Source organism: Sarcophilus harrisii, chromosome 3 (genome assembly GCF_902635505.1).
Source record: "Sarcophilus harrisii chromosome 3, mSarHar1.11, whole genome shotgun sequence".
In the NCBI taxonomy this organism is placed as follows: Eukaryota; Metazoa; Chordata; class Mammalia; order Dasyuromorphia; family Dasyuridae; genus Sarcophilus; species Sarcophilus harrisii.
In genome coordinates, this window is record NC_045428.1 from 588,835,109 (window position 1) to 588,954,894 (window position 119,786).

A 119,786-nucleotide genomic window follows, 5' to 3' on the forward strand; every position below is an offset into this window, starting at 1 on the left:
CAAACAGGCAATCAAATTTCAGAGCAAAGTCTGAGCTCTCTTGTGGAAGGGGAAAAGGCCCGTCCATGGTCTGATGGACTGTATCTCCCAGGGGACATTTCTCAGGGTCTTAGGTCACAGAGACTCCCACCTGATTCTTGAAAAGAGCAGAAAATTTCAGACTAATTCCCCCCTGCTTTCCAAGCCCGGTTCCCCTTTCCTCTCTGGTGGTAGCAGAGGCATCTTGCTCTGCTGATCTTACTTCTCCCCTCTGCTGGCCACAAGGGAGGAGGACACCTGTCCAGGTAATTCCTCCTACTTTCTCCTCTCTCCAGGATAAGTGACACTTATCCTTTCCCACCTTCTACTTTATGCCCCAGTTCACATTTCCAAGTCTTTCCTGAGGGCAGGGGCCTCTGGGCCTGATAGCTAGCTTGAGATATTTGAGCAACTGTCATGTGAAAGATGTAAAACATGTAAAAAATATTTGCTCCAGGGCAGGTAAGTGGTGCAGTGGTTAGAGCACCAGTCCTGAAGTCAGGAGGATCTGAGTTCAAATCTGGTCTTGGACACTTAACACTTCCTAGCTGTGTGACCCTGGGCAAGTCACTTAACCCCAATTACCTCAGTAAAATATATATATATTTATTCCCATTGTTGAAGGAGGTAGAAGGGGGTGAAAGGAGAAAAAAGAATAAAGTTAAAAGTGCTCATCAGAGAACAAAAGGAAGCAAAGAACAGATGGACACTCATGAATATCATTCCTTCTATTATTATGTATGCTTTCTTGAAATGGAAATTTATTGTTATATCTTTTAAATCCTCCCTGATATTCTGTTGGGCACATGACAATGATTTGTTTTGTTTTATTTTTTATTTTCCTTTTTTGTCTTTATTTTTTCTATTGTTTTTTCTTATTTTCAATAAAAATAAATAAGTAAAAACTACTTGTTCATTGAAAAAAATACTTGCTCCCTTGTCTCTTCCTGGCAGCTCCAGGAACTAGGGATGGGGGGGTGAAAAGAGGCAGATTTGGGTACAATAAAAGGAGGGGAAAACCTGCTGGCATTTAGAACTGTGTGAGCCCAGAGCGGGCACCTGAGAAGGAAAGGAGTCCCCCTGTCCCGGCTCTGGGGGCTGCACGATGGCACAGTGGGGGTATCAGAGCAGAAGCTCCTGTCTTTGCTCGGGGGCTGCCCCTTCTCAGCCCCCCCACCAAAGGGTTTCTGGTCACATCTGGGGTTGTTGAGAAAAGATTGTAGGGTCCCAGTTAGAGGTCCCCAGAGGGGATGTTACCTCTTTCCACGTCAGGCTCCACTCCTGCTCACCGGGCCCTGCCTCCCCATGGGCTCTTCATGATTTGAAAGGAGGCTGAAGCTCAGTCTCCCATGGAACAGACAGAAAATGGCTAGCCAGTGAGTCCCCTTGTGGCGGTGCAGTGGTTCCTTCTGGCCCAGGGCCCCCTTCTCGCCTTGGGGAGATGCCCAGGACCCTTGGGTCCCACTCCCCGTTGGCACAGGGGCCCCTATTTCTGGGCTGTCCCACCCGGAGTCCCTATGGTACCGTGCCTCTGGCCAGCCCTGTTGCCCAAGCACCCTGATACCAGTGGATTGAGCACGGTGCTCCAGGATCCCATGATCAAGCCAAGCTTCCTCCAGTGGCCGCCGGCATAGGGCTTCACAAAGCCCACCACATGGGAGGCATTGTAGGGCCCCAGGCAGAGCAGCAGCGTGAGCAGGGCCCCTCCGGCCACGCGGGCGGCTCTGAGCTTGCGGCTTCGGCTCAGGCCCGAGCGGACCAGGGCCCGGAGGCAGCCCACGTAGCAGAAGGCGGTGATGGCCAAGGGGAGGAAGAAGAGCAGAAGGGAAATGCTGAGGCGGGCCGGACCAGCCCATATTGGGTCCCAGGCTTCCAGGCAGACGGGGGAACCGTTGATGGGAATGGTCAATCCCAGGGACTTTGTGCTGTTGTCCACCTGGCCTCCCAGAGTTTCCAGGCCAAGCACCAGCCCCAAGTGGAAAAAGACCAGCCCCCAGATGCCCACACACACGCCCCAGGAATAGCAGGGCCTCCGTGCGGCTTGGTATCCCAACGGGAAGGCTGCCCCCAGGTAGCGGCCAACGCTGAGGGCGGCCAAAAAACCACCCCCAGAATAAAGGGGGACAAAATGTATCAAGGCAAAGGCCGGGCAAAGTGAGGCCGGGAGAGGCCAGGCTCCCCCTGCCAGAGCCTCGGCTGCCTTCAGGGGCAGGGAGGCGGTCAGCAGAAGGTCCGAGCAGGCCAGTTGGAGGGTGTAGACAAGGCTTGGGGTAAGGCGGAGCCGGGCGTGGGACACAGCCTCGCTGAGGAGGATGACATTGAGGGGAAGGCCCAGAGTGAAGGCAGCAGCGTAGAGGGCAAAGGAGAGCTGCATGGGGATGTCCATGGTGTGGAGAGGCCGGGCAGCTGCTCTTACCTCCACCTGAGGAAGCCTTCGGACTCTCTGGGCCCTAGCTTCTGGTCTTTAGAAAAAAGAAAGGGAAAAAACCATTCTTCAGAGCTGAGAAAAACTTAGGGGGGAAAATAAAACAGATGGACGGGGATAAAAAAAAACGAGAGAGTCACATTTTAGGGCAAAATGGACGCCTAGAATTCCAAGTCAAGGGACCAGATGCAGTCATTTCTTCCTGGTCTCACTAAGCCAGGCTCCCCGGGCCCAGGGTCTTCGAGGCCCAGACACACGCACTGGCTGGCATCCTCCCCAAGTGGGTCCTCGGCCCTCTCCCCAGTCAGCCTCTTGGCAGCGGGGCAGCTGGTCCCCAGAGAGAGCTGGCCGCTAGCACTCACCTGGAACCTTGGCAAAGAAGGCAGCAGGAGCTGGACGTCTCGCCCAGGTGATTTCCCGGAGGACATCTGGGAAAGAGGAGGGGGATTCTGGGAACAGAGGCAGAGTCGTGAGGATGTATGTGTGCTTGGAAAAGAGCGAGAGGTGACCAGGAACAGCCAGAGCAGGCACAGGTGGGAGGAAGCTCGGGGCTGGGCGGAGATAGGAATAACCTCTGGGGATGTCCTGAGGAATAACAGAGATTGGGGGACATTGGGTGAGGAGAAGGCCGAGGAGGGGGGAGGCCCCAAGGGGGAGGGGCACTGGGGGGGAAGCCGGAGCTCCCACTGGGGAATGCTGAGTTTGGGGCTGTCCAAGGGGCGCAGAAAGGAGGCACTCACCTTCTTGAAGCTGCTGTGGGACGCCTCTGAGACTCCAGGACCAACCCTCCAGCTGGGCAGAGAGCCCGGAGGCAAGAGCGGAGGGAGGGGAGGTCAGGGCCATAAACTAGAGGCGACCCTGCAGCCTGACTGAGCAGCTAATGGGGCATCTCTGGCTGCAGCTGGGGGAGGGGCCAGCAGCCTAGGGAGAGGGCTTGGAACCTCAAGGTCCAGCGCCTTGGTCCCAGTAGGAAAGTGGACTATGGCCCAACTCTGGCTGCTGGTGGGTGCAGAGTATTTGTGGGAAATCGAGGGACCGGGAAGGAAGACAATTGAACTCTTATGTAGACAGAAAGGAGAGCTTGGGAGAGGTCAAAGCTGCCTGGAAGAGGACTTGAGTTTTTTTTAATTTTTAAATTTTTCTTTATTTTAGCACGTTGATTTTTTAATTTAAATTTATTTATTTATTTTAGCGCTTGGATTCTGCAAGGGAGCCAGGTTAGGAGCTGGTCAGGGGGCTGTCCATGTTTGCCAGAAGCCCTGACACCCCTTAACATGAGTCATTTTAGCTTCTCCTCATGCCTCAGTGGCTCCTGTCTACAACCACCTGGTCAATTAGCCACGAAGCAGGCTTATGTCAACACTTAGGGCAGGAGATGGGAAGGGAAGGCACCTACTGGTTGCTAGGGAAACTCCTGGTCCCATTAATAGTTCTCCGAGAGATGGCTCTTCTCTTCTCGGATGCGTTCTTATTTTCAGCCTATTAATCCAAGCCCCATCTGTGCTCCACAAATCTAGCCTTCACAGGATGTCCTTCCGGACACAGCGACACTTCAAGACCCATCTTTTCCCCATGGTTTTAAAATCTTGCCTTCCCTAAAACCCTTTCTAAAGAAATGAGATGGGGAAGTCACTGGGAGTATCCCCCAGGTAACGATCAACCTGACAGACCTTTACTTCCTCCTCCACCGGCCCTTTCCTTAAAACAGACTATTTCTGGAGTGATGTCTCCAGACCTATAATTCTCCCCACGGAACATTGTGGCCCATTTTCTCTGACCTCCCCCAAGAGAGACAGTGGCCCCCGTCTCTCATCTCTGGACCTAGGCCTTCACTCCCAAGGGGCCTGCAATCCCGGAGCCCTCCCTCCCAGGGCTCACCTTAGCCTACCACCATGGGTTTTTTTTTCCCATTTGCACCTTCCAATAGTTACGAAGCCAGGGCCACACTAGCATAGGGCAATTAGTCCTACTGTGAATAGAAAGAAGTTATGGAGGCAGGGAGATCTGAATTCAAATGTGGCCTCAGACACTTAGAAACTGTGCAGCAAGTCACTTAACCCTGTTTGCCTCAGTTTTCTTATCTATACAAGGGGATAATAATAGCACCTATCCACTGCGCTGTTGTGAAGATCAAGAGAGATAATAATTGAGATAATCACAAAGTAAGCAGCTAAATGTTAGCTATTATAACTATGTGTAGGCTAGATCAGCTCCTCTCCCAGTTCAATTTGCACCCAACTGGGGTGGATTGATTCCCTTTGCCCTACTCTCTGACTCTCTCTGTCTCTCTCTCTCTCTGTCTCTCTTTTTCTCTGTCTCTCTGTCTCTGTCTGTCAATCCCTCTCTCTCTCTGTCTCTGTCTGTCTGTCTCTCTCCCCCCCCCCTGTCTCTGTCTGTCTGTCTCTCTCTCTGTGTCTGTCTCTCTGTGGAGCTCTCTGTCTTTGTCTCTGTCTGTTTTTCTCTCTGTCTTTGTCTCTCTGTCTCTGTCTCTCTCTGTCTCTGTCTCTCTTTCTCTCTCTCTGTCTCTCTGTCTCTCTTTCTCTCTCTCTCTCTTTCTCTCTGTCTCTGTCTGTCTCTGTCTCTCTCTCTCTCTCTGTCTCTATCTGTCTGTCTCCCCCCACCTCTGTGAAGCTCTCTGTCTTTGTCTCTCTGTCTCTGTCTCTCTCTGTCTCTGTCTCTCTTTCTCTGTCTGTCTCTCTCTGTCTCTGTCTCTCTTTCTCTTTCTCTCTCTCTCTCTTTCTCTCTGTCTCTGTCTCTGTCTCTGTCTCTCTCTCTGTTGCTCTCTGTCTCTCTGTCTTTGTCTCTCTGTCTCTCTCTGTCTCTCTGTCTGTCTCTGTCTCTCTCTCACACATATACACACACATACAGACACACAAACACACACACTCACACTGAATGAGTTTCTCCAGAATCACTGTGATAACTTCTCCTGTCTTTGCCAATCTGGCCATGAAATATCGGGGGCTCCCCTCTTAGGTCCCCACCTTCATAATGTCTTGTTTGTTCCCTGTCTCCTCCACCCCCAAATGCACTGATCATATAGAAGGAAAATAGCTCCGAAACCATTGGGATTTGTTTCAGCATTTTTATTTCCCTCTGTCTGCCTCAGAAGTTCCCCCGAGCTCTGGCATGAGCAGGAAGGGAGACTGCCTGCCGGAGAGACCCCGGCTCCCTGACGGGCTCCCGGCCCATCTTCCCCTGGGCACACCTTGGGTCCTCCCCCTGGCGCAGGGCCTTCCTGCGCCATGGAAGCCAGGTTGGAGTTGGGGATTCAGCTAGGGAGAGGAGAAAAGGATAGATAAGAATGGGGTGGGGGAAGTGACTGGAGAGGAAGGAGGGATGGAGCTTGTGCTGCGTGTGCCCGCACACACGTGTGGTAGAAAGGGCTTTTGAAAGTGGGGGAGCACTGCCAGAGCAGGAAAGGAAAGCCCTGAGAAGTGCCAGGGGCCTTCCCCTCAGTCCTGGGTAGAAAATGCACAGCATTAACTGGGGGCCCCTACAGTCGGCAGGGGAGGGGGTGGCAGACACCGAGCTGGTCAGAGGGGCACTGAGTCCTCCAGGCCGCCCCCGGGCAGGGTTGTCCAGACGTGGGGCTTCTGCATCTCCCCCATCAGTGTTTCAGAGTCACGTATTCCACCTCTTCCTGCGTGGTGAGTCTCCTACCATCCCCAAACTGAATCAGCTCAGAGTAATGCAATCCTTCTTCTTCTGGAGAAGACTGTGGGGTCACATTTTCATAATCACTCTGTGGAGAAAGTGAGCAGTGAAAGGCCTTAGTCACCTCCTTGTCATTTCTCCCTCTCCCTCATGGCTTCCCCCTCTGCCCTCCTCCTCCCTCCGCTTCATTCATCTTCTTCCCTTCTGATCAGAGAATCTGGTTCCTCTCAGAGAAGCTCTTGGCCACATGGGGTCTAAGCTGAGGGATTCTGGGACGTGTGGTCCAGGCTCTGCCTCAGCCTCAGTCCAGCAGCCCCTCACTCAGTGGAGGCTTTCTCCCCCCTTCTCACCATCCCTGCTCCTCACCTTAGCGGGTTTCTTCACCACAGCATAGGTGACACTTTGATCCTCAGGTTGAATACTAACTGGTGCGGTCTCCAGATACCTGGACGAGAGGGCAAATGAAAGCAGGTGCAATGTTTAATCTCTGTGGGTTGTTGTCTCAGGGAGGAAGGAGATGGGGACAGAGGGAGAAAAATTTGGAACGCAAGCTTTTGTAAGGGGGAATGTTGAAGACTTGCATGTATTTGGAAAAATAAAAGCTTGAAAACTATCTTTGCATATATTTTGAAAATAAAAAGCTATTAGTAAGGGGGGGAGGAAAAGCTATTTTTTAAAAATAAAATAAATATTATAAAAAAGAAAGCCGGTATGAGGAGACACCCCCTTGCCTGCCAGCCATGTTCCAGCTCTTGAGGCTATGGCCTCCCTTACCTACCACCCCTCTGCCCAGCCAGGCCCCAAACATCCCAGAGGGGACATCTCCCATCCTGACATTCACCTTCTTCCCTCTAGGGCCCTTCCTCCTCCTCCTCCCCCAACACATCGTCATCTGTACTTCACATTCAACCCCCAACTCCCCAAGCTTCTCCGGTCCCACACAAATGTCGCTCCCTTCCCTGCCTCCCCAGGACCCGGCTCCTGGTACTCACGGAGAACTGGGCAAAGGAAACTGCAAAGTGCTATAATCGACCCTCTCCTCCGCTGCAGGATTGTAGTAGCCCAAGGACTGGGGAGCTGCTGTGGAGGGTGGCTTCCTCATCTGAGAAAGAAACGAGGCTTCAACTGTCCCCCTTTGCCTGTGTGAGTGTGTCCCCCCCCTCTGGATCTCCCCACAAGAGCGTCATAAACCACCGCTCACTTTTGAGTCCTGCTCTATGGTCCAAAGCACTTTGAATGGCTTTTAAATAAAGTCTGGTCTTCACTTTAGCCCTGGGAGGTGAGCCATATGAGTGCTCTGTCCTCACTTGCTAAGGCTAAGTGGCCAGCCATTTGTTCAGAGTCTCAGCCAATAATTCCCACACCTCGGGCATGAACTCTGTCTCGGGACCCCACGCTAATCCCCTTTCCCTATACGAGGCTGCCTCCAATCCTGCCCCATCACACCTCCTGGGGATCATCTGCCCTCACTCCCCTTGCTCTTGATCCCTACCCTCTTATTCCTGATAAAGAAGGAGCCCTGTCTGTTGGGCTGCTCCCGGAAATCCTGTTCTCTGATCTTCTTCCAGCTAGAGGCAAAAGAGAGTAAAAGGGGGAGAGGTGACTCTAGGTCCCGCACCCTTGGGTCCTGGAGCAGAGCCAGGGGCTGGGGTTGGATGGAGAGAGATTAGTGACCTGAAGGTTAGGAAGCTCACCATCGGACATATTGGAGAGCCAGCAGGGCCAGGAGGAAGATAGCCAAGCACACCCCAAATCCCAATGCAATTCTTTTGCCGATGGTCTCTGGGCTGTCTGGAGAAAGAAGGGAAGACTCCTTTGTGGGCACAGCTGATTAAACACTGGGCTTGCTGCTGGTTTAAGATAGATCCCATCTGCACTCTCACCCCGAGGGATAACCTGCTCCTCATCCTGTTTTCTAGGTCCCCCATACATACCAACTGCTTCCCACCTCTCTTTCCGTTATTCCCTACCAAGCCCCACCAAGCTCCTGCCAAACTCCTCTGCCTTTTCCTCTGACTGGCTTTCACAGAGGCCATTTGCCTTTTGGCATTGTTATAGGCCCATTGTCTCGTTTGTCCTGTTTTGATCTGGCTCCATCCGTCACCCATCCTTGTCCTTGGCTTACAGCATCCTAGACGAGGGAAACAGAGCCCCTCTGCACTTGTGGAGCCCAGAGCCCAAGTCCTTCCCCTTGGAGAGCCATAGAGGCAACAGGACTACTCTGGGGACCCTGCAGCAAAATAACAAGCACAAACTGAGTTCTGCAGGCCAAGGGAATCATTCTGAAGGATGGTTTGTTGTAGGCGGGGCTCACCTGGGCTAACCCTGAGCCAGGCTCAAAAGGTGAATCAAATGAGGGAAATTACCCTGGGGCAGGCAAATGGCTTCTGTGAAAGTGAGTCGGAGAAAAAGGCAGAGGAGTTTGGCCTGAGCCAGGGGCTTGGTGGGGAATAATGGAAGGAGAGGTGGGAAGCAGTTGGTATGTATGGGCAGAGAGACCTAGAAAACAGATGAGGAGCAGGTTATCCTTCAGGGTGAGAGTGCATATGGGAGCTATCTCAAACCATCAGCAAGCATCGCATGTAATGGGGAAACACTAGAAGCATTCCCAGGGAGATCAAGGGTAAAACAAGGTTGCCCTCTATCACCATTACTGTTCAATATTGTACTAGAAACGTTCGCTTTATCAGCAAGAAGAGAAACAGAATGCGAGGATGGAATCTATCTCAAGCCATTAGCAAGCATTACATGTAATGGGGACACACTAGAAGCATTCCCAGAGAGATCAAGGGTAAAACAAGATTGCCCCCCCATCACCATTACTATTCAATATTGGACTAGAAATGTTCGCTTTATGGAGAAACCAAGAGTGGGGATGGGAATATAAGGGTGGGGGAGGCCTTACAATAGACAGTTAGCAAGACAGGAAGTGACTGTCCTGTGCCCAGCTTGTTGGTCCCTTGGCACCAGTAGGCCCCAGACTGGTAGGTCATCACAGGCCACAAGGTCAGCTTCTGACCGTAGTAGTTAATCTTTCGCCCTCTCCAGTCAAACCAGGTATAGAGGTGAATGGCTGGATTAGCATCAGCTTCACAGGTGAGTTCCACATTTGTCTTCTCCATCACCATGTCACTTGGGTTAATGGACACTTGAAAGTGTCTGGGTGGATCTGCAGAGATCAGGAAAGTCAGAAATCCAAAGACCCTAGCCATTCTCCCTCCCGAAACCATAGCCTTTGACCCTTTAGACCCACTCATCCTAGTCCCCGAGCCCTGCCACTCACATAGGATATTCAGGTCCCATTCCCGAGAATGGCCTTGTCCAATAGAGTTGGTGACAATACAGATGTACAGTCCAGCGTCTTCTGGGGAGATGGAGCTCCAATTCAGGTACTTCCCCTTATGGAAGTGCTTCCCATTTAGAGTCCAGGAATAATTAACATTTTGGGGATGACTAGACCCAAAGTCACATTGAAGTTGGACGCGGTCTCCAGATCGTATGTCAGATTTGGGAGTTACCAGAATGATTTTGACATCTCTTGGGGCATCTAGGGAGAGAATTCACTGTTGATTTAATCTAGGTCCCAAATGGCTTGTCTTCTTAGCTTTCCCACAATCGAGACTTCCCGAACATCTTCTCTCACGCTTCCCTTCCAGGCTCTTCTCTCCTTCAAGAACTGAAGATCCTAGTCTTCCATTCCCCCTCATGCATCCTGTTCACACTCACCTTCCTAATGCCCAACTCTCCTTTTAAGCCCTAAACATTTCGGTCCCATCTTTCAGTCCCCCTTTTGGAGCTCCCTGGGTCAGCCTGCCCCACAGCTCTCAGCTCTCCCTTGCAGACTCCCCCCCTCCCCCCGCCGCTTACACTCCTCTGTTCTCTTACATTGTACATCCAGATTGAGAGGGGTTGATGCGGAACATTTAATGTTGCAGGCCCAGCAGGTGATTGGCTCAGCATTCCAGGAGACTTTGGAGATGTTGAAAATGTTGGAACTGACTTTTTTAGAGAGCGGTGACCTCCATAAATAACTGTTAACAGGGGGGTTACTTTGTTCGTAGGAACAGGCCAGGGTCACAAAGTCACCTTCTCGAATTGGCGTCTGACTAATAATAATCACAAACACCCTAGTGGGGGGAACTGGGAGAGAAACAGAGATTTAGCAGGCAGCCCAATCATCCTACTTCTTCACTCCCTACTTTCCACTCTACCTCTTCTCTATCCTTTAAACTTACCTGAGCTGATGACCTTTCTTATGTGTCCCACAGGAGAAGGGCAGAAATCCCTCTCTTGCTACATTTTAATCCAGTGTTTTTGTTCTGTCCCCCTACTACATTAGTGTGTCTACAGCTGTGAGCTTCCTGAGAGTACAGATGGTGCCTTTGGAATATATTCTAGCCCAATGCAAGGTATGGCTCTTTCTAGCTATGGGTCAGTCCCATAACCTCTCTTTGCCTCGGTTTCTTCATCTGTAAAATGAGTCTATATTTCTTCATACTTTATGACTTTTGAGAGTTCCAATGAGATAATGTATGTAAGGTATTCTGTAAGCCATGAAATGCTACATAAATGCCAACTATTATATTGTTGCTAGTACAAATTAGTGTTTTAATGATGACAATGGCAATGAGATTTCACTTCCATGTCCAGGATCAGTTCTGCACATAACCCCTTGCTCATCCCAAATTCTCCCACTCCCACCCCCCCACCCCACCTTTGCCCAGCCCCAGCATCGCATGGCCAAGCTTACACTGCACATCCAGCCTGGCTTTCTCACTGATTTCACCCCTGCCCTCACTGTTCTCAGCCAGGCAGGTGTACTGGCCAGTTTGTTGTCGGTTGACCCTTTGGAACATGAGATTCTGGTTTGTCTCTCCCAGAATCTGCTTCTCATCTTGATACCAAGTATAATTGGTTGGAAGAGGGAAGGCTTCGGTTGCACAATACAGGTCCACAGTGTCGTTCTCTAGCACAGTGAATTTATTAGCCTGAATCTTGGAAAGCTTGGGGGAATCTGGAGGGAAAGGAGAAAAGCCGATATAAGATTGGTGGGGTGATCCCGCCAACCAATAAAGATCTCTTCCCCTCAAACACTAGCCTCCAAGGTCCTACACAAAGCAAATAGTAATAATAATAACAACAATAATAATAATGAATCAGCTACCGCTCTTCCTCCATTCCCCAAATTTACCCCAAAGACTCCCTGATCCCTCCCTAAGACCTCAACCCCATGATCGGCTCACATAGGACTTGGAGATGCACTGCTTCTGATTTCCCACAGCCTATTTCATTCACTGCTGCACATTGGTAATTCCCAGTCTGTTGCCACTGTATTTTGGACAGAGTCAGATTTTCATCCGACTTTGACAGAATCTTTTCATCTTTGAACCAGAGAAATCTGCCTTGAGCCTTGGGGTTGCTGCTTTGGAGCAAACACTTCAGAGTCGCTGATTCTCCCTCCTTCACTTCTAGGTGGGGACTGGGCTCGATGGTTACCTTTGGGGTATCTAGAATGGCAGAGAGTAAATTAGATAAAAAGAGAATTTGTCAGAGAGATTGAGAGAAGAGATTAACGGGGAAAACTCAAAAAGTCTCGGATCCTAGAACTCTGCAGGTGAGATCTACAAGTCCTTAGGGATGAAGACATGGACATCGATAGGAAGGAAATCAAGAGTGATTGCATGGCTTAAAGGATTTTCAAGTGTTTATAAATCTAGCTTCATTTTTCAAGTGATGAAAGGCTGAGTGAGGCTGAGAGAGAAGAAGTTGTCTGATATAGCCCAAGTATTCTGCAGCAGCAGCAAGAATGGAACCTGGCAATTCCAAGACATTTGAGATAGAAAGTGCCATCCACATCCAGAGAGAGAACTATGGAGACCAAATGACTTTTGGGATTTTTGTTTTGTTTTGTTTTCTTTCTCACGGTTTCTTTTTCTTTTGGTTTTTTTCTTGCATGACATGACAAATATGGAACTACATTTAAAAGAATTGCATATATTTAACCTATATCAGATTACTTGCTGTCTTGGGGAGAGGAAAGATAATGGAGGGAGGGAGAAAAACATGAAACACAAAGTCTTCTAAAAAATGAATAAAAAATGAATTTTAAATGAATTTTTAAATTGGTCAAAATTGAACTCTGGTTATATATTGAGAATACCTATTTTTATTTTTTAAAATTTTCTTTTGTTTGCTAAGGCAATTGGGGTTAAGTGACTTGCCCAGGGTCCCACAGCCAGTGCTCTACCCACTGTGCCATCTTGCTGCCCCGAGAATACCTATTTTTAAAAATGGAACTTGGGTTTTGAGTGCCTCTAAGTCCAACTCATAATTCCCTGGACCATGCTGCTCCTCAGAATTTGTAGCTTCGGTGAAGGAAAGCTCAACCACGCACCGGCTCTCCTAAGTAAGAGATAAGCCCTCCTTGAAGCTTCTCCTCCTAGAATTACTTCTCCTTATACACATATATAGCTCAGTAGAATGGTAACTTCTTGAGGAAGGGCAAGAACACTCTCCTATCTCTATCTCTATATTCCTTTTTCTGTTGATTCAATTATGTTGACTCATATTTATCAAGCACTTACTATGTGCCAGGTTCTGTTCTAAGCCAGGGACACAAAGAATGGTAAAACCACAGTCCCTATCCTCAAGGAAATCTCATTTTAACTGAGGAGACCACTGGCAAACCATGGTGCACATGCAAATATGGGGTGTCAGTGGGAGATAATCTCAGTGGGGAAACCTCTAGAAGTAGAGTAACCTGGGAAAGGCCTGTTAGAGAAGGTGGGATTTTAGTAGAGATTTGAAGGACATAAGGAGAGAGTCTTCCACGCCTAGGAGACAGCCAGAGCAAATGCAGAAGGATGGGAAATGGAGTATCAGGGTGAGGAACAGACCTACTTAAATGTTTATTGATCTAGAATTGCACGCTATTGTCTATCTACCTTCTGATCTGTTAGTCTGAGGCTGATATTAAAAATAAGTCTATAATCTCTGAGGTCAGGGACTCAAGGCGGAAGGAGCTGGCATTCCAGCATCCGGGGTCTGAGTGTTGAGGAAGGGGTTCCACCATTGCCTCTAGCTCAGCCTTAGATGTAGGTGATTGAGTCATTCTTCCGCCTCTTTGGGCAAACCCTAATCAAGATATCTGGGATTATGGAGATGCTAATGCTAGAAGGTCTTTCATAGGGAACAGGGGTCCCACCAAATAATACACTCAGGGAGACTCACGTTTCACATCCAGCTGCACGTTCTTCTCAGAGAGTTGCTCGTCTATTGCGTTCCAGACGCGGCAAGACAGTTCCTTGCCATGGTGAGTCCAATCGGGAACGAATGTGAATTGGCTGTCTGTTGAGATCCTCTGGGGTGACTTGGAGACTGACTGCTTAACTTGGTCCGGTGGAACCTCCTGTCCATCCAGGAACCAGCGCATGCTCACAAGGTACTCAGGACAGAAATAGTTCAGAAAGCAGGTTACAGTGACCTGTTGCAACTCTTGGAGCTGCTGGGGGAGCTGAATGTGTGGTTGAGGCACAGTTGCTGAGGGAGAAAAAAAAAAGGAGGGTCTAGGATGGGAGGAGGAAGGGGAGCCTCTTAGCTCTAATCTGGGATGCTCAGCCTGGATCTCCTTCAGGACCATTTCCCCATTAGCCCTTCCTGACTCCGGCGATTTACACTATGGAAATGTTGGCTTCTTGGTAGTTACTTTATAAAATCATTATAGTCATAGTAGCAATGATAATAACTGTAACAAGAACAAGGAGTAACAAAAACAAACAAAACTTCTTATTTATATCATGCTTTTAAAGTTGATAAGACACTGGTCACAGAAGCCCCTCTGGAAGTGTAGTTAGTGCAAGGAACTTCCCCGGCCTAAGTTTTTGGTGCTCCCTCTCTCTCCCCTTCTTGAAATTATTTTTTAGATATTTGCACATATTCTATTCCCTGCCCCTCCCCTCACCTCAGAATGGAAGCTCCTTGAGGACAGGGACTATTCCATTTCTCTTTGTATCCCCAGCCCCTAGCACAGTGCTTGGCCCAGAGTAAGTGTTTAATAAAGAATTGTTGAACCGAATGAGTATCATGGCCATTTTATAGAGAGGGATGTTCTTTCTATCCTTGCTCATGTGCCCAGCTGAGAATTCTACAAGGGCAGGGACACTGTCTGCCCCCAGACCATGGGCTCCTTAGGACTTAGGATCTGCCTGGCTGGCATCTCCTTCTGTGCCTCCCTGCCAGGACCCAACGCAGAGCAGCTCATGCTTGCTTTTTGTTTAGAGCAAATCCCAGCATGCTTTGCTCAGGGAAGGGGGCCATGAGCAATGTGCCTCGGCTTAAGGGGAAGCCCATTCTTCTACGTCCCCCCGCCCCTCACCAGTGACGTTGAGAGGCATGTAGGACATCCACATCTCATTTCTCTGGGCTATCATCCTCAGCCCCAGGATCCCGCTGTCGGACATCTGCACCCGATGGATGAGCAAACTGCAGTCCTCTTTCTTTTGGTGTCCCAGAAACTCTATCCTTAAGTTCTCAGCAGGATTGTGTAGGTTGAAGAGAATGGTCCCTTTGAATTTCTTGGTGAGCTCGTCATACACCGGATTGTGGTACAAGAGAAAGTTGTCTAGTACTCGCATGCCATTGTTGATCTTGAAGCTGCAGGGGATCTGAACACAGGTGCCTTCCCAAACATGGATATCGTTTGGTAGCTTGACATCCCAGTTACAGAGCCCCAGAAATGGGAATCCTGGAACCCAAAGGAAGACAGGAGAAAGAGGGAAGAAGTAGGGTCAAGAAAGAAAACCAATTCTGTCTGAGAGATAGCAAGACAGAAACAAGAAACAAACTAACACAGAGACTGGACTGAGGGGGAAAACCCATACACAGAACCAAGCGGAGCCCGTGGAGAAAGAGGGAGATCGAGTCTGTTAAGAACAGTGACTCCCTGTGAGCTCTCTTATGGAGTCGGCTTCTCCCACCCCTCTTCCAACAGCATCCTCTCGCCTAAAACCTATCTCCCTCCTCAGCTCCAGCTCCCAGGTATTAGAAACAGTCCTTACCAACAACCAGAAATGAAAGCTGAAGAAGGCCTCTCATGATGGCGCCTCTGGTCCGGTCAGAGCTCCTGAAAACGGAAAATCAGTTCTTGGCTCAGTCGGCTAAGTCCCTTGTTTTCTCCTGGATGCGTTCTTTGGTTGTCCCATCTAGCTCTGCCCATTGCTTTCCTTCTATGCCCCCTCAACACTTCTCAGAATATCTACATTGTTCCAGAGTTGTCTGGGTACATCACTCCTTTGTACGTTTGGGGGGGCACGTCTGTTCATAACTATTTTTGAAAATCTTGTCTCACTTATTAGATTAGGAGACAGGGAATAAGACGCCCTCTTTTCCTGCTTTCTCTCTGTCTAGGACTCTACACAGAGGAGAGGCGTCCCCAGGTGCTGGCTCACTAGGTCAGAGAGATGAGAGAGTGGAGGGTTCAGCCTGCTGGCCCTTAGCTCTCCTTCACACCAACCCCAAATTTTCTCACTTTCTGAATGTAACATATTGCCTCTTGTGACCCTAGTTGTGATTAATATTTGCATAAAGTTAAATTTGTCTCTATTTACATGCAGGTGCCTTCAGCAGGGTCTCTTGGGGGATGACCAGGATGTGCCGATAGAGTGTGTCTCCTGTCACATCAGATTTGCTCCCATCTCTACTCTTTTTTGCCCTCTCTATATGGCTCCTCTCCTAAAGTTTGTCTAAGAAAAAAAGCTCGTATGGGACAGGTCCTGGGATAAAGGAAGCTGGCAAAGGTCCAAAGAGGAAAATGGAAGTGGCCCATTGACTGGGGCCGAGGGGGGCAAAGCTATGCTCCGGGATAAATAGAATTCAACAAGTTAGAAGTAGAGAGAGATTCCCAAGATTCAGTGGACTGAACCCAGGGATGAATGGCGCTATACCACAGTAATGATCATCGCTCTCTATCATTAAGCCCAACCTCAGCAAGCACGTGGCATCCAGTTCCCTAACATTCTTAGCTCTGGACCAAGTCCCACCTGACACCCTGATCAGGAACCTGGCTTGGGCCCCCACAGAGAGATGGATGAGATTTAGACTACTTGTCCCTGCTTCAGACAACCAGGAAATTTCAGGCTAACTAAGGGCTGCTCCCACCTTAGTGCAGGGATCCAGGAAGAAAGAAAGAGATGTTGGGGACCAATCAGGACCCAGACATGGAGGGCTTACTGTAGCCTATGTTAAAGTTAGTTTCAAGGCAACATCAAAGAGAAGAAAGTCAGTGCTGACCAAGAAGGGCACTTGGCAACATGAATGAAATTACAAGGATGATGGGGAGGGGACAAGAGAGAAAAGGAAAATATAGGATAAGGAAAGAGCAGGGTGCCTTTTTACCTGCTTCTTGAACATCCTCCGCTTCTTCCTCCTTATGGGTGAGAGCAGCATCAATAAAAAAGAGGAAGCTCTTTGCTTTTTACATCTAGTCCAGATCTATGACTCAATCAGTCTCCTCCCCTGTCTTGAGAAAACTGAGAACCAATCTGAAAGTTTTGGTGGAGTGGGGAGAGAAAAAGTTGGGGGGCAAAGAATACTAATTTACTTGGATTCAGGTCTTGGTTATTCAAGGAATGGAATGCACAAAGCAAAATGAGTTTAATATCAGGTCGGTTGCCCTTGGCCATCCTAGCATGCCTCTGGTCACTGTCTTCCCTTGTTTTCCCTTTTCTATCAACACCACTCAGGAAATTAAAATTATTTCAGTACCATCTATAAGTCCAGAACATCTTGAGGGTCAATATGGTTTAAAAAGTTATTCATAGCCTTATGAAGTCAAATAGAAATTACATTGTGGATTTGTTGTCATTGTTGAGTCTTAGAGGAGCTTGCCATTTCCTTCTCCAGATCATTTTACAGATGAAGAAACTGAGGCAAATGGATGAAGTGACTTGACCAGAGTCACATAGCTAGGAAGTGTCTGAGGCCAGATTTGAATTCAGGAAAGTGAGTCAGAAAAACTCCAGATCTAGCACTCTACTTGCCATTTAAAAATTATCTATGCACTGCGCCCAAAGGCCTATCAAACTGTGTATATCCTTTGATCCAGCAGTAGCTCTACTGGGCCTGTATCCCAAAGAGATCTTAAGGAGGGAAAGGGACCCACATGTGCAAAAATGTTTGTGGCAGCCCTTTTTGTAGTGGCAATGAACTGAAAACTGAGTGGATGCCCATCAGTTTAGGAATGGCTGAATAAGTTATGGGATATGAATATTATGAAATATTATTGTTCTGTAAGAAACAAAAATCAAGATGATTTCAGAGAGACCTGGAGAAACTGACATGAACTGGTGCTGAGGGAAATGGGCAGAACCAGAAGATCATTGTATACAGTAATAGCAAGATTATACCATGATCAATTCTGATGGACGTGGCTCTCCTCAACAGCAAGGTGATTCAGGCTAGTTCCAATGACCTTGTGATGAAGAGAGTTCCACATCCAGGGAGAGGACTATGGGAACTCAATGTGGATCACTACATAGCATTTTCACTCTTTTTGTTATTGTTTGCTTGCATTTTATTTTCTTTCTTATTTTTTCCCCTTTTGATCTGATTTTTCTTGTGCAGCACATAATTGTGGAAATACTTATAGAAAAATTACACATGTTGGGGGGAAAGATGAGAAAGAAAATTTGGAACACAAGGTTTTTCAAGGGTGAATGTTGAAAATCATCTGTGTATATGTTTTGAAAATAAAAAGCTTTAGCGGCAGCTAGTTGGTGTAGTGGGTAGAGAGCACTGGCCCTGAAGTCAGAAGAACTGAGTTCAAATCTGGCCTCAGACACTTAACACTTCCTAGCTGTGTGACCATTGGCCCAGTCATTTAACACCAATTGCCTCAGCAAAAAAAAAAAAAAAAAAAAGGAAAGAAAAGAAAAAGGTTTTTAAAAATAAAATAAAATTATCCATGATCCCTAGATCAGAACTAGGAGAACGGGGAAGCAGTTACAGAGAAGGCCCCCTCGAAGTGGAATGAACTACCTCAGTTAGCAGTGGATACAGGGCCTTCAAACAAGGACTAGATGACCTTTTGTTGGAGGTGACACAGAAAGGACTCTCTGTCAGGGATGGGTGAGCCCTTGAGTTCCCTCCCTACTTTGAGATTCTGAAAAAATAACTGAAGAGGTTGGTGGTTGATGATTTTCATTTTCACATTGACCCTGAAACTACAGTTTCTAGTCGGAGAGAGCATGTTGAACTGAAGAGAAAGTTTTCACAGCACAAGCCCCATCATTCATCAACATTTTGATCAGCGCTTCTTCTAAGTGGAGACAAATTGAGACCAAATTAGAAAAGTCCTACTTTGGGGAGGAAGTTCTGCTTCTTCTCATTTTTCTTTTCCCCACAAATGCTACCAGGAAATAATGAAAGAAAAGGGGAATTGTGATATGATAAGCAGGGGGGAGGCAATAGCTGGAGAGACTGGCTTCATGCTCCTTGACCACTGCAGCATTTGACTATCCCACTCCCTCTTCCTGGATGCTGTCTCTCCATGAATTTTCATGACCACTTTTTTCTGGTTCTTCCACTTTTCTAGCTTATTCTTCCTTATTCTTCACCTACCAGCTGTGTGTCCCTGGGCAAGTCACTTGATTCTGATTGAAGCAGAGATAGAGAAACAAAGATAGAGCTGGGGAAGGGGGGAGAGAGAGAGAGAGAGAGAGAGAGAGAGAGAGAGAGAGAGAGAGAGAGAAGGGAGGGAGAAGAGGAGGGGGAAGAAGAAGAGAAGGAGGAGGAAGAGGAGGAGGAGGAGGAAGGGAGAAGGAGGAGGAGGAGGAGAATAAGAACAAGAACGAGAACGAGAACAAGAATGAGAACAAGAACAAGAACAAGAACGAGAACGAGAACAAGATTAAGAAGAATCTATTGACCATGTTTGGGACTACTACACCTACCTAAATTGACTTCTCAGGAGTTGCTCCAAATGATGTACAGAAAGAATTTATTAGAATCTCAAGAAGTGGACTACCCTGTCCTGTGGGCCAGAAAGGCCAGAAAGGCCACAGTAGGAGCCATTCCATTGAGAGTATTCACAGCTTTTATACATTTTAGACAAAGAATCCCCTAAATCCTACCCTCTATATGGTGTGATTGGTCATATAAGTCTTTATTCCCCTATTTGGTCAATAGAATGAAACAGATGTATAGATTTCTCACCAAAGTGTCCTTCTTTGAACAATAGAATATAGTCCAGACCTTATCTAAAATCACATGCTTCCTAAACTGAGGCCTTTAAGGCTTTAGGAAAGAGTCCCTGATCAATATGTGATTGATCTATAAGTTCTTCACCTTTTCCCCACACAACCATCTCCTGGAAGAAAACCCCAAAGCAAAACTACCAGAACTTTTAGAACCAAAATTCAGAGGATATGGGCTAAATAAAAAAATTCAAGGGCTGAGGTGCCACAATCAGAATCATACAACATTTGGTAGCTATTAGAAAGGAGCAGCGGAGAGCTTGGAATATGATTTTCCAGAAAGCAAAAAAATAGGGGTTTACTACCAGAAATAGCTTACCCATCAAAACTGACTGTGACCTTGCAGGGAAAGAAAGGGACTTTTAATGAAAGAGCTGGGAAGCACTCTTGATGAGAGCATCAGAGCTGTGGAGGAGCTTTTGGAATGCCAACAGAGGAGCAAAGAGAAACCTGTCTTCTCAATCTGCAAGATTTCTCTACATCGGCTTCTCCTTCAAATTTCAATAAATGCTTAAGTGGACCATGCTCCCTCCTTTATTCCTCTCCATTCTCAGGATCCACTGAGTGAGTGATCACCTTCTCGAATCCGCTCTCCCAGGCCCTTGTTTTTAGGTGTTGATTTCTCTCAGAATGTAAGCTCCCTGAGGTCAGGGCTTTGGGGGCAAATGTGTATTCTTATTATTTAGTACAATGCCTAGTTCATAGTCAGCACTTCATAAATATTTAATAACTGTAGGTTGACTGCTCAGTAATCAATGGAGACTTGGCCTGTTGATCTGAATCCGAGCTGAGGATGTTATGGTAAGGGGGCAGAGAGTGTTACAGTGGAATCCCAGGATCATACGTTACAGCTCCACAGAGAGCATCAAATTTCCTCATTTTATAGATGAGGAAATTGAGTCCCAGAGAAGTTCCCAGGTTAGTTAATAAATTGTTCATCATTTGTTTTCAGAGATCAGTGACATCACAGGAGATATCTTGATTTGCATATGAATCATATGGAAGTGCAGCAGAAGTGCACAGAGTCACCCTCATTTCTCTCTTTCTGAGAGAGTTTTGTCCAGTGGCAGGACAAAGTCAATACAGCTGGTGATGATCCTGGATGCAGGGGATGTGAAGCAGGTTGTGGTTCCTTTCAGAAACTGTTTTTCCTTTTGATCTGTGATCCCTTTCAGATTCTTCCTGGGAATATCTAGATAATCTAGACCACTCCAAGCGCATCAGATGGACCTTGACATCTTCAGTATCCCAAATCCCAAGCACTTTCTTCAGCTGCTTTTGTGGCCATTGGAACAAATTGTTCTCATCCACCCATTCCTCCATAGAAGTCTTTACATGCTGGGGGTAAATATCCCCTTAACTCACCAATAGGTCTGAGGCCTATCGATTATTCTCAGTCTGGTTGAGCCCACTGAGGTATGGCCACTGCACAGAAACAATTTCTCTTGAGGTGAGAACTGGATGGCAAGTGGACACAGGGAGGAAATTTCAAAGCAAATGTAGAAAGAAAAAAAAAAAACACGCAACAAGAGAAGGTCTAGATCAGTGGTGGGCTGCATCAAGGACATTGTGGAGGAAGAGTCCAACTGTGGGCCAGGGCTCCCTCTGACAGCTGCAATTATTAGCAGTGTTCTTGAAGTAAAGTACAATGGAAAAGGGCAATCCTTCTAAAGTCCTACAAGATAGTACAGAAAGTGCCTAGAGGACAGAGCCTGGAATGGATCTCTCAGAAGCTTCGATTGCCAGATTACAGAGAAAAGAAAGAGACCAGATGGCTATAAGGGTCGTGTATCAAAGAGTCAGCGTCTGGAGTAGACAGAAAAAGATGGATAATGAAGAGGATAAGGGAAATCATTTTTGGAAATGATTTTGGGATTTTTAGAAAGGGGGCAAAAAACAATGAATTAAAAAAAAACAACTAAGGAATAAGATAAACTGAAGAGGGAGAGAGGAAGGGGGAATATCAAATGAGAAGAGGGAAATAAGGGTGAGGTGAAGAGAGCCAGGAAAACTAGGGATACCTTTACAAAAAAATAAAGCAATAGAAGGAACCTAATACTATGTCTCAGCAGAAGTGGGAACTTGGAACTGAAAAGTTTCTATAGAAAATACATTAATGCATCTACAACAAAAAGGAAGTTGTTCAATGGGGAAGGGACTTTTGTATGAAATTTCTCTGGTAAGTTTCCAAGATATGTAAACAATTAATAAATATATATAAGCTAATAGCATTCACCATGGCTAAAATGTCCATATCATTTGAACCAGAGACTCCATTACTGAGCTAATACCCCCTTAGAAATCATTGACGAGGAGAAAAAAAAATTCCCATATACTCCAAAATTTATAACCTGATTTTTTGTGATAGCTAAGAACTGGAAATAAAGAGGGTGCTGCAGGACTGGGGAAATTACTAAACAAATGGGGAAACATAAATGTAATAAAACATGACCATATAAAAGAATATGACTCCAGGGACTGATACAAAATGAAAGAGAGCCAGGAAGGCAACATACCCAGTAACCCCCACAATGTAAGTGAGAAGAACAATGACACACCAAAATGCCAGATGTAAATGTAGTAAAATCTTAAAGATTAAATCATAAGGGAATGAAGAAATAAGAAGACCCGCCCTGTCTGTCCCTCAGTGAGGGTGGAAGGACTATGGACATTACACTCTGCACATGGTTTGGGATTTCTGCAATGTATTGACCAATCATCCTGATTTTTTTTCCTCTTTCTTAAAAAAAACAAACTATCTCATATGGGATGACTTTCAGGGAGGGGAAGGAGGAAGGACTTGAGATACTATGGTAATGTGGGAAACAAAAGATCAGCAAAAATTTATTTAAATCGTAGTTTTAAAAAAAGTAGTTTATGTTTGCTCTTGGAGACAAGAAGAAACACTGGAGTTTACTGAGCAATGAGTAACATGGTCATACCTGCACTTTAATCAAATCACCTTGGTCAGCTGGATGGAGAAAGGGGGAGGGAGCATTTATAAAGAGACTATTGTGTGCCAGATACTGAGCTAAGCACTTTTACAAATGGCATCTAATTTGATCTCAATAACTCTGTGAGTCAAGTGCTGTTATTGTTCCTATTTTGTAGTTAAGGAAAATGAAGCAGACAGATTAAATGATTTGCTCAGGATCACACAGCTAGTCTCAGGTCAGATTTAAAGTCACATCTTCCTTATTCCAAGCCCAGCACTCCATCTACTGTACCACAGTTGCCTCTGAATTGGAATGCAGAAAGATGTGAGGCAAGGAGTCCCTTTCTCTCTGACTTAGAAGGCCAGATGTCACAAATTGTACAGTGATTGCCCATTTCCCCACACTCTGTCATTCAGTGAACTTCAACTTAGCAACTTTTCTCTTTTTTAATTTTACTTAATGTTATTTTTAGGTTATACATGTACATACATTTTTTAACCATTTCTATATGAGTCAGGTTGGAAGAGAAAAATCAGAACAAAAAGGAAAAACCACGAGAATAGTGTGTGTGGATTCATATTCAGTTTCCATACTTCTCTCTCTGAATACAGATGGGATTTTCCATGCCAAGTTTATTGGAATTGCCTTGGATCACTGAACTGATGAAAAGAATCAAGTCTATCATAGTTGATCATCACACAATCTTGCTGTTACTGTACATAATATTCCCTGGTTCTGCTTGCTACACTCAGCATCAGTTCATGTAAATTTTCCCAGGCTTTTTAAAAATCATCCTGTTCATTTTGTAAAGAATTGTAATATTCCATTACTTCCTTATACCATAACTTATCCAGCCATTCCCCAAATGATGGGCATCTATTTATTTTCCAATTCTTTGCCACCACAAAAAGAGCTAATAGCAGTTCCCTATAATTCATTCAGTCGTGGCCTTTCAAGGACCAATTTTGATGCAGTTAGTGGCAGGGCAGAGACTTGTGAGAATTAGGGTGGGAATCCCCTCAGCAGGCAGGTCCAACTTGAAAGAATTTAGGAACCCGAAATCTGTAGCAAAAGGAAGTTTTATTGTTCACTAAGAGGCTCTCTTTTAGCGGCAAATCTCTTAATGAGGAAATTTGCAAAGAGTCTATGAACAGAAACCTATTTTATGAGCAAATCTTGGCTGGGGGGCTTGAGCTGATTATCAGACCAAGATCTCCAATTGAATGAAATCATTTTAAAGGCTTCTGGAACTTACTGAAGAGGATCGGACTACCCCCAAAAGATCAATAGAGGGTATCTCTAATTGAATGAAGCCACTTAACTTGTCTGGGAACATATACTTTCCCAAACTTTTTGGAGACTCTGAATCTTCCTTCTTTTACAGATCCAAGGAGACACAGATTCAGAGTTCACCCCTGTCAGTTCCATAGTCTGTGTACATGGTGTTCTCCACCCACCAACCCAACCCAGCAGAAGGCAAGCTTTTGAGGGCAGGATCCCTTGGTTTTTATCTTACTATTCTCAATGCCCATTGCAATTGCTGAATTGATAAATTCTTGTCGAATGAATGAATAAATGAGTTGGAATATCTGGGTCCTAGGCTAGGACAAGAGACTGTGGACACCAGGGAGTTTTGGCAAGGTATCCAGTCTTCCAGCCAGCCAGGTAGATTGCTCTCTTTCTATATTCAGCCCCTACCATTGTTTCTTCAGCTTCTGACAGCATACTTTGCATAAAAGGGCGAGCCTATTGATGTTGCCTTTGGTTACTCCAGCCTAGGAGTGAAGACAGACTAAGATTATTAAATTGCTTAATTCCATATTCACAAGTTTTGCTAAGGTTTACGTATCCGGAGTAGTGGATTCTGATTTTTTGGGAAAATATGTATTCTTTGCTGTGCAACTCTTCACCATTATATTTTTTTTAAGAAAAGGGGGAAAAGGGGCAGCTAAGTGGTACAATGGTTAGAGTACCAGCCCTGAAGTCGAGGACCTGAGTTCAAATCTCACTTCAGACACTTAACACTTCCTAGCTGTGTGACTCTGAGCAAATCACTTAATCCCAATTGCCTCAGGAAAAAAAAAGGGGGGGGGGAGAGGACAGCACAGTTATTAATACCTTACAAAAATAGAAAAAAAAATTAAAAAATAAACTTAATTTAATTTTTAAAATTCATGGTGGTGAAGATTTTAGAAGTACAGGAAAAGAGACATTCTGGAGGCAATCTAGTTTTAAAATAGAAATTAGAAGGGATAATTTAGTTACTCTAAGTGATTATCAAAAAATTGTAGAGGCATTTTAATTGGATAAAATTATATTTGAAATTGGAAACACATGAACTGACAAAATTATTCAAAATTTTAAGATGAAATTCTAACCCTAATTCAAAAAAAAGTCTGAGGATCAGCTATAAGTAGTGGACAATATTTACACATGCTACTAATAAACAATTAGCCTCTTTATATATATTCCACCTACTACTAAATATATTTTTAACATCCTGTTTGAATATACACAACAGAATGAGTTATATGCAATTATTACTGTACTATATACTGTTCAAGAATCTCTTAATTTATTTTTTCAGATGCTGTTTATGTGGTTAAACACATAACACAGAAACAGCCCCAGTCCTGAACATTCTGCTGGTTAAAATGAGATACCTTTAATAATAATGATTTCTATTGTTTAAAAGAATGGTTTTGAAGGGGGAGGGAAACTGTATTCCCTTTAAAATTATCACTCTGAAACTGTGTTCCCTTTTGATCTGTGATCCCTTTTGGAGTCTCCCCCCAGATAAGTTATCTTTTGGGGATATCAGACCCTTTGATTCAATTAGAAATCTTGGTCAAAAAGTAACCCTTTGAAATGTTGTTAATTCCAATTGGAGATCTGGGCCAGATACCAATAAGTATGTAGGCCTGGGAACTTTGGCTTTCTTTCAACTTGAAATCGGAAGACCCAAGACTCCTTTTAAAGGATAGTTTCTGAAGGTCCAAAGCAGCTTGTTCTGCTGCTAGGACCCTGCCCGCTAAGAAGACATTCTCTTCTCAGTGTCAACCTCCATTTCCCTAATAGGACTTTGCCACTAAAGAAGTGTCTCTTAGCAAAACTGACTTCATATCCAACAATAAACTTTCATTTTTGCCCATTAATAATTCGGGTTTATGAATTCTTTTGTGAAGAACCTGTGCTGACCATAAGGGTATTTTAACAACTCTCTGACAGCCACTAACCTCATCTCCACTAACCTCATCAGTCTGTGTTTGCACAATGTTAATAACTGAGTAGTTGTTTTTATTTTTCAAGTTTATGGCTTTCAGCAAAGCTGGAATAGTCTTCTCCCAAGTCATTTTTTCTTGTGTCTGTGTCATGTTTGTTCTATGGACTAGATTTTGTTATCTGCAAAGATTTAAAAGGCAACCAGCCAGGGAAAAAAATCTCCATGCTGTCAGAGTCAGAGTTCTGGGAAAATTTCTTTAAAAGCCTAACTTTTTCTGTGAAGTTCAACTCTGCCAAGCTGGGAGATATCCAAAAAAGTAACTAATTAAAATTAAAATACCATTTTTACAGATACTCAAAAGTTTTGAGAGCAAAACAGCATAGCAAATTCTTAAAATTTTGAAAGCAATGATTAAGAAGGTTGGCAATTAGTCATTTTAAGATCATAAGAAAAATTCCTGAAATACTGGGGATAAGTCCAGGGATTTACCCCATTGTGAAAGAAAAGAATAGGAAAAAACAAACCAGATAAATAGCAACTTTTTGCTAACCCTTCTTTGAGTCTATCTTGTCTGGAGTCTCTTTTTATTCCATTGGGCAAGCACTCCAGGTAGGATTAAGGGTGGACCCTTCTAAGAATTGCTAATAAGATTGATATAGCCTGAATCTCTCAATTTGCTAACTTCTTTCATCTCAGATCAGATTAAGAAAAGAGAATGCTAAAGTATTGTAGGGAAAGCAGCAACATCTGTGGGCTCACAACCAGCCCACCTTAGGGGAATGGGGATGGGCGGTGGGGTGTTAAGCTCTACTGTCAGCATTCCCTGATCCCTGGCACCTGAAATTACCATCAAAGGGATATCCTGGCACCAGTCACCTCAGCTTTCAGCAGGTTCTTGGGACAAACTCAGGTACCCCTGGCAGCACCCAGAAAGCTACTCACCATTCTCTGTTTCAGTTAAAGAAATGTATTCGCTATGTAATTTATGGCAAATTATTTTATCTCTGCCCAGTTTTCTGATTTGTAAAGATAACTGTAATGTTCGGGATCGCTTTCTAAAGGATCTAGGGACCAGTCTTGATCTTAGTGCAGGAGGCAGGAGAGCCCCTGGAAGGATGACAAAGATGTCTCATTTCCAATCCTTTCAGTCCTTAAATACCCTATTACAATTATATCATTACAGCATACTGAGTATGTGTGAACTAGAGAACCATTACATCACCATACTAAGTACTAAGTATATATGAACTAGAGAACCACCATCTCATCAATTCCACTGAGTTAACACCTTGTTGTAAATATCCTTGTTTCAAGTATACTTCTCCAGAGTTCTCCAGATGACTAATAATGATTGCTGTTGTGAAGATCACATGATTGCAAAAGTACTTAGCAAAAAACAAATGTTATATGAATGTTAATTGCTTTATTGGACAAAATATTTGATGACTTTGTGGGTTTTTAGATGTGACCAACATACAGTACCAACGTTGAGATAAAAAATTCTGGGGTGCGTGTAAATTAAATTAAGCAAATTCAACTAAAATAAGGCCTCACTAGGCCTAGGAAGATAGTACATAGAATCTTTCCTTTTCTCCTCCTCCTCTCCTTCTCTGACTAGAAGAAGGGGTGAGAGGGAGAGAAAAAAAAATAAATGTAATTCAGTGAAATTTGTTATTTGGAAAATGATAGTAAAAGCTGTTTTAATCAAAGCCCACTAAAGGGATATATAATTGTAATCTATTTGCACTAAATTTAGGAAAACAGAAAAGCAGTTCAAGGCTCCTGAAAAATTGCCAAAAACAAAAAACAGGCTGCTTTTGAGGTAGCTAGAGTCAGGCTTCTTAAGGCCCAGTCACACACACACACACACACACACACACACACACACACACACAAATTGACATGATTTGTGTGGATTGGAAGATATCCAAATGGCAATTCAGTTTGTCTGGAACATTTAATCAAAATTTAGGAATTCTTAAGGAACTAAAGTTAAGTAAGTTTTAAAATCTGTTCCTTTTCAATTCAAAAATATGTTTTTATCTTCTTTCCTCCCTAAAAAACAAAAAAGAAAATTACTTAAGGGATTGGAAATCCTCCCTGAGAACTTTCCAGCTCAACAGTTTGGAAACAGAATAGATTTGTCAACTAAAAGAAGGCAGAAAGTTTATTTAGCCTTGCTAATCCTGTTTTATATTATTTTGTAAATATAATTTATGGAATTAGGTATTTTCACTGTCACTAAAAAATTAAAAGGAAATTACAACTAAGACTATTTGATTATTAATTAGAAAAAATTTTAAATTGTTAACTAAGTTATTTGGAGTTGTTGTCATGTTAAACCTAAATCTGATAATTATTGTATATAGCACAGCCCATAAAAACACTAAGAATGATGGGGGTTGGGCAACAAACAGTTTAACCCCTTTCCTGGGGCCTCTGTCAACTCACCTTAATTTCTAAGCTTCTCAGTTTTCTTAACCTTCAGGATAAGCAAGGTCACCAACTCTGAGAGATGAGTCTATTTAAGAGATACAGTAATATATAACAAGGAAAGTATCTACTAAAAATCTATGAGCTTGATTAACGATTAATCCTTTGCACCAGGATGAATTTTAACTACAAATCAAGTTAAACACTCTCCTATGTGTCTAAATTTTGGTAAACTTTAAAAAAATAATTTATCTAATCCTAAGTTTCAATTAGTAGAATTTGCTATTAGAGATAAATCTCTTGGGACTGTAACTGATATTCTTTTGAGTTTTGAATTTGATTACTTAATCATTAAGTTAGTAACCCAGCACTTGAGAGGATTATCATAAGCTACTCAGAGAAATGTGACCCTGAACAGGTCTGTATCTGGACAAGAATTGGGAACTTCTGCTCAAGGTAAGATCTTTCTGATTCAGTTTCCCAGTTCTGTTTCTTTGTTTCCTACCTGATCATTCCTGAGACTTATAAGATAAAACTACTATAATTGGATATCAAACTAAACTAAGGAAACTTTATTTGGTCATGTGTATGCTCCCAGGCTGAGGCCTGAAGAACCAGATCTGATGGTATTATCACACCCCTGTATTTTCCTCTAATAAAAAATTTCTATAATCAGAGGAAATGGTCAACACAACACAATTATAATATCTTGTTCTTTTCCACCTGAAAATATGTAGAATGAGTATTTGGGCTAGTCATCTATTTGTTATAGATATTAAGTGTGAAATAAAGCGTGTAGGTTTCCAAAATAATGTAAGAATAATCAACATGATTGTCTATAAAACCTGTTATTTTGTTGTTCATTGAAACTAAATCTGAAACATCTTTAACATTTGTCTGGACTGTGTGACATGTGACACAAATATATTTCATTAAAGGAAAAGTTCTTGGACAGTCTACGTTGGCCCTCTACACCTTATAGCAGTCCCTGTGGACTTGTCATTCTATCTCGGATCATCTAACCTCTATTTAGTAGATTTGTTTTTTATTCTAGATTTTGGTCAGTTGCAGCTGCATTGGCCAGCTTCAAGGAACTGAATCAACCACTGGGTACTTCAATCAGTTCCAGCTTACCATCCCCTCCATAAAAAGATGGGACCCTGCTCTACACCCATTCTCAGCAAGAACTAGTTTCAGAAGATGAGATCATCCCCCCACTCCCAGAGGACTTTGGGCCCCATTGGTTTGGGAGGAAGTGGAACTGATTGGCGAACAGACAGACCCTAAATTAACCAGGGTCTGGGTGGGTCTCCTGTTACAATGTATTTAGGACTTAGGATGGCACAAATTTTCACATCTCAGATATGGGATTCCATGATGTTTTCAGGCCCCTCATAATATATTATACAGAATGTTTAAAAATATCTACAGATGTTTCCAACTATAGATACTGTTTTAAGGAATGGCACTGGAATCCAAATCACGAATGTGCTAGGAGGATATATTGTAAAAATGTTACATTTGTGTTTTATCCCAATGTCTTACTTCTATCCAAATGTCTTCTAATTTGCTATTTATGGTTCTTATTATTGAACACCCATCCTGTGTGCTGGTGCCTGCTAAGATTAATCACCATTGGTACAGGTCAGCAGGTGAACAAGTTTGAGATAACATCAAAGGAAAATTAGAAAACAAAAATGGGAAAAGGAGAATTGTTGGATTACTCATTGCAATTATTACATCACTTGCTATTTCAGCTTCAACTCCTAACAGAATCTATTCGGACAGCCTAATTAGTGAATTAATTAGCAAAAATGGATCATAAGCTCTTAAAGAACAAATTAATATAGATAATGAGTTAAAACAAGGACCAAAGTTAATAGAACAATCATTAATATGGTTAGGGGATCATGTAAACAATTTGGAAAGTCAATTACAACTAATTTGTGATTATAAATTCACTCATGTGTTTGTAAATCTATAGATGGGATAATGATACCACCAATGTAACATGGCTTCAAATAAGTAACAGAATAAATGGACCTATACATAATTCCAACCTCACTTGGGATAAATCTCAGTTAGCTGCCTTGACAGAAAACATGGTAAAGAGTAGTGTCCCTGGAATTGATCCTGATAATGTAGCTAACCAATTATTTGAGTAATTAAAAAAAGCTAAATTCTGTAAATAATCTGACTTCGTTGCTTTTGCATTTTGTTCCTTGTAAGAAGATTTGCCAACCCCCCCCCTCCCCCCATCAGCCTTGGACATCACACAGGGCAGGCTCAGGTAATCTGAGAGTAGCCTTGTAAGGGTGAACAAGATAGTGCTGGGAGGAAGGGGGTTCCACCCAAAGAAGCAATGTGGAGATTTCCAGGAGAGGCATGCTGGACCTTGGAGGGGAGTACCTTGAATATCCCTATTAAGAAAGGAATGCTCACAATGTATCTACGTGTAGCTTACTGTAGAGAATCATGTATCTACTATAGATTAGAATGTACTTACATATGATGTAGGAAGTAGAAGCAGGCACTGAGATGATAAAAGGACTTGCAGTCTTTGTAATAAAGCAGAATCTCACACCACCCTGGCTCTCGCCCCTCATTACTCACAAATTTCGTCATTCAAGTGGATAGGCAGTACTGGTCACATAAAGCCTGTTCCACTCGGGAGTTGGGGCCATGACCCCCAACAGTTCCTTTTGCATGGGTTATCCTTACACTCATTGGCTTGGCTCCTCATGCTTTATGGTATATCTTGCAATCATTGTCAACTATGGAAACTGAAGTTCATAGACTTCATCTTCTGAATAAAAAGGGGGAGATGTAGAGGACCAGTATTGAATTAGTCCATAAACAGCAAGAGTCCAGTCTAGTATTACTTAAGACCCACTCTCTGTTACAGAGAATTTTTCAAACTGTATCAGCTCACCATCTCGCTTTCAATTGTAGAGACATACTTGGCAAATTCAGGATAATCTTGGTGGAGAATACATGCAACAGAAACAAGGCATTTTAACTATACAATGAATCAGACATACATACTTGAGGTAAACACATTAGTATGATAATTTCTTCTCTGTATTGATAAATATCATAACTATTTACAATTCTTTGATGTTGATGAGCATCACAATTATGCTATTTACAATTCTGTGTTGATAATCATCTTGGTATTGACAATTTCAATGAATATGGAAATGCCCTGGAAGAAATGTGATGAAGGTAGTTAGTAATTTTGTAACACTAATCTAAAAGGTATATGAACCCTGATACTCTGATTAATAAACAGAGATTGCAAAGCATATCTTCTGCCTGCCCCCTGATATTCATTCATACTCTTGGTTATTCACTGGGGCTGGACTCCAACAGGTTTGAGTTATTGTATTTAAGCAGACAGGTAATATGGGAAACCTCACTGGTCTAGGAGCAGGGTCTAGATCCCTCTGAACTGGGGGTGGGCCAGATGAGGGGCAGGGGAAAATGGAGCAGAGCCTCCTCCTTTTCCAAGCTCCCCTTGGGAGCTTGAAGATGCTCCCATTCTTCTCAGTTCCCAGGGTTTCCTTCAGCTTAACTGCCCCTACTCTACATATGCAATTATTTCCTAAAATATGTGTTTCTAGCTGCACCACAACTCCCCACACACTTCCTCGGCTCTCACCCAGATTATTGCCACAGTTTCCTAGTGGGTCACTCGGCTTCCAGCCCTTCCTCCCAGTGGCCACTGAGGAATTTTCATTATCATGTAGACCCCCTATCATTAGCTCCAGTGGCTTCCTATCGTCTCCAGTATTTGTATTTGGTTTCTTCATATCAATATGTATCTATCCTGTGCTGATGAGTCTGTGTGAGACTGTGAGCCTTCCCAGAAACCAGGACCCAGTTCTGGGATTATCTCTGTCTCAGGACCTGCCATTTGTTCTGAGTTCTCAGAGCAAGTGACAGGAAGCTGGGGTAGCTGGAGAAGAGGTATGTTGGACCATGACTCAGCCCCATCCTCCAATGCCTCCCCTTCATCTAGGGTGCTGAGTTGGTAAAACATTTATTCCACTAACCATGTAACTCATCATAAGAGAGACACAGCATTATTCATTGATTACTCAACGCAGAGCACATCCAGAGGCCTGCAGCCAATCCTAGGTAACTTAAGGAGAGGCAAGCCCCATCTTTGTCACTCTCTCTCTCTTTCTCTGTCTCCCCCTCCCTCCCTCCTTCCTACTTCCATCTTTTCCGTTATATCTCTGTGTCTCTAGTTATCTCTCTCTGTCTCTGCCTCTGTCTCTTTCTCCCTCCTTTCTATTTCCCTCCGCCATCTGTCTCTCTCTGTCTCTCTCTCTCCCTCCCTCCTACTTCTCTCTCTCTCTCTCTGTTTTTCTCTTTCTGTCTCTCTGTCTCTGTGTGTGTGTGTCTGTCTCTATGTTTCTCTGTGTATGTGTGTGTCTCTCTCTCCAAGAAGAGGTTAGAACAGGGTTGCTCCTACATGCCCTTTCAGTTGTGAAGGAGAACAAGGTGAAATAGGAAAGGGAGGACGATGGGGGAAGGACTCTGGATCCTTTCTTCTGGCTCCTCTCTGATTTTATCAAGTCCCACTTCATTCCCACTCCTGGAGAATATGGCTTCCTAAGTATTTATTAGCAGACTTGGTGGTGCTTCTGTGTTGTGGCACCCAAGGCAGCTTCTGACACTTAGTAGGTACTTGATCAGTGCTTGCTGATTGAGTGGGCCAAGCTCAATGTATTTGGGAAGCGCTAATTCCATGCCCAGTGCTGGGTGTCCTATATTATTTTCTCTCACCTAGACCCCCTCAGGCCCAGAAACTCCTTAAGGATAGAGTCAAGAAAGCTGCCACTTGTGGGGGGGACCATGAATCTTTTTTTTTATTTATATTTCCCCTCTCCCATTGGTCCCAGATTCTGCCATGCTCAATGCTGATGGCACTAGTTGACCATACCTGGTTCCCCAACCCCCTGGGGAAAGAGTGAAAATCAGAAACTAGAGCCAGAAGATGGCCTCAAGGACATTTATTTAGTGTTCCCTCTGTACAGACCCTGGGGCCACATAGGAGAAAGGAAGAAGGGGGATGGGGTTGCAATAAATAACAGAGACAGGAACTCCCCTCTTGACTGATGAACAAGGTGGATGGAGGAGGTTAGAGGGGAGTCATGATGTGGGGAGGGAGAGGGCAGAGCCAGGAAATGGAAAGAGGTGGGGTTGGGAGGGGGAGGCGAGACCACTAGGTCCCCTTCCTCATTCTGTTCCCCTCCCTTCCCTTCCCCCTCCCTTTGCCCTAAGAGGAAGAGGAGCCAGAGGCCAGCCCTAGTAACCACTCATGGCTGTGACCGGGGAGAGTCTGGGGTAGGGGGTCCTGAGGTCAAGGGTAAGAGGCAGGCAGCCCCTCAGCCCCTCACTTGACCCTGATCTCTGCATACTCAGCCAGTTCCTCTGTCAGGGTGTAGCTATCCTTGGTGGGGCGCTTCCCCAGGTCCACGTGGGAGTAGCTCAGGTCCAGCTCGGGGGGTTCTGCTCGAAGGCCCAGCAACCTCCTCTCTGCGCCCAGGCGCCTCTCACTCTAAGAAGGGGCAACCATCAGTTATGGGTGGTCCCGTCCCTTCACCTCCAGCTCAGGGCTTTTGCCCAGCTGCCAAGCATTTGCTGCGTTCTTCTCATCTCAATCATTTCCTGTTGCTCACTGAGTCAAAGCCAGAGTCTTCAGTGCTCCCCACCCTCTGCCCTCTAAGCCTCAGTTCCTGTTATTCCTCCAAGGGTCACCTGGGCTTCCCCGGGTTTCGGGCCCAACCCCCAGCCTGCTTTTCTGGCCCCCCCAACAATTCCTTTCTGCCCCCCCTCTTACAGCTAGCCTTCCCTGATCAAGACTACCGCCTCCTACTGGCCCTCCATCCCTGGCTGGCCCTCCACCCCTGGCTGGCCCTCCACCTCCGGCTGGCCCTCGCCAGTTGCACCATCCTGCGACGGGCAGCTTTGCCATGGCCTTTGGTAGATATCCCCGGCCTGGCCCTCCCCTAGTCCTGCCTGGGGGATGGTGAGCCTCCCTCATGTGGGACAATGGCTCCCCCTTCCTTCACAGCCCCCCTACATCCTTTCACGGCCTTATACGTAGGGGATGCTTAGGACATTGTGGTGACTGACAATAAGGACTGAGAGCTCCAGACAAAGGCAGCAGTGAGAAGCGACAGCAGCAGCTAGGAGAGGGGAGAACAGCGTGGCTTGTGTCCGGCTCCCGCCCGCACGCCCGCCCCCTTCTCGCTGCAGGCAGGGCTAGCCTTCAACTTTAGGGATCCACATGCACACGCCCGCGCACACACACACAGGCCCAGGACCCCAAGGGGTCCCAGAAACGGAGACACTGAGGCCACAGGCAACCTACCTGGGGCGCTCAGTGACTTTCCAGGATAGAGACCTCTTTGGACTATTAGAAAGGAAACGGAGTCACAGTCCAGGGAGACTGAGGGAGAATAGCCCTCCCCTCCCCCACCCCGGGAGCACAACCCCAGCTCCGGCCCCAGCTCCGGCCCCTGCTCCGGCCCCTGCTCCCCCAGATCCATCCGCACTGAAAACGCCCCAGAACTCCTGTTTTCCATCTCTCCCCCCCCTCCCCCTGGGTAAGCCCCCCTGATTTGCTAGTGGAAAGCTTGCCCTGCCACCCCTGTGCCCCTCCCTCGCTCTGTTCCTAGTTCTCACCTCAGATTTCTCTGGCACCCCTGGAATACGGAAGTCGCTGCTGAACAGAACTGGGGGATTCTCCCCACCTGCAAAGCTGGGGCTCTCAGCCATGTTCTTCCTATGAGGGCAGTACCCATCAGGCCCAGCGGGAACCCGGGGTCTCCAGTCCCTGGGCCTCTCACCAGGTGCTGATCCCCACACCTATTCTCAGAGCTATAACTGGGAGGGGGCATTTCAGCGGGGGCAAAAACACACGGGGACGGGCGGAGGCAGGCTCCGCAGACGTAGCCGTCCCGTCGGGTTCAGGGGTTAGGCAGGGCTGCCAGAAAAGGGGTCACAGCAATAGCATCCTTGGTGAGGGGGGGATGTTGGGGTGCTCTATACGCGGCTGGAGGGGGGGGGAGACCGTGAAACAGTAAGCAGAGGTGTCCGTCAGTGTCCTGGGGGCAAAATCCCCTCCTAGTTACAACCCTGCCCGGCTCAATTGTCCCCTCCGGAACCCAGGCCACTCAGTTTCCAGGAAGTAGCCTGGCACCTCCCAGCCCCAAAGCCTTGGCTGTTGCCCAGCCAGTCTGCACCCCATCCTGGCCTGCATCGGTCCCCTCTCCTCAGCCCGGACCTTGGGGAAATCATCCTGTGATAGAGCGAGCTCTCAGTCCTCTGCTTGGAGATTGGGAACATCCATTTGGATTCCCTTGGGTCATTTCCCAGGACCTGAAACGGCCTGGCTGCCTTAGGCCATCCTCCCTCTCCCCCTGGTGGTAAGTGATGAGAAGGAACAAAGAACTTTGTGCTCTCGGCTCCAGAGAGGCTGGCCCCTAACCGCTCCACCCAGCTGGGCTCTTTCCCAGCCCATTTTTCTGCCCTGACCTGATTCCCAAGCCTCAGTGACCAGGAACTGCTAGCCAGTAAAATCCCGGAGGAAGCGGTTGAGCTTGGAACTTGGACAATCACTTTCTTGGGCCAGATTTTAAGGGTAAGAATTGCAAATACAAAGGCTGCAATCAAGTTTTCTTGGGCACTGTCCCTCACTTCCTCATCAAAGTCAATGGCAAAATAAATAAATAGATAGATAAATAAACGAATGAATAAACAAACAAATAAATGAATGAACGAATAAGTAAATAGTCAATGGCAAATGTAAACAGCCTGAGGTTAGAAACTCAATTTTGTTTTTGTTTTGTTTAGCTAATTGATGGAACTAGGGTCCCACGTCTAATAAAAGTTTGAAGCTGGATTTATCCAATGTGCTTTATCCACTGCACAACCTCGCTGCCCTAGGAACAGATTTTCATTTTGGTTTTGGGTCCCTATTGCCCAGCACCTACTTTAATGCACCAGCAGGTGCTTAATACACCTAGTTGAATGTTTGGGATTTCTGGATAAAAGGAGTGAAATCTTCCCTTTGTAACAACTCCTCAACAATTGAGCGTTGACTGGATTTATTTTTGTGGACTTCCCCAAGGGAGCTCCCTAAATTCAGGCTCTTCCTAAGGCTATCTTTTCTCCTCCTATTTCCCTCCTAACGATGTGCAGCACATATAGGGGCCTCCATGAGAAAATTACCACCATCATCCCCCGTTCCCAAACCTCCCAAAAGTCACCACCACCTTGCTCTGGACAGGACTGTGGGGGCAGCAAGTCTATATCTCCATCCCAGCCCTGGAAGGGGTTTGGGGCCAACCCAATCTGCCAGAACAGGTTGTTTTGGTTTGCTTTCAACCCATCCCTGACAGGACTTGGGGAGATCACTGCCCTCCCCTTTTCCCGGAAGGGAGGGGGAGGCCCTCCCAATTTCCCCCCCGGCCCCAGCCCCACCCCTGGGGTCTGGGTGATGTACTAAAGATGGGATGGCAAAGGCACGGGTCCCCCGATTTTGGCCCACTCGCGGGCCCTAGGAAGGAGAAAAGCAGAACCCGGCGGGTCAGAGGAAGGGGGGAGGGGAGGAGGATGGCCGGAGGGGGGTCCCGGAGCGGGGGGTAAGGGAGGAGAAGGGGGGGGGGAGCGGGGAGCCCCATCCCCCCGGCCTCCCAGCCGGCTTACTCACTGGCTCCCTGGAAGGGCAGCTCCAGGGTCTTGGTGCCGTAGAGATTGCGAGCCGAGCAGACGACGCGGGGCGGGGCTTGCACCTGCCCACGGAGGGTGAGGATGCTGGTGAGCACGAGCCCCGTGCGCTCCGAGTACACGAACTCCCTCTCCGTCTCGTTCACCGTCACGTTGCGAGAGGGCAGCTCGAAGGCCACCGCCGGCTCCGGGTTCGACTTGACGGCGCAGACGCACTGCACCATGTCCCTCACGGCCGCGCAGTGGGAGTCCAGAAGGATCACGGGGGCAACTGCAAAAGGGGCGTCGGGGCCTCACTCAGCGGCTCCTCCTCGGCAAAACAGCCCTCCACACTGTCCCTCTGCCGACGGGCCCTAAACCCGTCTAGGCCCCAGGGGCGGCCGCACGAGAGCCCCGGACCTCACTCCCTGAGCCTCCGTTCGCTCCACCCCAGCCACCGAGAAGATGCACCTTCTTCTGCCTCCGTTTCCTCTCCTGTCGGAGAGTCTCCTTGTCTATAGGACAAGGCCACAGCTCTCGGGGCTCTAGACCTTACAGGTCATCCCAATCAGCCCCTTTTACACGTGGAAAATCTAGAGCTAGGAGAAGTCCCAACGGTGGCCTCCACTTGAACGCATTGATTGGCACTCAGGACAAACGTTAGTTCTCTGTGCTGATTTGTGAGGGAACAGTGACAGAGACAATCCCCTTAGTTTTACCCAGGGGGCTTATTCACTCCCCTGCTCTGGAAGCTTCAGTGGCTCCCCATTGCCTCCAGGACAAAAGTGCACACTTCTTAGGAGGGGATTTAAAGCCCAGTTTGTCCCCAAGTTGCCTTTCCAAACTTATCCCACAAATCCCACATCTGTACTTTATACAGGCTGCCCTTCATGCTGGGAATGAACTCATTCCTCAACTTCACACCTTAGAATTTTTCAAGACCCATATCAGGCACCTCCAGGAAGCCTTTCCCCATTGCTCTAGCTCTTAGCCCCACCCCCCCTTCAGGTGGTCTCTTATTTACTTTTTCCTTATGAACACTCCCACCCCCTCTATGTGGAGGACTGTAAGGTGCATGTGGCCCTTTGGGCTCTGCACTCCCAGTGCTGGGAATGTTAGAGCTCCTGGTCTATCCTGGGTGTCTCATCTGAGCATCGACCAGTAAGACTGGAGGGGGCCTGGGTGCAGGGACCATCCCCACATGCCCAGGTGCTGGGGCGGCAGGGAGGGAAGGGAAGCTGAAAAGGAGAGCGGACTCACACTCCACGGAGATGTTGAAGGCACTGGCTCTCTGACCGTACTGGTTTTCAGCCACACACCAATATTCCCCATCATCCTCGGCAGTGACAGCCGGCAGCTCCAGCAGCAGCTGGCTCTCATAAATGACTGTGGCCAGAATCTGCTTCTCCTTGAAGATGGTGAGAATGGGATCTGGGTTGCTCTGCGTGGAGCAGAGGATGGACACGGCTTCGCCCTCCACGGCCACCACGGTCCCATTCACCGAAGGTTTCCAGGGAGCATCTGAAAAAGGTGGAGAAGGAATATGGGATATGGGAGCTGAGGGAGAGCTGGAGATCTGGGATTCTCTCCTATCCCATCCTACATAGACACACACACACATACACACACACACACATCCGACTTACATATACCTCCCATACACACCACACATGTATATACATCCATGTACACACAACACATGTACACACACTCCACACATACACACACATCCATATAACACACAAACACACCTACATATATGTACACACCCCCCACATCACACACACACACACACCCTGTCCTGGGAATCAGAAGCTGGTCCTAACCTTGTCCAGATCCCAAATGCTAATTCAGTGCCTAATGATAAGGTCACCACAGACCTAACCTGGCATCCAAGTGCCCAGCCCTAATCTATAATACTGGCTTTGTCTCTGGCTCCTCCTGTTTCTAACCATTGTCATTCAGCTCCAGCACAAGCCTGGTCTCATTCTTTACTTTCCTCAGAAAACCCATGAGCTCAGGGATGAGCCAATCCCAACGCGCCCCCAGATAGGCACTGGTGGGTTCAGCTGGCTCTCTCTGTTGATCTCCCGGCCCGCCCTCCCTGTGCCCAGGGTGAGCGAGTGCCACAGAGCCACTCACACATGACGCTGAGGCCCACGGTGTGGTTGTCCTGCCCGTAGGCATTCTCAGCCAAGCAGGCATAGATGCCGTCCTCCTGGGGCGTCAGGTCCTCCAGCTCCAGGGCCAAGCTCCTGGCCACGGCCTCCCTGAGTACAGCCCCGTCCCTCATCCAGGTCAGCAGAGCGGTTGGGTTACTGTCAGCCCCACAGAGCAAGCTCACCTGTGACCCCTCAATGGCCTCCACAGAGGTATTCATCTCCACGATTAAAGGGGGGTCTGAGAGCAGGGACAGACACCAAGAGCTTTCAGGAGACTAGGGCAGTTTTTTGCCAAAAGTCTCACTTTTCTCCCACACGACCCATCAGTTAATCCCACCGTTATTCTCCCAGATCCTGGTATCTTTACCTCTCCCCCCACCCTCCTGGGCCCTGGAATTCACAGGAAAACCTTCAGACAGTGATACCTCAGCACCCCTCGAGGCTCGGGAGTCTGCCCTCCCCACCTTGAGCTCTGTTCCCAAGCTCACATTTGATGTCCAAGCTGGCGTAGCCCTCATATTGGAAGGTAGTGTTGGGGAAGGTGACCTGGCAGCCGAGCCTGTGCCCGTTGGCCTCTCGAGTGGGCACAAAGTGCAGCAGGGATGCCTGCACCCAAGTCCCGCCATCTTCCCGCATTCTGCCCAGCACGGCCGGAGCCCCCAGACCATCATGGCCCAGCCAGCTCAGTGTTGGGTGCAGCTCGGGGCAGTTATCGGGAACCATGCAGCTGATCTCCACTTCCGTGCCTGCCACCACCTCGGGGGGCACCACAATACTGGGAGAATCTGTCCAGGGTTGGGGGAGTTAGCAATGGAGGCACCCGTAAGCTTCCCCCCATTATCCTGACAAATGTTCTTCCCCTTCTTTCCTCGTTCATATACCTACCCCTCCCTAAAAACCAACACCCCTTTGTTCACCGATCCCTAACTTATATAACATAATATTCTCATTCATTGTCCTTTCACAGTTTCTTGGTTTGATACTTCCGCCATTTTGTCCTGAGTGGAGATCTAGATTCGTATTATTTTGCCTGTTATCTCCTTTCATACCATACCAGGGCAGGGATGTATCAGTGGAATTTTCATCTCCACTGGACTGGGACCACATATAATTAGAGTCTCCCCGTAGTCTTGGAAATCCGTCACTTGGCCACAGTGACAGCAGTGGTCATGAACACATGAGCTTAAAGGAATCTGGGTATAGGAGCACAACTAGGAGTCATGTGGCTTTAAGGGTCAGCTTAGCTTGACCACTTGAACCTCTCTTCTTCTCCCCTCCCTGCAACCTGCTCAATTCTTTTGAGATTCTGGGATTGAGGCAAGTAAGCGGTCTGAGGCTGGTGAGTTGGGGGGGGAATCAATGAAAGAAGGCTGGGAATGGCCCCCTGGGAAAGAGCGTGGACAGGGCTTGGGACCTGGTAGCAGGAAGTCCTGCCTTGGAATGGGATCAGCTGAGGTCTCCAGTCTGGTTTTCATTACTCCTGACCTCCTTTAGAAGGGAGATTCTTAAGAAAAGGAGCTCTCCTTCCTTGGTATCCCCAGTGCACTGCTTGGTATGCAGTGAGCACTTAACTGATGCTCATCGACTGACTGACCCATTTTCTTCACCAACACAATCCCTGCTGGATTTCTTTGAGTATAATTATATGTGATTCCAGTCCAGTCTAGAGGGAATTTCATAAGACTGTCATGGTGGTGGGAGGGGGGGACATCAGCCTGCATCAGCCAGGTGTCTAAGACAAACACCTTGATGCAGGTGTATGAGGGACCTGGCCCTCGGCTTCTTTCCCCCTTTCTATGGTGGGGGCTCGATCCCAAAAGCTTACGATAAGACCTCTGGCGACTGTAACGTGCTCTACCTAGACAGTTATTATCGCTATTACTCTCTTGGTTTGGCCAGACCTTCTGTGGTTAGGCGTGACAGGAAGTCATGGTGAATAGGATTTGGGAACTGAAAGAAAACTTTGGGATCATGGGAATAAAATCATTCCAACACTCCTCTTAGGCCTCAATGGATAAAAGCAGATCCCTGGGCTCCCTCCATCTTCGTGCAAGGACCCCAGCATTTCCTTCCGGCCCCCAGCCCCCCAAAGTCTTCAGAATCCCACGTGGGTTACTCACTGATGATGTCCAGCGTGCTGTGCTCAGAGAAGGTATACTGATTGTAACCTCCCAGGTCCGCTCGGAAGTAGTACTTGCCCCCTAGCTCTGGGCTCAGGTGCATGAGTTGCAAGGTGCAGTTTCGGAGACCCAGGTCTCCCAGGAGCCGACTTCGACCCTGGAAGCTCTCGTGGACAACGTGGGTCCGGGATTTGAAGACCACCGGTGGGTAGTTCTTGGGGTAGGGGCTGTTGAAGTACCAAACGCCGTGGATCACAGCAGGTCGCAGCTCATCGGGAAAATCGAATCGGCACGGGATGGAGACGCAGGTCCTCTCGAAGGCTGAGATGGTGGAGGGCATCCAGGCCCCCCACTGACCGCCCCTTGAGGCTTCAGAGAGGAAGGAGACCCAGGCTGTAGATAAAGTGAGTCCCACATCTTCCCTTCCTAGGACTCAGGCATCCTTACCCTGGAGTTGCACACACATTCACAAATTCGCACACACCCACACACACTCACACTCACACTCATACATACACACACACTCACATTCACACACACTTGCACTCATATACATACACATTCACACACTCACACTCACACACACTTACATGCACATACCCACACTCACACTCGTACATACATACACACTCAGACTCATACACACATTCACACTCTCTCTCTCTCTCTCTCTCTCTCACACACACACACACACACACACACACACACACACACACCCTGGCCCCCTACCCTTCTTCAGGGACCTAGCTAACTGCCCCACCCCCTCCAAACCCATCCCCATCCCAAAGCCTTAAACCATCTTGTCATCCCCATTTCCCTTTACCTGCATTTACCTGCAATCATTATCCAAAAGAGAGGCAGGGCAGTGAGATACCTCATGGTGCTCCCCAGGAACAACTGGGGGGGGGCAGCAGCTGGGGATTGGAGAGGAAAGAGTTAAAGGTAGACGCGGGGGCAGGAGAGGGAGGACCCTTTAATCCAAAGAGCACGGATTGAGCACCTACTATATGCAAGGCTCAGACAGGTGGAGGGAGCGTGGAGGGAGGAAGCATGGGATGGCAGGGGGGGGGGGGAGGCACACCTTGCTTTAGAGATCAGATCTTTGCTGGGTCCTTGGAGCCGCCTGAAGGATCTCCTCTATTCCACCCTGACGCCGCGAGCCGGCCGACCTGGAATGGAAGTTGGGAGCATGGAGAGGAGCCCGAGCGCGCCGTCCCCCCATGCTCCGTCCCCAGCGCCGGCGGCCAGCTCTGGCGCTCCCCTCCCCGGGCCCGGCAGCCAGTTACCTCTCCCCGGGCCCATAGTATCTGGCTGCCCCATGTGCCCGGACACGCCTGGAGCCCCCACACACATTCCCGCTTCGGTGCTGGCAGCAGCTGGGACTGTGCTGAGGGGGCGGAAACAGCTCCCTGCATCATGACAGCACTTGCTTCCCCCCCCCCCCCCAACGCCAGGGAGAGTCCTGCCGAGGCCCCCAGGTGGGTGGGAGTGGGGAGAGGTGCGCCGGGAGGAAGCAGAGCGCAGGAGACCCCGCGGCTCCGATCGGGCGGGAGGGGGCGCAGAGGGGAGACGGGGCGGGGATGGGGGGGGTGGGGAGCGGTGGAAGCTCGGGAGGAAAATCCCACAACTCGCAGGGTGGGAGGTGAGGTGGGCCCCGCGGGACGCGAGGGAGCGGGGGCCTGGGTCCGTGGGGACCATCCCGTCAATGCCTCCGTTTCACCAACTGGACATTCCCTAAATGCCGGGAGCATTCCTGCCGCCTTCTGCCCCCCCACGGACCCCATCCCCCAGCGAGTGCCTGGCCCCTGGCCCCAGGACAAAGGAGTGCTGTTCCATCCAGGGGCTCGGCTACCCCCTCTCCCCCTGGGGGCTTCTGGGAGAGGAGGTGTGTGAGAAAGAGGGCCCTTCTTCCCCACAGCCAGCACGGATGACTGGTTCGGGGCTGTGTCCCGGGGGGTAGCTGGGAGTTCCGCGGTCCTCCCTTTCCCAAACCCTGCGCCGTCCTACGCCGCCGGGAGCTGGAGCTGGAAGGGAGCTCCTCAATAAGTAGCCGAGCCAGAATCTGGGGTCCTCCCGTCAGAACTTCCCCCCCCCATCCCGCTTCCCACCCGTTTTCTGTACCCACACACATACAGAGACAAACACGTGGAGAGACAGCTCAGACACGCACAGAGACACGCGCGACGTCCACGGTGCAGCCCTCAGGCCGGCACTCACACTCCACACCTAAGTCCAGACACACTCACGTGCAACCCCCTAAGACACGGACGCGGCCCGGGGCGGCGGGGACACGCGGAGCAGCCCGGCCGGCCGGAAACATCCCCCCGCAGCCCGAGGTGCAGCCCCGGCGTCGGCGCGCTCCTGTGCCTTCCCTTGCCTCCGTCCCTCGAGCCCCTCAGCGCCCCCTTGTCCTGCGGCGGCAGCTCCCCAGCAGCAGCAGCCCCCGCTCCCGGCCCAAGCAGTCCGTCCCCCTGACCTGAGAGCCCTTCCCAGCCGGGTCAGTGCAGAGCAGCCCAGCCCGTCCAGAGCGGCCCCTGCTCCCTTGCCGTCAGGATTCACTGCGCTGACCTCTCTCCTGTCCCCTCAGCTTCAGCCTGTCCACCCATCCAGCTCCCCCTCCCCCATCCCAGGGTCTAGGCCTTGGAGGACCAGCCCTTCCCCTTCCCCCCACAGACACACAGACACACACACACATACGCACACACACACCCAGGGTGCCAGGGGCCGCCTGCCTCCAGCACCCGGCTCCTCCCTGCCCGGGGAAGGGGGGGGGGGCACAAAAGGGCCCTTGTCACAGCTGGGGCCGAGGCCGGGGCTGCCGGATGCCTGGGTCCTACATGAGTGTAGGGATGTGTGGAGGAGAGGATGGCTCAGAGGCCACTCCTGTCCCTCCCTCCCGCCTGCCTCCGCTTGCCTCCCCTCTGGAGCCTCCTTCCCCAGGGAGATCCACAGCAGGTTGCAGCCCTGGGCCGGGGGGAGCCCGGGACAGAATCCTCCTGCACCACAATTCTGTGGAAGCAGAAAAAGGGACGAGCAGTGATTTATTCCCAGGGGCTTGGGGAAAGGGAGCCCCATCACCTGCCATGCTAGCTGCCCTCCCTCCCCTAGAGGCTGTATGGGGGAAGACTCAGGTCAGACCTGGCTCTCCAGCCTCAGTTTCTCCAACTATAAAATGGATCTCCCTCACAAGACTGCTGTTACCAGGATGATTTCACTAGTGTGAAGTGCTCTGCAAACCTTATCTCACTCTGAGAATGTTGTTGCCCCAGAGTTGGCTCTCCAATTTAAGCATTTGCAAAGGGGGGTAGTTGTGGAGAGAATTATCATTATATGAGGTTCCGGGACTCAAATCCCAGTGACCAGGACATCAGTTCTTTGGGCTCCACTACAGTTTTCCCTGTCCTGCCCACCAACCCCAAAGTCAGGGAGGGAGGAGGGGTGCCATCTCCCCAAGAGGGAATCCCTGAGTGAGGGGTGGGGAATTCCCAGGGGTAGAAGCCATGGTTGGGGGGGAGGAACTGGTCCTGCCACCCCCACCTCCGGTTGCATGATGTCAGACGCTCCCCGTGCCTTCCCCGGGAGTGAGACAAAGACCCATTGAAGAAGCAACTGGGGAAGGGATGGGGATGAAGTCCTAGGTCCTAAAAGGGAAGGGGGGGCATAGCCTGGGTCCCTAAGGGCAGGTGAAGCTAGGGAGTCAGATGCCAGGTGCTTCAAAGTATGGGGATCAGGTGGAGGAAAAAGGCTTTTAAATAGTGTTAAATATTTAACATGGATGGGACTACCTGCCAGTTAGGGGAGGGGGGGAGGAAGGAGGGGAAAATTTGGAACAGAAGGTTTTTCAAGGGTCAATGATGAAAAACTACCCATGCATATGTTTTGTCAATAAAAAGCTGTAATAAAAAAAAAAGGGAGAAAAAATAAAGTTAAGGTGGGAAGGTTGCTGGATTTGGGGTCAGGGGAGCAAGGTTTGAGTTCTGGATCTGCCATGAACAACCTGTGTGATCTTGATAAGGAGCTTGTCCTCCCTCAGCTCCAGTTTCCTCATCCAAAAAACTCTCTATTCCTATAAACTGTGCTAGAGAAATCCTCGAGGTCTCTGCCAGGACTAAAGGTTGGCCGACCTTGCAGGAAGATTCCCTAAGGGAGTCAGAGCGGAGGAAGGAGAGGCTGGTCCATCCCTGCCAGGCTTAACAGCTCAGCCCTGGGCCTAGGGAACAGCTTTCGCTGCCACTTCCCTCCAGGACACGTCCTAAGGTGGCAACTATTTGCACAAACTGGAAAAGAGAGCAAGGCACCCTGTATTTCATGGACAATAGAGATTGCCCAACTTCCCGGGGACAGGCTTCTCTGGCTGACTCCGCCAACAAGGGAAGTTTGATTCCAGTTAGACCTAGAACGGTCAATACACTGTATCAGATTGAGATAAAATGTAAAAATAATGGGTCTCAAGGAGTTCACAGTCTAAGAGGGGTTACACCACACCTGGCTGGATCAATATAATTATAATGATGGGTCTAGAGCACAAAAGGCCCTCAGAACTTATTTTTGCTTTTCAGTCATTTCAATTGTGTCTGACTCTTTGTGACCCTTTGGGGGTTTTCTTGGCAAAGATATTGGAGTGGTTGGCCGTTGCATTCTCATTTTACAGATGAGGAAACTGAGGCAAACAGAAGGAAGTGATTTGCTCAGGGTCACACAGATAGGAAGTCTCTGAGGTCAGATTGAGATTCAGGACAGCGAGACTGAGGAGTCAACAATTAAGAGTTGAAAAGGAGCTTGGGAATCAGTTGGTCCAGACCAGCATTAGGGTTCTGAGATCCAGAGAAATGATTCACAGGAAGGAAATTAAAGAGTCAGGATTTGAATTCAATTCTTCTGACTCCAGGTACCCCAATTCTTTTCACTATTCCTCACTCTTCTGAGTAAATGGCCTTCAACTGCATGTTTATAAGCAAAATCTGCCATGTTTCTTGTCTCTGTTCTGGAAGTAGAGAAAAATTGTAGAAAATTGGGGTGCACCATGTATTTTCTGGGTCTCTGAAGCCAAGAAAGTTTCCTCACCTTCTGTTGGAGCACCCAAGTGAACTTGTATGATTGCAATACCCTCAGGCCCCAGGCCAATTATCTAAATCCTGTTCCAGCTCCAGAGGACAAACTATCGTCCAGAACCCGCATGCCCAAGGATGGGGAGCCAGTCACATCCACTCCCACATCCACTCCATCGGGAGAGTGCCGGATGCTTCCTGATTGGCTGACTGAGCCCAGGATGGGAAGAATGAGCCAATGAGCTGAATCCATCAGGTCCAGAGCTGGTGACTACAGAGAGCTGTGTGTCCATTACCTTTCTTGAGCCAGGGAAGGAGCACTAACTCAAGAAGGTGGGCACAGAAAAGACCTCTTTTATACATCCCCCTCTTGTCCACCATGAATGACCGACCCATAGAAAACAGCAGATCTTTGTAATCTGGAGTTGTGGAGACAGAAGGTGAAAAAGAAAAAATGGAAGTCCAGGTCACCCAGAAATAGTGGCTGCAATGTTTTGTTTGGGAGCAGGTGGGAATTGAGGGGGAGATGGGTAATCGTCTTACATTTACTGTATTCAGAATGCCAAGTAAGCTTAGGGACCAGGAGGCCTGATCAGTGGCCCAGAAAGCTGAGAGAGTAAGAAGAGGTAAAAGCAGAGTCCAGACGAGGACGGGGAAGTGTCCTGGGTGACCCAAGGCCCAGAGACAGAACTCTCCTATTGGAATAGTTTTTTCTCTGTTTCATCTCACTATTTCCTTTAAAGACGACCCATTTCCCAAGACTTGAGGAAGACCTCATGGCCAAGAATGACAGGGAAGATCCCCCCAATTCCCAGCCCTGCTGCTAGAATTGAAATTTTACATTTGGGTTAGAGTGAGGAGCTGAGATGGAGCGCTCCCTCCAGAGCCACAGAGATGACCGGTGGCCATGGAAGGAAGCGCCAAGCTTCTGGTGGGGGTTGGGGAGTGAGGGGTGATACTTTCAAGAAAGAAAAAAAATCCTGGAAGCTTTGTTGGGGGGAAGCACACCACTTTATTTTGAGACAGTCACAACAGGAAGGGGCAGGGGGGGAGGGAATAAATTAAGAACTGAAGGGGGAAAGGGAACTTGGGAAGAGGGAGATGAGACCAGAGGAGGTGATGGGCTCTGGTTACGCCCGGCAGCAAAAGCCACATTTCGCGTTGTGACAGCAATTACAGCAGAAGGAGCAGATGGGAAAGTGGCTGTTGAATCTCTTTGTCCTCTGAAGCAGGGGCTGCTGGGGAAAAAAGAGGAGATCAGTGGATTGATGGAGCTGAGGGGCAGAACAGTGGGCTGCTAGGGGGACAGGCTGCCATTTTGGGGGATATTTCTCACCGTCAAGTCTTTGTGAGCTGGAGCTGCCTCCTGGAGGGGCATCTGCACGAGGTCCTGTGTCTGTAAAGAGACCCCATGTCTTGAGGAAGGAGATCCCAACCCAGAGCCCCCATCAAAGTACTCTCTCCTAGAGACTTTCTTTTCTTCTCTCCCTCCCTCCCTCCTTCACTCTCTCTGCTCTCTCTCTCTCTCTCTCTCTCTCTCTCCCTCTCTTCCTCTGTTTCTCTCTGTGTCTGCTTGGCTGCCTCTGTTTCTGTCTTTCTCTCTCTCTGTGTGTGTCTCTGTCTCTCTTCCTTCCTTCTCTGTCTTTCTGTTTCTTTCTGTCTCTCTCTGATTCTCTGTCTCTGTCTCTGTATGTCTCTCTGCTTCTGTCTGTCTGTCTGTCTGTCTCTGTTTCTGTGTTTCTAGCTCTTTCTGTCTCTGTCTCTGCCTATCTCTCTCTCTGTCTCTTTCTCTCTCTCTCTGTCTCTATCTTTCTGTCTGTCTGTGTCTTTCCCCCCTTTCCTACAGTCTATCCCATTTATCTCCAAACACCCAGACATCTGGCTTCGGGAGGCCCCCAGGTCCCACTCCCCTCCCGGACACTTACCTCCCGTGGGAGAACAGAAGAACACACCATGTTAGAGAGGAGGAGGAGGAAGAGGCAGACAGCCTGGGTCTGAGTGGTGGATGCCATTTCTGTCCGTGGGTCTGTTTCTCCGGGGTTCTGCCCAGCGTCCCTGAGCCCGGAACTTTTATGGGCCCGAGCCCCCTCCCCTTTGGCCCAACTTTCTTTCCAAGAAGGTGGTGTCGTCAAAGGATGGGGGAGGGACGATCGGGAACACTGTGTCACGGCAGCCCAGAGGAGGTGTGTATAGGGGGTGGGGCAGCCGGGGTCACACACATGACCGGGAACCGGAGAGACACAGACATGTGGGCCGGTGCCCAAGAAGCCCAGTCCAAAGCCTGCCTCTGACACTGGGCGGCCCCCCCCACCCCCCAAGCCACCTGGTCCAACGTTCTTTCTGTAAGAAGGCTCAGGGCTGGACCAAGATCCTCCCTTTAAGGGTCCTTAACTGAGCTTAAGGCTCAATTCTTAGGAAACCTGAGCCAGAGACAACCCTTGGCTAGCCTGCTCCCCCAAAGCCCCCTTTCCTCCCCTCCGGGAGCGCTTCCCAAGCACCGAGGCCTTGTTCGGCCCTCCCACCTCCCGAGAAGGGGCTTCCCATCCTTCCTCCTCCCCCCGAACCCTCCCTCTGGGGTCCCGGGCAGCCCACAAGAGGAAGCTTTGTGCAAACAGAAGGGCTGGTGGCCCTGAATTCCCCAATCCTGGGGGCCCTAACTTCGACTAGCTGGGAGGGGGGTGGCGAATGACTTAGTTCAACCAACGTCCATTAAGCATTTACTGAATGTCATCCATTACCTCAGGTTCTAAAAAAGTCAAAGCAAAACCCCAAACCCCAGGACAGAACTTCAAGCAAGGGCTGCCCTCAGAGAGCTTTTCTTCTGCCCGGGGAAACCCATTCTACAGATAAACACACACATAAAACCCAAAAACAAAACAGAACCTCAGCGACGGGTTTCAGGGAGAGGGAGATCAGGAAAGGGCTCCTGTAGGAGGCTGGGGTTCAACGTAGAGGAGAACCAGGGGGTCCCAAAAGTCGATGTGAAAAAAAGGCCACTTAGGCAACGGGATGATGTGGGCAAAGGCAGGGAGGTGGGAGACTCTCTTGAGAGGGCCGGTGGGGGAAGGGCATTGAGTGTCTGTAGGAGAATGGCTGTGGAGGATGGTTTGGTGAGAAGGGGCTGGAGGCAGGGGCGGTAATTAGGAAGGGAATGCACCGGCCCCAGCAGGAGGTCCCCAAGCTCTGGGAACCCTGAGGACGGAGATGGAGACTTATCTTACGGACAAGGAAGGGTCAGAGGCAAAGCCGGGACTCATTACAAACCCAACAGCACAGTCAGTCAAGAAACATTTATTAAACTCCTACTGTGTACCAGGCACCATGTTAAGTGCTGAGGATACAAAAAGAGGAAAAAGCCGGTTCCTGCCCCAATCTAACGGACTTCTGGCAACTACTGGACACAAGGCTCAGAGGAGAGCTGAGGATCTTCATTTGAGTGACTGGATGTTTGCAATGTCAATAGGGAACAGGGAGGGTCTGTTCTGGAGGGCAATGTTTCTGTTGGGTGCTGGATTCGAGTCTCACAAATGGGGGATCAACAAAGAATGTATGGCCGGACTTGACGTGCCAGGACACAACTGGTGCCTACTAAACGCTTCTCGGCCCAGCTTCATAGGACATGCTAAAGCTCTCTGGCGCTCGGCGTCTTCTGTAAATGGGGATCAGCGTCGGCGACTTCCCGGGGGCTCCTGGAAAGGCTTTTGGGGCCCTTAAAGCAGTGGATGCATGTGAGGGGTCATAGGGAACGGTGCTGGTAACTTTGGGTGCCCTCTTCACGTCCCGGTCTCAACTCTCCCCCCACAGCAGCTCAGTCAATTTGCTTCTGGGCTGCTTTCCTCCAGTCTCTTCCAAACCCCAATCTTGGGTCCCCTCAGGAACCCGGGAGGAGAGCCAGGGCTCTGCCCGGAGCACAGAGAAGACGCGGGTCGCCCTGCTCGGTGCCAGCCCACCCCTCTCCCCCCGGCCTGTTTGCTCATGTCGGCCCCAACCCAGGTAGACTTGAAGGCGCCAGACTCATTCCCACCCATCCAGGACGAGGGCAATGACCCCTGGGACGCCGGGTGGGGAGGCGGCTCGGCCCAGGGGTCAGGGGACACTCCAGGGCAGCCAAGAAATGGAATGGGTTTGGGGGCACAAGGATGGGGGGCAGGTTCACAAACAACGGGTGCTACCAGGGACCACCCCTTCTCCTCCCCGCCTGACCTGTCCCCCTACCTCAGGGCAGATTTCATCATCGGCTGGGCTGAGGGCAGGGGTCACCGTAGAGGCGCCAGAGCTGGGGCCCTAGGCGACAGAAAGACGGGCCAAGCTGGGAATCACCCCTTCCCTCCCCTTTCCGTAAGGAGGGGGCTCAAGGCCAGAGTTCCCGCCACTGGGGGAGGGTGGGGACCGAACCACCGACCCTCTCACTCACACCAAGCTCTGTCCCATAAATAGGAAGGAACCCCCTCCCTCCCTAGGATGGAGGGAGGGAAGGAGGGAAGAAGGGAGGGAGGGAGACCAACAGTTGAGGCGGGGGCCGCACAGGCCAGTTTATTGCAGTTTAAATACCTTTCTCTTCTTTTTTTTTTTTTTGGTCTTTTTTTTTTTTTCATAAAGAAATTAAAACACACACACACACCCAAAGAAGGGGTAAGGGTGTCAGGAAGTGAGCTGGGAGGTGGGAAGGCTGGAGCCACGAGTCCAAAGAGCCCCTCGACGTGGGGCGGCCCCCCAAAGGCTCCCCCCTTCCTAGCAGCTCTGTCTCTGTACCTCCAGGGAGAGAGAGAGAGGGGAGGTGGGGACTGGCAGACCGGGGTCCAGGGAACGAAGGAGGGGTCCTGTCCTTGGGTCCTGTCCTTTCCACAGAGGGCCAGGCCGGAAAGGAAAGCCCCGCAGGGAGCCAGATGTCATAACTGAATCAAAGTGGAGGAATTGGGGAAGAAAGGAGGAAAAGGGAGAGAGTCGGAGAAAACAGACAGATGGGACAAGGTGGACGTGTTGGGGTTGTTTTGTTGGGGGGTGTTTCTGTATTCATGGAAATGCTTTTTTCTCCCCGTTTTTGTTAAAAATCTACTATAAAAAATGCAGCTGGGGGAGGGGCAGACTCTCTCCCTCTCTGTGCTAAGGGTGGGGGGCCAGAATCCTCCCCCGGGGACCCCAGGGGAGGGGCGGGAGCATCACTGCCGGGACGCCTCCCCGACGATGTCCAGGCCGTGCTGCTGCAGCTGGGCACGGAGCAAGGCGTTCTCGTTCTTGAGCTCCTCGATCTGGGGGGGGGGAACAGACAGCAGAGACTGAGGCAATCCCCAAAACCCCACAGGGTGGGGGCCTCGGGGTCTCTACCAGTCCACCCGGATCACCTGCTGCCTCAGGAGCTCGTTGTCCATCTGCAGCCGCTCGGCCTCCTTGAAAGTCTCCTGCATCCGCTGGTTGGTCTGGCGCAGCTCTCGGATGTAGTCGCAGGCCTTGGACAGGATCCCTCCCTTACTCTGAAGGGCCGGAAGGCAAAAACACCGCAATGGGGCCAGAAGCAGAGGCCGGGAAGCCCCCGAAGCCCAAGCCCGGCAGCGCCTCACTGCTAAGCTTCACCCAGCCCGCTGAAACGGACCGCCTAGGCCTATGGGAATGCAGACCCCATGCTCAGGCGGGGGATGCTGCTGGCTCGGGATGAGCTGAGGGAGAGTGAGGATGGGGCAGGACAGGGCCAGGACGGGATGAGACATGGCCAGGATGGGCCACAGACAGGCCAGGATGGAGACATGGCCAGGATGGAACAAGGCCAGGACAGGACCAGGCCAGGACAGGACGGGGACAGGGCTAGAATGGGACAGGGACAGGCCGGGACGGGGACAGGGCTAGAACGGGACAGGGACAGGGCCGGGACAGGGACAGGGCCAGGCCGGGAGGAGGACAGGCGGGGATGGAGACATGGCCAGGCCAGGATGGGGACAGGGCCGGGACAGGGCCAGGCCAGGAGGGGAACAGGCTGGGATGGAGACATGGCCAGACTGGGACAGGGACAGGCCAGGCCAGGACGGGGACAGCCCGGGATGGAGACATGGCCAGGCTGGGATGGGGACAGGGCCGGGACAGGGCCAGGCTGGGAGGGGGACAGGGCCGGGACAGGGACAGGGCCAGGCCGGGAAGGGGACAGGCCAGGATGGAGACATGGCCAGGCTGGGACGGGACAGGCCAGGACGGGGACATGGCTAGCGGGATGGGACAGGACAGGGACAGGGCCAGGCGGAGGAAGGACAGGCCGGATAGGACATGGCCAGGCCAGGACGAGGAAAGGGCGGACAGGGACAGGCCAGGACTGGATGGATGGAAGGCCGAGATGGAGAATGCCAGGCTGGGACGGGACAGCCCAGGATGGAGCATGGCCAGGCCAGGACGGGGACAGGACAGGGACAGGGCCAGGCTGGGAGGGGGACAGGCCGGGATGGGGACAGGCCAGGATGGAGACATAGCCAGGCGGATGGGACAGGCAGGATGGAGACATAGCCAGGCGGGATGGGGACAGGACAGGGACAGGGCCAGGCTGGGAGGGGGACAGGCGGATGGAGACAGGGCCAGGCCGGGATGGGGACAGGGCCAGGCCGGGACAGTGACAGGGCCAGGCCGGGATGGGGACAGGCGGGATGGAGACATGGCCAGGCTGGGATGGGGACAGGCCAGGATGGAGACATGGCCAGGCCGGGATGGGGACAGGACAGGATGGAGACATGGCCAGGCCAGGATGAGGATAGGGCCGGGATGGGGACATGGCCAGGACGGGACAGGGACATGGCCAGGCCAGGATGGGGACAGGGCCGGGACAGGGCCAGGCTGGAAGGGGGAAAGGCCGGGATGGAGACATGGCTAGGCCGGGACGGGGACAGAGCCAGGCCGGGACAGGGATGGGGACAAAGAGGGGAACTCTCACCGCCCCGGTCTTGCTGTTGTCTGTGTTACAGTCTGGAATGATTTTGGAGAGCTGAACAATCCAGTTGTTAATCTTGTCCCTCCTTCTCCGCTCCACTGCAGGGAGGAGGCAATTCCCACAGGGAAAGGTTCCATGAGTAAGTGGATGGTGGGGATGGGGTCCAAAGGCACTCCCTAACCTGGGTGGCAATGGCCTCCACTGGGTCTCAAGGAACCCCTAAGGAAGCTGAGGGCTAAGAATCACACAAGGAACTTCCAGCATAAAGGGAGGGATCAGGTGGGGGGGACTTCAGCTCGGCCTTGAAGGATAGAGAGACCAAAGACTCGGAGTCAAAGGTCAGTACTGGGGTCCTCACTGGTTGGACTAAAGACTTCCAAGTTCTCCTCCAGCCAATACAAAAGCCCGTGGCTCCTCTGGGAGCTTCTGGGGGAGAACCCAGGGTGACCACATGGGGCGGGAGGCCTGGACATCAGTGTGGCACCTCAGCAGTTTGTTGGGCCAGGACACAGAGAATGACCAGAGGAAGGCCTGGCCATGCTAGACCTGTTTTTATCCCCCTTTCTGCTCAGCCGCCCACCCACCAAGGGGCCCCGGCTAAGCTCTGCTGGGGGGGGGGGGGGAGGCGAGGAGGGGAGACCTGCGCTGGACAGAGGGCCCCTTCGCCCTCACCTTCATTGTGCTGCGCTCTCCTCCTCTCGTCTCGGGGCGTCCTCGTCCCGTCCATTTTCCTGGAGGAGAGAGGAGACACAGCGCTGTCTCTTTGCACACGGGCACGAGCCCTCATACCCAGCAGGGACTCGAGGGTCCCCAGCGGCCTGCACCTACGGGGAGTACGGGTGGGTCCGAGGGGCGATCGTCCTCTGCGTTCCGGTCTGCAGCACGTCCTGTGGCGTCATCATCACGTAGAACTGGCCTGGGAGAGGGGGTCAGGGTCGATCAGAGGCCCTCCGGAGACAGCAGTTGTGTTGACCCCTGTCCGGCCCTGTTTCCTCCTCTGGAGCCCAAGGAGGCAAGCTAAGCAGTGGAGGGCAGCAGCCCCAAACACTCCCTGGCTGCAGATCTTGGGAGGGGGGCCCTTCACCACCCCCTGCCTCAGTTTCCCCCACTGTAAGGCCCAAGGTCAGCCTTACCCCCCAGTTTCCTCCCTTGCTCTCTCCCAGGTACCCCCCAATTCTTGGGGCTTCATTAAATGTTCTTGCAGAAAGCTGTACTCCCTGGGACCCCCTCCAGCCTCTCCCCCCACTGTCCCCAGCATCCCTTGTCCCTTTCCAGGGGTGACCCCTGCCCCCATACCTCCTGCCTGAAGGCTCTGGTCTGTGGTCTGCACAGACACTGCCGTGGCGTCCCCCACGCTGGAGGCGGGAAAGTAGGCAAAGCGGGCCTCCCCACTGACTGCCTCCGCTGCCGGGCTGCCCCCATTGCTGAAAGGATTCTGGATCACGGCCTGTGGAGGGAGGGGCACTGAAGGGGACCCACCCTGGGCTGGCCCCAGGCTGCTCCCTCAACCTTCGGCTGCATTTCCCCACCAGGAGCCCCATGGCCGCCCTGCCCCCCCCCCCCCAGTGGGACCCGCATGGGGGGCGGGGCCGCACTCGCTGACCTGAGCCACGGCCTGCTGGCCCCCGGTGAAGGCGGCAGTGGACACCACGCTCACAGCACCCGTCGCATCTCCCTGGCCGTCCAGCTGGCCATCCGTCACCTGGACCACTCTGTATGTTACCTGCAGGGGGCGGCAGAGGGCCCCAGTCGGCCTCAGCCGGGGAGGTCGAGCAGCAAGGGGGCTCTCTCCCCTCCCCCAGCCCCCCCCCGGGGACCCCCTCCCTTACCTGTCCTCCATTATTCTCTGTGCGGAACTGGTACTGGATGTTGTGCTCCCCGAACGCCGCCTGCTGGACGCTGGCGATGGCCACCGCGGTCTGCTCCTCGGCCCCGGGCCCTTCCCCGGCTGGGGGCAAAGGGAGGCCGGCTCAGCGCCCTGGGCGCCCCCCTCCCTGCGCCCAGCGCCCCCCGGCGCCCCCCCGGGGGTCCCCACTCACTGTCCTGGAGCTCAACGCCCTCCTCCGCTTCGGGTCCCTTGTCGTGGCTGCGGGGACGCGGAGGCAGCGATCAGCGGGGGGGCCGGGGCGGCCCGGGGGACCCCCCTGGATCCCCCAGACCCGGCCCGAGGGGCGGGCCCGCCGGCCCCTGGAGGGTCTCCCCTGCACCCCCCGCCCGCCCGCCAGCGGCCTCCATCTTGTGCACTGTCCGGCAGGGCCGGTGTGCGCCCGCTGGGGAGCATGGCCGGCCCACGGGCCGCCCCGGGGGCCTTACCTGGCGGCGGCGGCGGCGGCGGCGGGGCCGACAAGGGGGTCCCAGACCCGGGTCCAATTCCATGGGGGGGGGGGGGGGAAAGGGCCCAGGGAGGGGAGGGAGGGGGAGGGCGGGGCCGGGGGGCGGAGCCCAGCTCCGCGCGGGGGGGAGGGAGAACGGGACCCTCCGCTGATAGGGGACAAACAGTGGGGTCATGTGAGGAGGAGATGCCGCCGCCGCCGCCGCCGAGGCGCTGCTGGGGCTGCTGCTGCTGGGGCGCGGCCGCGGCGGCTGCTCGGCTCCCCGCTCCCCGCTCCCCGCCCGGCCTCGGCCCGGCCTGGGCGCGGCTGCTCGGGCCCGGCCCCGGCCGGGCCGGGAAGCGCGGCGGGCCCCTCCCTCCCGCCCGCCGCCCGCCCGCCGCCCAGCCCTCCCCTCCCGCCCGGCTGCTCCGCGGCCCCGGCCCGGCACGGCCGCCGATCGCTCGCTGCTACCGCTGCTTTCTATTTTTCCCCCTTTTTCCCCTTCTTTGCAAGAGCTGCGCGCGCGCAGCGGCGGCGGCGGCGGCGGCGGGGGACCGGCGGGCGGGGGCTGGGGGGCAGGCCGCCCTGGGGGCGCGCGCGCCTGTCCCCCCCGGCCCGGGCGCGCCGGCCCTCGGAGCGGGCCCCCGCGGCCGCCGCCTCCGCCTCGCCCGGGGGGGTTGGGCAGAAGATATTCTACGTTCCACAGATAGAACACGGGCCCAGATGGAACGTTGCGGAGGGTCCGCGATGGAACGGAGCGGAGGCCCAGGGCCGAAGAACCCACTCCGTCGGCGGGGGGGGGCCGAGGGACTCGGGGACGGGGATGCAGGGGCGAAAGGGGCGGTGTGGGGAGGTGGGGTGGGGCCCCGCGGGTTGTGGAGGGGGCAGTGTTGTCAAGGGAAAGACTCGAGGCGCATGCGCACGCAGCGGGCGGGGCCGCGGCGCGCACGCAGCGGGCGGGGCCGGGGCGAAGCCGGAACGGGCTGTTCCCAGAGGCCCGGGCGGGCCGGGATGGTTGCCAGGACCGGGAGTTGGCACCCCGGGCAGCTGGTCCGTCCCCTTGTGTCCTTCACTGCCCTCTTCTCCTCGGCCCCCAAAAGAATACAATGAGACCCGAGCCAAGTAATTAAAAACTTTATTGAGCACAAGAACAGAGACTCCCCGCCCAACCCCCTCCCCCGACACACACATACAAAACTACAAAAATCCAGGGAACCGCGACGGCTCAGACCACCAGACTCTCCCGGCTCAGGCCTAGGTCCTGTGGAGAACAAGGAGAGCCCCTGAGGGCGCGCTACCCCCAAGTCCCCTCCCCCACAACTGCCCCAAGTCCCTCCCCACGGCCGCCCCCAAGTCCCTCCCCCCGGCCGCCCCCGTCCCCCTCCCCCCGTGCCCCTCCCTGGCGGGGAACCCCTGCCAAGCCTCCACCTACCTTTCTAAGCCTCCTTTCCCGGGAGGACTGTGATTCCGTTTCAGTATAGGGAGGTGGAGCTGGGGGGTAATAGGGTTCTTCCTCCTCCTCCTCCCTGTGGGGTCTCCTCCTCTCCCCCTTTTTTCTCAGCACCTCTTCTAAGAAGCGGCCATCATAGTCGGGGTCCCTGGCCCGCCTGTGGCTCTCCTGTGGGTCCCTGCGGGAGGTATCTGGGGTTCGGTCCCTGCGGGAGGGATCTGGGGTTCGGCCCCGGGACCTGAAGTCTCCGACATAGGGGTCTCCAGATCGGGAGTAGAGGTCGTCTCTGCTGCGACTTCTTGGAGGCGCATAAGCCCGGCTCCGGCCCCTCTCTGAAGGGGATGTCCTTCCCGATTCCACAGAGCTGGGCCTGGCCAGGTCATCCAGAGCATCCATTGAGTGGGCACGGGGCCGCCCGGCTGCCCAGCCTCCGTGCCGCTCTCGGGGATACTCTGGTGCCCATCCCCGGGGGCTTCTTGCGCTGCGATAGTCCAGATCTTCATCCTGGATGGGGGTGAGGGCAGGGCCTCGGTGGGGCCGGGAGTGCCAGTCGTCCTCATGAAGGGAAGTCACTTCACTCATGGCTGGGAGAGCAAGAAAAGGATGGTTGCTCGGGAGTTTAGAGGGAGAGGGGAAGATTGCATCAAGGGTAGGTGCCAGTGAGCAAGGGGTAGAAGTGGCCCATGCCCGCCCTCCCTGTCTAAGACTCCAGGATCTGCCACCCTCAACCGACTCACCCCTCTCCACACGGCCATTGGGCAGGCCGGGCCGGGAAGGGTCAAAGTTGGCAAGCTCCTTCTCCATGTAGTACAGCACCTTCATGGAGTCGTCCTGCTGGTTGGCCTGAATTCGATAACCACTGCGTACTTCTAAAGGACAAGAGGAGAACACGCGGCCATCAGCAGGGAGATCTGATGGACAAGGCTCTTTCGCTCGGATCCCAAGTCCCAGGGTCATCCCTGCTCCCTCATCAAGACCCAGACCTGAATATCTGACTCACCAGAGTTTCTGGAACTGTCTGTGTCTCGAAGAAGGGGCACCTGGGAGCTGTGGCCACCGACTGAAGGAGAGAGATGATCAGGATCCAGCCACCCTTCCAGCCCCTCACCCTGGGACCAGGCATCTTGTCCACACGGCCTTCCTGGAGGCCTAGAGCTTCAGCTTATCCTGTCCCCATGGTCCTCTCCAACCCTTCCTTCCTCAGCAATGTCCCATCCCCAAGGACCCAAGCCATGCCTCCCATCCTCCCCCCAACAAGCATCCGCTTTCCTCAGTCTTCACCTGAGCTCTGTCGGTCAAAATCCCCTGCATAGCCATTGTGGATGGGACCTAGTGGGATCATTGGTGCAGGGGAAGGAGCCTTGGCTGGAGAGAGGTGACCATAGGTGCTGGCTGCGTAGACACTGGGTGCATAAATGCTCGGGACTCCCGAGGTGGCAGCTTTACCAGCAGCATACACTGGGAGAAAAGTCATAGACAACAGAACATAAGCTTCTTGAGAGCAGGGGAGCAGTTCTTTATTACAACATAGGGCCTAGCATATAGCAAGTGCTTATTAAATGAACTGAATCAACAAGGGAAGGACACAGCAATACCCTCAACACATCAGTCCCCTCCGGTTCCTCACTGGCCCCCAGTGCTTTATCACTATCATCAAGGGCAGGTACCATAAAGAGAGAGGGAGAGGGAAAGCAGAGGCACTGAAGGCAGGACTCAGTGATGGAATTAAGGGATGATGGTCCCCTGCCAGTCCAGACCCCTCACTGGCTGCTGAGGAGGTAAAGAAGCAACACAGACGACGTTTCACAATCATAAGGGCTAGAGACACCCCCCCCTAATCCCCATCAGATGGGGAGTTTCACCCTATTCACTCCTCCCAGATGGTTGGAGTTTCACCTGCAGCCCTATATTCCCTAACAGTCTTGGAGAGACTCCCTCTCCTAACTGTACAACGGACTTTTGAAGAGAGAAGCATTTTATGGTTGGGGAGGGGGCGACCAGACTGGCCCAGCCCATGCGATGAAATAATTAAACATCAGAGTCCCTGTACTGGCCTGCTTTAGGTGGGAAGGAAGCCAAGAACTTCCAAGCCAAAATGGCCAAGGGGACAGGCCCATATTTAATCTAGTTCTAAATTATGCATAATAGCCCATCAATTTCCATGCATCCATCCTCTCTGATCCAGAGTGTTCCCTGGAAATAGAAAGCTTAGTCTGGGAGTTATCTGTGAGGAGGAAGGAAGTTGCTAACAAGGGGTTGGGAGAAGGCTACAATTAGCAGTTTACTAATTAGCAGTGGGAACAGCTGCTTCTTGCTGACTCAGTGAGTTTGGCTGGGGCTGAGAGTCAGCCTGATTCCGAGTGTCCCAGTGACCGACAGGGGTCCTTGCCTTAGTTTTCCCCATCTGTGAAATGAGCTTGATAAACACCCGCCCAGTTCCTCATGGCAGCAGTAGTGGGCCATCATGAGCAGTCCTGGACAAACAACTTCCCTTTTCTGTAGAAAAGGCGGCTGGATTAAAAAAAATCTGAGACCCTTCCCACCACTCATGTTAGGAAGAACATGGCTGCCCTCAAAGCTCCACTCACACACCACCTCCTCTGAGGTTTTGCCAATTCCCTCCCCTCCAATTAAAGCAACACCTATGGGCCAGGTGCTGGAGACGGCGCGACAAACGATGCGGCGCCCTCACTCTGGGAGCTGGAGATGACAGATGCACGTGTGATCACAAACAAACAAAGCAGACATACGGTGACTGAGGCAGGTGGGGGTAGCACTGGCCCTGGGGAGAAGAGGCTCCTGAACAGAGCCAGGAAGCAGGCGGCAGGACCCAGTGGTGGGTGAAACGGGAACGCTCGTACAATGTGTGACCTCATGTGCTTTATGTATATTATGCACATGTCGTTTTCATGGCTAGAAAGAGAGCTTCTTGAGGATGGGAATTTTCCAGCTTGGGGTTTTTAGGTCAGTGAATACCCAGCACCCAACAGACAGTAGGCACTTACTAAATGTTTACTGATGGAGTGGTAATAATAAGAAATGGATAACATTCCCCTAGATCCCTGGAACCACTACCCCATACTTCAGAATCCCCGAAGGCCAAAGGCCGATTTTGACTTTTATTTTAAAATGTAACCTCATTTCTTTTCTATTAGACTTTTACCTATTTTGTACAACGTTTCCCAATTATGTTTTAATCTGGTCTGTTATTGAGTTCTTTCAGTTGTGACTGGTTCTTCATGATCCCTTTTGGAGTTTCCTTGGCAGATACTGGAGTGGTCTGCCATTCCCTTCTCCAGCTCAGTTTACAAATATGGAGAATGAGGCAGACAGGGTGAAGTGGATTGCCCAGAGTCACACAGATAGGAAGTGTCTGAGGCTGGACCCAGTTGGTTTGACATCTGTGATCTCAGCCATTGAAGTTTAAAAGCAAATAAAACCCAAATCACAGAATCCAGTTCTTGCAACATCCCTGAGACCACCACCCCATGGAAAAGCCCTCCCTACCCATGGAAAGCCCATTCCTCTTTGGGACCCCTCCCGATGGCCACTAGGGGGCACCACAGTGCACAGAGTGCTGGAGTCAGGGAGGCTGTGGAGTTCAATACAGCCTCAGAAATCTACCAGTCCAGTGACCCTGGACAAGCCCCTTCACTCCGTCTGCCTCAGTTTCCTCATTTGTTAAGTGAGTTGGAAAAGCAAGCCACAAACCACTCCGAGAAAGCCTCCAAAAACTGAACAAGATGGTTTGGGAATCTATGATTGAAATGAGCCCCCAGCCCTAACCACTTTACAATCTAACAGCCCACCTTCCCCCCCCAAAAAAAACCCAAAACCCCCAAAACCCAGAAACTGACCTCAATCCAGCCAACCCGCACCTCCTCCCTCACAAGACCCACACCCCTGTTCCTGGGTTGGGGCAGCGAAGGCCAGAGCAGTACTTACGGGCCTCGGGGCAGCAGCACTTGTCCGGGCAGCAGGGGCAGCGCACATAGCAGCAGCACGTGTGGGGACAGCACTGGCACCAGCAGATGCCCAGGAGGAGGAAGACCAGGAAGGCGGCCAGGACCACCACCACCACAAAGAGCCAATCTGTAAGAAAAGCCGGTTGGGGCGCGGAACCGAAGTCTCGGCTCAGGCAGGGAGAGGGGCAGGGAACACGAGGGCCGGAGGTGCCCCGGATGGCTCCCAGCTCTGTGCTCAGGGCAGGGGACCTCAAAGAAGGGTCTTAAAGATGGTGCAGCCACAGGAGCGGCAGGCAGACGGGCCAGACTGACAGCCATGTCCCTCCCCACAAACCCCCCTTACGGGCTTCCTGACAAGCTTCCTCAGCGCCTTTGGAAGCCATTCTCTGAATCCCGCCATCTCCAAAGCACTGAGTAGCTAAGCTGGTTGTTTGGGGGACTTTGGGGTCCTGGGGAGAGGAAGGGATACTATGGGGAAGTCTAGTAATATGAAAAACCAAAGAACAATCAAGAACTTATTTTTACAACTCACAGAATCAAATCTTCAAGGATAATTAGACAATAATCACAACAATAATGCTGTAACCAACAAGCCTCCCAAAGAAAGGTGGTGGACCACAGGTGCCGAGTAGCGCACGCTTTTGTTGGACCCAGTCACTGTGTCAGTTTGTTTTGCCTAAGTGTATTTTTCTTTATTATAAGATGAGGGGTGGGCGCAGGGAGTCACTAAGAAAAGAACTATATTTTAAAGAACATTGGTAAAACATTTTAAAGCAATTCATTTGAAGACAGCTGGTCGCCTAGAAATTATGAAGACTGGTACTTTTTTTTTTTTGTCTTTGTCCCATAACAGATACTCAATGATCGCTGAATTCAATTGAACTTAAACCTTAAAACTGTCCTCTGAGATCAGCAGGTAGAGGCTGTAAACCCTATTTTCCAGATAATGCTAATAGTTAGCTAGCACACAAAAAAACCACGTTAATATTTTTGAGGTGCTTTGACAAATATGACCTCATTTGGTCCTCAAAACAATCCTGTGAGGTGGGGGCTATTATTATTCCCATTTTACAGTTAAGGTAAGTGGAGCAGGGAGATTAAGTGACTTATGGCTGGTGAGTCTCTGAGGCAACATTTGAACTGGGGTTTCCCATTCTCCAAGTCACTGTAGCCGCTGTGAGGGGATCGCCCTGAGGAGAGCTAGCTGGAGCTGACCCCACTCTTCCAGGTGCTGCATGACCCCCTGTCCGTAGCGCTACACAACCCACATGGAGAGGAGAGCCCCGCTGGCCGAGGGGAGGGAGACCCACACCCCCCAATAGTCTTCACCAGGTGCTACGCTACCTGGAGCCCAGGAGAGGGGACTCTGGAGGGGGGAGGGGAGGAGGCAGAACAGTAAGAGTGTTCAGAAGGTGAAAGATGACAGGCAATGGGGAGGGGAACAAGGACACTCTAGCCTCCACCCCGTACCTTCCATGGACCCTATCTGAAAGTCTGGTAAGAGTTCCGCCACCCCCGAGGTCTTGCCTGGAGGGACAAAAGAGAAACATGATTATTCCAGCAGGAAGCTGGCCAGACTGGGCAGGAGAGGAGAGGAGGCCCTTCTACCCGCCCCAGCCCACCAGGGCCTAAGCACGCCAGCTCTCTGCCACGCGCTGAGCCACAAGGCTGCCGCCCATGAGGGCCCGAGGCCCCCAGCCCTCCAAGCGCTGCCAGCACTCATTGCTTCTATGCTACAAGGGCAGCTCGCGATGTGCTCCATCACACCCACCGTGGACGATGGGCTTCAGGCCATCAATATATATGGACCGGCTCATCAATATATATATATATATTTGTCATCACTGCAGTGCAGCCGGTGGAGCTGGGTAACATGCAGTAACAGTACCATACCACGTGTCCCCGGGGGAGGCCGCCAGCTGTCCCTGCCTGACCCTGCCTCTGCTTTGGAGGAAGTATCACTGCAGGCTTCAAGAGCAGAGAGCCCAGGCTTTCCGGGTGGCTTTCCCCACCTCCCAGAGGGCACAAGGCCTGTTCCCATTGCTGCAGAGGGGCAAGCTGAGGCACGGACACCGAGTCGGCCCCGGGAGGGCCAATGGCTGGTTGGTGCTGGGTCGGGTCACGGAGTTTTGTGGCATGGGTATGGATGGCCAAAGGCAGAACTAGGCAGGAAGGAAGGAAAGCAGCCCAAAGCAGGGGAAGGGGGACCCAGCCAGCTCTCCCTGTTCATCCACACTGACAGAAGGTAGGGAAGTAATCCATAAACACCAGAGAATCGCGCCTGTCTGACTATGGAATGAGTGCTGCTGCTGCACAAAACCCAGTCCTCTGGGCTGTATGAGGAGGCCCTGGCCCCTTCCTCATTCAGTGGGGGGGGGGGGGGGGGGTGAAGCCATTCTCTCTTCCTGGAGGGTGCTGGATATAAATCTAAGGGTGACTGGGCTGGCCAGGGAAGGAGAAGCTAAAGCATGAATCAGACCCAGGAAGCAGACAGACAGGAGATGAGGGAAGGGACCCCAAAGCCCCCTCCAGGCCGCAGGCCCCATGCCCCACCCCAATACCTCCAGCCTTGCCCCCTTACCAAGGACAATGAGCTCGGCGTAAGCCTCATTGTTGCCTTGGAGGTCCTGGGCAGAGACCACAGAGCAATAGTAGACGCCACTGTCTCCCCACGCGGTCTGGTCAAAAGTCAGGTCAGCATCTGGGCAGGAAGACAGATATTTGAGGGGATGCTGGAAGGGGGCAGTACCTTCCCAGATGGGGCAGACATGGCCCGAGCCCTCGGGCGCTTCCCCAGAAGCTGCTCCCAAGGCATCAGCCCACTCTGTACCCCTGTCCGGAGCCACTATCTACTTGGGCCCCACAACAATCTGGAGCATCCTGCCACTCCTTCCCTGGCTGGGGGAAGCCTTAATTTCCATGGTCCCTGGAATGGGACCGTGCCTGTCTCTCAGCATTTCCTGTTTCCTCCTTACTGCATAGGCACTAATTACTTGCATCCACTTAGCCACCAACCAGAGATTGCAAGGCCAGATCCCCTGAGGCTGGAAGGTCAGGTAAAGGTTTGGGGGCCAGCCCCCAAGCCAGGAGCTCCTCACTGATGTCTACCCACTTGTTTTTTCAAATACCTGAATAAATATATTTCAGTGTAATTGGTTCCCTCCTCTATCCTCAGTATGTAATTCTGAAAAGGGGACCACAGGCTTCCCAGACTCCCCGAGGGTCCATTACACAATGGAGGACAAGAATCATCCCTCCCCACCCCCCACTGCACCTGTACAGCCTGATCTATAGCATTCATGCTGCTATAGTCATATTGCACCCCCTCCAGGGAGGTCAGTCCTGTCACTTCCAAGCTCCCTGTCTTACTTTCTCCAAGAAGCCATGTGTGTATGTCTGTGTGTGTGTGTGTGTGTGTGTGTGTGTGTATACATGTACACAAGAGGGATTGGGGTCAGGGCGGGGTAGGTGACCACCAGGAACTCAAAGACTTGTGCAACTGGATGTACAGTCCTAATAAGGTCAAGTAAGGTCACCCAGCAGTTGGAGGCAGAGCCAACAGACAAGCTTTCATTCATTAATTCATTCAACAAACGTTACTGAGCAGCTTTGTATGAGGGAATGCTGAGCTCAGAGAATCTGGGAGGGCTGAACCCTAGAGGCGAACTCAGGGGAGAGTGGCCCTCTAGTCCAGGGATCTCTATCACTGAGCTACTCCGAAGTCCGGAGAAGTCCCAGACTGTGCCTGGAAGGTTTCCTCCTCGATAACAAAAGTGGGGGTTGGGAGGGTTACACTAAAGACTCTTCCTTTTTAGCATGTAAAAGGTGCCTGGCCCACCTTTGCCCTCTTGTCTCTCTACCCCTGTAAGGTCAGGCCTGTTAAGCATTTGCACACCCCCTGCTCCATCTTACGCACTCCCAGTGATGGTGATCCGTCGCCCTTGATAGAAGTCCCCCAGAGTCACGGCATTCCCTTGCTTGGTGGCCACCACCCTCACTGTTCGGGCGCTGTCCTGGCACTCCACATAAGGGTTGTAGCCTGGGTTGCCAGCAGCGAGCTGGTTGTTGAGCTGGGTGTCAGCACTGGCTGAGGAGAAAGCATCGGCAACGCGATCTCGGCAGAAGGACTTATACTTCCAGATGACGATGGGGGTGGTGGGCACCCCTGACAGCTGGTAGGAGCAGGGAAGGGTCACGGGCTGGAACAGGATCACCACTTGGAAGGGTTTGGACACCGTGACCTGGATGCAGCCAACAGGAGCTGGGAGGTCAAGATGAGAAGTCAGGGGTCAGTGAGAGATAGAGGACGCTACCTTAACCACCCTAATCATTGTCCTTCACGTCTGCTCGGCACGCTTTCATACTCATTATCTTGTTTGATCCTTAAAATCGCCCTAATAAGACATGCAAGGCAAGGGATTATTAGCTCCTTTTTACGGATAAGGAAACTGAGGCACCAAGGCATGAAGTCACACAACATGGAGTATGACTAGAACCTAGAAGCCTCAAAGGTCTGATGGCTGCCCTGTGGAAAGCTTCAGAAGAGACCTGGACAAGCATTTCACAGGATGCCCAGGCGGGTTGGAAACGGGCTTCAGTTAACAGTACAAACTGATGGATGAAAAGCTCTCTGCAAACCTTTAAACACTGTATTTGTGCTATGATTATGGTTGCTATTATTCAATTTTGTGCCCAACAGGTTTAAGGACTTTGGAAAACTAGAACAGGCCTCGGAGGGAGAGGGGGATCAAGATGGAGAAGGACCTTGAAAGCAGATACTAGGAAAGGCAGTAGAAAGCACCAGAGGACAGATGAAGAGCTGCCTTCTAAAGGTGAAGGGCTGTGTCACAGGAAGACCTAGACTGTGGAGCACTGAGAGTTGGGCTGTTGACAGAGACATCTTCCAGGTGGCACTGACTGCCAGGGGGTGGGCGCTTCCTTCTCACTGGAGCCTTCAGACAGAGGCTGGGTCTTCAGAACAAGGATAGCCCCAGACAGAGGTTCTGCCAAGCACTAAAATTCTGCAATTCCAACATAGGGACAACAGTTGGAGAGAATGGCTCTGCGGATGAGACTGATCCCATATGTATTTGAGTGACACAGAGCGAGTCACTTTAAACTCCTAGAGAAGCAAGTGATAGGTTGTTGGGGAGGAGAATATTTGAGCACAAAGCCACTTACTAAAGTAATACACACTGGATTTAATTTGGAAGCAACTGAACATTTCTGTATCCTTGGAAAGGTCACTGACTGACCTCTGGTTTTCAGTGCTCTCAAATCAACAAGCACTTCTTAAGTGCCAACCTAACTCAGGTTATCCTTAGGACGTCTAAGGTCCTTCCTATCTCTCAAAGCTTGTGAGTGCCAGCCTGTTTCCTCATTTGTCAGAGACAGAGATTACAGTACTTGCAAAACTAGGACTCGGTGGGGAAGAATTGGAGTGGATCTGGTTCTCGAACCCTAGCTCTCCGGCAAGGCCCTCATTTCCAGAGAAGACTGGCCTTTCAAATAACTGCCAGCCCCAAGCCTAGGATCCCAAACACTTGCAACCCGATTCCTCCTCCCAGCGCTGTCGGGAGGGAAGCCTTTCCTTAGAGTTTGCAAAACATCGGAAGCACTGGAGCTGAAGTGGTGGGAGCAGTTCCCACCACCCCGGGGGCTCCGGGCTGGCATTTCCTCGACGAACCGCACCCAGCCGGGCTCTGCCAAGTGCCCGCACTTCCCCCCAGAGTCTGCAAACACCTGTTGCTGCAGTAGCCCTCGATCCCACTTGATCCAGCAGCTCCCCGAGAAGGGATCGCACGGCAGATCGATGGCCAGCTCGCTAGCTGGGCCGGCCTAGCCTCCCCCTCCCCCACCTCCGGACCCCGCAGCTCGGCGGGCACCGCTCCCATCCCCCCTCCCCTGCCCATTGTCCCAGAAAGGCCGGAGCTGCGGGAAGTTTCGCTTCCTGCCGCCCGGTGGGGGCGGGCCGCTCCCTGCTCCAGCCGCCCCGCCCGCCCCGGAAAGTCCCTCGAGGACAGCGAGTTTTAGGCAGTGGGGCGGGGGGAGGGGGGAGGGGAGGAGAGGATGTCTGGGATACCGTTGGGGGAGGGGGTCTTGGCCCGGGCAGCCCGCCCCAACGCCCCCAGCCCCATGCCCAGATACCTGAGCACCACGGGGTCAGCAGGAGCAGCAGCAAGGGCAGGGGCAGCACACTCTGCCATCGTGGATTTCGTCCCGGGGACGTTGGGGGCGCACTCGTCCCCCCGTGGGCCACCGGAGCCATGGGAGGTGCGTGCGCCTGCGGCGCCGTCCGCTCCCAGGTACAGCGGGAGATGGGAGGGGATGGGAGGGGACTGGAAGGGATCGGAAGGGATGGGAGGGGACTGGACGCCGCCAGGGGAGGGGGCTGCGGGGGCAGGGGGACGGCCCGTACCATCGCTCTAGACGGGAGGGGAAGGCACACGCGCGCACTCACCTGCCCATGTTCCCCCTTGACGGCCCTTTGCGAGAATGCACAAGAAGAGAAAATGAAGCCAGATCGTCCCTGTTTGGGCGATCTTTGGCCTCTGATATGACCAGGACGGTCCTTAATTTCCCATCCACCCTCCCCAAATCTTTTTTGTCCCATTTGGAAAATGGAATGGCCCAGGTACACCCAGGACGAGAGGGGTGGGGTCTAAGGAGCTGACCCCTCCCATCCTCTCTGGAGCCCCGGAAATGGACCGGTCCAGGTGCGAGTCCAGGGAGGGCGACCCCAAATAGCTGATGGGTGAAAGGAAGTGAGAGGATGCTCCCCTACTATTTCCACTACCCTTCAGTCAGAAACAACAGACCCCAAGCTCTGAGGAAAGGAACAATAAGGAACGAACCACCTGTTGAGAGTGGGCGGGACCTGGAAGCGCACCTGTCCTTCCTCCCCCGCAATGACAATGGACCAACCCAGGTACTTACTAGGAAAGGGCTCGGGCGGGAGATTCCAAATGGGAATCCCATGGGGGTAAACGGTGATTGGATAAACCTTTGACTAATCCAACGCCCTCAACTTTCTCCGCACAACTTTTCTTAGAAGCTTCTCCCTCTCGAGTCTCCGCCTAATTAAATTAGTTGAACGGATTAACTGATTTTCATCAAAGTAAAACTCTGGACGTGTCCCTCGGGGGTGACTGAGGGTAAGTGGGCCACTATCCTCCTGTGTCCTCTCCCTCCATTCCTAGTTTCATGGTACAGCTCCCAAGAGTCCCTCCCTGAGGTCAGCACCCCTCCCCCTCCGCCCCTGGCCTGGGAACCTGAGCTTCTTAAAGGGGCAGCTTTGGTACGAAAGAATCAGAAGCCAAGTCCGGAATGAATCCCTTTCTTCTAGATTTCCTGACTTCACCTGCCCCAAGGGGACACTGGTCTCTCCCCGCCACCTGGTGGATGTGGCAAAGAAGAACACGACAAAGTTGGGGAGGCGCTGGGTGCCCGGTCCCCAGAGCTGGAGCTTAAAAAAGTCCAGGGGGACCCTCTCCCATCTAGCACGGACTTCTTCCCATCCCGACGTCCCAAGACTTTCCCCTCCAGCCAAACTGGACGCTCATCCCGAGGTCCCCGTGCCCTCGGGGGTGGGGCTTGGCCACTTCCCTCCCCGCCTTAGTTTCCTTATCTGTAAATTAAAAGGATTGGACTAAAGGATCCCTAAGGGCCCTTCTAAACGCCTGTGATCCTCTCACTTTTGTTCGAGCTGTTCCCCATACGAGGAATCCCTTCTTCCATCCTCCAGCTCTGGCCCTCCTTCAGAGCTCAACTGAAATTCTAGTTCGCCCAGAAAAGCCGCTTCTGCTCTCCCCCCTGAATGGCTCTAGCATTTTTCCTTTGCAGAGACCTTTCCGTGACACCTTTCACTCTCTCCCTTGCATTTCGTGATGGGCTTGGACATATGAAATCCTGCTCCTAACACTGTGATGTTATGCAAATCTCTGGATCTCAGTTTCCTCCTTTATGAAATCAAGAAAATAATATGCTTGCCCCCTGCGTTTGATTTTATTTTACTTATTTCTATGATGTAACAGGGACTTATTAGAATTTACTTTCCTGGCTTTGGTTTGAACACGTAAGAACTTTATTATTGGCCCAACGTTGGGTGGGCTTGGCCTATTAGTAAGAAATAGCAAGCCCTGAAAGCCTTGGTCCTCCAATCCCTTGCTCCCTAGTACCTATCATAGCAAGGGATTTAGGTTACTCTATCAGTTAAAAGAAGAGAAAGTTTCCCATTGTGTTACAATGAGAAGTGGGAAGTTATACTCTTGCTGAAGGGTCAGCATTTCCCAATACAGCTACTAACAAACAATCTATCACCAGTGGTCTTGCTAGGGGAAAGTAAGATACAATATTATGGTACTGTATTAGTTTTTAAAAAAAGAGAAAGTTTTCCATTGCACTACAATGGGAAATGGGAAGTTATACTCTTTCTAAAGGGTCAGCATTTCCAAATATAGCTACTAAGAAACAATCTATCACCAATGGTCTTGCTAAGGAAAACTAAGATACAATGTTATGGTACCATATCAGTTAAAAGAAGAGAAAGATTCCCATTGCAATGCAGTGGGAAGTGGGAAGTTATACCCAATACAGCTACTGAGACACAATCTATCCCCAATGGTCTTACTGGGGAACAGGTACCATATCAGTTAAAAGAAGAGAAAGTTTCCATTGTATTATGATAGGAAATGGGAAGTTATACTCTTGCTGAAGGGTCAGCATTTCCCAATACAGCTACTAACAAACAATCTATCACCAATGGTCTTGCTAGGGGAAAGTAAGATACAGTATTATGGTACTGTATTAGGTAAAGAGAGAGAGACAGAGAGAGAGAGAGAGAGAGAGAGAGAGAGAGAGAGAGAGAGAGAGAGCGCTTCCCATTGCATTACAATGGGAAATGGGAAGTTATACTCTTTCTGAAGGCTCAGCATTTCCAAACACAGCTACTAAGAAACAATCTATCACCTATGATTCTTGCTAAGGAAAACTAAGATACAATGTTATGGTACCATATCAGTTAAAAGAAGAGAAAGTTTCCATTGCATTACTGATGGGAAATGGGAAGTTATACCCTTGCTGAAGGTCCCGCATTTCCAAATACAGCTACTGAGAAACAATCTATCCCCAATGGTCTTGCTAAGGAAAACTAAGATACGAAGTATCTTTTCATTAGTTAGATTTTTTTTTTTTTTTTTTTTTTGCTCTAGAAATAGCTGAGAGTATCAAAATAATGCTTGACTGCCTTACAAATACTGAACATTTTCACTTTTTCAAGAGTAGTTCAAATTATAAAACTAACTTAATGGTCTCAATGATGGTTTCAATCTGACATAATTTAGCTCTTAACCATGGAATCTAATTTATGAAACACTGAGGAGAACTAACCCTGTGACTTTTGGCACCTGGGTACACAAGAGATTTGGTTTGTTCTGTTATAGTCACAACTCAACTAGCTTTCGGCCACATCCACAAATTTTATTTCCAGTGAAGTGTTTTTGGAACCAGTTCTTTGTGCACTTCATTCCATACAATATAAATGAATAAAATGTTACTTAATTGCATTGTTATTTACATATAATCTTTTTAAAAATTGCCTTTAGCTTTTTTGGTGGCATCAGATAAATTTGGGACTATCCATAAAGACAAGAAAGCTTTGGCTTTTCTTCACCTTGGTATCATGTGACCCTGCCCACAAAGGCACCGAGTTCTGGGTTTGTTCCCCTCTGAGAGTTTTGTTTATGGGATCTTGGCTGTTTTTTTTTCTTTTTTTTTTTTTTTCCTTTAAATAAATCCCTGTAACTCCTGTCACCACCAAGATCAAATGTGAAATCCTCTGTTTGATATTCCAAGTGCTTCATGATCACCCCCCTTTCTGGTCTTCGTACACCTTATTGCTCACCAAATGCTGTGTGATTCAGTGGTACTGGCCCCCCTAGTTGTTCCTCCCAAGATGCTCCCCTCTTGTGACTCTGGGAATTTTCATTGCTTGGAATTTTCTCTCTTTCTCATCTCTGTGTCCCGGTCTCCCTGGATCCTTCCCACTTTCTGCAAGAAGCCTTTTCTGATCCCTTTCAATAATAGTGTCTGTTGATAATCCCTAATTTATTCTGTATATTTTTTTGTTTGGACATGGTTGTTTGCATGTTCTCCGTTAGAATGGGAGTTTCTTGAGAGCAGATACTTTGGGTGTTGTTTATCTGTTTTGACATCCATGGCAAAGAGCTGATACATAGTTGTTATTTGTCCTTCTTTCTCAGAGGACATTAGGGAGGTGATGTCATGACATGCAAGTGAATTGGATTGAAGTGAGGGAGGGCTGTGTAAGGTCACCAGCCTCACTTTCCCCTCCCAATCCATCTGGGTCCAGTGACCAGATATAGATCAGCACGACCGGAGCTGAACCCAGATACAGTGAGAGACCTTGACCTTTTAAAGCCAAAGTCTTTAACGGGGTCTCAGTTTGAGTGAAGCAACACCCAGTCAGTGATTAATCTAGAAGGGGAAAACTCTCAGGGTTTCTGGCAGTTATTGTAGTTGCCGTTTACCTGTTTTTTGGTACCTCCAGCAAAGTGCTGGCACATAGTAGGTGCTTAAATAAAGGATTATTGTTGACTCGAGTAGACACGAACTTGGCTGGGCTTGGAGGTAACCATTTGAATCTGAGAGATCCAGAGGTCTGCAGTGGCAGTGGCGGACAGCCCCAGAGTGGCAGATGGCGATGGCATTCTCCAGAGTGGCAGCAGTCACTCGTGGCAGGGGATGCATCTGCATGGGAGGGAACAGGAAGAGAATTGGCTTCAGCCTGGCCATTTAGCAGCAATCAAGTACTGAGAGTGCACATGGTAAGTAAGTGGCACATAAAACACCTAATGAGCAGTCCTGCTAACTGCTTGCTGTTCTGACATATCTGATGATCAGCCTCCTAGCAGATAGAAACATTAGTTATCAATTGTTACTGAATCCCACTTTGGGTTTGCCTTTGCGTGTGTCCTGTGATTAGTATTCCTTTCGCATGCAGGAATAAATTACCTGTCCTATCTCTGATTCTTATAAAAACACTGGGCACCTTTCTGACTCCTCCTCCCCGGGGAGGCTGGAGATATAAGGAAAATCATCCCAGAGTTGCCAATATAGGAGACAACATGGCAAAGAGGGAGAAAGCGAGAGTGAGAAAAGGAAGTCCTCTCTCATCGGACTTGGGCTTCCCCAGGACTTCCCTTGTCAAACCACAAGCTTTGCTCTTTTCCTTGCTCCCTGGGGAAGCATCTCTCTGAGATTAGAATTTTATATATCTCCATGTATCCATATCTAGATGTGTATAACGGTATGTCTCTAGCTATATGTGTATAACTGGGAGGAATGTGTTTTGAAATATAAATAAATTGTTATTGTTATTTGGATGTGTTCTTTAACACATCTGAATTGGGAGGGAGGGGCAAAGAGACTCCAGTCCCATTAGAACATGGGGGAAGGCAGTCGGAAGGGAGAGGCAGGCTTCCTAGGTTCTATTATGTGACTTCATAAGAACTAGTCCACTGTGCTTCCTCTACTATCCCACTCCACCATGCCTTCCATCTTGCTGTATCTCTATCTCTCTCTTCCTGGGTTCTGGGCCTTGGACTCCTTGAGTTGTCCCTCAGGAAGTCATTCCTGCCTGGCCTTCATTACCCCCAATCCAACTACTCTGTCATGTCCTGCCAAAGATTCCACCTGGTTTTTCCAGCCCTTATTCCACTCCTTCCCCAGGAAGAAGTTGGTGATCCCCGAGGCCAGTGGGGACCTCCACCTGCTGCATACCTCCACAGAGAGATCTGGCACCTACATCTGCCAAGATGAGGCAGGTAACACTCGAGCAGTGTACAACGTGGACTTTCAGGATGGGGCCAAACTCTATCTCAGTCACAGCGAGTTGGAACAGCAGCCTCTGAAGAACCAGACCGTGGGAAACAGCAGCCAGTGGACACTCTTTACCCAGTGGGGGCCCTGGCAAGCCTGTGACCGCTGTGGCATTCAGGGGGAACGGAAACGTGTGGGCCTCTGCTATGCCAGGAGATTGGAACAGCCGGAGCTGCCCTGTGGGCTGGCCGACCTTAGCCCACAAGAGCTTCAGCGGGGGCCGGAGCTGCAGATTGAAAGCTGCTTTGTCCCCTGTGGGCCCAACGGCCCTGAATCCACCGTGGTACTTTATGGGACTTACAACTTGGAGGATAACAGCACTGTGTGGCTCAGTTGTCCCTTTGCCACCATCTACAGGTAACAGGATCTGGGCACCTTGCCCCTAGACTGTCCCTTTAACCCATAGAGCCCCTCTGTGCCTTCCTCAGAGACTGGCATTAACCTCAGTTAGACAAATCCTGCAGCTTCTTCCTTCCTCTAGGCACCTCCCTTGTTTTCTTAAGGTAGTAATTACTTTGATCCCCGGTACCGATTTATTCACCAAACCCTAACTTGTTTTCCTGCCCTGGGGTTCCCTAAACTGCCTTGTGGTTGATCCTTCCTTCCTCAGCTTCCCCCTTCTCTCCCCACCTTCCTTCCAAACATTTGGGGAACACATAATAACCTTCCTTTTCAGAGTTCAGAAACCTGTTTTGTTTTGAGACACACCCCAGCTCTTAGACATTCTCCTGTCCCCTTAGCTCTTGTACACTCAACATGCCATTCAGCTAATAAAGAGATTAGTTAGGTTGTTGGGCTTTGGAGGTGTCGGGAGCGGTGTCCCTGGAATCAAAAAGTCCTGAGTTTGAATGCCCTCTAAAACACTTTTGAGCTGGGGGGATGCTGGGCAAATCACCTCCATGCTCTGGGATTCCGTTTTTTTCTTTATAAAGAAAAAAAGCTAAACTCAATGACCTCAGAAGGTATCTATGTATGCTCCTTTCCTCCCCTTTCCTCCATTCAGGTCCCGCAAAAACTCTAGAAATAGGATGGCCATGTCAGTTTTGGAGGGGTGGGAATTGTCTATTGGTCTGTGTGATTTAATTTTATTTTTCTTGATGACATGGATGAAGGCAGAGACGGCATATTAACACATCAGCAGATGACATGAATTGTGCAGGGTGGCTGCCATGGTGACCCACAGCACTCCAGATTCTAAAAAAGAACTGGATGGATAGGCTCTAGTCAGCTCACAAGCATTTGTTAAGCACCTACTATGTGCCAACTACTTTGCTAAGGCAATAGATAGGCTCTGTTCTCAGACACTTACTATCTAATAAGGGAAGATGATACCTCAAAAGAAATAAGAAGTAGGGAAGGAAGCCTGCAGCCTGTGAGAAAGGGTGAAGTTACTTCCCTGGGCCCCCTCCTCAAGTGGAATATCTGGGAAGAGCTCTTTTTAATCTTTCTAATCAAAGGGAAGGAGGGAAAGACCCTAGGGATGGGGTGGAGGGAGACAAACACTGAGGAGGTGTAGGTTTTCAGAGTTTGATGTGATATTGGGTGGATTTCTGGATACCATGATGAAATCCAGGACTGTTGGATAGACCCATTTGAAATATTCATGTCAAGTCTTAGACTTAGATTCAGAAATCAATTTCTTTTCTTTCTTTCTCTCTTTCTTTCTCTCTCTCTTTCTTTCTTTTCTTTCTTTCTCTCTCTCTTTCTCTTTCTCTTTCTCTCTTTTCTTTCTTTCTCTTTCTTTCTTTCTTTCTTTCTTTCTTTCTTTCTTTCTTTCTTTCTTTCTTTCTTTCTTTCTTTTTCTTTCTCTGAGACAATTGGGGTTAAGTGACTTGCCCAGGGTCCCACAGCTAGGAAATATTAAGTGTCTGAGACCAGATTTGAACTCGGGTCTCCCGACCTCAGGGCTGGTGCTGTATTCACCAGAAATCAATTTCATAGGGACAAGAGGGAAGGGATAAGGCTAGCCTTGGGTCTTCCTGCTAGGCTAACCCTGCGTGTCTCCCTTATAGACCAGTGAGCTGGGAGGCCAAGGACATTTCCCCAACCTGGCTGCAGCAGCTGTCTCCCAACAACTCGGGTCCAATCTTGGATCTCCCCTCCGGAGGGAGCCGCCTGCGAGTGACCACTTCTGGCACTTACCGCTGCTATGTGAGCCGCAAGCTGGTGGGGCGTTTCGATGCTGCCTGGACCCACAATACCCCAGTGGCCCACAGCCGGTCTGAATTGATCCGCATCTACTCTGTGATTGAGGCTGTCATGGTTATGGCCGTGCTGCTCCTCATTCTGCTCAGCTTCATCCAAATGTGCAGGACCAAGCTGAGCAGCAATGTCTAGGGACGGAATAAAGTGGGACCATGACGTTGGTCTCTGGTTGTGTGGGTGATTACATGGGGGCTGACCGCGGAGCGCCGAGCTTGGAGAGGCATTATGATAGGGGGTGTCCATGACCCAAACAGTAATCATCAGCCCTTTCAAAGTCTTATTTCAAATCTTAAATTGGAGGGTCTCAATTTTTTTGGAGGGAAGTCCTGGACATCTGGGATAGAATTGATGGAGCTCAGATCTTAGAATGGTGATTTAAATGCATAAAATGAAGTACACTGAACTACAAAGGAAGCCAATTACATTGAAATAAAGGGGCCTGGGGCAGCTAAGTGGCACTGTGGATAGAGCAGCAGGCCTGAAGTCAGAGGACCTGAGTTCAAATCTGGTCTTAAAAACTTAACACTTCCTAGCTGTTTGACCCTGGGCAAGTCACTTAACCCCAATTGCCTCAGTGAAAGAAAGAAAGAGAGAGAAAAAGAAGGAAGGAAGGAAAGAGAGGAGGGGAGAGGAAGGAAGGAAGAAGAAAGAAAGAAAGAAAGAAAGAAAGAAAGAAAGAAAGAAAGAAAGAAAGAAAGAAAGAAAGAAAGAAAGAAAGAAAGAGAAGGAGGAAGGAGAAAGGAGGAAAGAAGGAAGGAAGGAAAGAAAGAAAAGAAGGAAAAAGAAAGAGAAAGAAGAAAGGAAGGAAGAAAAGAAAAGAAATGTGCCTTCTCCCCCTTCTCCATTCTTAGAACTCCACTGAAATCTAAAGGTAGATATTGTAGGGGTCCGTAGAGCTCTGACAAAGCACTCCTGTCATAGATTAACTTGGAAAGCTAGAAAGAACCTTTTAAGAACAATTAGCCTATCTTCCACTCCCCTCTTAGTTTAGGGTAAGAAACTGAGGCACAGGGAATTTAAGTAAATGAACTGACATCCCTGGGTGATAAAAAAGGCAGCATTTGAACCCATGTCCTCTGAGGGCAGCTAGGTAAATCAGTGGACAGAGTACCGGTCCTAGACTTCAGAGCTGGCTTCAGACACTCCTTAGGTGTATGACCCTGAGCAAGTCACTTTGCCCTGTTCACCTCAGTTTTCTTATTTGCAAAATGACCTAGAGAAGGAAACGGCAATGACCACTTCAATGTCTTTGCCAGGAAAAACCCAAATGAGGTCATAGAGACTTGGACGCCAGCCACCAAAACATGACTGGACAATAACAATCTCTGACCCTTAAGGATGATATCTAGTATGCTACACATAAGTGCTGATCTTTACAGATAAGGAAAATGAACTCCAGACAGGCCAAGTTCCTCCAAAGCCACCAGCTGGAAAGTGGCAGAGATTTGAACTCAGGACTAATGACTCCAAATCATTGAACCACATTTGAGGCTCAACATTTATTAAGCACCTACTGTATGCCAGCCACGAGACTAAGTTCTAAGGATACAAAGAAAGGCAAAAGTCCCTGCCTTCCAGGAGCTTACAGTCTAATGGAGAAGGTGCCATGCAGACTACTCTGTTTTTGCAAGATAAATTGAAGGTCTCTGGTTGCTGATAAGTACTGAAAAATACCCTTTTCTCTGGTTTTAAATGAGGAAACAGAGGTCTAGAAAGACAGGAGACTGGAGACTAAAGAATCGGCCTTGACACGCACACAGCTGAGCCTGGGAGACTTGGGGCAGCTGTGTGCTGAGCCTGGGATCCCAAGTCTCTATGGTGCCTGTGGACGAGGGTCTCCGGGATCTCTGGGTGTTGATGCACTCTGCAGGTGAAGCTGTGTGGCCAGTTGGAAATCATCTGTGAGCGCCTCTGTTGGCAGCTGCCCAGGTACCAAGTGACTATTGAGGCGTCTAGAGGGAGTGGAGAGCCTTCCAGGAGCCCCTGGCTGGGCGTCTCGGGCTCTACAGCTGACCGGCCTTTGCCCTTTCAGACACACCTGTCCCGGGGCCCATCCTTGGCTCTTCCTTGCTCTGGGTGACAGTTACCCACCACACCCTGCACGTTTCAGAGGAGGTCACTTTGATGTCCTTGGGAGGTGGGGAGGGGTGGGCAGGACCAGAATGATGATTTCTCTGTAAATAAGGGCACCTGCACAGTGGGACAAGTACCTGTCTGCGCTCCTCCAGCCAGCCCCTGGCGAGCATAGCCCACTGCAGATACTAGCAGCAGGGCCTTCCCAGAACTTGGCTCCCCTGGGCAGTGCCCATAAAGCCCGGGCAAGTGGTTCCTGGCGGTGCAGTGGACTCTGAGCCAGCTGGCTTCCTCCCTGGCTCCGCGGTGCAGCAACGCTCCCCCTGATCGAGCCTCACGTCAGCCCTTAGTCATTCCGGGCAGCAGACAGCAGGTCTGCCAAGGGCCGAGGGGAGCCAGAGATGGGACAAAGTGGGGTGGGGCCTGAGCAGGGCGGCCACCACAGCCTCAGGCGGGTACTCAGGAACCTCAGACACCCCTCTCGGCCTTTTTCTGAGAAGGAGACAGGGAGGTCCAATGACGCTGAGTCGCTTGTCCCAACCCCTCCTAGTCATTACTCTCCCAGGTAAATTTCCAACCCATCATCCCCTGAGACTTAGCTTTGAGGGTCCTTAGCTGTGGCGAGTTGGGAAATCCATAAACGACGATTAAATTTGTTCCAGGCCCTAGAATGAAGATAAAAAAGGAACAGTCCCTGCCCTCGAGAAGCTTTTGTTTTATACAGGAGAAAAACATGAATAAGTACATAAAAATGTACAGGACAATTTCACAGGAAAGACTTTGGAGCGGGATAAAGGGGTGGGGAAAATAGGAAGAAAGGCCTCCTGGGAAAGGTGACATCTGACCTAAGAAGAAGGGTTCTAAGAGGAGGCAAGCAATGGGTGCACTGCAGGTACAAGATGAACCTTATGCAAAGGAATGGAGGCAGGGGGTAAGGTCTCGTGTAAAGTCCCATGTAAGGTCCCGTGTAAGGAATGGTAAGAAGGTCAATTCCCCCGGAAGGTAAAGTGGTGGAGAAAAGGGATTCATTATAAGATGAGAAAAGTAGGCTGGAGGTTACATTCTGTCACTTGGACAAACTCAAAATCTGGGGTTTTCAGTCATGTCCGACTCTTTATGGCCCCATTTGGGGTTTTCTTGGCAGAGATACTGGAGGGGGTTGGCCATTTTCTTCTCCAGCTCATTTTCAGATGAGGAAACTGAGGCAGATGGGGTGAAGGGACTCTGCCAGGGTCACACAGCTTCTAAGTGTCTGGGGCCAGGTTTGAACTCCGGAAGATGAGTCTTCCAGATTCCAGACCCAGTGCTCTGTCCAGTGTCCCACACACAGGGTAAATACAATGGAATATTGTGTTGCTAGATAGAGCAGCAAAGAGAGTGCTGGATCTAGAGTCGGAAAGACCATCCTAGCAAATCATGTAATCTCTCTCTGACTCAGTTTCTTTAACTATAATTTTATCATCTTTATTATATGAGTCATTATAGTGATAGTTTCTATTATATTAATATTAATTATTATATCATGTTAATTATATACATTATATAATTATATTAATATTAATTATATTATATATATATATATAATAATAATATATTATATAATAATACCACCTGCCTCTGAAGGTTGTGGTGAGGATCAAAAGAGAATATTGAAAAAGGCCTTTGAAAACCTTAAATGCGCACTATTACTATACTCACAGGAAGAATGATGGGACATTTCTCAACTTTGTATTTCCCCAGCTTCACTTTGGATAGAGTAAGTTTTCCCCTTCCATTTCTTACCCTCTCCTTTTCCTCCTCCTCTTCTTCTTCTTCTTCCTCCTTCTCTTCCTCTTCTTCTTTTCTCTCTCGTGTCTGTCTCTCCATCTGTGTCTGTGTCTATGTCTGTCTCTGATTCTGTTTCTCTTTTGTCCTCTCTCTCTCTCTCCCCTCCTCTCTTATCGTCCTCTCATCTTACATTTCTTTATATCGCTATACTGAGACCTCCCTCCCCAGGTGCCTAATGGTTGGGACTTCTGGCTCTGCACTCCCGGATCTAGCCCATGTTCTGCTAGAATCCCCTAGGATCCAGGAGATGAGAGCCGAGTCTTCAGCTGAAGCGGGATTCTGGGTGCTAAGTGGGGATGCCATCCGCTGACCCCTTCCCATGAATCCCATCCCTTCATGTCTGCTCAGCAGAACCTTCCACGGAGGAGACGCCCGGTCAAGAACCAACATCCATTCATTCATCTGACCCCACAAAAGTTTATTGAGTATTTGGCACCATGCTGGGTGCTGAGAAACTCGGGATCTTGAGGGGGGACATCACAGCCAGGGAGACCTAGAAATTGGGAGGGCCGATGCCTTCCTGAGAAAAAGGTTATAATGATGGGAGGTCAGACAAAGGATCGGTCACTAGGACTTTCTTCTCAGAACTCCCTGCGCCTCGGGGGTGGCCAGAGCCTCGGGATCCTTCTGTGAACACCAGGGTTCCACCACTGCTTCCTCACTAGCGTTGGGGCCTCAGGCCTGGGTCACCCTGTAGGCACTTTGAAGGGACAAGAGAAAGCAGTGAGACAAGGGACCTCCTGCCTCTGGAGTCCCTGGATCTCCCCAGCCATCCCCCCCAACCTCACTTACCTTCGCTTCTGCCTTCTGCACCAGCGGAACTGGCGGCATCGATCGCCTGAGAAGTGGAATTGGGGCAGGACGAGAGAGTAAATCCCCCTCCTGGGATTGGAAGGGAGCCCCTTCCCAGTCCCTGGGCCACAGATGGGGAGGACTCACTCCAGAGGCGGAGGAGGGATTGACCCCCAGATCACAGGCCAGGCCAGTGGCAAGAGCCAGTACAAAAACGCATCTAAGAATCTTATCCCTCCCCAGCCCCGCCCTGGACACCGGGAGTTTCTCAGCTTTCCCTCCTTCTTACTGGTGAGGATGAGGATGCCGGTGATGAAGAGTACAGCAGCTGCAATTAAGCCCCTCTTTCTGAGTGTATATTCATCTGAAAGAGAGGGAGGAGGAGGAAGGGTCAGGGAAGAAAAAATAAGAATTAGAGTGAGCCAAGGGGGAAGGAGCTCCTTTGTTTTTCCCGCCTCCTCCCTTTCCTTGAGCCCCAAGTCTGGATGGATGACTCACTGCTTTTGAAGGGATCCTCCTTACCACCTGGGGAAGACACAAAGAAGATCAGAGGGAGGGGGATTCTTTCTTGCAGCCCCTTCCCCTTTCCCAAATAGTCTTTCTCCCTTAGAACGTAAACTCCCTGAAAGCAGGGACTGTCTGGTTTTTGTTGTATTCCTAACACTGATCACTCTGGCCAAAGTCTTGACCATCCTAGACCAACTCCCTGAGAGTACAGAAGGCAGGATTTGAATCCAAGACTTTTGAGGTCAAAGGCAGCCCTCTTCCCACTCTGCGACACCCTCCCCCTGGTCTTGGTTTGAATTCAATTCAGTTTCTTCATCTGTAAAATGATCTGGAGAGGGAAATGGCAAACGTCCCCAGTATCTCTGCCAAGAAAACTCCAAATGGGATCAGGAAGAATCGGACAAACCGCAAAAAACGCTTAAAAAGGCCTGAGCAGTGCAAAGCCGGTGCCAGGAGCCAGAGAGGCAAACAAAGAACAGGGCCACACCCTAATGATAACAGTAGCTAGCGCCGGTCGTTGGCGAGTCCCACCCTTCGGGACCCCCTTTGGGATTTTCTTGGCAAAGATACTGGAGTGGTTTGCCATTTCCTCTCCAGCTCATTTTACAGATTGGGAGACTGAGGCAAGCAGAATTAAGTGACTTGCCCAAGGTCACCCAGGTTTGCCATTTCCTCTCCAGCTCATTTTGCAGATGGGGAAACCCGAGGCAAGCAGGATTAAGAGACTTGCCCAGAGACACTAGTTAGTGTCTGAGGCTGCATTTGAGTCTTCCCCACTCCCAGCCCAACGCTCCATGCACTATGGCGCCACCTAGCTGCCCATAGCTAGCATGCAGCCCTTGAAAATTTCCAAAGCACTTCATTCTATCCCAAACTGATACAGATGAGGAAACTGAGGCAGACGAGATCCTGAGAACCCAGGTCTCCAGCTTCCCAAGCCTAAGGCCCTCTCATGTTCTAGGCTGGTTCCTAGGGAGGAACAGCTGCGAGTGGGTCCCAGAAGGAGAAAAGGGGGGAGCCCGCTCCCATCACCTCCCTCCCAGAATGACTCCCACACTCTCTCACTGACAGCTCTCCTGGGTCCCTCCCTCCTAGCCGGGGCCGGGGTACCCGAAAGCACTGACCAGAGGCGATGGGAGGCGTCAGGGGGTTCGTTCTGCTGCCCACAGTAGTAGGGTCCGTGTGACCTGGAGAACAGGGGCCAGAGACTGCATATATCCCTGTGCTGGGAGAGGGACCCAACCCCTGACCTCGGGAACCACGTGCTCTAAGAATGGCCAAAGGAACAGGGGGGCTTCTGGGAAGAGGGAGGGGCCAAAAGGAGGGGCCGGGAAAAGTTCTAGGAGAAATCTGAGCCCATTGTTGAGATGGTAGGAAAGAGGAAAATTTGGCCCATCAAAGAAGAGGAAAAACACCGAGAGATTATATAAAGATTTTTGAGGTAAAGGAAGGAAGTTAGTAAAGGTGGGGAGGTGGTTTAATCAGAAGATGGGTTTTGGCGCAAGTTAGACTATGCTGTATTGTTTTGTTTATTTAGTTATCCAATGTTTTAATAAGATTTTTGTTTAGTATTACTTACTTTTCTTCTTGTGGATGTTTCCACTGTTACTTTTGGAGTTTGGGTTTCCCATTTAATATATTATTAGTTTTTGTGTGATTTTGGTGGTTGGATAATTTAAGGGTTAGTTATTTCTTTCAACTTTCTTATTATTCTCTCTGGGTTTTTGTTTGTTTCTGTTTTTTTCTTGTGTGTTTTCTCCTTCTTTCTACTTTTTTCTTTCCTTTTTTTCTCTATTTTTTTCTTGCTTTTCTTTCCTTTCTTTTTTTTTCTTCTTTTTCTTTCTTTCTTCTGTCTCTGTGTGTGTGTCTTTCTCTTTCTCCCTCCTTCCTTCCTCCTTCCTTCCTTACCTCCCCCTTCTCTTTCTGTCTCTGTGTCTCTGTCTGTCTGTCTCTCTGTGTCTGTGTATGTGTATTTGTGTACGTTTCTCTTTCTCTGTCTCTCTCCCTCCCTCCCTCCCTTTCATTCTCTCCTTCCCTCCTTATTTCCCTCTCTCCCCCCTCTCTTTTCTCTCCATCTCTGTCTCTTTGTCTGCCTCTCTATTTCTCTCTCTCTCTCTCGCTCTCTTTCTCTCTCTCTCTCTCATTCTCTCTCTCTTTAATTATAAAAAGAAATGAAATGAAGAAAAAATCAACAGTCTCAGATCCCCGCAACCAGCTATGCTCTCTGGCCAGTGTCGCCAGCTAGGTGACCCATAAACACTTCAATCTGAATATAGGTGGCAGCATGGCAGGACAGAAGGCATGCTGGGGCTAAAGCTGGTGGATTTGGATTCAAATCCTGACCTTCTCATCTACTAGCTTGGTGGTCTTAAAAAACCATTCCATCTCTCTGGGCCTCAGTTAAACTGTAAAATGGGGCGGTTAAGAGTAGATGACCTCTAAGGTTTCTTCTAGAGCTAAATGTCCACAACAGACTTTATTCTCTCTCTACCTCCCCCTCTCCCCAAGCTTCTATTCTCCCTAATCTTTTCATCCAGGACAATACCACCTTTCTAGAGACCCCTGTTCAATAACTTGAATTCTTTCCCCATCACATCCAATGAAGCATCTGACCTTCCCTCCTCAATATTGCCCAATAAATCATTAGAAAATTAAAATCAGGCTAGGGATTTCTTTGGCTTAAGAAACTCCCAGGTATGGAACCTTCATTCACCAATGCAGTTTGGCACCTTCTCAACACTTTACAGCCTTATAGCTGAGGTGCTTAGGATCACACCTCTATTACACTTTAAGAAAGACTTGAACACAGACCTTTGAGACCAGTTGTCTCTCTATTCACCACTCTGCCTCTTGAATCCAAATTAATAAATGATATGCATATATAAAGCATTCTGCAACTCTTAGTGCTATAAGTAAATTTAGAGTATAGTAAATAAAAATATAGTAAATTTATAGTATAGTAAAATATAGTAAATAGTTATGATTATGGTTATTATTATTATTAACAGAGACAGTTAAAAGCAATGAGACTCCATGTTGGTGAGGAACTGCTTTGGTGGGCCATGGTACAAGGCTATTGGCGCTGATAGAATGTCCTGGCACTAGGAGAAGGGACCAAGAGGAAAGCCAGGAAAACAGATGGAGGTATGCAGAGAGAAGAATCAGCTTAGTAATATGAAAAACATAACCCTTAATTTCATCAGATTTGGTTCAAAGAGGGAACATCATACATACTTAGATTGGTATAGAAACTTGTTTTACCCTATATGGAAGTAGGAGGGGAAAGGGGAAAAGAAAGGAGGAGGCTAATAGAAGGATAGAGCAGAATTAGAAGGGGAAAGGGATAAGAAAAGAGGGGCTGAACAAAACGAGGACAAATTGAGGGAGATGGTGGAAAAGCACAACACTGGTGAGGAGGGAAAGGAGAAAAGAAGAGAGAAAAGTATAATCTAGGAAAAACAGGATGGCAGAAAACACAGAATTAGTCATTTTAACTGTGAAAACGAATAGGATGAATTGTCCCATAAAATGGAAGTGGTTAGCAGAGTGGATTAAAAGCCAGAATCCTACAATATATTGTTTACAAGAAACAAATTTGAAGCAGAGAGATACATACAGAGTAAAGGTAAAAGGCTGGAATAGAATCTATTATGTTTTAACAGAAGTAATAAAAGCAGATCAAACAAAAGCAGTATTAGATGTAATTTTAAAAGACAAGGAAGGAAACTACATCTTGTTATAGATAATGAAGTAATATCAATACTAAACATATATGTACCAACTGGTAGAGCATCCAAATTCCTAGAGAAGTTAAGAAAGTTGCAAGAAGAAATAGACAGCAAAATTATACTAATGGGGATCTCAACCTTGCTCTCTCAGAACTAGATAAATTGAACCACAAAATAAACAAGAAGGAATTTAAAGAAATAAATAGAATATTAGAAAAGTTAGATATACAACAGGATGATTTCAGAAAGGCCTGGAGAGACTTACACGAACTGATGCTGAGTGAAATGAGCAGGACCAGGAGATCATTATATACTTCAACAACAATACTATATGATGACCAGTTCTGATGGACCAGGCCATCCTCAGCAACGAGATCAACCAAATCATTTCCAATGGAGCAGTAATGAACTGAACCAGCTATGCCCAGAGAAAGAACTCTGGGAGATGACTAAAAACCATTACATTGAATTCCCAATCCTTATATTTATGCACACCTGCATTTTTGATTTCCTTCACAAGCTAATTGTACAATATTTCAGAGTCTGATTCTTTTTGTACAGCAAAATAACGGTTTGATCATGTATACTTATTGTGTATCTAATTTATATTTTAATATATTTAACATCTACTGGTCATCCTGCCATCTAGGGGAGGGGGTGGGGGGGTAAGAGGTAAAAAATTGGAACAAGAGGTTTGGCAATTGTTAATGCTGTAAAGTTACCCATGCATATATCCTGTAAATAAAAGGCTATTAAATAAAAACCAAAAAAAAAAAAAAAAAAAGTTAGGTATAATAGGCCTATGGAGAAAACCAAATGGGAACAGAAAAGAATATACTTTTTTCTCAATCATACATATAATCTACACAAGAATTGACCACGTATTAGGGCATAAAAACCTCACAATCAAATGCAGAAAGGCAGAAATAGTAAATGCATCCTTTTCAGATCATGATGCAATAAAAACTACATGTAATAAAAGGCCATGGAAAAATAGACCAAAAATTAATTGGAAACTAAATAATCTAATCCTAAAACATGAGTGGGTGAAACAACAAACCATAGAAACAATCAATAATTCCATCCAAGAGAATGACAATAATGAGACAAAATTGATGGGATGCAGCCAAAGCAATTCTTAGGAGAAATTTTATAGCTCTAGATGCTTACATAATAAAATGGAGAAAGAGACCAATAAATCGGGCATACAACTAAAAAAGCTGGAAAAAGCACAAATTAAAACCCTCCAATTAAATGTCAAATTTAAAAATCTGAAAATAAAAAGAGAAATTAATAAAATTAAAAGTAAGAAAACTATCAAACTAGCAATATGAAAAACAAAAGTATGATAATAACAGCCTGAAAAATCTGAAAATAAATTACCCATACAGACATGAGAGAGATCAGAAGAGGTCCCAAGTACATCTTGGTTATCTTGCTAAATGATATTGCATTTTTTTAAAAAAAAGTTGACTATGTTTTCTCTATCAATAACAATTTTACAGTGGGAGCAAGAGTTAGTTTGTACAATAGAAGGTTTGTTGGTCAGAAGAGATAATTTGCAAAGATGGAAGATCAGCAGTTTTCAGAATAGGGACCTTCCTCCATTTCAGCAAGTGAGCCCATGGAGGAGAAGGCATTCACTCACTCAGAAGTACACTTCAGAAATGAGATTTTGAGAGGGAAGGGCAAGGTCACCAGGATGATCTTAAGCAAATTTCTTCTCCTTAAGCCGCAATTCTTTCAAATGTCAATGAGGACTACATCATGGCCTCTGAAATATTGTCCAGCTCTTAACCTAAGTCCTCAAAGAAATCTTCCTGACTCTAAACCCAGCTGTGCCCCATTTACTGACACACTGATTCCTAGAATAAAATAGAAATTTAAATCTGGTAAGGAATGATGTGATGATCTTACATGGGGAATAATGGGAGGGGACAAAGGCTTCCTGAATTAGGGGGTCTTGAGGTGGACTTTAGAAGGCAGGGACAGAGAGGAGATTGGGAGAAGTAGAAAGCAGCTTAGTCAAGGACTAACAATGGTGTGAGGGAAAGTGGAGACAAGGAGAAGATAACTGGATCACATAGTATGGGAAACTTAGGGCCCTTCTCCCACATATTAGCTCCCCACTTACCCATTTCTGAAGTTGTCTCCATCTTATTTTCTGGCTGGGTTTGGCCCGTGTCTATTCCCCAAAGGAAACAGAGGAAAAAGGGACATGAGAAATGGCATCCTTCGCCCAACAAGGTTTGAGGCCCTGAACTCTTTGTCCCTTGGACAATTCTACCTGAGATAGATTTAAATCTCAGCCTATCAGCAGCTGAATCTGGAGTAGGGTGGAATGGTCACCCCCAGGTCATTTCCCTTTTCCTCCTCCAGCATCCATGAATTCCACTTACCTTTATCATCCTTGGTTGGATCCATGGAAGTCACCTGGAGCTCTGAGGTGGTTGGACTTAGAGCTGGGGGAAAGGCAGAGTTGGTTGAATAGATGTCCTGGAGCTCCTTACAATTCCCACAGAAAGCCCTTAATCTGCCAGGCCCCCTCCCCTAAGTCTCTTCCCTCCTTACCCCGCTATTTATCCCTCACCTGTGCTTAAACTTGAAGTAAGCGGCTCCTCAGATGGGGTTGTATGGTTCTTTTCCATCATGTCTGAGCCGGGGGCCATCGATGTACCTAAGTGGGTGCCATTGATATGTCCAATTGGAGGGGGCCAGTGCGGGAGGGAAGAGAAATTCATTCAGCTAGATTCCTTCCACCACCATCCGCCCTTTCTTGTAGCCCTCCTGCCTCCTCCTTGGGACAGAGCCATATAATCAAATCCTCATTTGGGGATAGAAAAGGAACCGCCCAAATCCCTGAAAGGTTTGCTTTAACTGCATTCAAACTCAGAGGCTCCTTTACCATAGCTTTAGCTTTGAAAATAGGTCTCAGAATTCACCTAGTACAGCTTTCCTTATAAAACAGGAAACTGAGGCCCAGAGGGGTAATATTTTCTGCCCAAAGTCTCACAAAAGCAGAAAGAAGAAGAAGAATCAGGGCTGGACCCCACATCTTCTGCCCCAAACCCAATCCGGTCATTCTGCCCCATGGGCAATCGCCTTCACATTTCTGCCCTACCTCAAAGGGGCCAGCGTGAAGCCTTCTCTGAGTCCCTCTTTCCTCATCTATTTGGAAAATACTTAGCACAGTGCCTGGCACATAGTAGGCACTTTGCAAAAGCTTCTTTCTTTCCTACTACCAGAAAGCAATGTGATACAGTGGGGAGTGTTGGCTCTGATGTTAGAAAGCTTGGATTCGAATCCCTACCCCTGGTTCCTTCTACCTAGGTTGTCTCAAGCAAATTACTTAGCTTCCTCAGTTTTCCCTTTTGTAAAATGAGGGGTTGGGACCAGATGTTCTCTGAGGTCCCTTATAGCTCTAATCTATGATCTTATGTCACTTCCTTTGTGGGGCTCAATTTCCTCATTTGTGAAAAGTAGCTTGTTCTAAGTGGCCCAGGAGGTCCCGATCTAGGACCTCCTACAGAAGTCATCATCCTGGGGTCCTCCAATAGATCTGTGCCCCTCTCCAGGTGGGCATTCCCTCCAACAATGCAGATTGCAGCTCATCCAGGCTTGCCAAAGAACTGAAATGGAGGGCGGATGGAGATGGGCCCAGCTGGGCATGAGGAGGCTGTGACACATTGCAAATCAGGAATTAGGAAGAAGAAGCTGTGGAAAGGGCATCATGTGTGGGGAGGAAGGTGGGTTAGTGCAATGGAAAGATTGAGCAATTACTCATTGACAGGCTCATGTGCTTCCCAGAAAAACTGCACGTCCCGTGGATGCCTGGCTTGACTTAAGGGAATACCAAGAGAAGAACCAAACGGGATGGACAAGCCTGGATGAGTTATAATCTGGAGCTGGGGAAATCAAGGTTTTAAAAACACTGACCCAGTTCCTACCCCCGGGGAGCTTTAGGCCCCATTGGGAGCTATACCAAATAATGGAATACTACTGAAATCTGATTAGAAGGAGGGGAGAAAGGGAAACTGTGGCGTGACTCACCTTGGGTCCATGAAGATGGGGCCAAGCCCAGGAGGAGGAAGAGGAAGTAGAGGTGACCTGAAGCTGACATCTGTAGGAGGGGGGTGATGGGGTTGAGAGATGTGGGGAGGGGGCCTCCAATTTCCTCCAAACTGGGGAGGAGTGTGTGGAGTCTGAGCAGAGCTATGGGGCTGGCATTTGGACTCCCGTTTGTCTCTGAGGAACATCACAGACCAGTTTCACTCCCAGAAGCCCTTTCTCTGCAGAGACCCCAGGGAGGAAGTGGGGAAATGTGGGGGGAAATCAATTCCTCTACTTCTCTGACTCCTATCCCCATCCCCATCTCAGTCACCCCGCCCCCTGCTCCCCCAGAGGAAACAGGAAGCAGCCAGCCTGGGAAGGGTTTGGCGGCCACTGATGCAAGAGCTTGCTTAGAGCAAAAATGTTCCTCCCCTTCATACCCCGGCTTCCTCCACGTTATTTTCCAGCCAGACACTGGCTTGTCCCAATCTCTTACCCAGCCCGGGGACCAGGGTCAGAGTGGCTGGAGCTGGGATGGATGGGCCCGCTTCCTTCCCTTTCTCTCTCCGGTCTGTCCCCCCCGGAGCTGAGCGGCCCAAAAGGAGGGAGGGCAGAGACACATCATGAGTAACGGGATCCTGCTCTAGCAGGAAAAAATGAGCTGGCTGGAGGTGAGGGGTGGAAAGGAGGGGCACGGACGGAGCTGGAGCCACAGGGAAAGGGAAAGAAGACGGGAGAGAGAGAAGAGGCTGTAGGGACCGTTAAGGTAGGTGGGAGATGCTGGAGACAGGAAAGAAAGAAGGGGAGAGCAGAGAAAGTGGGGGACCGCGAGAGTCTGGGGGGGTAACAGTCAGAAGCACTCACAGCGGGCTGAGACAGCTGGAGAAACAGAAAGGGGAGAGGGGATCGGAGGAGACCCACAGAGAGAGAAAGGGACAGACAACTATGGGCAAAGGGGGCCCGGGTCCAGGAGGTGATGGGCGGAAAATTTCTCTGGCTGTCTAGAGCCCAAGGGAAAGGGAGGCTGCAGGAGAGGACTTTACCTTGGAGCTGGGGGGTCCGGAGCTGGTGGCCTTGGCCTGGTGGGGACAGTCAGGGCGGGGTGGGGAGACGAGGAGGGGTGGGTGAGAATGGGGCGGGCGGGGGCCAAGACTGGGAGAGTCATTTCCTCTTTGGCTTCCTGGCTTCAAAGTCAGGGGCGGGAGCCAGAGAGAGACTACGCAGGGTAGAGTGGGGGACACCCCAGTTTGAGGAAACGCGGGGATGAGCTTAGGAGATGCCCTGTGGGCGAGCAGGGCAGGAGTGGACCCCTTGGAAAGCCTTACCCGTTCTCTAGTGGGAGAAATGAAGAGGACTGTCAGGTTGGAAGAGGGGGGAAGGAAGAAGTACCTTGAGACTCACTCATTCTGTCTTTATTTTGGTGGGGGGGGGCCTCACTTCATTCTTTCCTCTCCCTCCCCCACAAGAATCAGGAAGGACACAGAGAAACCAGAGGGGAAAAACCCTGAATCCACATTTATTGAGCTCAGAAGGTAACAAACAGGGTTCAGGGCTCAGATGACTGAGTCCCAGAAGGGCAGCAGGGGGCGGGGGGGAAGGGGTCTGGATTTATGGGATCTAGGAAAGGGCAGAAAGTGGAGAACGGATTCCTGGATTCTAGGAAGGAGGCAAGGTAAGGTCTGGGTCCCAGAAGGGGGGACCAGGGGACCGGATGCCTGGGTCCATGAGGAGTAATAGGAATGGACTTTATTGCAGAAGCCTCAGGGAGGGGGGCCAGCCCTGTCCCCCAAGGGGGCTCAATGCTCTGGCCCTGGGCACTCCCTGCGGGGTGAGGAGTCCAGTTGGGGGCACAGGCAGCTCATATAGAAGGGGAACATTCACTGGTGTGAGGGGGGGCTGGGAGCGGGGGGGCCCCAGCAGTCTCCATCCCTAACCCCTGGGGTCTTTGAGATGGGGGCAGCGGCGGAGCTGGATGGGCCTCCTCATGTTACACGGCTCCCCCAGGGGCTGTGGGGAAAGAGACAGGGGGATAGAGAGAAGAACAACTTGCCACCCCGATATTCCCCTCCCAAAACACACTCACACACACGCTCACTTGTCTGACCGGTGGTTAGTAAATCCCAGGCTGCTGCTGCTTTTCCTCCCCTCCCCCTAAGGAGGACAGGGACGGGAACAGGGACTGGGCTTGGGATTTGATCAGCGTAGGAACCTTCGATTCCCAGGCGACCTCAGTACAGATCGCCTGGGACAGTCTCAGAGTTTCTACCCAAGGTGACTTGCAGAGTCACAATTGCTCCACGTCCCATCCAAAATTTGAGGTCAGATCTTCCTTCCTCTGAGAACAGCTCCCTGACTAGGCAGCACATTGACCCTCTGAGACTTAATCTGAAAGTCCTTCCCCAGTGCGGCTACTCCGCTGTGGTGTCCATCCGGGCACAGATTATTCCTGCTCCCCACAGCGACACACACACACACACACACATGCACACACGCTCCCTAGTGAGGAGAATTGACACTTACGGTTTTTAATGGTCGGACTGCGGGAAGAAAGGAATGATAAGAGACCGTAAGGAGACCAAGAGAGAGACAGAGACAGGGAGACAGAGACGGGGAGCAGAGACAGGAAGACAGAGACAGAGAGACACAAATGGGGAAAGAGAGACAGAGAGACAGAGACAGAGACAGAGAGACAGAGAGAGAGAGACAGAGAGACAGAGAGAGAGAGACAGAGACAGGGAGACAGAAGGAGAGACAGAGACAGAGACAGTGAAACAGAGACAGAGAGACAGAGACAGAGAAACAGAGACAGGGAAACAGAGACAGAGACAGGGAAACAGAGACAGAGAGACAGAGACAGGGAGACAGAGATGGAGAGACAGAGACAGAGAAACAGACAGGGAGACAGAGACAAGGAGACAGAGACAGGGAGACAGAGACAGGGAGACCGACAGGGGCAGATGCACAGAGACAGAGGGAGACCTGGGACAAGGCAGAGATGGCTAAGGAAGGTGGGGCAGAAAGACACAAGGAGATGGAGAAGATCAGAGAGACAGAGGCAGAAAGAGACAAGGACAGAGGTGGAAACGGGGTAGAGGGAGGGTGCAAGCTGGGTAGAGGGACTCAGGGGAAATAGAGGAAGCCCACCCTCATCCCCGATCCCCCCAAACCCTTCTGACCTGGAGTCTGACTTCCTACACTTCACCTTCTTGCCTGTGGAGTGAAAGAAATGGGAAAATGGAAAGCTGAGACTAGAGTTGGGAGCCAGGGAAAATAATTGGGAAGGGACCCACCCAAACTCAGCATGGCGGCCTCTTAACCCTAGGGTGGGAACGCTGTGGTCTGAGGAGGCTGACTTGGGGGGAAGTCCTCTGGACTGGGAGCTGGAGGAAGGATACTGGCAGAGAGCTCTAGGTAAGGAGGGTCTCCAGAGCAAGGGGTCTCTGGATTAGGGGGTCTCTGGGATGGGGATCTCCTGGATAGAGGGTCACCAGAGTAGGGTGTCTCTGGGACAGGGAGACTCCAGGACAGGGGGTCTCTGGGATAGGTGGTCTCTAGGACAGGGAGTCTCCAGAGCAGGGGGTCACCAGGGCAGGGGGTCTCCAGGATAGGGGGTCTCTGGGATAGGCAGTCTCTAGGACAGGGAGTCTCCAGGACAGGAGGTTTCTGGGATGGGAGTCTCTGGAGCAGGGTCTATGTAGGTAATGGAAAAGCACTCACTGACAATAATGACAATGCCCAGAACAAACATGATGGTAGCCAGAGTAAGTCCCACAACACGAACAGAGTCGTAGTCTGAGAAGGGAAACAGCACATATGATAATCCACTGCATGCAGACTCTTGCCCAGTCCCTCTCCCCAAACCTCCATCCTGTTTTTATCCCAACTTTGGAGGCCTCAGTTTCCTCATCTGTCAAATGGAACCTCAACACAGAAAGGAGCTGAATAAACCCTATTTCCCAAGCTGTCCCGCCTTTCCCTTGGTAGGTGCTCCCTCCCTCCTCTCAGCTGTCCTCTCCCTGCCTTAGGCTGCCTCTCTACATAACTTAATGTGAGCTCAAAAAACACCCACTATATTTGTTTGAACAGTAGCCTGAGCCCAGAATAACTTCGGGGGGACAGGGAGCCTCCCAGGCCAATCCGAGCCAACAGGATGTAGCCCACGGGCAGGCAGGAGAGCTATTTGGATTATCAGTCCTGCCGGCCCCCCCCCCCCCAAAAGGGGAAAAATTTGGGGGGGCCCCCCCCGGAAAACCCAAAAAAGGGGGGCCCTTTTTTTCCCCCGCCTTTTTGGGGGGGCCCCCCCCTTTTCCCCCCCCCCCAAAAATTTAAAGGGGAAAAAATTTTTTGGGAAAGGGACCCTTTTAAAAAGGGGGAAGGGGGGGAAGGGGCCCGGGGGGCCCCGGGGGGGGGCTTTTTTTCCGGGGGGGGGGCGGGGCCGGTTTCCCCGGGGCCCCCTTCCCCAAAAAAAATTTTGGGAAAGGGGTTTTAAGGGGTTTTGGGAAAGGGAAAAAAAAAAAAAAAAAGGGGGGAAAAAAAAAAAAAAAAAAAAAAAAAAAGGGGGGAAGGGGAAAAAAAAAAAAAAAAAAAAAAATTTTAAAAAAAGGGGAAAAAAAACCCCCGGGGGGGAAAAAAAAGGAAAAACAAAAAAGGGGAAAAAAAAAAAAGGGCCCGGGGGGAAAAACCCCCCCAAAAGGGCCCCCGGGGGGGGGGAAAAAAAGGGAGGGAAAAAAAAAAAAAAAGGGGGGAAAAAAGGGGGGGAAAAAAAAAAAAAGGGGGGGAAGGAAAAAAGGGGGGGGGAAAAAAAAGGGGAGGGGGGAAAAAGAAAAAAAAAATTTTTTAAAAAAAAAAAAAAAAGAAAAGGGGGGAAAAGGGGGGAGAGGGGAGAAAGGGGGAAAGAAGGGAAGGGGGAAAAAAAAAAAAGGGGGGAAAGGGGGGAAAAAAAGAGAAGGGAAGGGAAAAAAGGGGGGGGAAAAAGAAAAAAAAAAAAGGGGAAGGAAGGGGGGGAAAAAAAAAAGGAAAAGGGGAAAGAAGGGGAAAGGGGGGGAAGAAAAAACCCCCCCCCGGGGGGGACTCCCCCTTTTTTTCCCCTTCCCCCCCCAAAGGATGGGCCCCCCCCCATTAAAAACCAAACAAAATTACCAATTATGGAAATTTCTTCCCCAAAGTAAAAATTTTTTTTTCCCCCCCCTTAACCCGTTTCCTTTTTTAAAATTTTTTTATTTTTTTTTTTTTTTAAAATTTTTTTTTTTAAGGGGAAAAATTTTAAAAAAAAAAAAACCAAATTTAAAAACCCCAAAAAAGGGGTGATAACAAAAAAGGGGTTTTTTTTTTTTCCCCCCAAAAAAAAATTTTTAAATTTAAAAGGAAACCATCCGAAAAAAAAAAAAAAAAAAAAAAAAAATTTTTTTTTTTTTTTTTTTTTTTTTTTTCTTTTTTTCCCCTTTTTTTTTCCCCAATTAAAATTAAAAACCCTTTTAAAAAAAACCTTTTAAAAAAAATTCTTTTAAAAATTTTTCCAACCCTTTTAATTAAACTTTTCCCCCAAATTCCCCAAAGACCCCCCTTTTCCCCCCATTCCCTTTTTCCCCCGGGGTTTTCCTTTTCTCCCAAACCCTTTTTTTAAAAAAATTTTTTTCCCCTCCCAACCCTTTTTTTTTAAAAATTTCACCCCCCCAGGGCCCCTTCCAAATTGAAAATTTTTCTTTTTCCATTTAAAAAATCCCTTTTTTATTTTCCTTTTTCCTTTTTTTTTTTACCTTTTCTCTCTTCCAACCAACTTTTCTATCAAATTTTTTTTTTCCTATCTATCTCAGTACCTATCTCAGTTTGTCATTCATCCATCCATCCGTCCAAGTACCTACCTACCCATTTATCAATTCAGTCATCTATCTATCTTTCTATCCATCCACTCATCTACCTACCCAATTATTCATCTATCCATCCATTTATTTATTTTTCTATCTACCTACCTACCCCTCTATCTATCTATCCATCTACCTACCCATCTATCCATCTATATATCCATGTATCTATCTATCTCTCTGCCTATCATCTATGTATCTGTCTATCAAATTCTCTTCCCTGATAGAATGCAATTTCCTTAAAAATAGGGATTGGTTCATTTTTGTCTTTGTGTCCCCAGTATCTATCAAAGTTCCTACCACATAGTAAATGCTTAATAAATACTTGGGGGTTGATTAATTACCTCAGGATTTCTTTCAGAGCATGAATGATTGGCAGGCATGTTTTCAGTCAATCTGTCCCACTTTCTCACACTTATACCTAATTTCCTTTGTTTCGCCTTTCTAGACTCGGTTTAAAATCTCTTCTCTGGGAAGTCTTTCCAGCTTCCACCTTTATCTTCTGTCTAGTCACATTCATATAATGCTTTAGGATTTGCCAAGTTATTCCCATTTCATAGATAAAGAAAACAGATATTAACATTGAACTTCCCAGGGTCTTGTAAGGGAGGATTCCAACCCAAGTTTTCTGCTTCAGATCTCTGGTACCCTAACCACTACACTCGTTTCCTCCTGTAAGCCCCCAGGTGGCTCCCTGGATCTGACTGTTGGTTTTGGAATTCCGCCTCTTTCCTCAGTTGAGGGTTCCCTGAGCTTCTACTACCTCGGAGGGAGAGGGGTCTGACACATGTCCTCCTCAGGATCCTTAGAAAACCCAAGGAGTCGGGAGGGCTTCCCATGAGTTGGGAAAGGAACCTTTTCCCAAGTCCATTGAGCCCTCAGATTTAAATTTGGTAAGAACCCATAGGTTTTTGAAAAGTTTTATGAGCTCATTTTCTCAAATTCCCAGGTGTAGGATACAGGCTTGAGGATCAATTTTTGGTACTGAAGGCATCTCTATCTCTGTATCTCTGTCTCTCTCTGTGTGTCTCTCTCTGTGCCTGTCTGTCTCTGTCTCTCTTTGTATCTGTCTGTCTCTGTGCCTGTCTGTCTCTGTCTCTCTCTTTCTCTCTCTCCCCCTCTGTGTGTGTGTGTCTGTCTGTCTGTCTCTGTCTCTGTCTCTTTCCCCCCGCCTCCCTGATGCCCCACCCCCAAAACACAGGGGGGTGGGAGGAAGGGGCCCCTCAGGGGGAGCTGCACCCAGGGTGGAGCAAGAAGGGATGGCCATTCCACAGGCCCGGGGAAGCTAGGGAAGGGGGTTGCTTGGGCACTGGGGCACCTTGAAAGGAGGGAGTGTGATGGGGGAAGGGAGGATAAGGAGAGGGGGAGGGTCGTGGGGGGAGGAGGCAATGTGGTCAAGCACCCCCTTATTCTTTTCAACCCCAAGAATCTTCGATTGGGCTTACCCCAAGCTAGGAGGCCTCTAACCTTTGCCTTTCCAGACTCGGGTGGAAGGAGTGCGGGGAAGGCTATCGGTCAGCGCCGGCTCTAAAGCCCCCAGACTCTCCACAGAGCCTCAATGGCTGGGCCCCTTTGCCCCTCCCGCGCCCTTCCTCTCGAAGACCCGCGTTTTTTCTCAGTGACTGCAAGACAGAACATGTGGCTTCCTCCGTCCCCGTGGATCTCCCGAGCCCTGAGATTCCCCTCAGAGGAGGCTGGCCTGGGATCCGTTGGGGGGAGCTCTTTGTCGGCCCATTGGTCATCGATCGGAACACGGCAGCATCTCCGGGAAATCGCCGGCTCTGGCTTCCTGCCAGACAGATGTCTGGAGAAGATGCGCCTGCCCGCCAACCCCCACCCCACCCCCAGCACACGCACACCACAGCTCCCCGGCTCCTCCTGGCCCAGAACCTTCTCCCCTACAGAGCCTAACCCCCCCCCCCAGAAACTCCTCTTCGCTCCTTCCCTCAACCCCCACTGCTCCTCTGCAGCCCCTTCTCCCCCCAGAGCCCCTCTCCCCCGGCTCCTCCCGCCTCAAAGCCTCTTCCCGTGCAACTTCACTCTCCGAAGCTATAACACCGCCTCTCCCCCCCCCAAGACCCTTAACTGCCCCTCTCCCCACATCCTCCCCTTTTCCTGTGCGGAGAAAAGGTGCGAGGGCTTTCTCCCCCGGCTCTCCTCGCCCCGCCCCGCCCCTCCACCGAGAGCATCCGAGCATCCCAGGTCCGGGAGGCTGCGGCCAACTTGGGTCTCCGCGGGGACGGGAAAGCTGCGGGTTGCGGGGGGTGGGGGATGGTGAGGCTGACACCATATACTTGAGAGGCAGCGAGAGGGCCCGTATTCAAACACTGCGACCCCAGGTGACCAAGGGGACACACCCGGGGAAGGGCCCTCCCCACCCCCAAGGCCAGCAGAGGGAGGGTTCCCCTCCGGTCCCTCCCCTCCCCTCCCTGGGTGGGGTCACTGCGGCTTACCGCCCCTGCAGGCACGCAATCCCCGCAGCCTGCCCCTCCCCCCCCCCCGCCCCGGCCTCGCTCTTTCCCCGCATCTGGCTGTCGCTCCCCCTCCCTCTGCTCGGGCTCCCCTCCCCCCCCAGTCTCGAAGGTGTATTTGCCCAACAGAGGTCCTTTAGTCTGTGGAAATGACCAACTGTAATACCTCATCCCACCTCCCTCCCCCTCCCTCCCCGGCCCCACCCACCCTCGCCCCGGGTCAAGAACCCTGGAGAGCCCGAGAAACGCGGCCATCCACAGGGACGGATGTTCTCCCTCAGGTCCGGCCCCTGCCTATGTGCAAGCCCGGAGGTCTCCCCCCGCACCCCGATAAACAATCACACTTCCGCCGGACATGCCCTAGCGCATCTCGGGCCCTCCTCGCAGAAAACACCTTCCCGCTGCACTTCCCCAGGGGCTGGACCATCTAGTTGCCATAGCTACGGCTCAGATCAGTCACTCACTCATTCAGCGAACATTTATCCAGTTTACAAGATCCAGGGCCAGTGACATCCCCTTTCCCTGCCTCCCCCCTCCCGGGGAAGATCTCCCCGCATGCCAGAAGCTCTCCCCTGGCCCACTTCCTTGAGGGCTCCCTCTCAGCCCCGGGAGGAGTCTTTTACCTGTCATCCTCCAAAGGCAGGTTCGATCCTCAGTCCCTCCAGCCCAGGTTCCGTCTCCCTCCAGCACCAGGACCCAGATCAGGGTCCTGGCTCTCTCCATCCCCTCAGACCAGAGTTCCCCTACCCCTCTATCTCCGTGCCCAACGGGGTCCCCTTCCCCCCAGCCCCCAGTTGGGGTCCCCTTCACTCTCCTCCTCCTCTAGACTTCCCCAGGTGCCCTCCCCAGACCTCCGAGAATGGGATTCCTGCTTCTTCAGCTGTTTCATAACGGGGCCCCCTTCCTCTTCCCTGCTCCCCACTAGCCACTAGATCAGGCAGGAGTCCACGTCCCTTCTTCCCCTTGACGGGGTCCCCCCTTCCTCCATCCTCCCGGCTGGGGTCCCCTGTAGCTGCGGGCTTGGTAGAGCCTCGCTCCCTCTCACCCTGTGTGATGGGCTCGGGGGTCACCATGGCTGGGCCGGGGGCGCGGAAGGCAGAGGCAGCAGCTGCAGAGGGAGCCCAGATCTGACTGGGGGAGGGGGGTCAGACCGGGAAGGGGGGGGACTGGAGAGGGACCTCCGGGTTGGGGGCGGTGGAAAGGGCGGAGGCGGACACTGCAGCCAATGGGGGCTCCGTGGGGGGGGGGGGGGGGGGGGGGGCGCATGCCCAATCCCCGCCTCGAGTGTCTGCGGAGCCCGTGGGCGGGGGCGCCTCCTAGTGGGGGGAGAGAGGGAGCGTCAGCCTTTCGGGGCCTCGGGCGGCCGGACCGGCTGTGGGACAGAGACACGGACTGCGCGCGGAAGAAGACTGGCCTTTATTACAGGTTTGGAGGAGCTAGGGACACCGTGGGGGTGGGACCGTGGGCAGAGTCCTGGGAAACCTGTGGAGAGTGGGCGGGAGAAGAAGCTTGAAGTCAGGGAGGGACCTGTAGGCGCGGGGAAATCCCGGGGGCTTGGGCTCCTCGGGAGCCTCGTCGCCCCTTTTCTTTCTCCTCGCTCAGCGCCCCCACCCCCACCCACCCCGAGAACGACCCGTTACCTGGTCAGCCTCGGCGACTTCATCTCAGGCTCCTAACGCCTTCTGCTGGAGAGGCCTGGGGAAGGAAGGCAGAGGTGGGGGCCGCGCGGCGGGAGGCGCCCGGGAGTCCCCCCCAGGCTCCCTCAGCTCACCCCACCTCCTCTCATCCTCCTCCCCGGCAGAGATCTTCCGGGGGTTCTCCGCATTCTCAGGCAGCCACTGACCCCCCCCCCCATCACAGTGACCACACCCCCTTCTCTAAGTGGGGCTACTCAGGAAGGGGCTCCGAAATCAGACTCACGGCGGATGGAACTGCGGAAAGTGCCCTCTTCTTCATCGGGCTCCCCGGTTCTGAGAAGTGCGAGAAAGGCAAGGGAGGGTCCTGTTAGGCCAATGGATGAAGGGGGATGGGGGGGGGAGAGGAGAGAGAGAGAGAGACAGAGACAGAGACAGAGACAGAGAGAAGAGAGAGACTGAGAGACAGAGAGAGAGGAGAGAGAAAGACAGAGAGACAGAGACACAGAAAGACAGAGAGAGACACAGAGAGACAGAGACAGAGAGAGAGAAGGAAGAGGAGGAGGTGAGAACAGAAAGGGGAGAGAGAAGAAAGAGAATTAGAAAAAACAGAATTTGAGATAGAGCAAGATAGAAATGAAGAGACAGGAACACACAGATTGTGCATGTGTGTGTCTGTGTGTGTGTGTGTCCAGAGTGGATTAAGATAAAAAAGATACAGTCAGAGATAGAGATGAAAATAGAATCTGAGATGGTGCAAGACAGAAATAGAGAGAGAGAAAGGCAAAAGTAGAGAGATGAAACTACAATCACAATACAGAGAAGAGGTGAGAAATGAAGATGGAGTCAGAAGCAGAGCTGGAGAGGGAAGGGATGACAAAGTAAAAAAACCAATCAGCTACATCCCAAGTTCATAGTCTCACATACAATCTTCCTTTCCCCTTTTCCTTTCCACTGAAATGTCATGTGTGTTGCGTTCATAACAAAAAAAGAAACAGAAACTGAATGTTAAAAATGAAAGTTGTGTCAAAACCAGACGTGGAGAAAGATTTGGAAAGACAAAAACAATCCTGGGAGAGAGGGAGAGGTTAAAAGAGGGGAGAGAGAAGTGAAGGTGGAGAATGGAGTGCAAGGGAACACAGAGAGATAGTCAGAGATACAGAGACAGAGAAAAAGAGATGATTCCAAGATATGCAAGGAGAAGAACAAAAGTAGAAAAGTAAGATAGACTCGAGGAAGGTTGAGAGATAGATGAAGAAACAAAGAAGATAAAACTCATGAAAACAAAAAACAGAAGTGAGGAAAATTCGGCAGGAAAAGTAAGAAGAATCACTCCACTTTTACTGTGGTTAGTACACTTGACACTCTGGCCTAGAGAATACAATCAATCAATCAATTAGTACCAAACAGTAAACATCTGAAGCCAAGAAAAAGACCCAATACCCACCTTCCAGAGGTTTACATTCTTTCCAGGAGACAACAAGCCCACCCAAACAAAAACTCCCAAGAGATAAATACCCACCAAATGTGAATCATTAATTCCCCCTCCCCCACACCCCATCCCCTAATTCACTCTTATGTATTTTGAGAAAACTTACACAAGACAATGAATACAGGAATGAAAGGAACGCCAGCAACACTAACCCTCTCCATCCCTCAAAGAACTAGCCAATGAAGCAAAAAGTAGTAAAAGAAGCAAAAGCCGTCAAAAACCATAAAAGCAAAAAAACAAAAATCCAAAAACTAGAAAGCAAAGAAACCTAGCAACACAAAAACAAAAACCATATAAAACAAACAAAAAACACAAAAAACCCACAAAACAGAAAGAAAAGCAAAACAAATCAACAATCACAAGCTCAAAACCACAAAACGAAACAAAAACAAGCAAAAAATACACAAAAGCAAAAAACACAAAAAACAAAAATACGCAAAAAATCAAAATACTAAAAACAAGAGCAAAAACACAAGCAAGCAAAAAAACCCACAAAAAACCCACAAAAAACAAAAAAAAACCAAAAACAACACAAAAACACAAATGAAACAAACAAAAAAACCCCGTAAAACCTTCCACCATAAGTAAACCATTCTCTCTTTCTTAAAACTTACAAAACCACAAAGGCAAAATAGAAACCATTAAAATACACAAAAACAAAACCACTCTAACCCTACTTGCCACATCCCAAAATAAACTTTCCAAATACACAACTTTCCATCCTATAATTTAAAAGTAAAATAACAACCACTACTCCCTGTTCAATGAAAAAGCCGTAAAATCAAAAAGCAATCCCCATCCCATCTACCCATCCTCACACTCACTGCCACCACTTCACATGTCTCTCTCACCACCACCACCACTTTCCCCTTCAGCCAACACGCTGTCATCCCAGCGGCGGCCTCACAAAAGCATACCTTTACAAAAGCCACAACATGCAGGCAAACACAAGCCACCACTACACACAAAGACACATGCCATTACGCACCCCAGGCCCTCCACTTGCTCCCTGCCCACTGCCCAACTCCACCTTCCAGCAAAATTTCTCACCCCGCTTACTCACAAACACACAAACCACTTTCCAAGTATTTAGAAACACAAATACCCCACTACTTTTAACATAAATTTACCCCACACCACCAACACCTCTCCAACCCCCAGCATCCTCTCTCTCTTACTCCACTAACTCACCACTTTGCCCGCACAAAACCAAAACACACAGAAAAACAAAAGCACAAACACTCCACTCATCCTAGCAAAATACAGCCAAAATCCCAGTAAAACACCACCCCACAGCAATACTGCAAAATCCCAAAAAATTACATCCCAAAAAACACAAAACTAATCCCACTTAAAACCATCTAAAACCCAGTTAATACCCCACAAAAACCACAGAAAAACCCCTCAGCACAAAATACAAACCAAAACAAAAAGTCACCCAAAACACTGCACAAAACGCCAAAACACACTACAGAAAAAACAAAACACAACACAAACACACACTTACAATTCCCCAAACCAAAAAACAAAACACAAAAACCCCAGAAATCGCCCAAAGAAAAAACAACAAAACAAAAACAAAAACAAAACAAGAAAAACAGACCACACAAAACAAAACAAAAACAAAACACAAAAATTTAAAACGAAACAAAACACAAAAGAAACAAAAAACAAGCAAAATATGCCAGCCAACATACCAGGCCAAAAGCTGCAAAAACCCCATATCGCTCCAGAAAAACACCCCATCCCTGGCAAAAAACACACTCACAATCACACTCACACACACTCATACACTCACACCACTAACACACACTCACACACACTCACATCTCCACTCCCCACACACTCACATCACTTTCCACTAGTATCCACCCCATCCTTACACACACACTCACAATCACACACATATACACTCACACTCACATACACACACTCACTCACAAGCACACTCACACAATCACTTTCACACACAACACTCACAATCACACTCACACACACACTCACAATCACATTCACACACTCACAATCACTCACACACACCTGTCATTCACACACCCACACTCACATCACACACACACTCACACAACACACCACATCCATTTCACACATACACACACACAGCTCACACACACACATTCCACACACACACACCCCATCATTTACACCACAACACACACACACACTCACATCCACTCACATCACATTTCACACACACACACTCACACCACTCACATCTTCCACACACACTCACATCCACTCACACATCACATTTAACACACATACACACACACACTCACATCACTTGCCACACCACATCACCACACACCACACACTCACACACACCTTCATCCACCCACACATGCCTTTCACACACACTCACATCACACACCACTCCTCACACACACTCCCACATCACCCCACACTTCACACACACCTGCCTCACACATCTGGCCACCTTCACACACATACACACACTCACAATCACACTGTCACACATCCACACACCCCTTCCCACACCCACACAAATGCAGCTCATTTCTCAATGTTTAAAACATCTGCTTTTACACTTTCACCCACAACCACCAACACAAACCCAAAATACCATCTCCCTTTCTCCCAAAACCCTCCCCCATACTTCCCCTTCCCCCCACTCCCATCCGCCCCACCGCCAAAACACCAACACCAAAACACTCAACTCCCCTCACTTGCCCTCCTAAAACAGCCATTTCTTTACCCATATCGCCCATCTCAAAATTTCTAAACAATCCGTTAACAACATCCCCAACGCAAACACAAATAAACCGCCCGCCATATCCATTAAAATACTCCCACACAAACACACCATCCACAAACACACCACCAACACCACACCCCATCACTCCACACACTCACACAACTCACACACTCACCACCACAACACACGCCCCACACTCACCACAACACCGTTACACACCACCCCACCACTCCCCGTAACACTTCACACCGCCCGTATGCAAAAACAAAACTCTCTCTCACCTCCCATACTTCCGCCCGCCAACACAAACAACTCCCCTCCATTCCACCAACCGCACCATCCAAAACATAACAAAACTCTCTCTTCCCTCTTCCGCCCCTATGAAAAGCAAAACTAACCAAAATAAAACAAAACCACCCCACCCACCCCATCATCCACCACACTCCCTTACCCCACACACTAACATTCTCTACTCCCAAGCAAACCCCTCCTCCCCATGGCAAAAGCAAAAGTAAAACAGATCCTGGCTGGGGACCTCAGGGCAGGGGCTCACCCCAACAGACCCGTATTCGATCCGAGGCTGTCTGCGCTCAGGGGTCCCGAAGGCTCTGCCGAAGACCCCCTGGGCTGGATGCACCGCCCCCTCCTCCTCCTCCTCCTTCTCTTCCCCTCCCTTTCCCTCCCCTCTCCTCCCCAGGCACTGTAACTGGAGCCCAGGCTGGAGGGAGGCCAGGGGGCGGGGGACTTGGGGGGGTGCGGCCCCCGGCCGGAGCAGGCCCAGGGCCCGTTAGCTTAACTCTCTCCTCCCAGACAAGAGTGAAATGTGCTACTGGCGGGCACCCATCCGGCAGCCAGGGGACCGTGAGGCCGAACTTTCTGGCCATTTGACAGCACACATGGGTCTACTTCATGCCAGGCTGATAGGGCCAGCCCAGCCCCCTCCCCAGGCCTCTCCAACAGGAGCCTCTCTGAACGTTCCAGCAGCTCTGCAAAGGCCTTCACTCACCCCAAAGCCTGCTGGGATTGCCCAGGGGAGAGCCAGGGGCCCCTTCCTCTCCATTTCTCCTCTGGGCAGTGTTTCCCCCCGTTGGGGAGCCCCACTTTGTCCCAAATGTGATGCTTCAGACCCCTGTTCAGTCATGTCTGACTCCTTGTGACCCTATTTGTGGTTTTCTTGGCAAAGACGCTAGAATGGCGGGTCGTTTCCTTCTCCGCCTGATTTTAGGGGGGACTGCTAAAGTGGCTTGCCCAGGTCCCTTAGCCGGTGAGACAGGATTTGAACTTCCAGAAGCCCCTGGGTCTGGGTCAGGCCTCTGCTGCTTCCCCACCCCCCGGGGTATCTCCCCTGTCACCTTCACATCTGGATACCGGACGGCCCGTGGGCCTGGACTGGGCACGGTCCCCAGCTCTGGGGCAGAGCCCCTCACACTCTCCGGCCCCAGTTCACTCCCAGGGTCACTGACCAGTCCTGGTTAATGATCATCTTAATGTTTGAACAGCCCCGGAGGGAGAAAAGAAGCCCTGAGCCTGGGACGTGGCCACCTGGGTACTAGACCGGTCTCCAGGCCGCGGACTTCCTCCCCCCTTCCAAACCTCGACAGGAGCTTCCTCCCCCCCCCTTCCTGGAAGTCTTCCTAGGTTAATCCCGGCCAGTTACAATCAAAAGCCCCCAGCAGGAGCCGAGGGGTCATGGCGCAGGGTCAAGAGCGTAGAATTTGGGGGAGGCCAGAAAAGCTGGTTTGGATCCCCCTTCAAAGCCAAGGTCTTCTGCTTGTTGTTGACATGACTGTGAGCATAAACCTAGAATTCTCTGGAACTCAGTTTCCTTTTCTGCAAAATAAGGGCATCAAGCAGAATGGCCATTTAAGAATGGCCTTAAAGGCCATTTAAGGCTCCCATGACCTAATGGACTCAGGCTGAATGCAATGATTGGCCAGGAGCCTCCGAGGGACAGAACTAAAGAAGCAGCAGGGATCTCTCCAGCAACATCAGATGCTAGAGCTGAGACCCCCGCTGAAGGGGAACTCCCTCCTCGAGCCCCCCTTTTGTATAACTGTCTTCTGTTCTCAGGGGCCCGATATGACTCGAATTACCGTGTATCCGAGTGTGGCTGATCGGACCAGTGGGAGCTCGGAAGGCCCTGACACCGGGTGGACACAACTAGTCCCGGTGAACATTTGGAACGGACTCTCGGAGCCCCAATTGGTAGGAGGGTGACCAGGTGGTGCTGTGGATTGGCACCTGGCCTGGAATCAGGAAGATGAGTCTTCCTGAGCTGTGTGACCCCGGGCATGTTACTTCACCCCATCTGCCTCAGTTTCCCCAGCCATAAAATGAGCTGGAGAAGGAAATGACAACCCCCTCCAGGATCTTTGCCAAGAAAACCTCAAATGGGGTCCCGCAGAGTTGGAAATGCTTGTTTCTGAAACCTGATTTGCACTACAAATCTGAGTCCAGGCCCAGCACTCTAGCCATGGCTGCCCCATCCTTTGGACATCATCCTCCACTTTCTCCTCCTTATCTCTTAGGAAGAGATGGCTGATCCTTCTTTTTGATCTCATCCCCTTCTAACTTTTCGGGGAGATTACTGCAACCAACAGTCAGCCTTTAATCTTCATTCTCTCTTTATTTCCTTAATTCTCTCATCTCCTCATTTTCTCACTCTGTTTTTAGTGGGTTTTTTGTTTGTTTGTTTTTAATATTGAGTGTCTGAGGCTGGATTCGAACTCAGTTCCTCCGGATTCCAGGACTGGGGCTCTATCTGCTGAGCATCTCTTCACTCTTTAACTGTTACCTGTCCACATGGCCCCTATCCTTACAAAAACTCCCATAATGCAACGGCCCCTGCTCCCGTGACTCTAGTTTCCAGCCAAACTCCTAAAGAAAGCCATTTTCAATCAGTGCCTCCACTTTCCCACCTCTCAGTCTTTTCTGAAGCCTCGGCATCCAGCCCCCAGAGCACCCAGTGATCTATTGGACAAGTCCAACGGCCTTTTCTCAAGCCTTCTCCTTCACTTCTCCCAGACAAATTTTGGTTTTGCCCACTCAGGGCTCTTCTGGCCTCTCCTTCTCCACGTCAGACCCCTCCTGTCTTGCTGCCTCTTCACCAGGCCCACTAAGGAGGGCTCCTGCCCCAAGCTCTTCTCCAGCTGTGCTCTCTCACTCAGTGCTCTCACGGACTCCTGGAGATCCCAGGAGCCTCTCTAGACAGCTGACTCGCAGGCCCATTTACCCAGCAGTCACCTCCCTGCTGGGCTCCAGTTCCACGCTGCTGGCTGCTTTTTGGCATCTCAGAGGGAAGCATCCACAATAGAGTTTTCTTCCCATACCCTGTTCCTGACCACTGTCCTTCCAGCCCCTCGGCTTGCAACTCGGGTATGTTATTCCTCCGTGCCTTGTCATTTCTGTGTGCACGACGGCCCCACTTTCTCTCTCCACTCCCATTGCTAGTACCCCCGGACCTCCCACTCCTGCTTCTGAGCCTTTGCCCCGTGCCCCAAATCTCTGTTCATCTCCACCTGTAGAATCTCAGGATTCCTTCAATATTTGGTTAAGTGCTGCTCCCCTAAGGAGACCTTCCCTGGGCCTTCCATGTGTCAGGAAGATTACTTTGCATCTTCTCTGCTTTCTTTCCCTGCTTCCTTCTCCTCCCCCCATCTCTTCTGTCAATATGTTGCTTTCTTTACCTTCCTCTTAGTCTTTCCATCTCCTCTTTTTTCTATCCATCTATCTGCATGCCCTTCTCCTTTCTCCTCCTCCTTTCTTCTTCTTCTTCTTCTTCTTCCTTCTCCCCTTCTCCCCCTCTCTTCACCTCCCTTCTATCAATATGTCTCTCTCCCTCTCTCTCCTTTTTCTTGACTGTTCACTTGTATGTCTTCTCTCTTTTTCTATCTTTGTCTCTCTGTGTGTCTCCTGTCTGTATATCTCTTCCCTCTCTGATTCTCTTTACTATATATATATGTGTGTGTGTGTGTGTGTGTGTGTGTGTGTGTGTGTGTGTGTGTGTTTATAAACACATATTTTATATATATACATATATATGTACACATTATAGTCTTTTTCCTAGACTTATTCATTTTATTTTTAATTTGTGGAATAAAACAAGCCTTTCCATAACAGAGTATAATAAAGTATGTTTACACATAAAACTGCAAATCTATTGTGCTATAGATATACCAAGAAAAAGCCGGGCAGAAGCAGGCTGGCATATATGTGCCTATATGTGCAGGGTGTGTGTATGTATGCATATATACATGTGTCTATTTCTGACCTTATCATTCAGTGCAAACTGTCGCCTGCAGAACTAGTGCAGATCTCTTCCTTGACAAATCAAGGCCTTTTTGAAATGGGCCCTTTTCTGCGCGTGCTGTCCCCCTCACTTGAATGGAAGCTCCTTGAAGGCAAGAGCTGCTTTTGCTTTCTCTCTGTCTCAGTCCTTGGCATGATGCCGGTCACTAGTAAACACAATAAATACGATCTTTAAGGTCCTCTCTAGGTCTAACATTCTGCAGACCCCTCCCTCCGTAAGATCGCAGACTTATCATGGACCTGAGCCAGCCCCTCATTGTACAGAGGGGGCCCAGAGAAAGAATATGACCTGCCTTAAATCATGCCGGAAAGAGAGAGTGGCCGAGGGAGGATTTGAACCCACCACCCCATTCTCTTCTCACTACACTGTTACATTTAAACCTTCCCCTGTTCCTTGGGTCTGTGGTGTTTCTGATTTTCCCTAAATAAAGGCTGTGAGCCCGTGATTCTAGGATTCAGCCATCCATCAGTCTGTCTCCTCATTAATTCTGGGAGGGGGGAATCCAGATCCACGTTTTCTCTAGATGGGATCTGCTAATTCACGGCTCAGATCCTAGGAGCACAGAGCCGGATCCCTGTAGCTATTGACTCCAACCCATAGATCCAGGAAATGGAGGCGCAGAGAAGTGGCGCGTTGGCTAGAAAGGGTCCGGGTGGGATTTGAACCTGGACAAATCCTTTACTTCAAGCCTTGAGCTCTCTCTGCTACCCTGTGCCGATCCACAGCTCATCCGGCACTGCTCTGAGATGCAGGGGCTTGTCCAGGGTCACACAGCCAGCCTGTATCAGAAGAAGGCTCCGGGCCTAGGCGCGTTCTCAGAATATTTATTCTCCAAAATGAGAAAATTTTCATTCATGTAAAATAAGTTATACCAGCACTTGACCTTTCGCTCATGCGTCGGAGCAGGGGAAGAGTGCTTTGGAGTAATAGACTGAGTACCAGCTTTGGAGTTAGGAGGATCCAGGTTCGAATGCTGCCTCTTTCTAAGTCTTAGTTTCCATATTTGTATAAGAAGAAGGTTGGATTAGATAGCCTCCAGGATCTTTCCCCACTCTAAATTAATGACTTTAATATAGTAGACTAGGAATGGCTTATATTAATAATAATCATCTCGGGGCATCTAGGTGGTGCAATGGATAGAGCACCAGCCCTGAAGTCAGGAAGACCCGAGTTAGAATGTGACCTCAAAGATTTAACACTTCCTGGCTGTGTGACCCTGGGCAAGTCACTTAACCCCAATTGCCTCAGCAAAAATAAATTAATGATAACAATCTCAATTTACACAGTACTTTAAAGCTTGCAAAGCACTTTACCCATATTATCTCATTTTGTCCTCACAACCACCCCAGAGGTAAGTGCTATTAGTATCCCCATTTTACGGATGGGGAAACAGAGGCAGACAGAAGTGGGAAGTGCCGGAGGCCGGGGTACTCAGGGCTCGCTCGGGGTGGGATCGGGGTCTCCCTGCCTGGGGCCTGCGGTCTGAGCTGGAAGCTCAGCCTTCAGTTCCCTTCTGGTTTGATTTCTCAGAAGGGAAGGGCGGGAAGGGAGCTCAGCGCCGGCACTGTCCAGCAGAGGGCAGCCTGGAGCCGCGTTTCTCACCGCGGCCGGACTCGCACAGAAAACCTCCCGGAGGCTGAAGTCCCTCCCCCCGCCTCCCCCTGCCCCTCCCCGTAACAGGGAGGGCTCCGATGGCTTCTGTCCAGAGGCTGGAGCTGAGGAAGGAGTGATGTTTATCTCAGCGGTCCCTCAGGCGTACAATGCGCTTTTCAGTTTGGGAAGCACTTTCGGAAACTTTAGAGGGGCGCTCTGGGGTCCGGGGTCCCCCCCTGGGGCGACGCAGACCACTGCTCCTCCCGTCCCCCCTCACACACAACCTCGGCCCCTCCTTTTCTGAGCCTGAGGCTCCTGGTCCTCTGCGCCACCCCGCCCCACCCAGCCCCCAGCCCCCAGTCCCCAGTCCCCCAGCCCTCCTGCCCCGGCCTCCTTTGGTGCCCTTTCTTCCTGCTTGGGGGTGGGGGGGAGGCTTGGGGTCCGTTCTGTCCCCTCCCTGGAGGCGGTGTCTTTCCTAATGGTCTCTGACCCTCCCCCCTCCGACATCCTCTCCCCCCTCACCCCGCCACCCCTCAACTCCGGCCTGAGTCTCTTTCCCAACCCCTCAGGGAGAAAGGGACTGGAGGAGGGAGCTAGTGACAGACAGGGACCGGAGACAGAGGGCTCGGGAGGCAAAGGAGAGGCCCAGACAAAGGCAGCCAGAGAGGGAGGCGGCCGGGACTGGGAGATAGCGCTGCCCTGGGCAGGAGGAGGCAGGGGCTGGCCCAAACCGGCCGAGGCCGGAGGCCGGGGGGGCACGCCGAGGCAAGGGCAGGGCCCACGGGCCAGGGGCCCCAGGGAGCCGGCCTGACGGGCCTGGGCTGGAAGGTAGAGGAAAGGAGGCGCCACCACAGACCCGGACCCACTCGCGGAGACACCATGGGGGGGCTGGAGGGAGCCAGGCTGCTGCTGCTCCTGCTGCTCTTAGGGGGGGCAGGGACGGCCTGGGAACCACACAAGGGGAAGTGCCCCCCAAGTTGTTCCTGTACCAAAGACAGTGCCCTGTGCACCGGCTCCCCCCACGTGCCCGAAGGCTTTCCCCCTACCCTGCTGTCCCTGTGAGTCTGCCCAAAGCCAAGTTGGGGAGGGGGTGGCCCCTGGGCTGGGGGCTGGCTGCTTGGATCCCCGAGGGGGAGGGCAGCAGTTAGGAGACCGGCCTCCCTGAGGAAGGAGGAGATGGATGGCTGAGGCAAGGGGTGGGGAGGGAAGCCGAGACCCCGGAATCCCAGGAAGAATGGAGAGGGAGACAGGTAGAGGCCCAGCCTCCAGGGCCCTTGGAGGATAGGGAATGGATAATGGGGTCTTCGAGGGGGTGGCAGCTTGGGTCCTCAGAGTAGAGCTGGGAGCGAGGAAGCCCGACTGGCTGAAGCGCTGACCCGGGCCACCTCTCTGTCCCCCCAGGTCTCTGGTAAGATCTGAAGTGACTCACCTTACCTCTGGCAGCTTCCTAGAGGTCCCTTCCCTGCACCTTCTGTAAGCTGCCGGACTCTGGGACAGACAGAACGCCCACCAGGCGTGCTGGGAGAGCGGGAAGGGAGGGAGGGGACTGGTGGGGGCTATTAATGTGTCTCTGGAGCCGGGCCAAAGTGTGTGGGAGGGGGAGCTGGGGTCCAGCAGCTTGGAGGGGGAGGGGGAGGGGGGAAACGAGGACAGAGCCCTCTTCTCCTCAGTCCGGCGCTGGGCCCCCAAAGCCCCGCTCCTTCTCAGTCTCTTCACAGCCAACACCTTCTCTGTGATTGGAGATGATGCGTTTGCTGGGCTCTCCTACCTCCAGTATCTGTGAGTGGGGCCTGCATGGGGTTGGGGGAGGAGGGAGACTGAGAGTTGGGCTGGTGATTTTCCCATGATTCCTCCCCAGCTCACCTTACCTTTCAGAGTGGGAGGATGGGAGAGGGGTGTGAACTAGAGCCTTAGGAGAGCTGGGTCACCCCGACTCTCCCTGTGATCCCAGGCCAGTCAACTTGCGCTTCTAGGCTCTAGTCACCCCTACTTTGAAATGGGAAGGAGGTCTCTGATCCCACCTGCCTCATGGGAGGAGGCTTCTGGGGGGCTGCTGCTGGGTCCCTGAAGCTGGGGTTACCCCTGGGGCCCCCTCTTCTCCCCAGGTTCATTGAGGACAATAACATCAGCTCCATCTCCAAGAATGCCCTGCGGGGGCTGAGATCCCTCACACACCTGTGAGTGTCCCAGTGCCATCTCCCTTTACCCAGAAACCACCCGAGATGTCCCAGGCAGTGACATGGAAACTCCCCTGAAAGTATTTCCCCCAATCACTCTGGAGCTGCTCTCACCCCAGGGTCCCCTTGGATTCTTTTGGGTCTTACCAGTGCATGCCCCGTGCCCTGAGGCCACATGAGGAGGAAGTGATGTTAGCTATGTCTCCCCATCTTTTACTTCTCTGCACCCCAGGAGTTTGGCCAATAATCACCTGCAGACACTGCCCAAGTTCCTGTTCCGAGGACTGGAGACCCTGAGCCATGTGTGAGCCACAGGGAAGGAGAGGGTTGGGGTGGGAACAGGAAAGGGCGTCCTCCCATAAGTGTCCTTCAACTTCTGGGAATGAGATGGAAAAGCTGGGTATAAGGTGAAAGCTGCGAGCTCTAGAGAGGAGTTAGAAGCTGGGGACATGAAAGGAAAAGAGAGAAAACTGTCCTCATAGAGGAGGCAGCAGAAAGACTCCTGACTTGGGAGTCAAAGAGTCTGGATTCAAATCTTGCCTTTTCTACTTACCGCCCAGGTGACTTTGGACAAGTCACTTAACCATAGAATTAGGTGGCCTCGAAGGTCCTTCTGAATTCTGCCTTGGAGTTCATCCATCACTAGGGGAGCTTTAAGGAAAAATTCAGGGACCACTCGTCAGTGCCATGGTCCAGCTTGGAATAATTATGATGTGGAGTGGTCCCCACCTGGACATTCAATGATTCCGGAAGAGACAGGCTGGGGACACAGAAAGGGGACAGTTTGAGCACATAATTAATGATGGCGAGATTTGGATCGGAGGCTTCTCACTGCTTACTACTTCTGGGATCCTGGGCTAACCCTTGATATTGCTGGACCTGTTTGCTTAATTAGCTCATATCTAAAAATCTCTTCCAATTCTAAATTCTGTGAAGCCAATCAGAAAGCCCAGATCATCACGGGTGGCATCCCCCAGCAGGGGCTCAGAAGGAGGAATGGAAGGCCCAGCATCCTTTCTCTTATTTTCACCCCCCCCCCAGGGATCTTCGGGGAAACCCCTTCCTCTGTGACTGCCGCCTGCTGTGGCTGGTCCTGTGGCTGCCCCGAGTGAATGCCAGCGTGGGAGCGGGGGCCTGTGCTGGGCCCCCTCCATTAGCCAATAAACAGCTCCAGCACCTGGACCCGGACACCTTCCACTGCAGGACTGTAGGTATGACTTTTCAGGGAAGCCCAGATCATGAAGGCAGGAATGGGGCGTGTTCATTCAATGGGCCTTTTCTTTTTCTTTTTTTTTTTTAATGTCATCCATCATTCTTCTTGTTTATTTTTTTATTATTCTCCCTATCTTTTTTAGAATAGCCTTTTTATTTTTCCAAATACATGCAAAGATAGTTTTCCACATCTGCTTTTACATAACCTTTCAATAAGCATTTTTAAGTGCCTAATGGGCACATCATCTCCTCTAATAGAATGGAAGATTTCTAAAAGTAGAGACACTTTTTCCTTTTTTTTTTTTTTTTAATATATCCCCAGCTCTTAGCAGTGTCTGGTACCTAGGATGCCCTTAAAAAACTGATTGTTGATTGATCCCAAAGCCACCTGAGGCAGCTGGTGGCTCAGTGGATAGAGCACCAGGCCTGGAGTCAGGGAGACCTAAGTTCAAAAGAGGCCTCAGATACTCATTAGCAAGTCATTTTACCCTTGTTTGTCTTATTCCACTAAAGAAAGAAACGGCTCACAGCTCTGGTATCTTAGCCAAGAAAACCCTATGCACAGTATTGGTAAGATATGTTCCATGGGATCACAAAAAGTCAAGACATAATTGAATGACAAGAGGGATGCAATCGTGGCACAGTGACTAAAGAGCCAGGAGGCAGGAAGGCCTGAGTTCAAATTTCACCTCTGCTGCATATTGTCCCTATGACCCTGGACAAGTCACTTATGCTCTAAGGAACTAAGACTCTTCAGTTACAGAACAGATGCCATCTGCAGTGATGAATGGTATTTCCTCAAGATGAGGTCCCTACACTAATGTTCTAGGCTCTCTACTGGGGCCACAAAGGGGGAAAAAACCCTCTGCTTTCCAGAAACTTATGCTCTATGGAGGAGGGGAGAGATATGGCTGAGATTTGAGGGGAGTAGAGGCCAAAGGTCAGGATGCCGAGTTTCTGAAAAGCCCACTCACTGACCAAGGGGCTGGATCTCAGCATCCTTGAGAGAACTGGGAACAGGTCAGCCAGAGTGGTTGTTTGGCTAACCCATTAAATGAAAAACCAGATAATGGAAGTACCAAAAATGAAATAATCCCCATTTCCAACAAGTTTACATGTCCGTGGGAGAGATGAACACATTATAAAATACATGAGGGGCAAATTTAAAGTTTGTAGATATATTTGTATATGTGTTATTATCATAATATTATCGATATCCACATATTATGGTAAGGTATATTTATTTAAATATATTAAGTATATTTAAATTATATATAAGGGAGTTTGGACACTTGTAGTTGGGAGAAGGGACATCAAAAAATGCAGAAGATGGCACTTAAGCTATATCTCCTCGGAAGAAAGGGACCCTGTGAGAAAGCTATAGGAAAGGAGTGCCTTCCAGGCCTGGGCGACAGCCAATGAAAAAGCACCAAGATGGGAGATGGAGTATCAGGACCGAGGCCAGTTTGCCTAGTTGGCAGGGTGTAAATGTTAAGTGAAGCCAGAGAGCAGAGGTTAAGGTTCCCTGGTGCTTGAGCAAAAACTTTCTTATTTAAAATTATTTTTATCTTTTCTCAATTACATATAAACAAAATTTTTAAAGATTTTTTTTTTATTTTGAGGTCCATATTCGCTTCCTCTCTTCCCTCTCCTCTCCTTGAAAAGGCAAGCAATTTGATATTAACCATTCCTGGGTTGTCATGCAAAACATTTTCGTATTGGTCATGTTAACAAAAGAAAACGAAGACCAAAAAGTCCAAGAAAAATGAAGCTTTAGAAAGTGAGCTTCCGTTGGTACTGGGAGTCTCTCTTCCCTCTGTATTGCCAAGAAGAGCTAAGTCAGTCCTGGCTAATCATCATTACGATGTTGCTCTTACTGTGTACAGTGTTTTCCCGGTTCTGCTCATTTCACTTTGCATCAGTTCCTGTAGATTTGCCCCTGATCATCATTACAGTATTGCTCTTGTTGAGTACAGTGTTTTCCCGGTTCTGTTCATTTCACTTTGCATCAGTTCATGTAGATTTGCCCCTGATCATCATTACAGTGTTGCTCTTGCTGTGTACAGTGTTCTCTGGGTTATTTCACTTTGCATCAGTTCCTGTAGATTTGCAGCTGATCATCATTACAATGTTGCTCTTGCTGTGTACAGTGTTCTCCCGGTTCTGCTCATTTCACTTTGCATCAGTGCGTGTAGATTTCGTGTAGATTTGCCCCTGATCATCATTACAATGTTGCTCTTGCTGAGTACAGTGTTCTCCCAGTTCTGCTCATTTCACTTTGCATCAGTGCGTGTAGATTTGCCCCTGATCATCCTTACAATGTTGCTCTTGCTGTGTACAGTGTTCTCCCGGTTCTGCTCATTTCACTTTGCATCAGTTCCTGTAGATTTGTCCCTGATCATCATTACAGTGTTGCTCTTGCTGAGTACAGTGTTCTCCCAGTTCTGCTCATTTCACTTTGCATCAGTTCCTGTAGATTTGCCCCTGATCATCATTACAGTGTTGCTCTTGCTGTGTACAGTGTTCTCCCGGTTCTGCTCATTTCACCTTGCATCAGTGCGTGTAGATCTCCCCAGGTTTTTCTGAAAGCACCCCTCAGCCCAGCCGGAGCTGACTCCTCCTCCTGTTGCCCTTCCTAGAGCTGTCCTGGTTCCAGACTCTAGGGGAACCAGCGCTTGGTGTGGAAACCTTCTCCTACCTGGGGGAGCCGCACGTGGTGCTGGCCCAGCCCTTCGTGGGCAGGTGCCTCTTCCTGGTCTGGGATTACCTGCAGCAGCGCTTCCGACCAGATGGAGAGATCCCAGGTGAGAGCCTGACCCTCCCCCTCGCCAGCCCCTTGCCCTGGCTTCCCCTCCCCCCCCGCCCCGCCCAGACCCTGCCCTCCCGCGCCCCCGCCGCCCGAGCCCCGCCCCGTTCCGGGTGCCCCACCCCGTGACGTGCCCTCCTCCCCTCCCCTCCCGCCAGCGCCGTCGGTGGTGGCCTGTAAGCCCCTGGTGCTAGGCTCGCGGCTGTTCGTGCTCGTGGCCCGGCTGTGGGGGGGATCCCAGCTGTGGTCCCGCCCGAGCCGGGGGCTGCGTCTGTCGCCGTCCCAGGCCCTGGCCCCGGAGCTGCTGCTCAAACCCAACGACGCCGAGCTGCTCTGGCTGGACGGGGAGCCGTGCTTCGTGGTGGCCGAGGCGTCCAAGGCCGGCCGCACCACCCTGCTGTGCCGCGACGGGCCGGGCCACGGCTTCTACCCGCGCCAGAGCCTGCACGCGTGGCACCGCGACACGGACGCCGAGCCCCTGGAGCTGGCCGGGGAGCCGCACCTGCTGCTGGCCTCGGCCTCGCAGAGGCCCGTGCTCTACCGCTGGCAGCACGGCCGCTTCTCGCGGCGCACCGACGTGCCCGAGGCCGAGGACGTCTACGCCACTCGCCACTTCCAGGTGGCTGGAGACGTGCTGGTCTGCCTGACCCGCTACCTGGGCGACTCCATGGTGAGGGCCGCGGGCGGGGGCCCAACCAGCTTTGGACCCGGCTCTCGGAGGAGGGAGGGGCCGGCCTCGGGGTTGGAGTGGAGAAGGACAGGGATCAAATCCGAGCAAGTCCCAGTCTCCCCGAGTCACCGCCCCCCTTTAAAAAAAAATGGCATGATTGGACAGAGCTGCCGGTTTAACCAACGGAGCCTCAGTTTCCTGACCTGTAAAACAAATAGGCTGTATTCCACGGCCTCCAAGACCCCTTTCAGCTCTTGCTTCCTGAATTTGATATCCTTTCCAGACCAGAATTTTAGGATTAACACCCATTGGCACCAGGCCCCCAGAGTTTTCTTTTGGCAAGGCAATCCGAGTTCAATCCAGGGTCACAGCTAGTGTCTATGGTGGAATTTGAATTCGGGTCCCCTTGATTCTAGGGCTGGTGCCTTATGCACTGTATTATCTAGCTCCCACAAGGCCCCAGATTTGATTTCTTGCTCCTGAAGCTGTTTCTCCTACTCTTTATTCTGCTCTCATAAACCTCACAGGCTGCCCTAGTCCCATTTCAGACCCCTTTAACCACCAATCAATCCAGGAGCATTTATTAGGCACCTTCTCTGTGCCAAGCACTGAGAATAAAAGGCAAGAGGCTAAAATCCTCCCTGTCTACCACCAGCAGTGTAATGAGGAATTCATTATGTTCACAGGGCCCGCCAGTCCATAGCAGCCAGCATTTATAAGCTCTTTAAGGCTTGCTAATTGCTTTACATTTATTTTCCCACTTGATGCTCACAGCAGTTCTGGAAAGTTGGTACTATTAGTATCCCCACATGAGAACCTAAAAGCTAAGTGAGGTTAAGTTAAAGGAAGGAAATACACATTTATTAAGTACCTACTATGTGCCAGGCACTGGGGCAAACACTTGACAAATATTACCTCATTTGATCCTTACAACAATCTTGGGAGGTAGATGCATTATGATGTTTATTTTATAGTTGAGGAAACTGAGGCAAACTGGTTAAAGGACTCCTCCAAGGTCACCCTGATAGTAAGCATCTGAGACAGGATTGGAATTTGGAGCTTCTTGATTCCAGGCCCAATGTGGCCTCTCTATATAAATATATTACAAAAGAGATACAACGTGACCTGAAAGAGAAGGCACTCATGGCTAGAGGGGTAGACATAGATATGAGGAAGGAAGGAACGATGGGACCCAGCAACTGGCCAGTTAAAAGATCCTGGCGTGGGATATGAAGAGTTTACCGACTACCAGCTAGGAAAGCCAGATTAGCTGCCACCATGGGGACAGAAGGGAGTGATGTGCTAGGTCTGGAAAGAAAGGTGGGGGCCAGCTTGGATGTCCAACAAAAAGCTTATATTTTATCTTAAATGGTTATTTAAGCCTTGGGAAGATCTGCTTGACATGAGTGGAAAAGGTGGCTCAGATCTATTTTTGAAAAGGGGTAACTGTAAGGATTGGGGCTTGCCCTCAGCAGCAGGAGGGACAATTACATGTGCAGAGGGGAGGTGGGAGGAAGATCGGTTCAGGCAAGGGTCCACCCTTTGTTAGTTGAGCTGGCAGAGGGGTGGAGTGTTAAAGAAGGGATCTGTGGGTCAGACTAGTCATCCTTGACCTCAGGAAGCTCGGTCTTGTTGGGGAGGCTGGATTTCTGCATGCAAAGCACAAGGAAATGATCTAGGATCCAACCATATGGGATGGACCAAAGGTGCTCAGAGTAAGGAAGTAGCCTTGGAGTTCCAGGAAGGGGCAGTTGGGAGCAGGTGGATCATGAGCCAGGATGACACCAGGAGAGGGCAGTGCCAAGTGGGCTGATAGCTCTAGCAAAGGCTTCAGGGAACAGATTTGGGGGATAGGAAGAGACCAATTTGGATGTAAGAGAAAGCTGGAGAGGAAGTCCAGAGCAGATGGAGGAGGCTTCCCAGCTAAGGAGCTTGGCCTCCATCCCATAACAGAGAGAGGCTCATGTAGCAGAGTCCGGCCTGTGGAGGCTGGAATCCCAACTGTTCCGCTTCCTCCTTGGAGGACTTTGGGCAGGACACCTCACCTCACTTATCTCCTCTGCAGAATAAGGCACCTGGACCCTTCCGCTCTATTTCTAATGAGCTTTGTTGAAAGCCACTCAGTGGATTAATTTATAAAAAGGGGGATAAGGATACCTATTGTTCCCTGTGATTATCCTAAGTGGTTGGATCAGGAAAATGATTAGATTGACCTGTGAGGTATAAATGGGAATTAAACAGAAAATAGGGTCAGGGAGGCCAGTAAGGAGGCTGTTAGAATAATCCAGACTAGAGGGACAGTTAAATGACACTGCAGTAGACAGAGTACTAGCCCAAGTCAGAAGGACTTGAGTTCAAATAGGACCTCAGACACTTACTAGGCTGTGTGACCCTGCCTTTGTATCTCTAGTGCTGGCAGTTAATCGATCAATGCACATTTATTTATTAGGCATTGATTATTTGTCACATACTATGAAAAAGTGAAAATGTTCCCTGTACTCAAGGAGCTTACATTCAACACATACATATATAGGTACCCAGAGTACCTATGGAGTACATCCAGAGTATGCTTAGAAAGATAGGATTGAGAGAACCAGGAAAGGCCTCCTACAGGGTAACATGTGAACTGAGCCTTGAAGGCAGCAAAAAGATCGAATCCTAGGTGAGCAGGGTTGCTCAGAAGCTTCCCTACAATCTGAGAATGCCATAAATCCTACCCTTCCCCCCTGCCCTGCCCCTCCCTTTACTCCCAGAAGTCCCAGAACAGGGGACTCTAGACCACTGCCTCCCAACCCTGAACTCCATCTCTGCAGGTGATGCGCTGGGATGGGTCCATGTTCCGTCCACTGCAGGCACTGCCCTCCCGAGGTTCCCTCATCTTCCAGCCATTGCTCATTGCTGGGGACCAGCTAGTCCTGCTGGGGAGCGACTTCACCTATAGCCTGGTGTTCCAATATGAGCCAGACTCGGGGCTCCTGAAGCTGCTGCAGGAGCTGGGGCCTCCGGTGCCCTCGGCTCCCCGGGCCTTCTCTTTCATCTCCGTGGCCGGCCGGAGGTTTCTCTTCACTGCCAACTTCAAGGGCCCCACCCAAGTCTACCAGCATCTCATCCAGGACCTCAGTGCCTGAACAGGAAGGGACGGAGACCCCCACTCCTTCTCCCATGAGCCCAGAGGGGCTGGGAAATGTGACTGCATCTCAACATGGAAGAGCCCGGTGCTGGGAGGTCAGGAGACCAAGGGTCACTCCGCCACAACTAATTTACTGAGCGAGTCCAGTCTCTTATTTGTTCTAAATTTCCTTTCTTGGAAAAAGGAAAGGGATTGGACTGGTGACCTTTAAGGAGCCCTCAGTTCTAGCATCCTGTGAGTCTTTGAAAGTTGGGTGAGGATGGGGCTGAGGAGACACTCCTTGGAGGAGTTAGTATGGCATAATGGAAATGGTGTTTGAAGTCTTGGGTTCTATTCTTTGCTCCACTTCATCTATGAAATGGGTTGATGGCAGCAAAGGGTTGTCTTGGATAATCCCAAAGGACCCTTCCAGCTTTTAACGCCTATGACCTAGAAGTCTATTGGGACTGTCCCACCGAACACTCAGATTCTGAGACCGTGGCCCAGACAGTGCCCCTGACCCTCCTGGCCACTGAGGGGACTTGCCTTCTGAGAAACCACATATTGAGCCAGAGACTCCCAATCATCGGGAAGCTGCCCCTGACATGGTGGCAACTGGGTAGCAGAGAAATGGCAGCGATAGACCAGTGTGGCCAGCTCTGGGCTCGGAACTAGGAAAGCTCCGTTGGAATGTTCCTAATATTAAATTATGGGATTCTGAGCACAACATTTAATCTCTCCATGCTTCAATTTCCAGATCTGTCAAATGAGGATTTTGTGCTTCCACCTCACAGGGGTGTTGTGAGGAAAGTGCTTTGTAAATCTTAAAGCACAGGAACCTGAGTAGTTTTTGCCTGTGGGAAGGATGGGGATAGAAGAGTGCCTTGGGATACAGGCCCAGAAATGTTCCTTGTGCTTGCATAGAGGGATGGCTGATGTTTTGGGTCTCTAGGGTTGAAGAGAGAGGGGGGGGGTTGTGGTTTTTGCTGTGAGAGGACACTGGTAGTTTATAAGGGAGAAGGGAAAAGGAAAGGAGGGAGTTGTGTGTGCTTAAGGGGTGGGGGGGAAGCGATAGGAGTACACAGGAAAAGGGGTGGGCACACTTGTTGCGGGTGTGGAACATGTGGAAGAGTGAGGGGAGATGAAATTTTCACAAGTAGGGAAGAGGGCATTGTGTATGAAGGGATAGTTGGAAATCAGGGAACTGAAATGGAAGAGGATGAATAAAAGGGGAAGAGGGGGTTGAGTGTGTAAGGGCGAGGGCAGGAGGGGACTGGGGAGGAAGTGAATGTGGGGAGGGGAGGAGCCATTACATGGGATGGGAAAGGTTTGGTATGGGGGCTGCCGTATGGGAAAGGATGAGAGATGTGTGGGACGGAGGGTTCTGTATAGGGGAGAAGTGTTGCATAGGAAGGGGTGGGAGGAGAGGAAAAGGATATCATGTACAAGAACCAGGGGAGGAGATATCACGTGTGTGTTTGGAGAGTAGCCAACCCGAGACACCCCATTGCTCCTCTCGTTCCTTCTGCAATCAATCCTTGATCATGACTCCTGGGGACGTCAAGGGGCTCCTAGGAAGTTCTCCTCCCCGTGCCCTCAAGGACCTCCCCAATAAAGACCTGAGCCAGGAATAGGGCAGGGTGCATATGAAAGGAAGAGGTGGCACCATTTTGGCTGACGGGCTACTCGGGGCCAACAGGATCTGGCTTATATAACTGGTACTCTGGTACCCCAGAGTCTTGGGGGGAGCAATCCAAGAAAGCAAGAAGGGGGTGACCAGGGCCTGGCATGGGAGAACCACACATGTATTCCAAAGGATGGGGAGCCCTTTCTGGGAGAGAGTGTCCTTGTGGCCCTAAGAAGGGTATCCTCAAATTTGAGGAGGCAAGAAAGATCCCCCTGGGATCTTTGAGGGCCCAAGAAGGGTATCCTACAGTAAACGGGATCCTAAGGTCTTTTAGATATGTTATTCTAGGATCCTTGATGCTTAGAGTAAGCTGTCCTGCAATGG

At 50.1% G+C, this 119,786-nt stretch overlaps 10 protein-coding genes and 2 long non-coding RNA genes across 17 annotated transcripts in view; 3 read left to right on the plus strand and 9 right to left on the minus strand.

The window, feature by feature from the left end:
• The window catches only part of FFAR3 (free fatty acid receptor 3), a 2,247-nt gene extending 2,109 nt beyond the window's left edge, over positions 1-138 (minus strand). Inside the window, exon 1 of the mRNA XM_003765139.3 lies at positions 1-138. This exon is cut by the window's left edge and continues 2,109 nt beyond it. The gene's annotated coding sequence lies outside the window, so the exon portion shown is untranslated.
• Positions 139-1,504: 1,366 nt separating this feature from the next.
• Positions 1,505-2,476, minus strand: FFAR1 (free fatty acid receptor 1). The gene has a single exon (XM_003765138.2). The coding sequence runs from the start codon at positions 2,402-2,404 to the stop codon at positions 1,505-1,507; it is 900 nt and encodes a 299-aa protein (XP_003765186.2). The 5' UTR covers positions 2,405-2,476.
• A 3,043-nt stretch (positions 2,477-5,519) lies between these two features.
• Positions 5,520-16,556, minus strand: CD22 (CD22 molecule). The gene is made up of 14 exons (XM_012545693.3): positions 16,493-16,556; positions 15,157-15,221; positions 14,475-14,843; positions 13,331-13,639; positions 11,344-11,607; positions 10,851-11,114; positions 9,986-10,240; positions 9,384-9,647; positions 9,006-9,269; positions 7,795-7,891; positions 7,593-7,668; positions 7,093-7,202; positions 6,467-6,545; positions 5,520-6,188 (listed from the first exon to the last, which is right to left on the minus strand). The coding sequence occupies exons 2-14, from the start codon at positions 15,191-15,193 to the stop codon at positions 6,054-6,056; spliced, it is 2,523 nt and encodes an 840-aa protein (XP_012401147.1). The 5' UTR covers positions 15,194-15,221; positions 16,493-16,556; the 3' UTR covers positions 5,520-6,053.
• A 16,392-nt stretch (positions 16,557-32,948) lies between these two features.
• MAG (myelin associated glycoprotein) lies at positions 32,949-43,592 on the minus strand. Its single transcript, XM_031961594.1, has 10 exons — positions 43,425-43,592; positions 42,030-42,117; positions 41,782-41,862; positions 40,949-41,317; positions 39,317-39,613; positions 38,809-39,066; positions 37,927-38,187; positions 36,666-36,958; positions 34,642-34,824; positions 32,949-33,511 (listed from the first exon to the last, which is right to left on the minus strand). The coding sequence occupies exons 3-10, from the start codon at positions 41,825-41,827 to the stop codon at positions 33,347-33,349; spliced, it is 1,872 nt and encodes a 623-aa protein (XP_031817454.1). The 5' UTR covers positions 41,828-41,862; positions 42,030-42,117; positions 43,425-43,592; the 3' UTR covers positions 32,949-33,346.
• A 3,396-nt stretch (positions 43,593-46,988) lies between these two features.
• On the minus strand, positions 46,989-48,058 carry HAMP (hepcidin antimicrobial peptide). Of its 2 annotated transcripts, none has more exons than XM_023499999.2 (3): positions 47,922-48,058; positions 47,333-47,392; positions 46,989-47,234 (listed from the first exon to the last, which is right to left on the minus strand). In XM_023499999.2, the coding sequence occupies exons 1-3, from the start codon at positions 48,006-48,008 to the stop codon at positions 47,127-47,129; spliced, it is 255 nt and encodes an 84-aa protein (XP_023355767.1). In that variant the 5' UTR covers positions 48,009-48,058; the 3' UTR covers positions 46,989-47,126. The 2 variants fall into 2 exon arrangements, with proteins under 2 accessions (XP_023355767.1, XP_012401129.1); XM_012545675.3 differs by having other exon boundaries at positions 46,989-47,231; positions 47,922-48,054.
• A 2,938-nt stretch (positions 48,059-50,996) lies between these two features.
• USF2 (upstream transcription factor 2, c-fos interacting) lies at positions 50,997-55,269 on the minus strand (the record flags this gene model as incomplete). The annotated part of the gene is made up of 10 exons (XM_031961595.1): positions 50,997-51,245; positions 51,339-51,467; positions 52,904-52,998; positions 53,573-53,631; positions 53,729-53,816; positions 54,197-54,347; positions 54,504-54,623; positions 54,730-54,848; positions 54,940-54,986; positions 55,214-55,269. Coding segments are annotated over 10 exons (954 nt in total), but the record flags the coding sequence as incomplete, so codon positions are not given.
• A 1,061-nt stretch (positions 55,270-56,330) lies between these two features.
• Positions 56,331-71,401, minus strand: LSR (lipolysis stimulated lipoprotein receptor). Of its 3 annotated transcripts, none has more exons than XM_031963773.1 (10): positions 71,175-71,401; positions 64,544-64,888; positions 63,209-63,328; positions 62,098-62,154; positions 60,608-60,754; positions 57,944-58,120; positions 57,663-57,722; positions 57,400-57,531; positions 56,645-57,246; positions 56,331-56,473 (listed from the first exon to the last, which is right to left on the minus strand). In XM_031963773.1, the coding sequence occupies exons 1-10, from the start codon at positions 71,398-71,400 to the stop codon at positions 56,438-56,440; spliced, it is 1,902 nt and encodes a 633-aa protein (XP_031819633.1). In that variant the 5' UTR covers position 71,401; the 3' UTR covers positions 56,331-56,437. The 3 variants fall into 3 exon arrangements, with proteins under 3 accessions (XP_031819633.1, XP_031819632.1, XP_031819634.1); XM_031963772.1 differs by lacking the exon at positions 71,175-71,401 and adding an exon at positions 66,775-67,067; XM_031963774.1 differs by lacking the exons at positions 62,098-62,154; positions 71,175-71,401 and adding an exon at positions 66,775-67,067.
• Positions 66,854-71,175, plus strand: LOC116423027. The gene is made up of 4 exons (XR_004233515.1): positions 66,854-66,932; positions 67,431-67,555; positions 67,679-67,781; positions 67,973-71,175. It is a non-coding gene; the product is annotated as an uncharacterized LOC116423027 (long non-coding RNA).
• Positions 71,402-72,017: 616 nt separating the features above from the next.
• Positions 72,018-74,891, plus strand: FAM187B (family with sequence similarity 187 member B). The gene is made up of 2 exons (XM_003766585.3): positions 72,018-72,882; positions 74,538-74,891. Exons 1-2 carry the CDS (start codon positions 72,194-72,196, stop codon positions 74,860-74,862), a joined length of 1,014 nt encoding a protein of 337 aa, XP_003766633.1. The 5' UTR covers positions 72,018-72,193; the 3' UTR covers positions 74,863-74,891.
• Positions 74,892-76,195: 1,304 nt separating this feature from the next.
• LOC116423028 lies at positions 76,196-78,626 on the minus strand. Its single transcript, XR_004233516.1, has 2 exons — positions 78,586-78,626; positions 76,196-77,468 (listed from the first exon to the last, which is right to left on the minus strand). It is a non-coding gene; the product is annotated as an uncharacterized LOC116423028 (long non-coding RNA).
• Positions 78,627-79,027: 401 nt separating this feature from the next.
• On the minus strand, positions 79,028-91,833 carry FXYD5 (FXYD domain containing ion transport regulator 5). The gene is given in 14 exon segments (XM_012546976.3): positions 79,028-79,330; positions 79,423-79,468; positions 79,712-79,786; positions 79,921-79,947; positions 81,054-81,116; positions 85,792-85,842; positions 86,057-86,119; positions 86,248-86,334; positions 87,708-87,777; positions 88,751-88,818; positions 88,821-89,714; positions 90,228-90,244; positions 90,884-90,917; positions 91,425-91,833. Coding segments are annotated over 11 exon segments (627 nt in total). The 5' UTR covers positions 88,873-89,714; positions 90,228-90,244; positions 90,884-90,917; positions 91,425-91,833; the 3' UTR covers positions 79,028-79,305.
• A 16,354-nt stretch (positions 91,834-108,187) lies between these two features.
• LGI4 (leucine rich repeat LGI family member 4) lies at positions 108,188-118,502 on the plus strand. Of its 3 annotated transcripts, none has more exons than XM_031963775.1 (9): positions 108,192-108,859; positions 109,203-109,274; positions 109,509-109,580; positions 109,907-109,978; positions 110,211-110,282; positions 111,020-111,189; positions 113,830-113,994; positions 114,155-114,666; positions 117,480-118,502. In XM_031963775.1, exons 1-9 carry the CDS (start codon positions 108,681-108,683, stop codon positions 117,792-117,794), a joined length of 1,629 nt encoding a protein of 542 aa, XP_031819635.1. In that variant the 5' UTR covers positions 108,192-108,680; the 3' UTR covers positions 117,795-118,502. The 3 variants fall into 3 exon arrangements, with proteins under 3 accessions (XP_031819636.1, XP_031819635.1, XP_031819637.1); XM_031963777.1 differs by having other exon boundaries at positions 108,196-108,859; positions 114,283-114,666; positions 117,480-117,691; XM_031963776.1 differs by lacking the exon at positions 109,907-109,978 and having other exon boundaries at positions 108,188-108,859.
• The last annotated feature ends 1,284 nt before the right edge of the window (positions 118,503-119,786 follow it).

What these genes read in the sequence shown, in the direction of transcription:
- CD22 (XM_012545693.3), bottom strand. Translation starts at nt 15,193, where the DNA reads ATGAGAGGCCTTCTTCAGCTTTCATTTCTGGTTGTTG. An exon ending in CGTGCAGCTGGATGTGAAAC is followed by an intron (nt 11,608 to 13,330) that starts GTGAGTCTCCCT and finishes CTGCCATTCTAG; the next exon opens with ATACCCCAAAGGTAACCATC. An exon ending in TCTCAATCTGGATGTACAAT is followed by an intron (nt 9,648 to 9,985) that starts GTAAGAGAACAG and finishes TTCTCTCCCTAG; the next exon opens with ATGCCCCAAGAGATGTCAAA.
- FAM187B (XM_003766585.3), top strand. Translation starts at nt 72,194, where the DNA reads ATGCCTTCCATCTTGCTGTATCTCTATCTCTCTCTTCCTGGGTTCTGG. An exon ending in CCCTTTGCCACCATCTACAG is followed by an intron (nt 72,883 to 74,537) that starts GTAACAGGATCT and finishes TCTCCCTTATAG; the next exon opens with ACCAGTGAGCTGGGAGGCCA.
- LSR (XM_031963772.1), bottom strand. Translation starts at nt 67,048, where the DNA reads ATGGTACGGGCCGTCCCCCTGCCCCCGCAGCCCCCTCCCCTGGCGGCG. An exon ending in CGCCGAGCTCATTGTCCTTG is followed by an intron (nt 62,155 to 63,208) that starts GTAAGGGGGCAA and finishes TTGTCCCTCCAG; the next exon opens with GCAAGACCTCGGGGGTGGCG. An exon ending in GGGAAAGGAGGCTTAGAAAG is followed by an intron (nt 56,474 to 56,644) that starts GTAGGTGGAGGC and finishes TGTTCTCCACAG; the next exon opens with GACCTAGGCCTGAGCCGGGA.
- LGI4 (XM_031963775.1), top strand. Translation starts at nt 108,681, where the DNA reads ATGGGGGGGCTGGAGGGAGCCAGGCTGCTGCTGCTCCTGCTGCTCTTA. An exon ending in CTGAGATCCCTCACACACCT is followed by an intron (nt 109,979 to 110,210) that starts GTGAGTGTCCCA and finishes TCTGCACCCCAG; the next exon opens with GAGTTTGGCCAATAATCACC. An exon ending in ACCAGATGGAGAGATCCCAG is followed by an intron (nt 113,995 to 114,154) that starts GTGAGAGCCTGA and finishes CCCTCCCGCCAG; the next exon opens with CGCCGTCGGTGGTGGCCTGT.
- MAG (XM_031961594.1), bottom strand. Translation starts at nt 41,827, where the DNA reads ATGAGGTATCTCACTGCCCTGCCTCTCTTTTGGATAATGATTGCAG. An exon ending in CTTCAACATCTCCGTGGAGT is followed by an intron (nt 36,959 to 37,926) that starts GTGAGTCCGCTC and finishes CCCCTTTTGCAG; the next exon opens with TTGCCCCCGTGATCCTTCTG. An exon ending in GGGTGCCAGAGAAATCTGAG is followed by an intron (nt 33,512 to 34,641) that starts GTGAGAACTAGG and finishes GCCCCTTCTTAG; the next exon opens with AGTGAGAGGCGCCTGGGCGC.
- FFAR1 (XM_003765138.2), bottom strand. Translation starts at nt 2,404, where the DNA reads ATGGACATCCCCATGCAGCTCTCCTTTGCCCTCTACGCTGCTGCCTTC.
- HAMP (XM_023499999.2), bottom strand. Translation starts at nt 48,008, where the DNA reads ATGGCATCCACCACTCAGACCCAGGCTGTCTGCCTCTTCCTCCTCCTC. An exon ending in CTTCTGTTCTCCCACGGGAG is followed by an intron (nt 47,393 to 47,921) that starts GTAAGTGTCCGG and finishes GTCTCTTTACAG; the next exon opens with ACACAGGACCTCGTGCAGAT. An exon ending in CAGCTCACAAAGACTTGACG is followed by an intron (nt 47,235 to 47,332) that starts GTGAGAAATATC and finishes TTTTTTCCCCAG; the next exon opens with CAGCCCCTGCTTCAGAGGAC.